The following is a 144,179-nucleotide window of genomic DNA, read 5'->3' as shown; positions in this document are numbered from 1 at the left end:
TTTTTTTTACATTAGAGTTCAGCATCCCTATATTGTTGGTTGGTTGGTTGTTTTTGTTTAACGGCATATCAACCCTTTTCAGGTTATTTAATGCCGAATCCAAAGATTTTTTTTAATAGAATATATTTGCTGTTTTCAAGTTGGTTTCTATTTAACCCATAGTTGGAATCAGAAATGGGTATGTTTGATCTGACAGAACGGTGGCTCATAAAAATTGTGGGGTCTGCGTTCGCACCTGGCCCACAAAGTATGGAAATAAAAAATTAAAAAAAAAACGTTTACAAGAATTTCTTTATATAGATGCACATAAGAATACTTTGATAAGTATGTTTCAACTATAATAGGGATGGTATAATAAAATTGTGGGGTCTGCGTTCGCGCCTGTACTCCATGGAAATATGGCATCAACTTTAACAAAGACTTTTCATATCTATTTACGTATGTATACTTTGATAATCATGTTTCAGTTTTAAGAAATATGGTATAATATAATTATTGGGTGTTCGTTAGCGCCTGACCTCCATAGAATGTAAATATGTCACAAAGTTTAACAAGGTTTTTTAAAAGGGGTGAGGGTCCACAATAACACCTCAACTTTAATCTAAATTCACGTTAGCTTTTATTTATTTTTTTGAGTTGAATCATATTGTGTCGAATAAATTCACCTCATAAATTCACATTCTTATTAAAGTGAAAGCCCAAAAAAAGTCGGAACTTTAGACAATTCTTGACACAAATTTTGCATAACTTTCCTTCTCCACTTGCACGTGGCACTCTTTTAAAAATAGATAAATAGATAAATAATAAAAAATAAGAACGTTACTTGTTATCGTGTCAAAAGAAGAAACAAATCCTGTTCGCGTGATTACGTGTCTTTTTAAAAACATTTACATAACCTTTTTATTTTTATTTATATATCTGTTTGAGCTTTTTTTGTCAGTGTACTAGAAGGAATTCAGTTGATTACCACTCTTTCTGCGTGATCTTTACATTACAATAGTACAACCCTGAATCCGACGGCGCAATACTACACCGTTCAATACTGTAAAGCTGAAACGAAGCTGTTCTGCTTAAAAAGGGAACCATTTTGTTCTTATTCATATTTATATCGATTCTTTGCTTTAAAAACTAAAGTAATTACGTGTTTACTTTTTTAATATCCCATTTTGCTGTTTCGGATTATTTTATTAAAGTAAGTAAAGCTTCATTATTTTTCAAAACTGTTTTTGTTTCTTTTTTTTTCGATATTTCGTCGATATTATTTAGTAAGTGTGTTTAGCAGAAAAGCCAACAAACGACTACTCGAAAAAATAAATATACAAGAAATAAATGTTACCATAGTCGATAAAAGTTTAGTTCATGTTTTTTTTGTTTTGAAATAATTTTTAATGCTCTTTACTTGAAATAATTTCAGCGAACCAAAATTAAAACAAAATTTGAGGCGATAACCACTTAAATGAATTTTTATATAAACTACACATGCCATAATCGAATATTCCTCAAGCACAAAATAACGGAAAACATTAAAATATGTTTATAAATATTCCTTACGTTGACGGAACTCTCTTAAATTGTTAACACAGAATGCTCAGGTGCCCCTCCTTCAAATTGAAAACGGGGCTCTCCGTGTCAAAGGCATTTTGATTTTTTTTAAACTGGTTCGTGAATTAAAAAAAAAAAATTTTTTTACAAACTACTTAAAAATACAAACCACTGAAGTTTCCTACCATTAAAGTAACTTTTATTGACTATGGTAACATTTATTTCTTGTATATTTATATTATTAGATATATAACATTTTCTTTTTGGAAGGAAACATCATGTTCTTGGTCACTCTTGGCTACGAATGGAAACAAAGTTGATATAAAAAAATATATTTTCGCGAAAATTATCTTTACTTTCATCATCTTTTGCTTAGGGTAAAATTTTTGAGTATCAAAACCTATCTCTTTACAACCCCCTCCTTTTCATAACCTATCATACTTTCATTCATCACAGTCCAGTTTCTGTAAGCTGTTTTTGAACCCAGTCAACGACGGGTACTTCTGCTAATATATATATATATATATATATATATATATATATATATATATATATATATATATATATATATATATATACTAGCATGGGTGCCCGGCGTTGCTTGGGTGTTTAGAGGTGTATGTTGAGCAATAAAAAGTGGTAGTGGGAAGGCAGGCATGAACCCGTACCGGAAAGGAGGAAAAGAATGGGAAAAAACGTGACGCTGTTACAACCACCGCCAAACCGGAAGTGACGTAGGTTTAAATTAAGGCTAGACGATCGAAAGGAGAGGATGACTTTCGAAAATATCGGCGAAAAAAAGCGACCCCCCCCAGGAGAAAAGTGCCTAGTTGAAGGTGAAGTTATTTATGTTTTTAGCCAATTTTTCGATATTTGTCGTCGGAAAGATTGAACTTCAAAACGATACTGATCTTGGTAAAATCCGTCGCCTCTGTCGAAAGTTTTAGGCAGACATGCAAACATACATACATACATACATTTATATATTGGTAACTAAAAATTTTCGACCCAACCCGAGTAAAAAGCTTGCCCTATCTCTGAATACCCTTTATGTAAAATTTCAAATGTTTAGACCAGAAATTGTCTGGGTAATTTGGTAGAGACCGAAGCGGTCGATTATTTTTAACTATGACCCCTATTATGACCCCTTAACACTTATTGTTTGGGGTCAAATCAAGTTATTAAGTTAGATCCATGTCCAAGGAACTTATATCTAACATTTCAAGTGTTTAGACCAAAAATTGTCAGAGGAGTTTGGTAGAGTTCTCAAAGGTTAAATCGTTGAACTTTGACCCCTTAACAGACAAATTTCTGGCCGAAAACCGATCACATAGATTTTCCCAAATCTCAATACCCTGTATATCAAATTTCGAGTCTGTAGACTGAAAATTGACAGTTATTGTGTAGGGAAATGTACACAGACAGACACACAGACACTTTCACTTTTATAGATATATAGATAAGGCGTTGCGTATAAAGTACATTGGGTATATGATGAGTTGTGTATATATTGAAGTTTCTTCGTGTCGTCTAGTGTTATAAATCCTGGTGGATGTGTATGTGTTACAGGACATTTATAATACGGATAACACAAAAGGGGATGGAACACAGTTCTGGGTGGCCGTGTATCTTGCTAATAAAGAAAACATACGTTTGTCCATCCAGATCTTGGTTGAGGAATCTACCAAAAGCTGAAATGAACATTTCTTACAAAGAAACGATCAGAAGTCTTCGATTATATTTTCGGACAACTTTGATTCCACATGATTTCCTTGTTGGAAGATTGCACGCTTGTCTTAGACTCTGCTTCGCCCCCCCCCCCCTACAGAGTCATTACAGGCCCTGTTTCCACCCACACTCTTCGTCCGTATAATCCTTTCTCTATGTCTGTCTCCTTCTGTTAACTCTCTTGTATATATGTAACTATTCCTTTGTGCTTACATCACGCGACCAACACGTGACCTTCAGTTACGTTTTCTGGCCAAATTTATTGTTTTTAGGCCTAGGTTTGAAAACTCACTATGTTTATGCCCACCTTATTCTTACTTTGTTATTGTTTCTATGTTAACCTAAATATTTTACTAAACATTCCTTATTTCAAAACATTCTCTCTACATACCGCTTTCTACATAACAGCTACAAATCAATAATAATGCTCATTATCTTACATTTTACTTTGTTAATAATAATAGTCGATGTTCTAAATCGACCATCAGCAAGGCCACTCTATGTTGCCCCGACATAATTTAACATTCATACTATCCATTTTTTCCAAAATGTACGCTTTTGCAAAATGTCCGTACATTTGTCTACGGTCCCTATCCTATTCTTCCATAGGTTTTTACACCCCGCCGAGTCAAGAAATGTCAGACCCCATCCATAAATTTTCTTTTATTTTTGATTAACTCTTTATCAACTGAAACTTAAAATTTTATTTATGTCTGAAACTTCACCCGATCTCATGGCATATCTATTTTGGATGTCGGGCATCTTATAATCAATATCAGCTTTTTAATCCAGCCACCCTTTTCACATAACAATAGAGGCCATATTTTCCTCGCTATCAAACAAGACGACTCCTCCGATGGTTTTCTGACCCCCCCCCCCCGGATGTTTCTATTATTTGGGATCTCTTTATTTTTTTCAACTGATATTACTTTATAACACTTCCATTCGGTTCAGACTACGTTTGGAGGTAAAAACAGAAAACCCCTACTTACAAAATTTACTGGTCAGCTCTAAATTCCACCATACAGATTCACTTGGATTTTCCAAGCCTGGATTCTCAGAACTCGGCAGAGTCTCCGAAAAACATCATCCCTAACTAACTTAACCCCCTTCCCTTGCGCTAAACCATAACAGTGCGTTATTTAATTCCATAACTATCGTCAGGACCTGTGTGATTTTGTATGGACTTTTGTTATAAAGTGCAACAAACTAAGTATTATGGTATCCGTTTGATGTACAGTTAGGGATTAGTATTCACAATAGCATATTTACTTTAGAAATTTGGTATAAAGTGCTCATTCTAAATCAACAGCCCATAACTTTTGCTTTTTGTAGCTAAAAACTGTATTAAATATTCTACAGTTAAAAATCGCGGCTCAAAACAATGAAACAGGATGCTGAGCCGATTCTGGCTCCTCGCGTTTGTGAAATTCATCGCTGGAACCGAGATTTGCTAACACTCATATCTGCTTCTCCAGTGGACCATTGCACCTGATCAGCATCCGTTTAGAACATGGTAAATTCTCTGGATGAAGCCAGCCCAAACACCCCAGAATGAATGCTAGTGGGATACCTGTCCACCAGGAGAGGTGTAAGCAATGTAACATAGGTTTGAAATTTTAATTTTTTTGTTTCCGTTATCCCACATTCATATCTATTACCCACATTCATATTCATTACCTCTCTAAAAATTTAACACAGTATCTACTGATTGAATTGCCTGCCTCTTTATTGCTTTCCTTTTCTATTTATCCTTGCTGATTCGCTATCACAACGGCTTCACTGCCCTTGTGCCTGCCTATGTCTGTGTTGGTGAAATCCTTATCCCAAAACTGGTAAACACAGCTGGTTCTTAACTCACTGTGTCTGGAGGAATTCTTTTGTCTCTCCAAAATTGCGCGTTTTGCAACTCGCTGAAGCGCACAGAGCGGCTCCATCCGCAATTGCACCCTATGTGGAGAGCATGATCCGCTCCCCTAGTTGCAGCTACAACTAGCGATTTTAGCCCCTAGCTTGCGGAAAATGAAATTTTTTGCTACAGGAGCACTTTTCGCCGATCTACTGGAATCGGAAAAAAATCGCGCCAAAAATCTTTGGCGAACACTACCGAAACAATAAAATATTTAACTGCGTACGTAAATTCAAAATCGTGCTACCCCTCTCTAAAACTCTAAAGCGATAAGCTAACCTTCAATTTTTCTAAGCATATTTAGTGTCTAACTGTTTTTTTTTTCTTTATCTAATTAAACCATCGTTCCAATCTTCTAACACAAAAAATGTAAACATATAATTACACCGGAAGTACATATTAGATTTCTATAAATATCACATATTGAACAAACAATAAATATTTTCAGTCCTTTTTATTTTTGGAAGGAAAACGAAGTGTTCTGTTAAAAAATGGAACATAAACTATTTACATCATCACAAGATATCACATATCAACCCAACGTTCAATATTGTTTTTTTTTGTTGTTTTTTTTTTTTTTAAATCTATTAAAAAAATACCCGTCTCTCTTTCTTCCTTCTTCTGCATATAAAGAATGAAAAGCTCACCATCAAATAGATTTCAGAGAAAGTGAAACGTTCCAAGAATGTTGTAGGCAGGGTTGTTAATCCTACAATGACACTGGCAAAATAGTTAGTGCTTTTAAAACCGGCAGACCCCGCAAAACTTCGGCAACAGAAGATCGAATAATGCAGCGTATTTCATTAAAGGACCGTTTTAAGTCTTGCACAGAAATTTAAAAGATTATGAATAGTACCTCATGTGTTTATGTTTCAAGACAGACTGTTTCTAGACGACTGCAAGAAATAAGGCTGCTTAATCGAACACCAGGGAAGAAATCACTTGTTAGTTTGAAGAATAAGAAGAAGAGAGTTTGCAAACAGGTATGTAATTTGGACATATAAAATTAGGCAAAAATATTTTTCAGTGATGAAAGCAAGTTTAATTTATTTGGAAATGATGGAAAAAAACAATGTAAAGAGACGTATTGGTGATAGATTAAGTAAAAGTGTACTAAGAAAACTGACAAGTTTGGGGGCGAAAACGTCATGGTATTTGGAATGTTTTCTAGCCTCTTGTCCGGTTACAAACTCATGTAAACGCGCAGATCTATAAAAGCATTGTTCAAGATCATGTTGTGCCAATCTTACAGAATTCAGGTTTCGATAGGGCTACCTTTATGCAAGATAATGCCTCATGTCACAAGGCAAAGGTGGTAATGAGTTACCTTAGCGAACAATATTTTAAAATTATGGATTGGCCATCGCAAAGTCCTGATTTAAATCCAATAGAAAATCTTTGGAAAACTTTAGGAGTAAAAGATCCCACTAACACGGAGGATTTGTGGGTGAAGCTTCAAGAATAATGGTCTAAAATTAGTATCAACGATTATCAAGAACTGATTCGTCTTTGTAGTCGAAGATGTTCAGCTGTCATTGAGAGCAAGGACTCATAAATTATTGATTGTACATGTATTTTTATTGTTTTTTTGGCTGTTTACATTGTTTTTCTCAATTTTGTCCCTTACTTTTGGGCGTTCCTATTTCGTGAAACAATGTAAACAGTCAATAAATACTTGTTATAATTCCTTTTCTATACTTTGCAAATGATTCAAAGTATAGTATGTTATTATGGATGATAACGACTACCAGTTATCAAAATTTCAGCTTTTCACAGTTGTTATTTCTGACAAATATTATGTTTTGAAATTTTCTCGCTTAGTTTTGGAAGCTACTGCATATTCTTCCCAACTTTCCTTCTCTCTCACACATACTCTCTCTCGCTCTATCACTCTCGCGCTCTCTTGCTCGCTCTTCTCTCACTCCGATTATAATTTTTCTTACATGTTTCCGTGTCCGTGTGTTCGTTTTACCATGCGGCTTGCTACAATAAATTGCTATCATAAAAACAAAAAAAAATTCATCTACCTACTTTTCATTCCGTCTTTACTTGCTTATTCACAGATTGTCGTGAAACAAAAACTATAGGAGATGAGGAGAACAGTCCGCAAATAAATAAATACATAAACTATTTTCTTTACTAAATATGAATATTTTTCTATAATGAAAAAAATAAAACAGTTTGCCACACTAATTACTTCTTAAAAATAAAATGAATTTTGTCTTTTTTGGGGTACGGGGATCCATTTACACAAATTGAGTCATAGCAACGCGTGGCCGGGTACGACTAGTATATTATAATTCGATTCAAATTACATGCAAGACAATTTAACACAATAAAAAAAGTTTACGTTATAAGTTTTTCAGCGCCAAAAGAAAATAAATCGTAATACAATTCTATCAACACAATTTTAAAAGTGCAACAGGAAACATCCTGTCAATTTGATTGACAGATTAAAATAAACAAACCATTATGCAAAACAATACTTATAATTGCACAATAATTTATAGTCGAATGCCGTAGTATTTTTCAATGAACTTACGCAAAGCGTCTACAAATTTATTTTTAACTAGCATGAGGACCCGGCGTTGCCCGAGTGTTTGGAGGTGTATGCTGAACAAAAAAAAAAAAAAAAAGCGGTTAATTTTTTTTTATTTTGACCCCTATTATAACCCCTTAACACTTATTGTTTTGGGCTCAAATACAGTTATTAAGTTAGATCCATGTCCAAGGAACCTATATCTAAAATTTCAAGTGTTTAGACCAAAAATTGTCGGAGGAATTTGGTAGAGTTTTCAAAGGTCAAATCGTTGCACTTTGACCCCTTAACAGTCAAATTTCTGGGAGAAAACCGATCACATCGATTTTCCCAAATCTCAGTACCCTGTATATCAAATTTCGAGTCTGTAGACTAAAAATTGACAGAGTTATTGCGGAGGGAAATGTACACAGACACACAAACACGTTCACTTTTATAGATATATAGATTTTGTTTTCTTTTCTTCTTTCTTTCCTAACCAGCACGACTTATATTTATCTTCTCTTTTTTTTCCTTTAATCGACACATTCAACAATTTATTTTATTTAACACTGTTTTCATATTTTTACGGCATATCGTCTTTTTCTTAACTCTTGTATAATTTTTTTTTTTTTTTTACGTGTGCGGAGTGTTTTTAAAAAGATGAGTGGTCTCAGCAATGATAACAGGTAGAGACTCTGCCATACAGAAGCATAGAGTGTGGGCCACCTGACATAAAGCTGTTAGGTTCTGCTGAGTGACGGTTGCAACACAACACAGCGGGATGAGTAAGTATTTGTGAAAATGTTGAATATCGAATGTAGCAGCAACTCCCGGGAACATACATCGGAAACAACAGTCGGGAATAAGTCATGCACCATCCACGATGACTATGCAATTCCTACAGCTATGCACCTATAAACGGAACTATTAAACCTGACATAGTGATATGTGACAAGAAGGAGAAAGAAGCAACCTTAGTAGAAGTCAGTGTCCCCCGAAGATGCTGAGTTACACAGAGTTGAGAGGGAAAAGATAAGCAAATGCCAAGGTCTTATGTACGACATGAAAAGAAACTGGAACCTTAGGAAGATCGTCATCATTCCAGTTATCATAGAAGCAACTGGACTCATGAAAAAGAATTTCAACAAACAATCTGACAAATATACCCGGTGAATCATGTGCAAGAGAGATTCAAACACTTGCACTTAAAGGGGCGGTTAGAATCTTAAATGGATGCCTCATCCTCTGGACAAAATGAAAAGAAAAAAATAGATTCAAAGCTAAAAACTGCAACTGTCGTTGCTTTTACTGCTGTGGTCGTATGTAATCGCTACGGTTGTTATAGTTATGTCTTACTTGAGGGAGAATATTTTTTTAAGTATCTAAAACAACAATACTCCACACGAAAAATCCACACCAAGCGTTCCATGCAAAACCGATAACATCGATTGATTATCGATCAGCGATTCATTCTTGTATGTGATCGATTCTCCCGTTATTTAATGAAAACAAAACCATAAAACAAAAAAAAACAAAAATAAATAAATGACTAAGCGAAATGGACATGCTTGAGACACGTGACTGGACACGTGATCACAATAGAGTATTTATCTTTTGCAGGCAAAACCTTTTCTCTAGATCAGCATTTCTAAAACAGTATACCATTAAGTAACCCTCAAGAACGCCCTGTTCAAAAAACAAAATTATGCAGCATATCGTTCTCCTTTGACATTCATCGTAACGGTACACACACGTGTACACATTGGACCCAACACGTTGTATGCCGTCTACGTCGCAAATAAGAGAATACAAGTGATAATTCCTTCTTTTTTTTTTTTTTTCTTTAACAGCGACATTTATTTCTGGGTACTTTTCCCGAATAAACGATGATTCTGAACGTGCTCGTGTTCTCTGACATCTGTCCTCTCGAACGTCTTCCGCGTCTCTAATGTGATCGCTTGTTTGTGCACACGCTCTTTTTATAGTTTTGTTTCTTTTCACACAGCTCGGCATTTATTAAGCGCTTCTCTGCTCTGTTACAATGCGATAAATATCTTTATATATATATATATATATATATATATATATATATATATATATATATATATATATATATATATATGCATATATATATATATGTATATATATATATATATATATATATACTAGCATGGGTGCCCGGCGTTGCCCGAGTGTTTGGAGGTGTATGCTGAGCAAAAAGAAAAAACGGTAATTATTTTTTTAGCTTTGACCCCTATTATGACCCCTTAACATTTATTGTATTTGGGCTCCAATCAAGTTATTAAGTTAGATCCATGTCCAAGGAACCTATATCTAAAATTTCAAGTGTTTAGATCAAAAATTGTCGGAGGAGTTTTGTAGAGTTCTCAAAGGTCAAATCGTTGAACTTTGACCCCTTAACAACCATATTTCTGGCCGAAAACCGATCACATAGATTTTCCCAAATCTTAGTACCCTGTATATCAAATTTCGAGTCTGTAGACTAAAAATTGACAGAGTTATTGCGGAGGGAAATGTACACAGACACACAGACACGTTCACTTTTATAGATAGATAGATAGATAGATAGATAGATAGATAGATAGATAGATAGATAGATAGATAGATAGATAGATTAGGCTGGCATTGGTGTTGTGGAAGGTCATGTTGGTGATGTTTTCAACGTATGATCAAACGAAGTAGTCCAGCATGTTCAGGTCGGGGAAGGTAGGTAGGGGGGCAATGAGAAAAGGGTACAAAATCGTAGCAGTCCTTCTGAAACTTTGTCTGGGTCTCTTTGGACTTCTAGACCGGCATTGAGTTCTGCTGCCACCCACAGGGTTTGCCAACGGCCACGTAATTGCACCAGGGGATCAATACACTCCTCACCACATCCAGGTACACTTTGGTGTTGCCTTTTAAGCCAACTTTGAAGATGTGAGATGGAAGTATGTGGCCCTCACTTGAAACCACACCAAAGACCATAATTGTGACCGGAAATTTTGTTTTCTTCATCCTGTGAGAGTCCCTGTTATTCGTAGCAAACTGGCGATGCATTTTAAGGGTGCTGGAAATGGTCCTGTTGTCGGTAGAGAGCATCAGTTGTACAGGGGCGCATCTCCGATCTCGCTCGTTGAATATTGTGTCACTTTTAGACATGATAGAAGACTCCTATTGCTTTTGGAGTGTTTACGCAACTGGCTAACAAGTAGATGGTCTGCAAAATAAACAAAAAAGAAAACTGATTTTCATCAAAGGAAATGGAATCATGCCGGCTTTTTCTAAGGTAACAATTTTATCATTCCATCTTATAAAGGAATATATAATCTTCATCATTTTAATCGCATGGGGAGCGTGGCTGGGACTTTGAGCCCAATATTTTCACACGTGTTTCTGGACAGCCGATAAAAGCGATGGATTATCGATTAGTTATTCGCCCAGCGCATTTGATCAACTCTGGATTTTTTTTAATAAAAGCGAAAACAACAAATAAAACAAGTGATCAATCATTGATCTCGTTTGAAGCTATTCCGACTGTGTTTTCCTCCCACGCAATCGGCGCGAATAACAGGATAGACGATAGTTGAAAGGACCGATTCCTTTTTCAGCGTGAAAAAATAATCGATCGTTTGATGCAATCAACAAGTCTATCTTTTTTTAATTGCATTTTCACCCCAGACAATGCACAGTGCCACTTTGATGTAGGAGGCTACTATCCGGGACATGAGTTGCAGGAATATTGTGTAGGGAGTTGAGCAGCAGGATGTCTGTTTACACTTGAACTTCTGCATATCAGTACAGTCATGGAAACAGGGACCCGGAAGAGAATTCCAAAATTCTAGCAGTACGAGGAAAGAAACTATTACCTTAGACGGTTTCTGGCATCTAGGGATGTCTGCTATGTAGAGGTGGGATTTTGCTGTTTGCCGGGTTTGCCAGGAGTATTTACGTCTAGGGAGTAGGGGGCTTGTAGTTCGTTGGAGCACCTTCCATTATAATATTTGAACAACAGGTAGAGGGATGCAATATTTCGTCGATGGGACAGCGGTTGAAGCTTAGCTAACAGTGTGAGACCTATTAGGTTGGCGACCCTCTGTTGAACGTTATCTAAGAGTGGGGTGCTAGTAGAAATGAACCAGCCCACATGTGGCAACAATACTCCATACATGAGCAAATGGTAGCCTTGTAGAGACACAGGATACTCTTATGTGTAAGTAACTTTCTAGCGCGGTAGAAAGAACCGACTTTCTTTGCAACAGTCTTGGCAATGCCCTCAATGTATCTATTGCAATTCATGTTCTTTAGGAACTTTAAGCCGAGGATTTCGAACAAAGTACTTTCATGTAATGTATCACTCATTGTTGTGGTTGAAAAGGTTTCTTGTAATCTTCCATAATATAAATCTCACTTGTCTGTTTAAATGTGTGTATTATGTATGTCTCTCTAAAACTTTCAACAGAGGCGACGGATTTCGCCAGATCAGTATCATTTTGAAGCTCGACCCTTCGGACGACAAATATCGAAAAATTGGCCAAAAACATTAATTCCGTCACCTTCAATTGAGCACTTTTCTACAGGGAGGGGTCGCTTTTTTCGCCGATATTTTCGAAAGTCATCGCCTCTTTTCGATTGTTTAGCCTTAATTTAAACCGATGTCACTTCAGGTTTGGCGATGGGTGAAACAGAAAACACGTCGCGTTTTTTTTTGTTTGTTTTCACGTTCTTTTCCTTCTTTCGCAGTACGGGTTCGAGCCTGCCTGCCTACTACCTACTAACCAGGCTAATCATTAAAGAAAATAATTTTAGTCTTGGCAGCATTGAATGTTACCATCCATTGCTGTCACCATTTCACTATAGAATGGAAGTTTTCCTCTAGAGTTTCCGTCATTGCCTTGGATATTGTGTTATTTGGAGTTTACATCGGCCGAAACGTTTTGAAAATTACACTCAAGATTAGAAAAATCCAAATAATACGAATTCTATCGATCATTTGCAATCCCCAGAATCTTTTCGGCCTGATTCATTAGAAATATTTAAACTGTTGCAAATTTAAATAAACACTCCTCGCGCATTGAACTTTTGAAATAACAATTATAATTGGCTAGTCAGAAACAAAGTTTCATTTGTCAGCTTAAATGCTATTTGGGTCAGACTTTGACAATCCAACAAGATAGTTTTTTTTTACTTTAGATAACATGGTACAAGATTTTTATCGTCCGTTTAAGTGCAATTGTTTGAATCTCACTTGCACTTGGTTCACCTGGTATATTTGCCAAGTAGTTTTTGAAATTCTTTTTCGTGAGTCCAGTTACTCCTATAATATTGACCAACAACAACAACAAAAAATTGTCATAGTGCCTCAGGAAACATAAGTTGAAACAATTACATCGCCAGGACCGCTGCAAACAAGGTAGGTTTTCTCTACCGTGCTAAAAAGATACTAACGCCCGAAAGTATCCTGTACCTCTATAAGGCCACCATTCGCCCATGTATGGAGTATTGTTGTCATATTTGGGCTGGTTCATCTACCACTAGTCTCTCGCTCCTATACAAGGTTCAAAAGAGAGTCGCTAATCTGATAGGTCCTGAACTGTCATCTAAATTCAGACCCTGTCCCATCGACGAAATGTTGCATCCCTCTGCCTTTTCTACAAGTACTTTAACGGTGAATGCTCTGACGAACTGCAAGCACTTGTGCCCCCTCAACATAAATACCCCCGACAAACCCGACAAGCAGCTAAATCCCACCCCTTCACAGGAGAGATCCCTAGATGTAAGAGAGCCTTCTACTCCAGTAGTTTCTTCCCCAGGACAGCTAGACTTTGGAATTCCCTGCCGGGTCCCTGATTCCCCAACTGTACTGACATGCAGAAGTTTAAGTGCAACGTGAACCGACATCTTGCTGCTCAACTCCCTACACAGTATCCCTGATGCCTACGTCCCTAATAGTAGCTCCCTACAACAAAGTGGCAATATGCCTTGTTTGGGGTGAAAATGTAAAAAAAAAATAAAAATAAAAATAAAATTAAAAGTGCCTACGATGTTTCAACTGTTTTTACCTAATTTGAAGGGGCTAATTCAAGAAATGCTGACACTTTTTTTCTGTCAGGTCAAGTTTTTTCTGCTATGGCATACCCATTTCTTTAGGAAGCCGATAGCTACAATAAAAACAGGCAAATCCAGAGACAATATTTTTATGTAACTTTAAGACATATATTCATGAAATCACTCCAAAATATTCACAATTAAAACTGGAAGTTTTAACAAAAATTCCAAGCATGGATATCATCATCCATAAATTGACGTTTTACTGATTTTCTAGAATGGGGGGGGGGCTCCAGCATCATCGCGCTTGATAGACCAACAATAGTCTGCAAACATGGTTGCATCCCAACGGTCTTGATAGCGAACTTCCATGTCGCTGATGTCTTCGTAAAAACGCTCCCCTTGCTCGTCGCTCACACCACCTAGATTTACTGGAAAACGGGCAAGATGGCTGTCCAAAAATATAACGTGATGCTCATATATTGCACTCAGTTGATAAAGACTTATGAGTAATATTTCAACAAGCTCTTTGTAGTTGGGCGCCTAATTTTCTCAATAAAAATTTTACTACATTCGTAAACGCCGTCCGTACACTCAATTCTGCAGGATTCATAAAATTACAGAAATTTTCGTCATTCATTAAATTTCAAATCTGGGGTTTATCAAAATTTCCAGCTTGTAATTTCTCTATGGTAAGGCTTGAAAATTTAATGCAGATATATTTGAAACAGTCGCTATCTTTCTCAAAAGCCTTCACAAACTGTTTCATGGTGCCAAGGTTTATGTGAAGAGGGGGGAAGCATAATTTTTGAAGGCTCCACCAAAGAAGACGCTAGAACATTGAAAGAGGCAGGAATCAGTTCACTGCGCGAAGGCCAATCTTTTTTATCCGGTGCTCTGTCTTTCCCCTGCTATCCCACAAACACAAGAAGCAAGAAATTTTTGTAGCTCGAGGAGAAATCCAACCATTTTCAAATCGACACATATGATCCATTGTTGCTGTCTGTATGAAATCTTTTCCAGAACAAATTTGATTTCATCATATTTTTCTTTAAGGGTCGTTGAATGACCTAGAGGATCTGGTTCATATAATTTACCATTTTAAACTTCTTTTGGAATGATCTATAAAAATGCGCCAGTCTCGAGAATAATAGTGTTCAACACCAAACTGCCGCAACAGGCCGGCAACGTCGTCGCAATATACTATCTCCTTTGCCTGGGTGAAATATGTCAAGAATTCAATATGGCGTTTTCTGTAGAAGGTTATGAGAGTTTCAGGCTTTTGAGTCTTGAAGTTAAAAGTTCAGAAGATTTTTTTGGAAATATTGAGCTCTCTAGTCAAATCATTAAGTTCTCATTGAGAAAAAAAGCTGTGGTTGTGAAGGAGGAGGAAACTCGACATTTGAAACATAGGCATTACTACAGTCAGTGGACAAAACAGAGGCTTGGTATTCTTCAGAACTAGGCAATTCGAATTTGGGCAAGGAAACGGTAATTTCATTGCATTGTGGAATTGGCTCAATTTGGTTAAACGAACAAGTTCCTGTTCTTCCTGTTGAGTCCTTTCGTTTTGACTGCACAGAAATAGTAGTTATCAAAATGGTTTTCCTGTTAACGCCAGACCATTTGAATACCAAAGCGAATTGATTTTCTATTTTTTTTATTCACTGTAGAAGATGCTCAACACATTGATTGCATAGAATATCTTGATCACTCAGCGTTACTTTGAAGTAATTCACAAATTCACTGATTCATTTCCTGTTGGATTGCAACGTATATTCCCTTCAAATACAGTAAAACACATTTCGATTGTTTAAACAATGTCGACTAGGAAAGGATGTAGCCATGCTTAAGTTTTGCTAAAAGAATTTGCAACGAAAGTAAAGAAAAAATACAGCTTAATTATTTCCTGTCTGACTTATAAATTAACATTAAGGGAGTAAACCTTACTCTGACTCAGAAATTAACAAAAACATCCACAATCGGTAGACCTATTTACTACTCAGTGTCCACTTCTTACCAAATACATACCTCATTGTATATCAAATTTTACTTTTACTTTAAGGTTTGTGATGTCATAATCAATTAACACACATCACAACAACAACCTACAATTGTAATTATAAAGTTAGAATGTATATAGAAACACGCCTAATGTATTGTTGCACGCACCTACGCTTCACAGTCATATAAACACTATTCTTAAAATAAGGTCTGAAATAATAATCTACAAATATATTTGTTTAAAGGTGAAAAGTAAAAATTGAAAGAGAAAAAATGACGGGTATGAGGAAGTAAAACCAATAACAACAAACGAGAATAGGAAAATGAAGGAGTTAAAGAAATCGAAAGACTGGATAGGTTCGTACAGAAATGGAACATGCACAATTGAACCATGATACTTGACATTTGCAGTTCGTACAAAAATGGAACACGAAATATTACGTTGCATGACAAAATAAACAAACACATTTTACAGAAGAAGAAATGAGTAAAACATACTGTTGATGCCAAGGATGGAAGCAGATAAAGAAAAGAAAAAAGAAGCGTGCTGTGTCGCCAGTGGTTGAAAAAAAAAGGAAGTAAATAGGAACCGGAAGAGGAAATTTGGAAAAAAAAGTAATTTTTTAGTTAAGAGTAACTTAAAGGGAGATAATAGTTCAAAACAGGGAGGCAGAATACTTAATTTTAAGGTAAGAAAAAAGGTATAAAATGGCAAATATCTCAACAACTTGACCTACTGAGAAAAAATTAATATGATTTTTGGAACCAGCACTCAAAAATTAGTCTGAATCAACCTGAATGTGTTGGCCAGTGTTATTTTTCAATTCGACTTGTAAATTCTTTAAGGCTTTTTGATTACTGGTACTTAAACGCCCTATCTTTCAAAACCATTGGTAGTAGAATTTTTTTCGAAATTTTTAAAGGGTTTTTTAATTGAAGGAGAAGGGTGGACATAGGTAAAGATAGGTTTTATTATTTTAGTTGCACGAGGCACATAATTGGACCACAATATCCCCTTTCAGAACACAATGTTTTCTGTATATCTGACATATGTCATTGGTATCACGATCCCAGAAAAGGTGGGGGACGATTAATGTGACTCAATCTGACACAGAAACGTGACGTCATCTGCTATGACTGTGTAGGCTGATACGCGAGTGACAGTCCTTGGGGATCCATAATAATTGGCACGGATGAAGAAAGACAACGAACCAAGAAAGAGAGAGAGAGAGAGAGAGAGAGAGAGAGAGAGAGAGTGCGTGTGTGTGCGCGCGCGTGTGTCTGTGTGTTTATGTATGTACGTGTGCGTCTGTGTGTGTGTATATGTGCGCGCGTGAACGTGTATGGGCGCGCATGTGTTATATACGACATAATCACGTCGACACACCGGTTCCCGTTAGATCACCGAAGTTAAGCATCGTTGGGCCTGGTCAGTACCTAAAAGGGTGACCATTTGAGAATATTTAGTGCTATATGTGCTCTCCGCTTATCTCGGCATTGTTTCCAGTTGTCCAAAGCTTTTCTTTGCCACTAGAATCAAGCAGTGTCGATTCAGGAGGTAAATGGCTAGGGATTGCGCAATCCTTGCTTCAGAATTCAGCGCGTGTCATTCATTATCCCTCCGGAATGATCAGATAGTCCGCTTCGTTTCGACGAACGAACATTCATGTGTGTGTGTGTGTGTGTGTGTGTGTGTGTGTGTGTGTGTGAAAAGAAATAAAGAAAGAAAGGGTCAATCAAGGCGAACCTGTTGCTAGCCGACTCCACTTTAATCATAACCCTAACTCTAACCCGATATTTTCATTTAAGCAAATCTGGAGTCTATTCATTTTAATTGCACATGTGGAAGGTGACGGTGGTCAACTGGCTAATGACACGGACTGACGACCTTGACGTTCCAAGTTCGAATCCAGTTCGTTCCACAAAATAACTTTCACTCAGGATGTTGACAACATTCACATAGTCCCTCCAAGAAAGAATTTCTGACTAGAAAAATATCGGGTAAACCAATACCAAAAAGAGAATACGATATAATGATGATGATGATGATGATCATCATCATCATCATGAATTTCACGAGTCACGTAGCTGAGAACAGTGAGCAAAATATTTCTCCAGCTCCGTGTTTTTGTACAACCGATAAAATCAATGGACTATTGATTTGCGATTCGTTCAGCGCATCTGACCATTTCTCGATTTGTTTAATAAAAGCGAAAGCAACGCGAAAGGAGTGACCAATCTAAAAGAAGAAGGGTTTAATTTGAAGTCGCATCGGCCATGTTGTCTTCCACTCCCACGCAATCGATGGATGAGAAATGGACAATGGGTGGAGGAACTAATTCCGTTACGAGGCTTTGATTATCGATCTACTATCTCGTATTTAATTCAATGCAAATCCTGGGGTTTACTTGGATAGGCAGAGATACGACTTATATATATATATATATATATATATATATATATATATATATAAGAAAATGCGTATCATTACGTTTAGAAAGCCAAACCACAATGCAGAAATAATCAATATTTTTTAATACTTGTTTGAACTTAAAATAAACAAATATTTTACTTGTTTGAAATTTTTATACTTCGGTGCATCACCATCATCAGAATTTCATTTTATTTTGTTTTTTTTTCTTCTTCTTCTTCTTCTTCTTCTTCTTCTTCTTCTTCTTCTTCTTCTTCTTCTTCTTCTGCTTTCTTGCCATGATGTTGGAGAAAGAAGATCAGTCTCTTCGGAACGGTGCGTGGCTACGCTAGCTTTACATAAGTGGTCTGAGTTCCGTTATGGGAGCGTTGATTAAATTTGAAGCTAGTGTGTATATATATATATATATATATATATATATATATATATATATATATATATATATATATATATATATATATTGGTGTTTGAGTGATTAGTCAGAATTGCGATCGGAAAAAAACGGAACAGAATATGAAAAAAAAATGTGCTTAGTTCCAATGCCAAAATTGATTATTTTAATTGTGTTTTGTTCTGTTTTTTTTTTTTTTTTTTTTTTTTTTAGCTTAATTTCCCGTTTCTGACACTGGTAAGACTGCGATAGTATTTGATGGTTACGTTGGAGGACCAAACACTAAGGACATTACCCATCAGAGACGCCGCCAAAATCGAACAAGTAACAAAGTGAACATTGCTGAAGGAACGAAATTTGTCGAAAAAAAAAAAAAGGGAGAATTTCCTTTAGAATATGGAAAACAGTCTCTTATCAATTTCATTTCACAATGAATGAAGGACAGAGGTTGTCACGTAATACAATCAAATGGGAATGCAGATGTGGATATTGTTAAGGCAGTAGTGTCAATGTTATCCAACAAAAGTACTAGTGTCATTGGTAAAGATACACATCTATTAGTGTTACTTAATTACTCGTCAACCAACGATAACAACAAACTGTATTTCTACTCGGATAAAGGGAGTCCTGCAACAGTATACGACGTTAAAGTTATGAAGGGATTGGTTAGATACGACGTTTTCAGCTGTCTTCTGTTCTTGCATGCATTCATGGGATGCGATACCACTTTAGCGATTTTTGGAATCGGGGAAAAAAATGTTATGAAAGGTTAATTGTTTTTGCTTTACGGCATATCAACTCTTTATTTAATGCCGAATCCAGTGATTTTGAAGAAAAAGTTTTTAATAGAGTATATTTGTTTTTTGTTGTTTTTTGTTTTTTTTTTTGCATTTTTTTTTTTTTTGTTTTTTTTTTTTAGTCAGTTTCTATTTAACCCATAGTTGGTACCCTAACAAGTACTACCATTCCGAGTCAGAGTGAACCTTGGCGCAATGGCAATTAAAGGGTGGCGCCACACTCCCTCAAAGCCCGCAAGCTGGGGCCTTCACGATCGGATATAGTTTAAGGTCATATCTAGGACGTGTTTTGAAAGGAGATTGTTTTAAAGAGCTGTGTTAAGGTGTTTTGCCCATTTAAAAAAAAACGTGGCTGAGATTGAAGACGCTGGGTGTAAAGCGATGGTCACATTGCTCGGAGGCAAACCTGGAGACAATCTATTTACAATGAGGTATTCTAGTCTCCGCCAAAACGTTGGTTCAGTCAAAAGCTTTGTTACACTCGAATGACTCGAATGACTCGAATGACTGCCACCGATCTCCTCTGCAACGAAGTATAGTGCCCTTCGGGATTATTTCCAAGTGATGCGTTGGATGAACAATGGTGAGGACATGGACATTACTGAATGGGGATGGGAATTGCAGTGATGATGGATTCTTCACCTGCGACAGAAACACTTCTAAAAATAATTCACGACAACTGTTCCGGTGGTTGTTGTTACACCTCGGTACACTTGCAAAAGACACAGACTTATCTGTTCACGAGTATGCGGACCATGTCAAGTACAGCATTATGACAATATGAGTTAGGAAGCAGTGTAGTGGCAGTGTAGTAATCGTTAATGGTATAAATGAGGTAGAATTTGATTATTTATGGGGACAGCTCAACAAGAACTTGTTTACATTGGATTTGAAAGCTACTATATTGTATTTCAACTGGGAAGCAGACCAGCGGAACAGTGTTCCACAGACGGGCAGTTCTGAGAAAGAAACTTTGTTCATGGGATCGGCGTTTAGATTTAGGCACAGATAGAGAGTGGGGGAAATCGCATATAGTGGTTTTAGCTAGTGAAGTGTTTTTTGTGAAAGTTTGGCAAGGGGGACCAGAGATTGGAGTTCGGTCGAGCACTTATCATGAAAATGGAAAACTCGACGAGCGAAAGCAATAATCAGAGTTCGATTGAATATAAGCATGGGGTGTACTGGAACCTTGGAGAGGCTTATTGCCACTCAAATTCCAGAGAAGGCGAACGGTTAGATCTGGAGAGAAATCAATGGTACATGGTTGTTTCGATAATGCAAAATAATTTTACAATGATTATTGGAAGAGGTGAGAAATACTGGAAATATGGAAAGACTTGTGCCCACCCAGCCTCGATGGAACACCGCCGATTTTTTTAGTGAGCAATTACTAGTAATGTAAGTAAGCAAGAAATCAATGGCACACGACTGTTGCGATAACACAAATTCAATAGAGCATTTTACAATAGTCAATTAAATAGAAAAGCTGAAAACATAAATACGCACCAAATAAATGTTACCAAAGTCAAGATAAGTTATTCTTCTACCTACCAGGATAAAATAGTTTTGTGTTCAAATTTATTTTAAAGTGTTTATTTAATTTGAAAAAAAAAGCAAGTAGTGTGCAAGTCCGTTGAGTTAGAACAGAAAAAATATGGTTTCGTTACAGCCATTTAGATTCCCACTAATAGCTCAAAAATAAAAAATTAAACAAAATACTATTAGAATAATAATTGAAAAAAACACTGTAAAAATTCCTCCATCGATCCCATTTAAGGCGAAACTAGTCATATGTGTTTTTCCGCTACAATGCAATTGAAAAGCATGACGGGAAGTGCTGGCAGTGTAGGGGCAAATTCAGTTTCTAGCGTAAGTAGTTATCGACCAATTCGATTCGATCCAATCAACAATTCGATCTCTCCTCCAAAGGGAGAAGAGGGGTCGTTGCAAAATACAATCGAATCGATGGCGTCAGACAAGCGAAAAAAAAAACGGATTCATTGAGATGCGTCCATTCAATATATGTTTGAAATGCTAATCTTTTTCTATGATATAAATCTCACCTGTCTGTTTAAATGTATGTATGTATGTCTCGAAAAACTTTCGGCTGGGGCAACGGATCCTGACAAGATCGGTATCATTTTGAAGCGCGATGTCTCGGACGATAAATGTCGAAAAATTGGCCTAAAACATTCATTCCTTCACCTTAAACTCAGCCGTTTTGTACAAGGAAGAGACGACATTTTAGCAAGTCATCGTCACCATTGAATTGACTTCGGTTACTTTCAACGCTTTTGACTTCCGGTCGCGTCATGGAGACATCGGCTAAGACGTTATATTTCCTTTCATTTTCTTTTCCGTCTTCGCGTCACGAGTTCGAACCTGCCTGCCTGCCTGCTTGCTTGCTTACTAAAACTTTTTTTTTCACACCTCTCTTCACCCTGGCTGCCTACTGTTGTTTTGATTCCCTCCCAATGCTATTAGCATTTTTTGAACACCTCTCTCCACATTCACGGGTTCGAGCCTGCCTGTCTAACCCCACTTTTTTTTTCTCAACACACACCCACAAACACCCGGGCAACGCCAGACACCCAGACTAGTTTTACATAAAGTGTGACAGAACAACAAAAAATGGTATTTGAAACTTAATATCGACGCAAATAAAGTATCAAATAAAAATAAGATTTCTAACTTAAGCAAGAAAGGACGACGAAAATTGCAAATGAAACTTAAGCATAATTAACCAAAAAAAATGTTTAAAATTTAAACATATCAGAGACACGAAAATACTATTTATAACGTAAGTTTGAGAGACTGTCGGAAAGGATATATTAAACTTAAGCATGGCAGACTTACGGAAAGTCTACTTTCGACGGAAGCGTGATGGATCGACTGTTGAATATTAGTACACCCGACGTATTACCGAATTAACAGAGCATGAATATTATTACTGTTAACGTTAAGGTGAATTAGATTTGTTTCAAGGAGAAAAATGCAATTCAAGGATAAATATGGTTAAATGACGTTTTAGGAATTTAACTTAAATAGATTCTATGAACAATCCATCCATCCAGCGCGGCCGTAACCGAGATTGAACTCACTACACGAGTTTGTAACTCAAATCTTGCCGGTAGCTGAATACTTGATGCTTCGTCAGAGCTATCAAGGGTATTTTTTATCAAGACGTCATCACCAGATGAGGTACCTACCACGGCTTAATGGGATACCCATCTACCCTCAGGAGAAGGATAGACACGTCAGTTTCTCAACCTGGTATTTTTTTTACCTCGCGGTACATACAGCGCCTCGCCTTCCTAAATGGTCACCCATCTGGTACTGGCCAGGCTCAACGTTGCTTAACTTCGGTGATCTGGCGATAACCGGTGTGTCAACGTGATTGTGCCGTATAGGATGAATGGCTATAAACAATAACAAGAAGGAATTTTCGCTAAATAAAAACAAATATGTTTTCAGAAAAAGGAATGTGCGTTAACAATAATAATCAAATTTAGATACAAAATACAGATGTCAGCTGACAGGATTCTTTGTGGACGTGCAAATGACGTAATCATAAAGAAGGCGTTCAATATACAGGGTGACCCAAAAAAACGGGCCCCAACTCTAATTAGGCCTCGTTTCTTAAGTGTTTTGTCCGAATGAAATGAAACTTTGGTCATAACTAGTTTATTATATTCAAAACATCACATCAAAACACAAGGGTCTTTGGCCTTTTTTTCTCCGTTCTACAGCATATGTTCTAGATGGCCTCCATTTAGCTTTTGTTTTTTTTGGGGGGGGGGAGGGGGTCACCCTGTATACACGGACGTTAGTTGGTAGTTGAAAGTCAATCGAAGAAGTCAGACGAGAAGCCGGGGAAAAAGACTCCGTGGAAGCCAGTAAAATCAAGATTCAAAATGTGAAGTCAAAACTTTGTAATCTCCGAAATGTTGACACAGTGTGTGAATAAATGTTATTTGAAATATAACTTTGTGTGACGTCATCTTTCGAAGAAATTGGTTTCTGAATTCGTCCTGGTTGTCATAGTAAATGTTTTTCTGACTCTTAAATGTTTACAGACTTTGTTTATTATTTAGGCCGTTGTTATTTTATGCACGCCTCTTCTTCTTCTTCTTCTTCTTCTTCTTTTTCCTCTTTTTTTCTTCTTTTTTCTTCTTCTTCTTCTTCATCTTTTTTCTTCTTTTTTTCTTCTTCTTCTTCATCTTTTTTTTCTTCTTTTTTTTTCTTCTTCTTCTTCTTCTTCTTCTTCTTCTTCTTCTTTTTCTTCTTTTTTTCTTCTTCTTCTTCACCATAAAAACATTTGTTTAACTCTCTATCAATGGAACATTGTCTTCTCTCGTCGTTTGCGAAGCCCTCATGTCCAAGTATTTGTAATTCCCTCTAGATAACATGTCCATATGTACGGCACAATCACGTTGGCACACCGGTTCTCGCCAGATCACTGAAGTTAAGTAACATTGAGCCTGGCCAGTAACCAGATGGGTAACGATTTGGGAAGCCTACGCGAGGCGAGGCGAGACGCTATATGTACCGCGAGGTAAAATACCATGTTTAGAAACTGGCGCGGTCTATCTATAACAACATGACGACACACTTGTTTCTGCTATTATGTAGGTGTATCAGAATTTTTTTTAGGAATGTTTGACACCCCTAACACGAAATTGCGAATAAAATATTTAAAAAAAAAATCGTAATTTCTCCTTTAAAAGTGGGTTGTTTATTTTCTTTATGGATTATACTTCCAAAATAAACTATTAAAGTTGTATAAAAAGTAATAGAAATATTATTTTTTTTATTTTAAAAAAAAACAGTAATGAAATTAATTGAATTTTACGAGTTCAATTTTTTCAATTTTTAAAATTCTAAAATCTATCAAAATTTTTCTATTGATTCTATTTTTACGATATTTTCAGGGTCAATGTAAAATTTTATGCTCTTTACAATAAACTGAATATAATATTTTAGAAAACGTTTTTTTTAATTTACGCCCCCAATTTTGAAATGTCTATTAAAAAGTAAATAATTACTTTATGTGGCAAAGTTTTATATATCACAAATTGAAGATAAGAGATCAATAAACAATATATTCTAATTTAAAACAAAAAAGAACAGTTTTTTGAAAGTTTACCTGTAAAGTCCGAAGTTTAAAACCTTTTTTTTTTTTTAAACCACGTTGTTTGTATATTTTTTAATGAAACCTGGGTTCTTGCCACTTTAATTGAAAAAGAATTAGGGTTTGAATTACATTTTTCGAGTAGTTATAAGCTTGGAAAGACAGGGGGTCGAATTATTCAATATTTTTCACGGAGTTTCTGACTCACCTGGCACACCGGTTCTCGCCAGATCACCGAAGTTGAGTAACATTGAGCCTGGCCAGTAACAAGATAGGTGACCATTTGGGAAGCCTAGGCGAGGCGAGCCGCTGTATGTACCGCGTACCGTGAGGTAAAATACCGTGTTAAGAAACTGGCGGGGTCCATCCTTCTCTCGAGGGTAGATGGGACTCTCTTAAGCCATGGTAGGCACTCAATCTAGCGATGTTGTCACGATAAAAATACCCTTAATAGCCCTGGAGAAGCATCAAGTATTCAGCTAGTGACAAGATCTGAATTACACTACAAACTCGTGTAGTGAATTCAATCTCGGCTACGGCCGCGCTGTATGGATTGATATTTCCACGTCATCGTTTCAGTCAAGCTTAAGCAAAACATTATGCATCGATAATTTGATACTCAGCTTTAAAATATTACTAGCATGGAGATCCAACGTTGCCCGGGATTAAATGACAATCAACAAATATTCCACACTTCCAATACTTTTATTGTCATTTGAATTGGTAAAATCGCCTATTTTTTCAATCAAATCGATTGATTGCCTGTTCTAGTGGAAGCCAGACCACGGTACACCGATGGAAGCCTTACATGCCCTGCTCAAATGTCTTAGTCCACAATAGATTGTAGTTTACATTGTACTGTAGAGAACCTACAGTTGATTTTATAAAAATCATTTTTGTATAATTGGTTTAAATAAAAGTTTTAAATGCTAAAGTCAAGTATCATGATTCAATTGTGCTCGAAACAGAAACATTAATTTCGAACGCGTCCCTATTTTATCAAAGAACGTACTGATGATTTTATACGCACGGCTCTTCTGCTTGTGCGGTAATAAAAGTCTTCGAATGTATTTTTGATGTGATGTTAACTTTAGTTCAAATGGAATTGTTACTTCTTGAATCGAATTTATTTTTGATTATCGTTTTTTCGGGTCGAAGTCCATAAAGAACAAACTTACACACACATACATACACACAAAGTTTACTTTATATATGAGTAGAGGTTCTAGTTGGTCTGTTATGTTTGTTTGATATGACATTTTATTCGGTGTGTAAGGTCGAAGTTTCGAATTGTTTGAATTTATTGACAAATGCTTAAGTTTGAATAAACGCATCTTAAGCACGGATACGTTTTTTGTTTGTTTTTTTTGGGTTGTTGATTTTATACGCACGGCTCTTCTGCTTGTGCGGTAACAAAACTCTTCAGATGTATTTGTGATGTGATGTTAACTTTAGTCAAAGTGGAATTGTTCCGTGGAAGCCAGTAAAATCAAGATTCAAAATGTGAAGTCAAAACGATGTAATCTCCGAAATGTTGACCCGGTGTGTGAATAAATGTTATCCCTTCCCTCCCTATATATATCAAATGAACTCATTTTTCCCCCGTGATTCTGACCTTAATAGGATTAAAAATCAAGGCATTTCATGCAAATGTAATATGCACAAACTGCAGCACAATATCTGAGGTGTGTTATAGGCATATTACCTCTCCCTTTCATCGCTAATCGTAGATTCCTATATTTTTTTCTGCTGAGAGTTCACTGCCAAAATAGGTTAAGATCAATGCAAGTAGTAAAATCTTTTCTCTCTAATAAATTCCTCCTTCCCCCGCCACCCATTTACACCATTGCGTGATCGTTCACAAGGGACAGTTACGAACGAACACCGGTTTCGGTTTTCTGTACTTCGTAGTTGCTTAAAAAAACTGGAATGGAATTTCACCGTGCCTTTCCGTTCGAGGCTTCCTATTGGGTGAAACGCACCACGCTTACTTTTACGTTGCTTAATTACCATTTATTTCCCAACATTTATGCACAAAAAAACAAGGATTCTTTCCATTTTTTTTATTTTAAATAAACATATAATACATCATTTCCGTTTTATTTCGTTTTGTTCGATGTTTTTTTTTTCTGTTTTCTTTGCTCCGATTTTTTTTTTTAATTTTAAAATCGTTTTTTTTATTATTATTGAAACAGGGTTATTACTTCGCTTATTCTTTACTCCCCCCCCTTACACACACATACACACACCGGGCAAATGCTAGTATGAAATATAACTTTGTGTGGTGTCATCTTTCGAAGAAAAACAAGTTTGTGAATTCGTCCCTATTGTTATTGTCATTTTAAATGGTTTTTTTTCTGACTCTTAAATGTTTACAGACTTTGTCTATTATGTAGACTACTGTTATTATATACAGCCTCTTCTTCTTCTTCTTCTTCTTCTTCTTCGCCAAAAAAAAACATTTGTCTAATTCTCCGTCAAGGGAACATTGTCTCCTCTCGCCGTTTGAAGCCCCCCTCGTGTATTTGTTATCCCCTCAAAATAACATGGCGATATGACTACGTCATTATTCCCGTCCAGCTCGTGCAGAACATTATTCATCGATAATTTGATATCCCGCTATCCAACATCGACGAATGGCTATTTTAAAATTAAACGAGATGGACAAATACAAATACTATTTCGTTTCTGATTTTTTTTTATGAAGATTAGTTATTCCTATTATTTGGATTCATCGGGCTACTGTTCTCTGCAAAGACCTGTGGCGCAATGGTTAGAGTACTTGACAAAATCAGTTGTAAAAGTGATATTCTCCTGCAGGTTGAAGGTTCAATTCTCATTGCAGGCGAACGAAAAATACAATATTGAATTATTTAGGATCTCTATCCAGCCATGGCTGATGGAACGAGAGCATGCTACTCCTGTGAAGTAAGTAAAGGGTTTCGTTAGAAATTTCGTCCAAATTCCCGAATTCGACAGATACATTTTCAAGTTCGACAATATCGGAAACGTTGTGAAATTGACATTCAAGATGAGAACAGAAATCCGATGAATCCAAATAATACAAATACTATTTCGTGCTTAAGCATAAGCGACCAACACTGCTATTTTGGCGTGACAGAAAAACGAACAGGCTATTTCCAAACTTTAGCGTTTCAGACTGACAAAACATATTATTTTGAATTGAACCGTGATAGAAAAACGAAAAACTATTACAAACGTACGCGTTACGGATCAACAAAAATACCGTTTTATATTGAACTGTGACAGAGAAACGAAACAGCTATTTAAAGCTTAAGCGTTACAGACCGATAAAAATGCTTCTTTAAACTTAAGCGTAAGAAACTGAGGAAGATATGATGTTATTTCACGTGTAAAAATTACGAATCAAAATGCTAGTTCGAATTTAAGCGGGACAGATCGACTAACGGACGAAGCCTTTCATAGAGATTTGAGGACAGGTCAAAAAAATAGAAAACAAAATTGTGTTAATTGTTTGCCAAAAAAAAAAGCGGAAAAATAACTTCCTTTAATTTCACCATTTAAACACTTTTATTTGTGCCCAAGGTACATTTGCAGGCATCATTCTCTCTGTCTCTCTCTCTCTCTCTCTATCTCTCTCTCTTTCTCTCTCTCTCTCTCTCTCTCTCTCTCTTTCTCTCCTATTTATCTTTCTGTGCGTTCTATCTCTTTGAATCCTTATTATCTCCCTTTCTCTCTACTCTTACTCTTGATGTAATTATCTATCTACAACTCTTTGTTTTCTGTTCCGCTCTCACATTCTATGTTATTCTCTCTCTCTCTCTCTCTCTCTCTCTCTCTCTCTCTCTCTCTCTCTCTCTCTCTCTCTCTCTCTCTCTCTCTCTCTATTTCCAGGTTAATATTTTTTCAGAGATAAAGCAACTAATGAAGTTTTAACGAAGTTAATGGGAGAGTGTTCAATACGGAAGTTAGGGCAAGATATACTTTTTATTTGTTTTACGTAAGCATTAATATGTCGCTACACAGTCATGAGCATGTTTCGGTCAGCCAGTTACAAGTAACTAAAAACCTCTTCAGACGGTATTGCTTATACAAAGGTTTAGTCCGTAACCTCTACATCCCGCTGTCTTCAGATTCGGTCTCTCTCTCTCTCTCTCTCTCTCTCTCTCTCTCTCTCTCTCTCTCTCTCTCTCTCTCCCTCTCTCTCTCTCTTTCTCTCTCCCTCCCTCTCTCTCTTTCTCTCCTATTTATCTTTCTGTGCGTTCTATCTCTTTGAATCCTTATTATCTCCCTTTCTCTCTACTCTTACTCTTCATGTAATTATCTATCTACAACTCTTTGTTTTCTGTTCCGCTCTCACATTCTATGTTATTCTTTCTCTCTCTCTCTCTCTCTCTCTCTCTCTCTCTCTCTCTCTCTCTCTCTCTCTCTCCACTAAAACAAGCACATGCAAATAGACCGTCACTTTCTTCCGTGTTGTTTTTAACGATGTTTTATTTATCTCACCGTTTATTCTGTCCGGCTCCCAATTTTTCAATTTATTCAGACGTTCCATCCTATCGACTCATCAATCGATCAGGTTTGCCGGGATTTTCTATTTTTATTTTTGTTTTTTCAATCAAACTTTCCCGGAACGCGAGACATACACTACTGATGACTTCATTTCTTTCTTTTCTTCTTCTTTCTTTTTTCACATTTTTTAATACAAATAATAAAAGTATCTACCTTTATCTGAAATTATAATATACTAACAGAAATACGCGGGAAATAGAATAATCAACACTGCGTATGCATAGATGTATACAGAACATGTAACCCAGTACTACCTGCCTCATGGTCGGATCACGGCGACTAAACTGGTTCGCCCACCAGACTTGTTTGGTGAGGAGGGCGGCTAGTCTCCCTGAAGGATTAAAAACAAGACCTTTCAAAGGGCGAATGAACCCTTTTTCGGGGTCAACGGCCAACTAGCACCGTGTGTGTTTGTGTGCATGTATATGTGTGTTGGGGTGGAGAGGGTTCCTGTAAGCCGTGGTGAAGGCAACCTTTCTAGGAGAAGCAAATCTCTGATTTAAAAAAAAAACATAAAGCGGGAGACCAGTACCCGCATAAACCTGGTCTGCAGTTTAATTTGTTGCTGGCTATCTTGCTTTTGCTTGTTGCTGGATCTCAGCATTTTGAACCGAGAGAGAGAGAGAGAGAGAGAGAGAGACGCAGCTGTCGTACAAAGCTAAGACTCTGTAACATCATCTGCGTATAGATACTCCCTTAGGCATATGGGCTCATGGACTTTAAGTGAGTGGCACTCGCCTGACAAGGCGTTTCAATCATCATACAGAACATGCTATTCACCCTGTGGCGTCCAAATAAAAGTGTTTTACAACGGTTCGTGCGCATGTGGATTCGCGCAGCATTTCCGGTAAAATCAATAAATGCAACAAGGCATATACTTTAATCCCATCAAAATTGCATCCACAAAGTTGTGTTTCGCGAGGCTACGACACTTAGTTAAGATTATGAAAACCACAGCGTAACTGCTCGTCAACCATGAAAAGAAAAAAGCTTTCACGTTTCTCACTAATGTTATCAATTTTATTCCCTAACTAGCAGGTAGCCCGGCGTTACTCGGTCGTAAAATAGGCATAAACATTATAATTTAATTCAACCAGAAACTTAGACATGTGCATGCAAGTATTATGTTATTTTAAACAATTCACTTCTTGTAAAGAATAAGCATACTCGAGCTGAGATCGAAACCAAAAGACAGTGATTCAAGTACGATAACCATTAGGCCAGCTTAATACGGTCTTTGCAACATGTTTTCAAACCTACTTATTGTTAGCAAATTGTACACTGCAGACACAGTTGTGAAACAGTTAGCACGCATATGAAAATACGATGACTTTAACGTACCAATTTCTCAATTTTGACCCGTTCGTATCCTTTTTTGCTGGATGAAAATTGATTTTTAAAATTTTCCACGTCTCTGTATACCCTATATACCAAATTTCAAGTCTGTAGATCAAAAATTTGTTGAGTATATAGGTTGAGAAGTGTTCTCACACACACATTCTCACTTTTATAGATAGATTACTGTAAAAACTACAAAGAGAAAAAAATAGATAACATTCGTAAGGAAACAAGAGAAAACATTTCAATAGGAAAGTAGATAAGAGAAGAAAATGGACAAATTTTAAAAAAAAAAAGGGGAGGGGAGAAGTTATAATTACGTGTTGCCTTTGCTAGCAATAGTATAGTACTATCGCTTCCCCAGGGAGGGTTACTTGGTTGAGGAACGTCCTGGGAACGCAATCAGCACCCCGGGGGAGTAAACGATATCCAAAGATATGCACATGGAAACAGCAACGCAACGGGTCGAGATGTCGTCGGCTATAACCGGCTGGCATGGGTCGCTTCTTGTCTTCATTGCGTCGTTACAGGCATCTTTCCATCGTCGGCATTAATGGCATGCTGAAATCGAACGCTTATACAAAAATAGCGAACAAATGCATTTTTATAAAAATATAATTTATTTAAGATTTAACAATGAGGATCATATTTTTATAAAGTCTATTTGAAACCAGACGCATGCTATGTTGCGTCCACCGACTCCAGAATGCAAGCGTCAACTGTTTAAAACAACAGAATTATATTCAATTCTCTCTTTCAATGAAGAAAAAGAGAGAGAGGGGGAGTGAAAGAGAGAAATAGAGAAAGAAAGAGAGAGTGAAAGAGGGTGAGAGAGGGGGACATTCATACATAACGTTTAAACATTGTTTTGTTTTTGTATCCATGAGTTCTTTCGGGTTTTACCTTTCAAATTCTAAGGTCTTATATCGTTTTGCCTTGGTTCAATATTATAAACAAACTGTCATTCTTGGCTTGAGTCATAGCAGAACATTCTCAAAATCACAAGCACCTGCTTAACACATCTGCTCCGCACAAGTGCAGATCAAGTTAGGCACAAGGTTCATTAATGTAGAAGCCCCCCAGCTCTCTCAAAAAGGGCGCTTTCCATTGTGCCACAATAGTTAGAATGGGAGAAGAAAACGCTATTTGCCCCTTGATCTTATTTCCTGTTTAAGTCAAATCCCGCCGCAGATAATGAAAAGCAGGGTAAAAAAAGGGTTATCTAATCATCAAATTAAATATACGTTAAATATACGACAAATATGTATATGCATACTGCGTGTATTTAGGCAGCATTTTTTCATTCAGGCAGACATTGTTCAAAACAACAGTAAGTTCCTGTTTAATAATATTTATTTTTTGTAATTTTTCAAGTTTTCTTATTGTCTTTTTGTATATACATCGAGCGTATGGATTTAGAACGGAACGTATGGATAAAACATTTTTTCTTCTCGAAATGTCCGCGGTTTTTCACTTTTTGTAAAATATTCTTCGCCTCATCAGGAATGTGTATTAGTCTCGGTAAGGAATTATGGCAACATTTATTTAAATAGTAGTTGGGGTACGAGCGGAGTTCGTTGTGACTGCTGACAACAGTGGGGTCGTTGGTGTGGTAGGGGAAGTGAGAACAGTATGCCTGTTCTATGGTCACTTGCAGGAATGGGTGGGTGTAAAGGACGGGAGGAGGAGTTATGCGAAGCATTTGAGCGTATTGGTACTATTCTGAAATATGACCTGATTCAGGCTAGGTGTTACGTTTTGATATAAACGGCTTCAAGGGTTTTAAATTTTTTACATTCGTTTCGTGGTGTAGTATTTTGATGTTGTTAACTAGAATATTATTATTATTATTATTATTATTATTATTATTATTATTATTATTATTATTATTATTATTATTATTATTATTATACAAAGAGTGTTTTCTCAGAGGCGGCGAACTTTAAATTGAAATAAATCACAGCAAAATATGTGTGGTTTATCGTAATGATTAATTTTTGACATTTATAATTTTAATGGTATAGTAACCCCTCGCTACTTCGCGGTTCGGTTATCACGGATTCACTACTTCACGTTTTTTTTTTTTTTTTCGATATATTAATATCACGGATTTCCACCTTAAAACCATCATAAATCCATAAAAACTGTGGTAATCGAATGTTTATGTACAGTACTGAAATAGGTAGAATGAGCAAAATAATACTTTCTAGAGTAAACAAACAAATCAAACAAGACCTAGAATTAAACCAGTGGGCAAATACTACCGAAGCAATCACCTGGTTTAAAAATATAGAAAACAAAGATAAATGTACGTTCATACAGTTAGACATCATAGACTTCTATCCCTCGATATCCGAAGAACTTTTTAACATTGTCCTAGAATTTGCCGAGGCATACACTGATATATCCTCCCACCATCAATTATAAAACAGATTCCTAACTCGATCGTAAGTACACTCAGCAATAACTCAAGCGATGAAAATGCATTTAACAGGTCAGCCAATATCTATGAAACAGCACTAAAGAATAGTGGATACAAAAATATCGATATCAAATATAAGCAACAAAACACCAATAACTATAATAAAATTAAAAATAGAAGAAAAAGAACTATAATTTGGTATACGGCCCCATACAATCAAATGTTAAAAACAAAACTTGCCGAGAATTTTCTAGATCTTATTGAAAAACACTTCCCCGCAACCAACCCCTTACACAAAATTTTCAATAAAAATACCTTAAAGTTATCCTACAGCTGCTGCGAAAATTTAGAGATGATAATTAAAGCACATAATAACAAAATATAAAATAAAAACAATGTAAAGACCAACAAAATAAACAATAAAAAAGTAGACACCATGACAAAAATAAAACTAACACTAGCAGAAATAATAATAATAATAATAATAATAATAATAATAATAATAATAATAATAATAATAATAATAATAATAATAAACCAACCCCGGACAACAACAACCATACCAGAAATTAAAAAAAAATACTAATAACAAACAAGATAAATGCAACTGTAGACACCGCACACTTTGCCCACTTCAAAATAAATGTCTAAACAAAAGCGTAGTTTACCAGGCCACAATATTTGCAAAAGAAACCCCAAATAACAAGAAATATTACGCAGGTATGACTTCCTTAGATTTCAAAACTCGATATTATGACCACAAAAGTACATTCAACAATAAAAAAAAACTGTATGAAAACAAGCAAACAAATACTGGGAACTCAAGGAAAGCGGATACTCGCCGGTAGTCGAATGGAAAATAATAAGACAAGCTACCACGTGTAGAGACCTAGACGACCCATGTAGATTATGCCTTCATGAAAAAAATTGCTATCCTGTACTTTAAAGAACCCCAACATCTATTAAACTGTAGAAGAGAAATAGCAAACAACTGTGTTCATAGGATAAAATCTACTCTAGGATAGCGATACAAAATAAATTTAAAACTAACAAAAACAATAGAAAAAAAACAAATTAATAAATTAAATAAACATGAATATACATAAACTATCACACACACACACACACACACACACACACATATATATATATATATATATATATATATATATATATATATAAACTAACATAAAAAATCCTAACCTAGATTTAAAACAGGTCAAGAAACTAGATATCCAGGCTAAATAGAGCACACACAAAGGAACAGGTCAACCAGAGGTAAAATAGCCTTTGTCCGGTAAGTGCATGTTCATTGGCTGATAGGAAGGGCGCGGTGGATACTAGAAAGCTTATTGGCTAACTAAAATCTCAATAGAAGGTTCGTATATAAAAACGACAGACAACCACAAAATTCGCGCATAATCCTGAAGAGTCCCAGAGTGGATGAAACGCGGAATAGTCAGTGTAGCTTAATCGCCATATATATTTTATAACTTACTAACTAGCTCTACCTACGTATTGAGCACTGTTGAAATAAATACTTTACGCATAAATTTATACTTTCGTATATTAATTTAATGGGAGTAAATGAAGTAGTTATATATATATATATATATATATATATATATATATATATATATATATATATATATATAAATATATGTATATATAAATTACAATTAAATTTACCAAAATGATAGAAGATGGTAAAACTAAAGTATATTATAAATATTGAAGAATTAATATTTATGAAGTAATCTCAATCAGATATAAAAGCTCGATAAAACCAAATAGGAGATAAGGCTTATAATAAGAGCAAACAGTTAATAAAACATGTTAAAAACACTTCGAAAAAGAGTTAAACACATATTTAATCTGAAAAGGAAACACTTGATAAGTGGATAGTCCTAAATCCGCGGAGTTTCGAAGAAATACTTTCCTTCTCATCAGAGGGTAGGAATTAGCAAAATGCGGGATCGGATTTTGCATACAAAAGTATTTGATAAAACAACAAGTAAGTCAAAGATCTTACTTGATAACAAAAAGTGAAGCAGAGGGAATATGGTGAAGAAAAAGGTGATTACACGTGAATGGATAGTCTGGTGAACGGTAAATAATCCAATGACGGTAAAATCCAAAAATATAACTCCAAGAAAGTTAACTGAGTTTCCATTTGCACAAGTAAAATCCAAGGAAATCACGTAATTGGAAGATGGTCCAAAATAATCCAAAAGGCCGAAATCCATGGAATAATTCACAAATATATACAAAGAAAGAAAAGGGGAAAATTCCAATAATATTAATAAAAGAAAAATAAGATATGCTTTTCATACGACTGCCGAGACATAATAAGAAAGACCAGGGAAGAAGAAGAGGAAAAAAATTAAATGGTGATAGAATAAAATATAAGATAGAAAAACAAATATCAAATGACCCAGATAAAAAGGGTGTTAAAAGGTGCAAAAAAATATAGGCAAAAAATAGGTCAACTGAAATGTACAGGTTATTACTTAAGAAAATGTCAGCAAGAGTTGTTAAAAGACACTAAATTGAAAAAATAAATTAATTAATTAATAAATAAAAAAGTAAAAAAATAGATAATAAATAAATACATAATAAAATATAAAAATAAAAATAAAAAATAAAAAATTTCAGATAGATATATAATTCTTCTTTAACATTATCGTTTTTCTATTCTTAATATTTTATAACTTAATAATCCTTTATTTTACTTCTTTATTTCTTCTTTATTTGACCGGTTTTTTATCTGCAATTTCCGTCTTAATTTTTAATATGCCTATGTACCCACACATCTATATCCTGCATGTATATTTACTTATATTTTACTATATGCATTTACTTACATACTTACTTACTTTATTCTGAATTTGCAGCTACCGTCCATCATCTCCCCTTATTTTTTTATTTTTTATTTTCATATTTTATTATTTATTTATTTATAATCTATTTTTTATTTATTATTTATTTATTTATTAATTAATTTATTTTTTCCATTTAGTGTCTTTTAACAACTCTTACTGGCATTTTCTTAAGTAATAACCTGTACATTTACACGCCAAAGAAAAAAGAGGTGGAAAAAAAACAGCCTTACCGATGTGCCTACCGTGGCTGTGATGTCACGGGCGGTCGAAATAATTTACTGCGACATCGTGGACGCGAGTGTTGAATGACTTGCAAAAACTGTCAACGAAAAACAGACTCTCCCTGTAGAAAACTGCCCAGTAGAGGGTGTTGGGCCAATTTTTCGATATTTGTCGTCCGAAGGGTCGACCTTCAAAATAATACCGATCCCGTAAAAAATCTGTTGCCTTTGTCGAAAGTTTTAGGCCGACATAGAAAAATACATATATACATACATTCATACATTTAAACAGACAAGTGAGATTTATATTGTATACAATTTCATATTACACAAGTAAGGAAATAGCAGAGATATAACAGTCAATATAAAGCAAAACCCGACCGAATGATTTCAAAACAAGAATCGCAAGTGTGTATCTAACCCTTTCGCCTTCCAAAGGGTATTTCAGTACCCTAAAAAAACAACAAAACAATTCCTTTTGCAGCGACTGGTACATGCTTCTCATACCGGTGAGTGAAAACCAACCTCGTATCTCCTTCAAGGTAGAAGAAAAAACAAAACAGTTAAATAACCCGGATGTAAGCGTGACACACAGAAGAACACAAACGATATCATATTAATATATAGACTAGCGGGTCCTGTGGAAATTCCACAGCGGCATTTTTCATATGTAATATATTGTTGCTGGGTATTCTGTGACGTTAAAATAGTAACTGATATATATTCCTGGGCTGATTATTTCATTACAAACACACCAGTCAATTAATTCACATTTCATCATTTTTCATAATTATTTAATATGTTACTATCTTCGACAAAAATTTATAATAATTTTAACCCACATTATCTGTTCTCCCCTTACTAAAATAAAAAAATTTGATATATTGTATGGGCTGATTATTTCATAAAAAAAACATAACTATAAATTGACTCACATTTAATCACTTTTGCATAATTCTTGGATATGGTACTAATTTCGACAATAATTTTTCATCATTTAAACTTACTATATCGCACACCTTACTAAAATACTAAAATAATAACTTTGATATAATGTCTAGGCAGATTATTTCATTACAAACACACCAATCAATTAACTAACATTTAGTCACTTTCATAATTCTTGGATATGTTACTAAATTCGACAATCATCTTTTTGTAAGTGAAACACACCTTATAGCTTCCACACTTACTATAATAATAATTTTGAAATACTGCCTGGGCTGATATTTCATTACAACACACCAATCAATTAACTCACATTTCAGCATTTTTCATAATTCTTGGATATGTTACTAATTTCGACAATCATTTTTCATAATTCACCCATCCTTATCGCCCTCTCTTACTAACATAATAACTTTGATATATTGTCTGGACTATTTATTTTATTATAAACACACAAATCAATTAATTCACATGTCATCATTTTTCGTAATTCTTAGATACGTTAATCATTTCTACCATAATTTTTGTAATTAAACCCATCCTTATCGCTCTCTCTTACTAAAATAATAACTGATATATTGCCTGTTCTGATTATTTCATTGCAAGCACACTAAATCATTAAATCACATATCATTTTTCATAATTATTGGATATGTTACTAATTTCGACAATCATTTTTCATAATTGAAACTATCCTTACCGCCTACTCTTACTAACATAATAACTTTATATATTTTCTGGGCTGATTATTTCATTATTAACACACCAATCAATTAACTCACATTTCATCATTTTTCGTAATTCTTGGATATGTTACTAATTTAGACAATAGTTTTTTTATAATTTAAACCATCCTTATCGCCCTCTTTTACTAAAAAATAACTTTGATATATTGTCTGGGCTGATTATTTCATAAAAAACACAACTATCTATTAAGTCACATTTTATCAATTTTTATAATTCTTGGATATGTTACTAATTTCGTCAATTGCTTTTTTTTGTTTAAACCATATTATTAACCACCCACTACTAAAATAATAAATTTAGTATATTATATGGGCTGATTATTTCATTTCAAACACACCAATCAATTAACTCACATTTCGTCATTTTTCATAATTCTTGGACATGTTTCATATGTCAACAATCATTTTTTAATCATTTTAACCTACACCATCGCCCCTTTTATTAAAATAACTTTGATATATTGTCTGAGCTTATTATTTCATTGCAAACACACTAATGCATTAAATCACATATTATCATTTTTCATAATTCTTGGATATATTACTAATTTCGACAATCCTTTTTAATAATTTAAGCCATCCTTATTGCCCTCTCTTACTAACATAATAACTTTGATATATTGTCTGGGCTGATTATTTTATTATAAACATACCAATTAATTAACTCACATTCCATCATTTTTCATAATTCTTAGAAATATTACTAATTTAGAAATATTACTAATTTCGACAATACTTTTTCATAATTTAAACACAGCTTATAGCTTCCACCCTTACTAAAATAATATCTTTGATATATTTCCTGGACTGATTATTTCATTACAAACAGCAATCAACTCAGATTTAATCATTTTTCATAATTCTTGGATATGTAACTAATTTAGACAATCATTTTTTGTAATTAAAACCCCACATTATGGCCCCCTCCTACTAATATAAGATCTTTTATATATCTGGGATTATTATTTCATTACAAACACACCAATCAAGTAACACACATTTCATCATTTTTCATAATTCTTGGATATGTTACTAATTTCGACAATAATTTTCATAACTTTAAGCCACTATGTCGTTCCCCCTTACTTAAATAATAACTTTGATATATTGCCTGGGCTGATTTTTTCATTACAAACACATCAATCAATTCCGGGTATTCTCACAGTATATATGCTCCACCTATCTTATCCAATCCCAGGTGACGCCGCATATTCTGCTAGTATATATCTTTCACCTATATCATTCGATCCCGGGCGACACTTGGTATTCTGCTACTATATGCTTTCCACCTATCTCATTCAATACTGGGCGATGCTTTCTGCTAGTATATATTTGCACTTATCTCATTCAAACCCGGGACTGACTTCATGACCGCCACCCCACTATTAAAAATATATATGAAATAATGTAATGTCGAAATAGTAAACTGTAAGCCCTTTCCGGGACTGACTTCATATCCCCCACCCCACTGTTATAAATATACATTAAATAAAGTAATGTTTAATACGTAAACGGTTTCAGCCATTTCCGGGATTGATTTCATATCCCCCACACTACTGTTAAAAATATACATGAAATAAAGTAATATTTAAATCTTAGACGGTTTAAGTAATTTCCAGGACTGACTTCATATCCCCCACCCCACTGTTTAAAATATACTTGAAATAAAGTAATGTTTAAATCATAAACTGTTTCAGCAGCTTTTCGAAATTAATACATATAAACATTAACACGGTTAGGGATTGTGGGGAGGCAAGTAAACGAAAAAAAAATAATCAGAAGGGACATTTTTCAGGGCATCTTATTATTAATCAGAAGGGACATTCCCAGGGCATTTTGTAATTAAATCAGAAATTACTTTTCCCAGTTACTTTTGTAATATGAAAACTTTGTTACATTAAATATAGTACAGTATAACTCATATAATTTGAACATCCGCTTCGTTCAAATTAGAGGATGCTGTTCAAGTTTCGTGATAAAAAAATGTACTGCAGTTAACTTTAATTTTCTAAGAATTAAGAAATAGTAAATGAAATTCATTGCTATATGATACTTCAAGTATATATTAAGTTCAGTTTACGATATATTGCAAGTAAGAATTGTTAAATATTATTACCAGGAACAAAAACATTGAAAATAAATTACTTGTTAGGTATTTCTTACCTAAGTTATCATCTACAGAAATCATACATTTATGTAAAATACAGTTTTTTTAGTTGTTCATTGAATGAGTCTCATTGCAGTTTCTATTTTCATCGATTGAGCTCTCGGGCGTTGCCATTGTATTCCGTAAGCGATCACGAAAATCTACAATTTCTTGGTTCTGTAGCTTCTTTATATCTCTTCGGAGTGACATTGCTTGCAAAACATAGTTGTCACTAAAGTAAGGACTTTTTTCTAGAAATTTTATAACCGTCTCCATAGACTTTTCTGCATCATCCCATGATATTGCTTCCAGAGTGTTCTTGGTTATTTACATTAGGGTCAAGAGAATGGGAGCTGTCGTTATTTTCATCACCATTACTGCCTTCAGGACATTGATCAGTAGTTTCCTCATCTTGTTGCACTTACATTTCAACATCATTTGCATTAAGTGATTTAAGAACAGCGTGGTTAGTCGGTAACCGTTTGGTTTCAAGATTTTTTTCTAGACCAGATATATTCTCTGATTCGTTCAGTTCTGAAGCCTTTGGTGCTGGCCATAATTTACGCCATGCTTTTGTTAATGTGCTTGCTCGAACTTGATTCGATGCACTTGCGAGAGAAAATATGGCATCTTTGATAGTAAAATGACGCTGAAAAATGCTTATACTCACAGTACTATTTATCATATTCATCATGCGATCATTTCTGTATAAACATTTTAAGTTCCAAATAATCCCTGGATCCATAAGTTGGATGAGAAAAGTCACATTAGGTGGTAAGTAGCACACAAAAATATTCCCGCAAGATGACACTAGTTCTGACTCAGGAGGATGTGCTCTAAAATTGTCCAACAGAAGCAAGCACTTGGAATCAGATTTACCTAATTCAAGAAAACGCCTCTGGACAGCTGGCACAAATTCTTGCAATAACCATTTTTTTAAACAACTGTTGATTCATCCATCCATTTCGTGAAGAATAATAGGATACTGGCAAAGGTGAAACTCTTTTCAATACTTGGGGACACTTTGATTTGCCGATGACAAGAAGCTTAAGTTTATGAGTTCCAGAAGCATTAGTGCATACCATCACTGCTAGTCTTTCTTTATTTAATTTGTTCGCCTGACATTGTTAATTGTCTTATACCATGTAAAATTTTTTACGACAAGAAATAGAAGTACATAACAATTAAACGACCCGGATGTAAGCGTGATACGCAAAAGAACATACACACTATCGTATTAATATATAGATAATTACTTTTCATATGATAAATGTTTAAATTTGCCATATCGATTAGAAAGGATGTCTTTTTTTTTTATTGACAACTGTGACCTTTGTCTTTCTCTTCAGTAACTATATTTGTTTCATTGTCTAAATGAGTTTTATTTTTCTTAATGGCTACAATATTTGTGAATATTGAAATTAGCCTAATTTTAATCATATAATTCCTATCAATGTAAGGTTTTAGCATATTCATGCGGCAAATTCTGTTTTTCTTCCTTCGATCTGGAGTGCTGCGTATGATATAATTTTTGTCATGAATTTTCTTTTCTATTTCATATGGTCCAAAATATCTTGCCTGTAAAAAATGATTTGGAAGTGGCAAAAAATACTAAGACTTTATCTCCCATTTTAAAACTACGATGTTTACTAATCATATCGTATCTAAATTTCATTTTGAATTGGAGAGTTTGTTAAATTTTTCCATGCTATTTTGAAAGCATTGTATGATTTTTTCCTTAACATTTGATACGTAGTCTAAGAGATATGCAGTGGACCCCCAACATACGAGCTACCCGGGTTACAAGAAATTCGAGATACGAGATGCCTTCAGAGCAAAAATCCTCCCCTACATACAAGCGAAAATCCAAGTTACGAGATTCCAGATGCAACCGCTAAGTTTCACTATGTCTCCTTAATGGTGTTATTTTAATTCGAGATACAAGCTTCATCCGGGAATGAATGAAACTCGTATGTCAGGGTCAACTGTATTTTTTCACGTAACCATTTTTATGGATGACCAAAATAAGTGCTAACTGACCAAAACGAAAAGATTCTTCAACGGCTTTTCTCGCAATAAAGAAAACAAAATGTACTCCATCGTCCAAATCATTTTATATTCGAAACAATTTTTTTTATCATGAACTTTACTGTTTGATTAAAACGTTGAAGAGCTCTCTGTGATTTGGGGTTAGGGTTAGGGTAAGTAGTAGATTTGTGTTGTTTGATAGACATTCAATCCATTACTTATTGGACTAGACAAAGTTTAAACCTTAGTCTGATTGAATAGCTTATTGGGCTAGACAAAGTTTAAACCTTGGTCTGATTGAATAGCTTATTGGACGAGACAAAGTTTAAACCTTGGTCTGATTGAATAGCTTATTGGACTAGACAAAGTTTAAACCTTGGTCTGATTGAATAGCTTATTGGACTAGCCAAAGTTTAAACCTTGGTCTGATTGAATACCTTATTGAACTAGACAAAGTTTAAACCTTGTTCTGATTGAATAGCTTATTGGACTAGACAAAATTTAAACCTTGGTCTGATTGAATAGCTTATTGGACGAGACAAAGTTTAAACCTTGGTCTGATTGAATAGCTTATTGGACTAGACAAAGTTTAAGCCTTGGTCTGATTCAATAGCTTATTGGACTAGACAAAGTTTAAACCTTGGTCTGATTGAATAGCTTATTGGACTAGACAAAGTTTAAACCTTGGTCTGATTGAATAGCTTATTGGAGTAGACAAAGTTTAAACCTTGGTCTGATTGAATAGCTTATTGGAGTAGACAAAGTTTAAGCCTTGGTCTGATTCAATAGCTTATTGGACTAGACAAAGTTTAAACCTTGGTCTGATTGAATAGCTTATTGGACTAGACAAAGTTTAAACCTTGGTCTTATTGAATAGCTTATTGGACTAGACAAAGTTTAAACCTTGGTCTGATTGAATAGCTTATTGGACTAGACAAAGTTTAAACCTTGTTCTGGTTGAATAGCTTATTGGACTAGAATAAGTTTAAACATTGGTCTTATTGAATAGCTTATTGGACTAGACAAAGTTTAAACCTTGTTCTGATTGAATAGCTTATTGGACTAGACAAAGTTTAAACCTTGGTCTGATTGAATAGCTTATTGGACTAGACAAAGTTTTTACATTGGTTTGATTGAATAGCTTATTGGACTAGACAAAGTTTAAACCTTGGTCTGATTGAATAGCTTATTGGACTAGACAAAGTTTAAACCTTGGTCTGATTGAATAGGTTATTGGACTAGACAAAGTTTAAACCTTGGTCTGATTCAATAGCTTATTGGACTAGACAAAGTTTAAACCTTGGTCTGATTGAATAGCTTATTGGACTAGACAAAGTTTAAACCTTGGTCTGATTGAATAGCTTATTGGACTAGACAAAGTTTAAATCTTGGTCTGATTGAATAGCTTATTGGACTAGACAAAGTTTAAACCTTGGTCTGATTGAATAGCTTATTGGACTAGACAAAGTTTAAACCTTGGTCTGATTGAATAGCTTATTGGACTAGACAAAGTTTAAACCTTGGTCTGATTGAATAGCTTATTGGACTAGAATAAGTTTAAACATTGGTCTTATTGAATAGCTTATTGGACTAGACAAAGTTTAAACCTTGTTCTGATTGAATAGCTTATTGGACTAGACAAAGTTTAAACCTTGGTCTGATTGAATAGCTTATTGGACTAGACAAAGTTTAAACCTTGGTCTGATTGAATAGCTTATTGGACTAGACAAAGTTTAAACCTTGGTCTGATTGAATAGCTTATTGGACTAGACAAAGTTTAAACCTTGGTCTGATTAAATAGCTTATTGGACTAGACAAAGTTTAAACCTTGATCTGATTAAATAGCTTATTGGACTAGACAAAGTTTAAACCTTGGTCTGATTGAATAGCTTATTGGACTAGACAAAGTTTAAACCTTGGTATGATTGAATAGCTTATTGGACTAGACAAAGTTTAAACCTTGGTCTGATTGAATAGCTTATTGGAGTAGACAAAGTTTAAACCTTGGTCTGATTGAATAGCTTATTGGACTAGACAAAGTTTAAACCTTGGTCTGATTGAATAGCTTATTGGACTAGACAAAGTTTAAACCTTGGTCTTATTGAATAGCTGATGGAATCCCAACCAAACAGAAAAGCTGTGTTAAGGCCTTAATGATAGTTTTAGTCTTATTATTTCTTACAGGATAAGCCTTTGGAAAACGGGTCGATGTACACATTATTGTTAGCAGATATTGGTGATCTACTTTTGTTTTTGGAAGAAGACAGTTCACAAATGTGACATAAAAACCTTCCTTCTTGTTAAGGTGATCGCATGATTATATTGTGAATCCTCGAATGTCGTGTAAGACCATTTTGGGATTTGTAGATTAGACCACAAATATGACAACAGTGTTACCGAATGTGTTGTAAAATCCTCCTCATAAGACTGTTGTTCCTGTCTTCGCTTGCGTGATTTCAGATGATGTACAAGATTAGCTTTTGACAGAAAATATCTGCCACATACAGTGCACTTCAGTTCCTGTCGTAATTTCGCTGACATATTTTTGTTCCGCTTTCTTTAAACGCATTTTTAGGCAGCAAGATTTACATGCTGCTCTTCAAAAATCTTTTACTGATGATTTTTCTCCAAAGTGATCGATCATTCGCTTGGGCTTCCCAGTTATGTACATCCATCTCAAGTTTTTTCAAGTTGTTTTTTCAGAGAATCCTTAAACCTTTTGCTTAGTTTATGTTGTGGTCTTTTACCTCCATTTATCTCGCCAGAAAACAGTTGTTTAGGAAATCTTTTGTCCTCCATCTTAAATCCCAAATCATTCCAAATCAGCGCATCTGATTTTGAATAATTTTCATTTCTATACTATTTGATCGTTCAAGAACTTCATGCGTTAGAGTCCTCTCCGAATACAAATTTTTTGAAACCTTTCCAATAACTTCAAATGCCTTCTATATGTTGTCCAAGTCTCTAACCCATATAGTTGCTTAGTGATAACGTATGCTTTGTAAACACTTAGCTTTGTTTTTGATGTGATTCTCCGATCTGACCAGACACGTTTCTCCAGTTTGCTAAGAGCAGAACTGGCTTTGGTTATTCTGTGAACTATCTCAGCATCAAGCGTACAGTCCTTACTCAGCATACTACCCAGATATATAAAATTATCCGTGGCATTAAACTTCTTAGCATCAACCAACATGTTTGGTCCAATATATGGCATTCCAATAGGAGGGGAATATATAAACTATGTTTTCTTGAGGCTGATGGTGAGTCCAATAGCTTTACAAGCCTTTGATAACTTGTCCATAATAATCTTCTGAATGTGAAGCAAGGTCTGCATCATCTGCATAGAAAAGTTCAAGAACAAGGTTCTGAAAAATTTTTGACTTTGCATTGAGACGTCTAAGGTTAAAAAGTTTACCTGATGCGCAAAACCAAAACTTCACCCCAATATCGTAATTTTTGAAGTAATTGTTAAAGTAATTGTTGAAGTAGCCGAACAATGTGCATCACGTGGTCGGAAAAAAGGAAGTCGACATCAAAGAAAATGGACATGTAACGTTGAGGACGAGAATGGGTCGGCTCAAATCAGCATGCGGTCACAGGAAAGAGAAACGCAGGCAGGCTGGATGGACATGTGGCAACGAAGGACAGGAAAAACTTTTATTAAAAAAGAAAAAATGCCGACCTGGATTTTTATTAATTTCTTTCCTTTGCTAGTATGTAATGACCACGTTACGATATGATTTCGATGCCATCAGCTAGAATCGAAACCAAAACATACAACTCTCCACCATCATTCCTGAACCACGCCCATACGTATATACTCCTCTGTGTGTGTGTGTGTGTATTCATTCACCTGTCATCCTTTTTAAAAAAAAAAAAAAAATATCATCCTTATTCTTTAGCCTCTGGGCCACGCCTATACGCATATATATATATATATATATATATATATATATACACACACACACACACATATAAAATATATACATAATTTTGAAGACTTTAAATTTGGTGTATAGGGGATTAGGGCCTATGGAACAAATTCAATTTGGGTCTTAGCAAGTAAGAATAACTGGCTAAGAACTAAAGTTGAAAGAATTGGAACTGTGCAGGCATATGTCGACTCAAAGTGCACTTCTACGCATGCGTAAATATACATTTATATGTTAAACAATGTTAGTTTTAAACGTTTTACATTCGTATATACGTGACTCAGAGGGTTACCATATTTATAATTTCGATTCTAGCTAATGGTATCCAAGTAATATATATATTTCACTTTTGACATCACTACTACATATTGGGTACAATATAATAATCAATAGAGTATTGCTTCTATAGCAATAAATGCGAAATTTGTATTAATTAAAATATCATATTTAAGCGTATTTTATGACTGAGCAACGCTGGGTGGCCTAGTAGTATGTATGTGAATATACATAAATACATACATATACATATATATACATATATATATATAACACATATACATACGTACATATATACAGAGGTGTGACCAAAAGAAAGGCGATATTTTCGACTCTCATTACAAATAATAACAATAAAAACTTGCAAAATAAGATTCATTGTAATTTTTGCTGAAAAAAAATTCTAAAAAAAATTTTTTTTTTTTCATTCTCCGAAAAACTGGTGAATTTTCAAATACCAAAAAAAAAGCTAAAAACGAGAAAAATGGAACCACATGTTAATTTCTACATATTTTTAAGTAAACAATGAAAACAACGCGATTTTTAAAATTCTATCAAAAATCAAATAATTGGTCAATTTCGTTGTTTTTTTATTTTTTTTACAAACTTAAAAAAATAAATAAATAAATAACTAAAAGCTGAACTATAAATAAACTGAAATAATATAATCTACAAAAAATTCTCGTATTTTGCCTCCCTCTCAATTCTCAAATCCATCAGAATGCTGTTTATTTATAAACAAGCACTATAAAAGTGGTGGACGAATGTTTGTTAAAAATAGACATTTTTAGAGTTAATTAGGGGTGCCGCTCCTGTGGGTCGATGGATAAAACTGCCGACGCGATGGTTCTAGGTTCAATTCTTGGCTTGGGAGAGGTGCTAGTCTAGCCGCACTGATGAGTTGTGATGCAAAGAAACAGGACTGTATCTGGATGCCATATATATATATATATATATATATATATATATATATATATATATATACATATATGTGTGTGTGTGTGTGTTAATTTATTATACGGTTTAATTTTACTGAATTAGAAATCAGTTAGTGTTTTAATCCAGACCGGAATTGAAAGCATTATGGCGCCCATAAAATGTCATGGAAACAATTTAATATTGAAATTTAATTCAGATATAATTATTAGATTCGTCTGTGTGTCGCTAGAAATCTGCTAATCCTGTATATATATATATATATATATATATATATATATATATATATATATATATATAAGTTTAGTGGTTAAAGTTAAATTCTGAAAATCAAAATATAAACACATTTTCGAGTTAAGAATTTATTGTTTCACACAAGGAATATATATTATGTTAATTTCCTTAATCCATAGATTTTCAATACTGGCTTACATCATCAGAGGAAATGAAATGCGTTTTTTTGTTTTTTTTTTTTTGCTAACTGCATTTCATTTCCTGATGATATGAGCCAGTATTGAAAATCCATGGGTTAAAGAAATTAACATAACTCCCCTCTATATATTCCTTGTGTCAAACAATAAATTCTTAACTTGAATATATGTTTATATTTTGATTTACAGAATTTAACTTTAACCACTAAACTTATATATTGCTCTAGTTTTAAATATTGAGCTTTACCTTTTTTTTTCTAACAGGATATTTTACTTGAACTTTAATCTGTCACTTATCTCATATATATATATATATATATATATATATATATATAATGAAAAAGCATGAGGGGTGGTAATCCCTGCCCGATGTAGTTTTAACAGAATTAAAATGTGTCAAACATATCTGATGAGATGTACCTACGACAATTTTTTTAAATAATATCAAATTTAAAATTGTCAGGTTTATGTCGAAACAATTGTAATATCCGAAAAAAAAAAAAATATATACAACTGTGAAGTTATTCCTTCTTGTTGTTTTTGGTTTTTGCCAGTATATATATGTATATATATATATATATATATATATACTGTATTTTTTTTGATTCATCCAGCCTTGACAGACATGTTTTTAAATATTCTCTCCAGTGCTTTTCTTTCAATGATTTGGAATTCATTCCATTTGCGCTTTTTTCCAAGGAACTCTGCCTTTTGGATTATTTTGGACCATTTGGAATTTACCCATTGGATTGAAATTTTAAATTCGACCGTTTTGGATTTTACCATTTTTGGATTTTTACCCTTCACCGGACTATCCATTCATGTGAAATTTTTTATCATTTTTCTTTTGTCTCCTGTTCCCCTTACTTCACCCTTTTTTTTTAACCAAGTAAGATCTCTGACTTACTTCTAGTTTCATTAAATACTTTTATATGCAAAATCCGATCCTGCATTTTGCTAATTCCTGCCCTCTGATGAGGAGAGTATTTCTTCGAAACTCCGCGGATTAAGGACTATCCACTTATCTTGTGTTTCCTTTTTTAAAATTAAATATGTTTTTAACTCTTTTTCAAGATGTCTTTTAGGATGTTTTATTAATCATTTGTTCATATATATATATATATTTTGGAATTTGTAGATTAGACCACAAATATGACAACTTAGCATTGCCAGATGTGCTGTAAAATCCTCCTCATAAGACTGTTGTTCCTGTCTTCGCTTGCGTCATTTCAGATGATTTACAAGATTAGCTTTTGACAGAAAATATCTGCCATATACAGTGCAGTTCAGTTCCTGTTGTGATTTCTCTAACATATTTTTGTTCTGGTTTCTTAAAACACGTTTTTAGACAGCAAGATTTACATGCTGCTCTTCAAAAATCTTACAACTTTATATATATATATATATATATGGCCTGGAAAGGCTACAGGAGAGACAACTGAAGCAACAGAACAGAAGCTATATATACAAATGTAGGCAAATTTGGGAATATTTTATTGGTTTGAAAATATAGGTTCTTTTTTACCAATGGTCATAAAATTTCAACTATAGAATATTATTGTAATCTTCAAAAAGCCTGCAAGTTTTCATGCAGTTTCGTCGCATAGAACCAAAGATGTGAACATTTCGATATTCAATTTGGTTACCATTATATACCACCTTTTTGACAATTTTATAAATTCTAAATCTCAGCGACTATTGATCAGAATTTAACAAACGAAGACTTGTTGGAAAGGTAATGACCTGGATTGTGTAGTGGGCTATGTGACATTTTCTCTTAAGGTTGCACATGCAGGGGATCATCCAGAGCCTATTTTTGGCACTTTTTTTTTTTTTTTTTTTTTTTTTTTTAAAACAGCTAAAACAAATGACTATGATTGAAATATTTAATGTTTCAATCATAGTCATTTTCTTCCCCCTGATTTTACATATGAATTACAAAATATCTGATATTTCTCCAAAACATGTGGCCTTAATGAAGGGGAGACTAAAACCTAAAACTTGCTGCTATGGTCTCAAATGATCTGATATAACAGCAAGGGGAGACTCGATTCCAAATATTTCTCATATGTTATATCTCCACTCTTTGGTTTTCATACATAAAGTAAATTTCACGATGTATAAGGATTATTTGATACTGGTTATATTCATAATAGTACCCTATTTCCAAATTAATTTTGCAAGGTAAATAGTATCCAGCAGGCTACCTTCCATGGCCAGAAGTTGAAATGTGATTAAAATTGGAAGGCTGGTTGCTTTTTAAGGGTGGATAGAGTGTTATGAAAGAGGTTTCCTGGAACTGGTCACTAAGTGGCAAGTGTCAATAAAATCTTGAAAATTCGGTGTTATTGTTATACATACGAGATGACTGAGCAATTTTTATGATTTTAGGTTCTAATGAACAGCTACAGCAGGAATTGGAATACACCCTACTAAAGCGTGATTGTCACAGCTGGTAAATTTCAAAAATTTGATCTGGACGTGAGGAAACTCTGGAAGAACAATATCCAATCACATTACTGGAAAAAAATGCCATCGAAACATATGGGATGCTTCAAACTGCTTTTGAGCTATCTTATATGAATCGAGTATCAGTTTTTGAGTGGCATAAGAGATTAAAAGAAGGCAGGGAGTCTGTGAACTATGATGAGAGGTGTGGGAGGAGCAAAGCAATCAGAACACCAGAGTTAATGCAATCTGAACGTGAGGACACTTTAGAAGAACGATATCCAATAAAATTCTGTTTTAAACTTGAAAAAAAAGCCACAGAACCGTATGGAATGCTTCAGACTGCTTTTGGACCATCTTGCATGAATGGTACACCAATTTTTGGAGTGGCATAAGAGATTAAAGGAAGGTAGGAAGTCTTTGAGGGATGATGAGAGGTGTAGGGGGAGTAAGGAACTCAGAATACCAGAGTTGATTGGCCAAATAAAGAATTTCATGGATAAGGACCATCGTATGTTTTTAGAGACAATGATTGCACAGTTTGATGTCAGTGTGGGAACTGTGTCACAATTATTCGCAATCTACTTTTGCGATCTACTGCTATGAATAGAAACCAAGAGATAAATTCCCCAGGAGAAGCATGCTGCCTCTCCCAGACCCAAGAAGGCCAGACAGAGCAAATCTACCCAGACTAACTTATGAGCATGTTGACAAGAAAGTTTTGGGGGAATTTAAAGTTTTTATTTGATATATTTTCAAATAAGATTTCTTTATAATACCTTTACTTTATATATCATTTTAAAGAGCGTTTTTCACTCCAATCATTTAAATTAAAATTGTTTTGAAACAATTATGTCTTTTCAGGATATTGAATACAAGATGGAAAAAAAAAGCAAATTTGCACAAGTTTCTTATTTCAATTCAAGCTAGGCCAAAAAGTTGCTGAAATAGGTTACAATATCAATGAAGCGTTTGGCCCAGGAACCACAGCACAATGGTGGTTTAAGAAATTTTTTGGAAGCGACAAGAGTCTTGAAGATAATGAGCGTAGTGCTCGGCCATCGGATGTTGACAATGATCAATTAAAAATCTTAGTCAAAGCCAATCCATGCACAACTGTTTGAGAACTTGATTCTGAATTAGGTATAATGTATACAACGATTTTCAACCACTAAAGAGAAATTTGGAAGACAAAAAAAAAAAACTTTATAAATGGATGACAACCAAAAGAAACGTTTATGCAACAAGAACGTCACGTTTCTTGATTGGGTCGTGATATGGGATGAAAAGCGGGTTCTTTACAACAACCTGCAATGATCAGCTCAGCAGGTTTTTTTGGGGTTTTTTCACATGGTAGTCACCACTTATCAAAGCCTGGAAGCCACTCAAGGATAAGGGTTATTGCATGTACAGTAATCAAGGTATAGTATCGTAGTAATCGTTAGTATTGGAGATTTGATAAAGTGTCTTGCTTAAGGGGGTGGTTCATCAGGAATTTGTTTATGTTGGACTTGAAGACATCCAAGTTGTAGTCAGGTGGGGAAACAGGCAAACAGAAGAGAGTTCCACAAGCGTGCACTTCTAAGAAAAAAGCTTTGTTCATGGAATGTACATTTTGGTTTTGGCACAGATAAAGAGCGGGGAAAATTTTTGACAGTGGTTTCAGCTAGACGGGTGTTTATCGTGAAAGATTGGCGAGTGAGTACCAGAGATTGGAGCTCAGATGAGCACTTGCTATGGAAATAACGATAAAACAAAGACAGGCTTGCAACGTTTCTTCTGTGGGAGAGAGGTTGCAGGGAAGAGAAAAGGGCATCCCTACTAAGCCACAAAATCTATTTTGTACTCTGTCAAGATTAGACACTGATGAAACTCCACGACACTTCCTGAAGCCGGAGTTGCACCAAAGGAAGATCATGTTGACTCTTTGTTGGTCTGCAACTCGTCTCATCGATTAGTTTTTTGAATGTATGCAAAACAATTACCGCTGAGAAGTACTGTCAGCAAATGTATGAAATGCATCAGAAACTTCAACAATAACACCCAGCATTAGTCGAGAGAGAAAAGACCCAATTCTCTTCCACAATGCCTGACCACATGTTGCTGAACCCACCTTGTAGAAGGTGAATGAATTGGGCTAGGAAACTGTCTCAGCCACCATACTCTTCAGACCTCTCACCTACCAACTATCACTTTTTCAAGCATTTTGACAACTTTCTCCGGGAGAAATGCTTCAAAACGTCTTCATTGCAATCAGAACACAAGATTTTTATGTTACTGGCAGAAGTACACTTGTTTTGCGTTGGCAAAAGTGTGTGGATCCTGATAGTGCTTATTTCGATCAATAATTTTTTATTTGAGCAGAGACATGTTCATCTGCATTTAAAAGTTGAAAACAACAACTTTTTTTTATCAAACCGACACATGCACTGTTTCCCACTAGACAGACAACAAATACTATGTTGAGGTTTTCAGGGAGATCAAGAAGAGATTCTGTTGGAAGAGACCAGCACTCTTCAAATCGGGTCAGTGGCATTTCCACCAGGAAAATGCACCAGTCCACATTTTCATCTTTTTCACATTTTCTATTTGACCAAGATGAGCATCAAGACAGTTCTTCATCCTCTCTATAGTTCGGACTTTGTTCACTGTGACTTTTGGTTATTCCCTAAGCTGAAGGAAAAACTTAGAAGCTGTCATTATGAGATAATTGAGGAGATGAAAGGATCACTGACCCACCCATGCAAGGGGACTTCCATGGGGCCTTCAAGATAAATCTTGAGTGAAAAACTATTCGTGTAATAGAAAAATGATTGCAACCTCTATCTCACAGAAGAGATGTTGCGAGTTTGTCTCTGATGTATCGTTATTTTCATGGAAAGTGTTCGACTGAGCTTCAATCTATGGTCCCCCCTCGCAAAACTTGCACAAAAAACACTCGTCTAGCTGTAAACACCATCAATAATTCCCCCCACTCTTTATCTGTGCCTAAACCTAAACGTAGATTCCATGAACAAAGCTTCTTTCTTAGAACTGCACGCCTGTGGAATTGTCTTCCGTTTTCCTGCTTTCCGGCTGACTACAATATGGTTGTGTTCAAGTCTAAAGTAAATAAGTTCTTGATGAACCGTTCCATATAAGTTATCAAATTTACCAAATTTTCATTACTAATGATTACTATATTATCCAATTTCTACTGTACACTCTTTAACCCTTATCCTTGAGTGGCCTCTGGGCCTTGATAATGTGGGGATGCCTATGTAAAAAAAAAAAAAAAAAAAAAAAAAGATATCCAATTGTGAAGAAGTCAGCTAATATACTTCCTCACTTTGGGTGTAGAATTACCGAAAGCAATAACAAAAGCAAATCAGTTCCATTAACTTTTATTGTTCGTCAGTATTTCTATTGTGAAGCCATTTATTGAAATAAAATAGAAAATGACAAAAGTATACAATAAAAATTAAAATGATAAAAATTTAACAAATTAGTCTTTAGTTGCACTTTTAATAACAAAATTTAAAATTACTGTTTTGGTCTGGCATTGCTTCATAAACTAAGTAGTTCATTACTTAAAAAGATTTTTTAAATGTGTTTCAAGAATTCTTTAAATAAATAAAAATAAAAAAAACTAATTTCAATAATTATTAATTAAAATAAGCCCGAAAAAACTTTTCAATGATTATTAACTAGAGAAAATGAATGATAAAAAAAAAAAGAAAAAACATAATAAAAAAAGATTACGTGCACAGGTGAGATACGGGTATGCAAGCAAAAATGAAGAACTGATTTGCCTTGTCACATCGGAAGTTAGGAAGTAAGTTAGCTCACTTTTACCTTTAATTGCGATTATGAAGTGTAGTTGCCCAAAGCAAAAACTGGCAACATCGATCCAGTCAGAGAAGCTTTGAATCATAAAGAATTCCAGGTAAAGAAAATTGAAAGCATTAATCCAGTAAGAATCAACAGAGTCAAGACAGAAAACTATGATTGAAGAATTTAAAAAAAAATTTGGTGTATTTTATAAAATGGTTCTGGTATCTGATTGCTTCATTCTTATCACCCCTTGGTTATAAACTTAATCGTCAAAATTTTTGTGAAAATATGCTTATACAAAAATTATTGCAGCAGTAAAAAAGTTTAAATGAAAAAAAAAAGTTTAAATGAAAAAAAAAAGTTTAAATGAAAAAAAAAAAGTTTAAATGAAAAAAAAAAAGTTTAAATGAAAAAGTTTAAATAAAAAAAGTTTAAATAAAAAAAGTTTAAATAAAAAAGTTTAAATAAAAAAAGTTTAAATAAAAAAAGTTTAAATAAAAAAAGTTTAAATAAAAAAAGTTTTAATAAAAAAAGTTTTAATAAAAAAGTTTTAATAAAAAAAGTTTAAATAAAAAAGTTTAAATAAAAAAAGTTTTAATAAAAAAAAACTTTAAATAAAAAAAAACTTTAAATAAAAAAAAGTTTAAATAAAAAAAGGTTAAATAAAAAAAGTTTAAATAAAAAAAATGTTGAATGAAAAAACTTTAAATAAAAAAAAGTTTAAATAAAAAAAAAATGTTGAAATGAAAAAAGTTTAAATAAAAAAAAGTTTAAATAAAAAAAAGTTTAAATAAAAAAAAGTTTAAATAAAAAAAAGTTTAAATAAAAAAAAGTTTAAATAAAAAAAAGTTTAAATAAAAAAATGTTGAAATGAAAAAGTCAAAGAAATAATTATATTTGATAAAGATTTTTTTTTATTTTACATTTGAATGAACAAAAGCCAAGTGTTCAATTTCCCCCAAAGATTACAAGCAAATGGGAAAAAAATGAGGCGAGAAACATGTGGACTGTTATCTGAAGTTTTAGGTTCTTATTTAGAATTCAACCTAAAAAGAAAATACAGAAAAATCTTTATGATGTATGTACCTGCCACAGAACAGAAAAATCATATTCCAAAGATCAAGTAGTTTTATTTTTATAAAGAAAATCAATTTTTAAACGATTAATGGGAATTTAGAAGCATGGAAACCATAATCTAGTAGTTATGAATTATTGAGTTATCTCCCTTTGATTCTTGATATTTTTTTTTGTATGGCATCTTCTGCCCATGACGGGTTCGCACATCAGGACCCTAAATTATTTTTTTTTAATTTTATTTTATTTTTTTATAACTTATTCAGAAAAATGGTTCCTCTGTATGTTTCTTTTAACAAAACTTATTTCTGTTCCAAAACAGAAATAGCATATGTTCAAAAAATTATGTGAATTGACCAAGTTTTTTTTTTTTTTTTTATATAGAAAAAAAAATTTTTTTTTAATGATTTGTGAAGCATTTTATATATGAAATCCGTAGCATTACAAGTCTGATCTTGCAAGTTTGAATTATTGTGGACTTATTTGCCTTTGTCTTTTCTTCAAGATGGGGATGCGAGACTTATTAAATTTGATTTTATTTAAAAAAAAAAAAAAGCTACTTGATCAATTTACATAATTTTTGAAATATGAAATTTTCATCGCATGACCGATATGCACATCAAAGATTTTTCTTTATTTTTAATTAGGTTAAATTCTAGAAAGACAATTTTTGTAATATAATACAAAAATTTAATTTTATAAAAGGAGTTGCTTAGAGAGGGGAAGGCGATTTGAGAGGAGAGATATGAAGAAATGATTGGAAAATTTATTCAAGTTCGTAGGAAGATTTTTCCTAACTAGACTCTTTTTTTTTTTTCTGGCCTCCTCCCCCTTGCTCTTCCCACTGCGGGGTCAAGAGATCCAGAGATAACTCCACTCCACCCCAACTCCCCACCTTATTTAACGTGAACTCCCACCCCAAACCCTTTTCTTCTTGGCAGACATATCAAAAATATAGAAAAATCTTTTTTATAGGCCCACCCCATTTCCTCCTTTTAAAAAAGTATGGATATTTTTTTCCCATTTCAATCGTCACTTTCATCCTTTTCATCTGTATTATTCGATTTTGTGTTTTCGCTGTCTTCTTTATCATCACTGCTGTTCCAATCATACTGAAAAAACAAAAATAAAAAAAATTATTAAAATTTATTATAGAAAAAAAGAAAGAAAAAAAGAAAAAGAAAAAAAGAAAAAAAAGAAAAAAAGAAAAAAGAAAAACAAAGAAAAAAGAAAAAAAAGAAAAAAAGAAAAAAAGAAAAGAAAAAAAAGAGAAAAAAAAAGAAAAAAGAAGAAAAAAAAAGAAAGATGTAGCCAACTTTATAGGTTACCCTTAGCAAAGGAAGAGATTTTCTTTTTATTTTACTAGCATTGGATTGTTTGGTTGTTTTACGGCATATCAACCCTTTTCAGGTTATTTAATGCCGAATCCAAAGATTTTGAAGAAAAAATTTTTAATAGAATATATTTGTTGTTTTCAAGTCAGTTTCTATTTAACCCATAGTTGGAACCCTAACAGGTACTACCACTCCGGGTCAGAGTGGACCTGGGAGCAATGGTAATTAAAGGGTGGCTCCACACTCCCCAAAGCCCACAAGCTGGGGCCTCACCACTGGCTATAGTTTAAGGTCATATCCAGGACCCCCATTGAGGGACTTTTACCCTCTGCAGGGGGGGGGGGGGCAGTCGGTGTATTCTAATGCCCCACCGACAGGGCCACTAGCATTGGAAGTGGTAAACTTCCTGTGAATACAATGAAGTGATGGCGCTGCCGCATGCTTTTGAAAGCCACACGCCAACAATGACTGTCATTTCGAACCTAAGTGTTAAAGACTTACAAGACTTTCTACAACCTAATGTCTGAATCCATAGAAAACCATTCTATGTTTCTGAATTTTTTAGATGAAGATTGAGAATGCGTATTATTTGAATTCCTCGGACTACTTATCTCATCTTAAACAATAAGTCCTGAGTAAGAATTCTTGTCGTAATGAATAAAATTTTTGGTAAAATTTCGTCCTGAATTACACTCTTCTGGAGGTCGAAAGTTAAATCCTCAGGAATGGTGATACTTAAAATACAATTACAGAAACAGAACTTTGGTGCCATTAGCCAGAAGCAAATCAAAAGCAAAATTTTGTACGAAAAAAAAAACAAAAATGCTGCATGGTGGACTCAAACTCACATTATCGATCGGACCACAACACAGATGTTACAAATTTAGCTTTTTAAAACAAAACAACTCTACATTCGCGATTTACAGTGTTGAAAGCAAGGTTTTTACCTGACCCTCCCACCCCGCCCCATTTCAAACGAAACAACATTTCTACATGAAATAATTGATGATTTTTCCTAATTTTTCAATATTATACGTCCAAGAGATAACTCTTTCTAACGATACCAGTTTTGTGCCTGTTTGATGCGGATGACAAGTATTTAGCAGACATACAAACACATGTCTCTTTTGGGCCACATAACTTTACTTAATATTTATATATTTAAAGCATGTATTTGTCAATAGATTTCAATTCCAAAAATTTCCTTATACAATAATATTAAAAAATTTTTTTAAATGTCTACATCATTTTTTTTTCCTACAATAAACTCACGCCATGATTTGACTTTTTCGAATAAATATCATTCAGTGTACTTGAAAAAAAAAAAAATCTTCTTCAGTGCAAGCTTCATTACCCTAACAATCAATGGTCAACAATTGTTGTAGCAAAAACATTAAAAAAAAAAATAATTAATAAAAAATGGATGCTTACCTCAGATTCTGACGCTTCAATATCATCCAAATTATTCTTTAAATACATATCTTCATCTGAAGATTCTAAAAAAAAAAAAAAAAGCATTAAACAATTAAAACGTAAATATATCAAGAGAAAGGACCTGTAACATAACGGATAAAGTACTTGGTTAAATCTAGTTGTAACTTACACTCGTCTGGAGGTTGAATGGTTCAATCCTCAGTGCGGGCGATATTTTAAATTCAGTTGCCAATTATTTAGGACTTCTACCAGGCCATGGCTAACAAGAACAAGAGTACACTACCACTGGATTTAATAAAGAGTTCCGTTTAAAATTCCGTGTAGATTCTAACGTTCAACAAGATATACTTGAAGAAGGTTGAAGGTTCCTATTTACAATGCCTCTCGACGGGAAAGAGTTGGACACCAGTGTCATTATTTAACGTCAAGAAAAGGAACAAAAATTTTTTTAATTATCTCACTCGTGAAAGATTTCTCCTCCACTGAACAAGAAATGGAAATGTAGCATCTAAAGAACAAATATCGGCCAAAATGTCGCAAAAGGAACACGCAAAAACAACTGTCAGAATTATTTTTTTATTTTTTTAGAATCCTTTCAGCTGACGCTTCATGATTTATGTTTGCTGACTATTATCCTTATTTTCATAGTTATTGTTGTTTTCATGTTTCGGCCAACTCATCCTTTGGCCTTCTTCTGGTGATTAACCGCAAGGGGATAGGAATGCCAACTCTTGTAACTTACCTCCTGTAATTAATGACTTCCATAGTTGTTGTCTAACCACCTTTCGGCCAACTCATCCTATGGCCTGCTTGGGTAAGATTGAAACCACTATCTCCAGACAATGCTCATCTAGAACCGTTGAGACCCAATGCCTCTATCTAATGCGGCATAGACCTCGATCTCGTCGCGGCTAATCACGTGAAGAAGGCCAGAGGACGAGTTGGCAGAAATGTGGTGAAAACAACTATAAAGATGAGGATAACAGTTTGCAACAAGAATGAATGTACTTCCAGAATAATACCAATTAAGATAAACAAAGCTTTTAGATTTTACTAGCGAGGGGTACCCGGCGTTGCCCGGGTGTTTGGAGGTGTGTGTGTGGTTTTGGGTAAATCAAAACTGGGGGGGGGGGGGAATAAAAAAAATAAAAATAAAAATGTTTTGGTAGGTAAGTATGAGGATCAAACCCGAACCCTTGAGGCAAAGTTGTAAATTAAAGTGTGAAAAAAAAAAAAAGAGTGCGACGTTAACCATTTGGCCACCGTGAGATACTAACGGAAACACGTTTGATTTTATTTAATTACTTAAATTAGCAGGTGCACGTTTTAATGACTTAATGAGGTCAACTTTTGACTGTGGGGTAGCATTTCATTTGGTGCGGGAGTGCTTTTTTTTTTTTTTTTTTTCCACCCCAAGACGTTGGGGGTAGGGGGAAACAGCTCCACTTGTCGAAATTGAATAGCAATTGTCTTCTGATATAAGGAAATAATATTTCCACATTGATCAAAGCTGATCGCTTTCGGACATTTCCGGCGATCAAGATCGGAAAAATGCCGCCAGAATTAGTGTCGCTTTTATTATAGAAAAAAGTCTAATCCACATGCGGCGACAAATGTTGAATATTTATCTTTTCGAAATCGAGCAAATTAAATAGACAGGCGAGCTCCGTTGTTAACTCGGAGATATTATGATTTATATGTGATATAAAAAGTTTTAAGAAGTAGTGAACCGACCGACAGTCTCTGAAAAAAGCCTTTTGTAGACATACAGAAAAAGCAAACACACATGCATACATATTCGCTTTTATATTTATAGATTTCAGTTACCAGCGAATTTATATGAATTTAAAAAAAAAAGAAAAAACAGAGTTATGTGAAATATTCATGTTATTCAATCAGGGCAGCAAATCGAGTTTTGGTTACTTATTTTGTTTTGAATGCAGGTTTTATTTCGAACTAGTGGAATCGCTAGCCAGCATCAAATCGACTATCTCATATTTTTTTTTTTTTTTTTTTTTTTACACAGTGATCACCACTTATCAAGGCCCGGAAGCCACTCAGGGATAAGGATTATTGCAAGTACATTACGTTAGTGTGGAGATTTGATGAAGTGTTTACTTAAGGGGGCGGTTCATTAGGAATTTGTTAACATTGGACTTGAAGACATCCAAGTTGTAGTCCGGAGGGAAGCAGGCAGACGGAACAGAGTTCCACAGGCGTGCAGTTCTAAGAAAGAAGCTTTGTTCATGGAATCCGCGTTTTGATTTAGGCACAGATATAGAGTGGGGGAATTTTTTTACAGTGGATTCAGCTAGACGGGTGTTTTTCGTGGAAGATTGGCGAGGGGGGACCAGAGATTGGAGTTCAGACGAGCATCTGCCATGGAAATAACGATAAAACAAGGACAGGCTCGCAACGTCTCTTCTGTGGGAGAGAGGTTGCAGGGTAGAGAAAAGGGCATCCCCCACTAAGCCACGAAGTCTATTTTGTACTCTGTCAAGGCAGGATATTCTATGAATGTGAGAATGTGTGGAGGACATTTCTCAACATATATATTTTTAATTTACAGACTTTAAATCTGGTATATAGGATATTCAGATATGGGGAAACTTTTCTTCTTTTTTTTTAAAATGGGTTTTCATCTGGAAAAAGGGTAAAAATTGAAAAATTTGTACATGGAAGTCGTCGGATTTTTCTGTTTGCTGTTTCACGAATGTGCAGGCATGAATGGTTCACATTATAGATTCCTTATAATTAAGTATGAGTAGGTTTGAAAACATGCTTTAAAGTGCGTGTCATGCTGGCCGAATGATTATCATACTTGACTGACTGTCTCTAGGTTTTGGTTTCAATCTCAGCTAGAGTATTTTTTCTTTTACTTTACAAGTGGACTGTTAAGAAAAAAACAATACTCCCTTGTACATATCTCAGTTTCTGTATGAATTAAACTATAATATTTATGGGCATTTTATGACCGGGCAATGCCGGGCGGTCTGCTAGTATTCTACAAAAGTGAGGATGTGTGCGCGAGGACACTTCCTAACCTATATACTCAATCAACTCTTAATCTACAGACTTGAAATTCGGTATATACGATATTTAGACATGTAGAAAACTTTCAAATCTGTTCTCGTCCAAAAAAAAAAAAAAAGGCTGCGAAGAAGTCAAAATTGAAAAATTCGTAGATGGGAGACCACCGGATTTTTATCTGTGTTTAACTGTTTCACGACTGCGCATGCAATCGTGACATATGACAGTTTCCTTGTGTTAAGTAGGAGTTGGTTATGCAATGTTCTTTGAAAGTTATGTCAAGCTGGTTTAATGGTTATTGTACTCGATTCACTGTCTTTAGGTTTTTGATTACGATCTCAGCTCGATTTTTTTTTTTTACTTAGAAGTTAATGGTTTAGAAAAAACATACTTGCATGCATGTGTTTCAGTCTCTGTCCGTTTCTTTATTTTTTTTTTTTTTTTTTTAAGAATTTAACATTAAATTTAATACCTACAGTATTTTTGTTTATAATAAAAATTCTGCATTAATTAAAATATAATATTTATGCATATATTACACCAGTATATCTATAAAAGTGAGAATGTGTGTGTGTGAGAGGACACTTAAACCTACATACTCAACAAATTTTAGATCTACAAACTTGAAATTTGGTATACAGGGTATTCAGACATGTGGGAAATGAATCGGTTTTCATTCGGGTCAAAATTGAAAAATTGGTACTGGGGGGGGTATCGAATTTTTATGTTTGTCAGCTATTTTACGACTGTGCATGCATGGTCTTGAAACATGACAGCTTCCTTATGTTAAGAATAAGTAGGTTTGAAAACACTTTTTAAGGATCGGTGCTGGCATATAAGACGACCCTTAAAGTTACAAATCATCTTTAAAACCAATATTTCATAAGATACTGGATAATGCAATCTCTAGTCTAGGCTAAACAAACATGATTTCATGATTTAGCAGTTGTCTTATACAACCGATATATGATAAATTTATTAAATAAAATTTTATACCTCATCTTATATAATATATAGTATTTATGCATATTTTACAACTGGGCTATGCCAGGCAGCCTGCTAGTTTTGCATATGAAATTTATTAATATTATTGATTTTAATACAAAAAAGACTATACGGAAAATCAAAAAAGGAATCATAAAGCAAAGTGTCTCCGTTGCATTTAATAATATTGCTTGAATCTATCTATCTCTCTCTATATATATATATATGTATATGTATGTATATATACACGTTGGATAAAGTACATAACTCGGTTTTATCTATATTAACTTATATTTTTTGCCTATATATATATATATATATATATATATAGATATATATATATATATAGAGATATATATATAGAGATATATATATATATATATATAGAGATATATATATAGATATATATATATATATATATATAGATATATATATATAGAGATATATATATATATATATATATATAGATATATATATATATAGATATATATATATATAGATATATATATATAGAGATATATATATATATATATATATATATATATCTATATATCTATAAAAACAGAGATGTGTGTGCCACAGACGATTTCTGATTGGTTAATCCAATAATCACATCTCCTAAAAAAGTATAGTTCTTACGCTCTTAACTTTACCATAAAATATTTTGGTCTTATTTATTGTCCATCTTGGAAGGGTTTAATTTTTTTCTAACTTGCCATTTACAAATTACAAAAATACGAAACTTCACAATCCAACCTCTGACTCAACGTCCGCCATTCACACAACAAGAAAGCAAACGCGGTACAGATTATTAGTACTACTACTACTACCAACAATACAGCACGAAAACACGCGCACACACGCACACACACTCACGTCCACTACCGTCCTTGGCTACGTCACGTTGTTATGGCAACACGATAAATACACAGTAAATTTGATTTTCTTCATTTCTACGCAAATATTACGCAAATATAAATCATATAGAATATCTGTATGAATATAATTACACGTAATAGTTAAATAAAGATGATCATCGTATAAGAGAACCGAAAAAGAAACTAACAGGGAATTTGTATAAAGTTGTATTTTCTTTTTAAATAAATAGAAAAAAGGGGTGTTGATAAGACTATCGATACTTATACAGTTTAGTGACGACATTAAAAAATAGAAATATTGAAAAAGAATTTTATTGTACGTAACTGTTATAGACTGAAGTTCTCCGAAAAAAAATTTCACTTCATTTGATCAAGTGGTTTTGTTCTTACAGCGAAAAACAATTATTTATCACGACGACGTCAACGTGGCCATTTTGGAAATGTACCTAGCAGAATACCTCCATTTTAGGCCAAATTTCGCAATCTAGCCTTTTTTTTTCTCGCCATATTGAGATGCGCACAACACATCTGCAATTTTTTTAGGGTTTTTTTTTTTTTATATCTGCAATTTTTTTGGGGTTTTTTTTTTTTTAAATAAGAATACTATTGAATATGCAAAGAAATTGAAGAATGCAAAGAATTGAAGAATTTTTATACGAGATTATTTTCGAAACATGCTCAGTTGGACACGCATGGATAACTTCGAAACTTCGCTTATTTACTTCTGTTACAAATTAGAAAAAAAAAAAAAAAAACACCCCAAAAATGGCATCTGTCTTCGCAAAAAAAAAAAAAAAATCTCATTCTGGTGGGGGGGGGGGGGGGGGAAGGGCTAGATTGGCCTAAAATGGAGGTATTCTGCTATGTACGGCAGTTACCTGCCCTTGGGGAATTCCTGGGCCTGCAATAACATTTCCAAAATGGCCACGTTGACGTAGCCGTGATAAATCATTGTTTTTCGCTGTAAAAAAAAACTACTTGATCAAATGAAGTGAAATTTTTTTTCGGAGAACTTCAGTCTATAACAGTTACGTACAATAAAATTTTTTTTTCAATATTTCCATTTTTTAATGTCGTCACTAAACTGTATAAGTACCAGACTATCAATACACACAAAAAAAATATAGATTTATTTTTGGGTAAAGTTCCCCCGGGTTTTCCTTTCACTTCAGTAAATAATGGTCTTTTGTTATATATATATGGCGTACTATTATCCTTATATATATGATGTTTATGTTTATATATATGTATAAGTGATAGTGTCTGTGTGTGTCTGTGCGTCTGTGTGCATTTCCCTACGCTAAAACTGTCAATTTTAAGCCTACAGATTCGAAATTTGATATACAGGGTACTGAGATTTGGGAAAATCGATGTGATAGGTTTTCAACAGAAATTTGGCGATTTAGTAGTCAATATTTAACAATTAGACCTTTGAGAACTCTACCAAACTCCTCCTACAATTTAAGGTCTGAACACGTGATATTTTATATATAGATTCCTTGGACATGGATCTAACTTATTAACTTTACTTGATCCCTAAACAATAAATGTTAGGAGGTCATAATAGGGGTCAAAGTTTTAAAAAATTGACCATTTTTTTTTCCTCAGCATACACTTCAAAACACCTGGGCAACGCCGGGCACCGATTGCTAGTATATATAGAGAGAGAGAGAGAGAGAGAGAGAGAGAGAGACACACACACACACACACACACAAAAATATAAATATTTAATGTAAATGTATTTATTTGAACAAACACCAGAGTTGATTCGAAAAACAAGTGAAGCATGCATGGTGCCCCGTGAGTGCACAGTGAACGAGGCATAAAGAAAATGACTAAGTTCAGCATTTACCCCCCCCCCACACACACACACACTTAAGCCCAACAGTCCTTAGGGGACAACAAATCCTGGTGGGAATGAACAAACGGTGCAGTTTTAGGCCTTATCATACGTAAATGCACAATACACAAAAAAATGACTAAGTCCATCCTTTGCCCTCCCCCCATTTAGCCCCAAAAGTCCTCAACGCCTTAACATATTTAAATTTGAGTTCAGCACCATGCAAAATTACTAAATAGACATACACATAAAATTTTGGACAAATATGGTAAAATAGTCCCAAAAATGGACTGCTTTTATTAGACCTAAAAGAGCCCCTAGGGCACACCCAAGAGTTATGAAAAAAAAAAAAAAAAAGCCTCCATCAGCTTCTGCAAATTGTTTTATACAATCAAGGCAGCAAATGGAGTTGTGGTTGCTTATTTTGTTTGGAAAATAAATAAAAAGGTATAGTTCACCATGTGGCAAAAAGATTCGAAACCTGATGTTTGGATTGAAGCTAATGGGAAAGTTCTTTTGTGGTGTGCGTTAAAGACTGTGTATTCCTTTTCAAGATGGGGATGAACACTCGTGTATAAACTCGAGCATACGCAATGAATCTACAACGCATATTTAAAGAAACTCGTGATCACACGCACAGACACTCAGACACACGTCTGCAACAGAATATATACACATAACGAACGTTCTAACTCCATACATGTACATACAATGAGCTTAGATTCATAATGGACATTTCACTTCATGCATGAGATTATATATATATATATATACATACATAAAATAAAATGTCTCGGCAGTAGAGTGAAAAGCGTATCTTATTTTTCTTTTATTAATATTATTGGAATTTTTTTCCTTTTTTCCCTTGTATACATTTTTGTGAATTATTCCATGGATTTCTGCCTTTGGATTATTTTGGACCATCTTCCAATTACAGGATTTCCTTGGATTTTACTTGTGCAAATGGAAATTCAATTAACTTTCTTGGAGTTATATATTTGGATTTTACCGTCACTGGATTATTTATCTTCCACCAGACTATCTATTCACGTGTAATCACCTTTTTCTTCACCATATTCCCTTTGCTTCACTTTTTGTTATCAAGTAAGATCTTTGACTTACTTGTTGTTTCATCAAATACTTTTGCATGCAAAATCCGATCCCGCATTTTGCTAATTCCTACTCTGATGAGAAGGAAAATATTTCTTCGAAACTCCGCGGATTAAGGACTATCCACTTATCTAGTGTTTCCTTTTCAGATAAAATATGTTTTTAACTCATTTCAAAGTGTTTTTTCAACATGTTTTATTAACTGTTTGCTCATATATATATATTATATACATTAACACACACATGTACACAAACACACTTTGTATTGTTCAATACTTCTGCATATATAAATAATCCTTGTATATCTGTAAATACGTAGCTGTCGAGACCTGCAGGGAAAATAACGCGCGCATACTTATATCGCAGTTCGGCGAGAAAAAACGTGTTCGCATTGACGGCTTAAATGGAAAGAGAGAGAAAAGAGATGGAACAGGAAGTAAGATGCTGTTTGTCGGCAAAAACGGGAATCACAATAAGGACAGGTAACCTGTGCGTAATTGAAATTGCGTACATGCGTGCGTTATCTGTGTAAACGCATATCAGTTCAAAAAGGCATGTGTTCATAGGGCTATCTGTTACTTAATCTGGTACTAACAGTTTTTAAATCAGCAATTTATAGATTTCTCCAACGTCAATCAATACAAAACTTATGACTGGATTCAAAATAAAATTTTTGTTAAAGTAGTATCTTAATATTTTTGTTGTGATTTGTACATTCTAAGAAACTGCAATTTAATTTCACCTATTAAAAACAAAACATGCGGCCATGGCGTGGCTGAGCGGTAGATGACTTTTCGGACGCACGCGCTTTAGGTCTCTCCATATAAATACTCAGCATAGAAGTTCTACTAGTTGATGACCTTTCTAGTTTTTTAACTAATAAGAGAAAGGAATTTTTTTTATTACAGAATTTGAACATGTGCAACTTTCCAGTCAAAAATTAGAACATCTTTCAAGAGGCTTACTAGTACAAAAATAAATTAAGATAGAAACTCTGTTCAAACGGTATGTAATAGCTAATATATTTTTTTTGTTATAAAATTTGAAAATTGAACTTTTTACGTGCACATTGACAGAAATGATAGCGAGCGTCGATATTTGATGGTTTTGAGTGCCGTACATCATGAGCAATGTGCGCTGCAGTGATCAAAGTGTAGCATCTGTACTCCAGATGCTACACTTCAATTTCTTGTTCTCTGTCAGTGGAGGAGAAATCCTTTACGAGTGAGACAATTTTTACTTTTACATTAAAAAATGACCCTGGTGTCTAACTCTGTCTCGTGAAGAGACATTGTAAATAGGAACGTGCGATGCAGGCATGTAAATCCATAACAAATAAATAATAAAGTTTACAAAATGGCTTACAGCAATTAGGTATACATTTTTTATTATTTAGAAAACATCAGTTTTCGATTATGAAAAGAAAATTATTTTTGGTAATGTTCTATTTTAGTGTCAGAAAAAAAAATTTTTTTTTTAAATATTCAATTAATCAAAAAATTGAATAGAGGAAAGTTTGGTGCTTATGCACTTTTTATGCACTGTGTTATTTAAAAAAAAAAAAAAAAAAATAGTATTTTCAAGTTAAATTCAAGTTTTGCAATATCTTTTTTATTATTAAATTGTTAGGACAAAATACACAATAATTATAAAACACTCTTCCTTCCCAATCTTAAGAATGAATTTCTAAATTATAACATTATTTCAGCACGGTAACATAAGTGCATAAGAATGGAAAGTTTATTTGTAGAAAGCTAAATGTAAAACATGTTTAAAACAAGATTGGAATGTTTAACCAATAAGACGTCCAAAAATGTTATTATTCTGTTTATATTATATTGTTTTTATGTTTATATTATATTGTTATTCTGTTTATATTATATTGTTTTTATGTTTATATTATATTCTGTTTATATTATATTGCTTTTATGTTTATATTATATTCTGTTTATATTATATTGTTTTTATGTTTATATTATATTGTTATTCTGTTTATATTATATTGTTTTTATGTTTATATTATATTCTGTTTATATTATATTGTTTTTATGTTTATATTATATTCTGTTACTGTTCATCATAAATACTGAACATTTCATTAAAATTTGATTTCCTGAATTTTGACAAATTTTTTACATGAAGTGGGGTGGGGGTCTGCAACTTTAAAACAGAGTCCCACAAATTTCTGAAACGCTTTATTTAGAAACCCATTCTTACAATAGAATAAGGTGTTTTGTAACTATTCTGTACTTTCACCTAACAATGTAATAAAAAAAAGGATATCATAAAGCTTGAAAATAGTTTTATAAAAATAGTGCTGTAATTGTTTTATTGCATTAAAAAAATTGTTTTTGTTTCATTTTAATTGAAATGGCTTCATTCGAGACTATATTGAAATGGATGGCTCTCGTCTAGGAGAAGCCCTATGTTTTGACAAGCTTCTGGGTTTGTCCTTTACTCCTGATCTGAAATAGAACACGTACATCAAGTCTCTGGCCAAGGTTGCTGGAAAGATGGTGGGATCCTTCTACCGCTCCAGAAGATATCTCACTACTGATGCAATTCTCTATCTATATAAAAGCCAAGTACGTCCAAGGATGGAATACTGCTGCCATATCTGGGCAGGAGCTGCTAAAAACAGCCTATCCTGCCTTGACAGAGTACAAAATAGACTTTGTGGCTTAGTGGGGGATGCCTTTTTCTCTACCCTGCAACCTCTCTCCCACAAAAGAGACGTTGCGAGCCTGTCCATGTTTTATCGTTATTTCCATGGCAGGTGCTCGTCTGAACTCCAATCTCTGATCCCCCCCCTCGCCAATCTTTCACGAAAAACACCCGTCTAGCTGAATCCACTGTGAAAAATTTCCCCCACTCTTTGTCTGTGCTTAAATCAAAACGTAGATTCCATGAACAAAGCTTCTTTCTTAGAACTGCACACCTGTGGAACTGTTCCGTTTGCCTGCTTCCCACCTGATTACAACTTGGATGTCTTCAAGTCCAACGTTAACAAATTTCTAATGAACCGCCCCCTTAAGTAAACAATTCATTAAATCTCCACACTAACGTACTGTACTTGCAATAACCCTTATCCCTGAGTGGCTTCCGAGCCTTGATAAGTGGTGACCACCGTGTAAAAAAAAAAAAAAAAAAAAAAAATATATATTTTTTTACTCAAGAAAAAACACTTTAAAATGAGTTAAAACAGAAACCACTTAAGCAAGATAAGTTATCTTTTACTTAACTGCATATAACATTTATTGGGTTTGTTTTACAATCCACAGAAGCATGAAAAGATTGTCACAAAACAAATGACAAATAAATGTTACCAAAGGCAAGGTAAGTTACTCTTCTATTACCCTGATCTCTTCGAAAAACAAGTAGTGTCGAACGTTACATGAGAATAAGAAAAAATGGCCGCGATATCTCTTGAAACTTTTGGAGTCCCAACAATGACTTCAAAATAAAAAACATTATACAAAATAGTGGTAGAAACCCACCCGATAATTGTCACTGCAACTTAAAGCCGTTAAAATGAAACTTAATTATGCTAATTAGTTTAATGTACTGGAAAGCATAATTGTAATCTGTACAAAATTTCCTTTTATAGATATACTAGCATTTCAGCCCGGCATTGCCCGGGTGTTGGGAGGTGTATGTTGAGCACAAAAAAAAAAAAAAAAAGCGGTCAATTTTTTAAAACTTTGACCCCTACTATGACCCCGAAAATTTATTATTTTGGGCTCAAATCAAGTTATTAAGTTAGATCCATGTCCAAGGAACCTATATCTAAAATTTCAAGTGTTTAGACCCCAAATTGTCGGAGGAGTTTGGTAGAGTTCTCAAAGGTCAAATCATTGAACTTTGACCCCTTAACAGCCAAATTTCTATCCGAAAACGGATTACAAAGATTTTCCCAAATCTCAGTAACCTGTATATCAAATTTCGAGTCTTTAGACAGAAAATTGGCAGAGTTATTGCGAAGGGAAATGTACACAGACACACTCACTTTTATAGATATATAGATACTACAAGCCATATTTTATTTTCTTGGAATTGTATCGTGGTGGCTATCTTGGCTTTTTCACAATGTAACGATGACAAATGATGTCCATCAGAATAATACTTACATAATGATAAAGCCTAACCTCCCATCTTTTTGTTTCTGTTTTCATGTTTCCACTTAAAACTATTAAAATGAAATGTTAATTATGCTAATCAGTTTAAAGTACTTGAAAACATAATTATATTATTATATGCAGTATACTTTTTAAATAGTCACACTAATAAATGCGCCACCTAGCGTCGAATGTTAGCAAAAGGGGTAGACAATTTCCATTCAAATCAAGTCGGGAATGACCCAACAAAATTTAGCAAACGCACAAGAACTACATCGGTTAACTTTGCCAACAAAGTTCTTTCTTTATTTCAGTTAATGAGAGGGAAACCTATCGCCATACTTTCCCCTAAATTGAACTTATAGTAAGTATAGAATACTTAATATTATTACAAATTTTTTTTTAACGGACAATGCATTGTGGATGCGTTATCGGCAGCACCCGTAACTCTCGCTTCTCCTTATTTGTCTCTCAGTCCTTGTTTAGAACGAGTAATTTTTCTGACAAAGGGAGAAGAAAAAGCTGTATATTAGGTTGGCAATATTTTGTGTAGGCAGTTACCTAAGATGTCGGAAATTTTCTGTTTCTATTTTTGTAACCATATCACTAATAAGGGTGTTGGAGGTAAACGTTTTACTGGGCTGACATTATCCGCCCGATAGTCAGGTACCCGAACCTTGGATTAACCACTAAGGAGGGTGTCCTATCAGTAGGTGCAAAGTACTGAGGCTGCTGTATTGCCATTTGGTGAATGGATTCTCGACTATGCAGTAGCTTCTGGTGGGGCCTCTCAATGTCATATTAATGGGTAATTGTTATGGCTTTACCTTATCATGGTCTACAACAAAATGTTTTCCTTCCTTACTTTCACTCTCTGCCCTGCTCTAAGTTCGTCGACCTATTCCACAAATCCTAAAACTCCATGAAAAGTATCCAGAAAAAATAAACGAATAAACCCAGAACTCCAACGTAGACCTCCACTACAATGTTTCCTTCCCCAAAATCAGGGGATCTATGTTCCAACCTTCCAGAGGTTGAAATCCAATTACAGGAGACCAAACCAGACTTTTTTTTCTTTTTCTTTTTTTTTTTACATAGGCATCACCACTTATCAAGGCCTTGAAGCCACTCGAGGATAAGGGTTAAAGAGTGTACAGTAGAAATTGGACAATATAGTAATCATTAGTAAAGGAAATTTGGTAAATTTGTTAACTTATATGGAACAGCTCATCAAAAACTTGTTTACGTTAGACTTGAAGACAACAATATTGTAATCAGCTGGAAAGCAGGAAAACGGAAGACAACTCGATAGGCGTGCAGTTCTAATAAAAAAGACCTATTCTTCCTAAACGAAACTGGCATTGAACCGAGTGTTTCCCTAGATGAGTTCGTAATTAAAGGATATTCTAATTTAACATTCAATTCTGACCCCCAAGATCGCCATGAACATGGAATATGTGCCTAAATTAGAGGTGGCTTTCCATGTGGTATGGACATCTTTAGAGAAAACCCTAAATTGCCTTATATGTGCTTTCGGATTGCACTTGTTCACACCACTGCGTTTATATTTGCCCTCTATCGCCCCAACAACAACAGAGTTACTATCTTTAAGAGCATAACTGAGAAAATTGACCACATCCTGTCTGCTCATCCTTCGGCTAACATTCACGTCTCTGTAGACTTCAATGTTTACAATGTGGAATGGCTAGCCCACTCAAACAAGATAGATGATGAGGGGAGGTTCTGTCACAATTTCTCCATTGCTTATGACCTACCTCAGATTGTTCACAAACCCAACTGTGTGCCAGACACTGATAGTCAGTATGCAAATCTTCTAGGCCTTTTTCTCACAACTTGCCCTGAACTTTGTTCATCTTCCGTTCTGTCTCCACTGAGATCTTCCGACCACTTGGTTGTCTCAGTACAGATAAAAACAAAATGTAATAAGTCCTTCAACATACCTCTCCATTATACAGTATATTGATACTCTATGGCTGACTGGGATAGCATTCGTACATTTACATAAGATCTATCTCCGCGTTCCATGTTTAAAAAGAATATGTCCGCTATAATATCAGATCTGACAGAATTGTTAATTGTAGGTATAGACTGCTTCATACCTTCCAAAAATTCCAGCAAAAACCTAACAGCCAGCCGTGGTTCCCTCCAGAATGTGCTGCTGCCATTTCGCACAGAAATCAAATTCCATCGCTTCCAATGTAATAGATGTACCGAGACTAAAGCCACCTTCTGGACTGCCAGCAACCACTGTAAAAGAGTAATAAAGACCGCGAGAGAGTATGCTCAGTCCGTCAATTCCAAAGTAGCCGAGCAGTGGCTTGGTTCCCACCAATTTTGGCAAATAGCAAACAGGGTTCTGAATAGAAGTGTGTGCTCTATCCGAACCATCATCAATGGACCTGAGGTATCTTGTCAGCTTTGGAAAAAGCTAAAAACTTTGCAGTTAATTCTACCCCATGCGATTAGGGCCGCCAAAACCCTGTATTTCCTCCTGTGTCTGAAAACATGCTATGTGACATACAAATATCTGTGCATGTTGCCAAGCTAATCAAAAACCTCAATTCCAGTAATGCAACTGGTCCTGTCAGCATTCCTATTATAGTGCTCAAAAAGCTTCAACCAAAACTTACAAAGCTGTTTAAGCTTTATCTTAGGGTGAATTGTTTTCAAACACCTTGGAAATCCTCATCAGTATGCCCTGATTTCAAAATAGACTTCGTAGCCTAGTGGGGGAATCCCTTTTCTCTTTTCTGCAACCTCTATCTCACAGAAGAGACGTTGCAAGCCTGTCTCTGGTTTATCGTTATTTTCATGGCAAATGCTCATCTGAGCTCTAATCTATAATCCTCCCTGGCCTGACTTTCACAAAAAACAACTACACACCTGTGGAACTCATTTCCATTTTCCTGCTTTCATCCTGATTATAATATGGTCCTCTTCAAGTCCAATGTAAACAAGTTCTTGATGAGCCATCCTCTTAAGTAATCCAATTTATCAAATTTCCACTACTAACGATTACTATGACATTTTTCCATTGACTACTGTACACTCATTAACCTCTTAGACTCAAGTGGCCTCAAGACCTTGATAAGTGGTGACTTCTTTGTAAGAAAAAAAAAAAAATTTTAATGTGTATAATTTTTTTTTTTTTTTTTTTTTTTGTAAGCTGCAACCCATTATATTTGTAAATAATTTCTTGGAATTAGGTCACGGTGACCATTTTGGATTTCTCAGTCGCTATTTCAGATTTTTCATGATGTTATGACAAATGGTAATGTCCATCAGAATAATACTTCCTATGATGATAAAGTCTTACTTACCATTTTACTTAACTGTTTTTATGATGTTTCTACTTAAAACCGTTAAAATGAAACTGAAATATGCTAATTAGTATGCAAGTTACCAAGTGAGATGGCCGTAAATAAATCCGAACTTTCATGGTGTCATAACAACGTTAAAAATTACATCATAATATCTTAAGATCTGATGATACAGCTTTTTAAAGATGGCTTAGTCTATAAATTGTGCAAATTTCCTACCATTTTCAGTCACAAGTTTATATGCATTCGAATACAACTGACTTAAAACAAAATGTCCAGTGAACCATGGATGTTTTGCTATTTTGCATGCATAACTTCAGTTCTAATCGGCCGATTTAAAAAAACAAAGATATTTCTTTGTTTTTTATGCTCTTTTGAGTTTATTCGATGTAAAAGAAAAAATTGGTGTGGTATTGCTACTATGAAACATTATCCACATCTACTGCCAATAGTTGTACGTGCGAACCACTTACCATCTTGATAACTGAGCAAAGGAGTTTGGTCGTGGTATTTTACTTCAGTTTCGTCTTGTTCTTTGGATTTCACCTAAACATGCAAGAGAAAAATGTTTTTATAAAATAGATAGGAATAGCAAATGGTAAAAAAAAATGTTTTTAAAAAATAGATAAGAATAGCAAATGGTACAAAAATGGGGGGGGGGGGGATTAACTTTTTTTCTAAACAACTCTGGGTTCAAATAAGAAAGTGAATATTAAAAAAAAAAAGAAAGACACAGAGTACATATGTAAGGGTGGGGGGATCAGGAAGTAATATGTGTAAACCAAAATCATAACCCCCACTTGAATTGCTTGAAATCTCAGCCTACAAAGCAAAATCAATATTTTCAGTTTTCAAAGAGAACTCTAAGGAGGGGGGGGGGCTTTTTTTCCTTGGTCTTTGGGCCAAGATCAAAGTGTAGTATCTGTTTGATGCTGCACTACACTTCTTTTGTCTCGGTTAATGGAGAAGAAATCCTTCATGACTGATACATTTTTTTTATTTTTGTTACTAACCAGAATGCCCCTTTTTAGAGAGCCAGTTCCACCCCCATTAAAAACCAGCCTTGTGCCTAACTCTGCCTTTGTGGGGAGGCAAGGAAACAAAAATTTAAAAAAAAAAAAAAATGAATTACCCAACCTGAGAGCCACAGCTTTGCATGTGTGAGGGTATATATATATATATATATATATAACTATCCTACCCCATCACGAATTGCTCAAAGTTACAATTCAGTTTTCAGAGAGAACTGTCATAAGCAAAATTCAGCTAAAAAGCACAAAACTCACAATAAATTCAATTGTATGGTGCTGCCTTTTTATTTTTATATATATATATATATATATATATATATATATATATATAAAATCTCCTCTACGCATGGGTAAATATACATTTATACTTCAAGTTTTAGTATTCATATATCCGTAGGTCTTATATCCGATGGGGAGGCCCCAGTTTGCGGGCTTTGGGGAGTGTGGAGCCACCCTGTAATTGCCATTGCTCCCAGAACCACTCTGAGCCAGAGTGGTAGTGCCTGTTAGGGTCCCAACTATGGGTTAAATAGAAACCGACTTGAAAAAAAATATATATATATATATATATATATATATATATATTCTATTAAAAAACTTTTCTTCAAAATCACTGGATTCAGTATTAAATAACCTGAAAAGGGGTTGATATGCCATAAAACAAAAACAACCAACCAACAAACATATATCCGTAGGTCAGATCCTAGTGAAGATCACTGGAATGCAAATTGCTTTGGTTTACAATTCTAGCTGATGGCACAAAAGTCCTTTTTTTTTTAAACTTGAAATCACTATTATATGTTGGATACAATCTAATCAGTAAATAATTGTCTCTATAATAATAAATACGAATCAGCCTGGTAGTTTATAACCAGTATATAATGGGGAATTCACTTTTATTTTTACATTTTTATAACAAAATCACTTGACTTGAAATTATAAAATAGTTTTTTTAATTTTTTTTTTTTCGTAATAAAATTTTCATACACAGTAAATTTCAACATTTAACAAATATCCCTTCCTTGTAATTATCAAAATTAAAAATTTTTCTATATATTAATAGGTGCTGGGTAGTTTTCACGAGTTATCTATAATATAAATCTCACCTGTCTGTTTAAATGTATGTATGTATGTATGTATGTATGTCTGCCTAAAACTTCGGATCTCATCCTACTACTTCAACTGCTTTGTATCTAATAACCCCAAAGCTCATCCATTCTTTCAACGTGACCGCACATCTTCTCATTTTATCTTTCTGAGGTCATTGGATCTAAATTTGCCTTCAAGACTCACATTACATATCCATCATACCATTCCTCTTCATGCAACACATATCCTCAAGCCTCATCAGCAAAACTATAGATTTAAGATCATGAATCAACCTATTCCCTCAGTGACATAATATATGATAATATTTTTGTCCAATCACTCCAGAGGGGACACCAGTCTCCAAATGGCATTAAAAGATGTCAGCATTATTACATCTAAGTAGAGTAGGATGGGTTGCTCTTTTTGCTTTTGTAGGTCTCCAACAGTCATTATGTAAGCATAGGAAGATCTCAATAGCAACAGAAGCATATCTACCAATCTTTGTCGAGTCAATCTAGTTCTATGACCACAAGACATAGCGATGGAAGCTGAAAGTTTTTGACAAGGGTTCTCTTCAGCACATCTTACATTGCCGACAAACTGACCATGTGCTAAATGCCATTCTCCACCATCACTTCGGGTAGAAGTCCTGAGGTTCCAAAATCACCAGTCTAGTAATGACCACGTTCCTGTTCCTTATAGTGTAATGCCAATCCTGTATACTTCAAGAAGGTCCACCCTCCCAGGCCTTTTGCCTTTTCTCTTTGAAAAGTGATTAGTTTATTGCTAATCGGCTGAGGCACGTCCACTTGAAAATACATTTTTTGCAGGTCAAAGTGTTCCTCCTCGAGGGCACTGACTTTTCAATTCCACTATCCAACCGTTGTGTCACATTTCTCATTGTGAGAGCGAAATAAATAGCTTCACTAATACCTCAGTCTTAAATTTCTGTTATCTGTCACATGACAGATAAGAGAAATTCAGAGATCTTTGACAGCTTGACATGCAGCGTATCATTCAGATTGAAAGCTTACTAGTGATGGAATTCTCCCTACGTCTCTGCCTGGGTGGCACGAGTGTGTCAGTGGTCAGCTGAAGACCTGAATAACAACCATCAAGGAGGACATTACACAGGCGCTTGACCTTTGATAGAATCATGATTGTTTAGCCATCTTATGCAACATTGTTCAGAACCACAAACAAAATACGTGTAACATTGTCCAGGAACCAACACACTGCAGCCTCAGTCGCAAAGCAAACAACGAATAGAAAAGAATTTCAACTTTTTTTTGTTGTACAACATTTCCTCATTCTGTCATTAGTGCTGTGTCGTCCCACGTGATCGTCTTCTCAAAAGTGTTTTCATTTTATAGTCTTCTTTTTTTCTTATTGTGATGTTATTTCACTTACAGCTCAGTATTTTTATCGTATTTTGCCATCCGAACTACAGGCAAACTGCTGAATAGACATACACAAAATTTGATCAAATAGTTTTTTTTTTTTTTTTTTACGAAGAACAAATTTGCCGTTTTTTTACTGATAAGTGACATATGAGGCCCTGCTTTTCTTCAGAAAAACATAAGTGGGTATAATCAGTGATTATCTTGACAGTTTCCATGTGCATTAAGGTTGTCTGCCATTGTCCACGGATTCATTTATAACATTCTTTTTTTCACCCTCATCAAAACAGTAAAATTTGATTCTATTGAACAAAATTTAAAAAAAAAAAAAACTGTTAGAAAATGGAGGGAGAGAGGAAGAGAGGAAGAGTGTGAGTTAGAGTGTAGACACGTTGACCGGAAGTCAAGATCAGCTGATTGGATTGCGTGTGGGTCACGTGATCAGGTTAGCTGAATCGAGGAGATTTGGTTGGGACTTGGAAGAGAGCGGACAGCTTCGCCGTTGTCTCCTCCCCTTCGCCTGGAGGGGGGAGGACAAACGCTGACGTGGTAGAAATAAGACCTAGAAGAAGAAACCACACAGGCCAAATTCACTTTCCATTTTTCTGTGAACGATCTGGAAGGTGAATAAAAAAACTATAGAACCAATTTCTTGACTTGGAGTAAAATAAATCTTCGTCCCCAAAAACAGGTATCAAGTCTCCCTCCCAGACAAGAATTTCCAAATGGACCAACGAAATGGCAGAAGGTATGTTCAAATGACATGTCACACACATATTCACACTTAACAGCATATGAACATATGTAATAGAAAGACCACTAAACGATCACACACACAAACGACATTAACTCTGATAAGATAATCAAACACTCAATCTTTATAAATAGACAATACAAGAAAACCACTTTATCAAATTAAGTGATTTTTTTTAATTTTTAATCTTTTTCACGTGACTTACGCCCATCATACAGGCATTTCTGTATTTGCTTTATTTTTAAATGTCGCCATAAGTGCCAATCTGAATAAGCACCCTCTTTTTATTGCAATACACTTTCATTCCTGAATAAATTAAACAAAAACACAAAAAAAAAAAAAAAAATCTTAAAAACAAAACCCACTCACCTGTGATAAGAGCAAACTTAATTTTCCCTGCAGTCGAGTCAACTTTGAAAACATGGCCATCCGAGCATCAAGAAGTTGGTAGAGAGAACTTAAAGTATCAAGTAAATCTGGAAACTGAAATAAAAATTTTTAAAAATTATATTTAAAACAAAAAGAAAACCATTTTTCCAAGAAGTATAAGTTGTTAATAACAAATAATTTGGATCACACATTTATCCAATCGTCCTACACCATCTATCAATCGTAGCAGGCTCTTTTCAAACTCTTGTGACTTGGTAAAACCCTGGTTACCACAAGATCTGTTACCTACATTGTTCGGGGGGGGGGGGGGGGGCAATATGTTGGACAGCTAGGGTCAGCCACATCCAAAACAATGTGACTGAACTTGAATGCAACCGGATCAAATGTCAACATGAAAACAGAAATATTTTATGAATTGAAATGAAACGGTCACTGCAAACTAATAAAAACAAGGAAGGCTGGACAAAATGACAGCAGTTGTTCTTGACCAGAGATATCGGTGACTGCATTCCAACAAACACAGACAACCTTATCCTTGTACTACCACTGTTGCCACACACCAATTGTTAAAAACGGCAGTTTTTATAAAAAGGTTTTGTCATTTTTTGTTGATTACGGTATAACACAATAATGCTGAGATACATCAACATGTTTCTGGTTCACTACATGGATCAAATGTCTACATCTTGTGAGAGAAATGATGGAAAGAAGTCACTAAGAAAGCCTTTCAGGTTTTAAGAAATGTGTATTCGTTCAAAGGAGACACACACAGGTTGCCCAGAGGCGAATGCTCCTTCTGGTGCTTATTTGGATAGGCACTTATAGTGATAAACCAAAAACCAAGAAAAACTTTCATATTGTACCTACTTGTCATGGAATGAAGATTGCATATTCCACAAATTGATCAAATAGTTTTGGGGGTTTTTTTTACGAAGAACAAATTTGCCATTTTTTTTTACCGATAAGTGACAGATGAGGCCATGTTTTTCTGTAGAAAAACATAAGTGGATATAATCAGTGATTATTTTGACAGTTTCCATGTGCTTTAAGGTTGTCTGCTATTCTCCACGGATTCGGTGATAAAGTCTTTTTTCACCCTCATCAAAGCAGTAAAATTTGATTTTCTTGAACAAAATAAAATTAAAAAAAAAAAAACTATTAAAATAAAGTGATTTTTTTTTTAATTTTTCATCATTTTGTGACTGTTACATATATCATACAGATATTTCTGCATTTTCTTTACTTTTAATTGCTGTCATAAGTGCCAATCTGAATAAGCACCCGCTTTCTATTGCAAGTTCCTTCTATCGGTGACAGAAAACCTCTCCGACACACTGTCGTCATCTCAAAAGACATCATGTTGCCACATGACAATACGATTACGGGGCTTGCTTTGACGTGGGTGGAGCCCTACTCAATCTGACCTTGGGTGTCTGGTCAATATTTGAGATGGAGCATCAACACAGGAAAATCAGATCATACGGTATCGCTGGACGAATACTTAACATAATTAAATCCTTCTTAGATAAGAGAAAAATCCAGGTTGTCCTCGACGGTCATACATCTAAACAATATGATATAAATGCGGGAGTGCCTCAAGGGTCTATCCTTGGACCTCTATTATTCCTAATATTCATAAATGACCTCCCCGACAAAATTGCCTCTGAGACGGGTATCTATGCTGATGACACCACGCTCTATAACAGGCACGACAGGAAAACAAATCAATACATATCTAGGGAAATAGCAGAAACATTAGAGGATGACCTCCAATCTGTAGTGGAACGGGGACAAAAATGGATGGTCACAATCAATGCTGCCAACATTAAACTTGTTTCCTTCAATAATTACAAGAAACCTTCTCTACAATGCCAAAGATTCATTAACTGAAAGTACTTTCTTTAAACTCCTCGGCCTAACGTTCACAGGAAACAGGAGTTGGAAAAATTACATTGAGAGCATTGCCAGGACCACTGCGAGGAAGGTAGGCTCTCTCTACTGTGCTAGAAAGCTATTAACACCCGAAAGTATCTTGTACCTCTATAAGGCCACCATTTGCCCATGTATGGAGTATTGTTGTCATATTTGGGCTGGTGCATCTGCTACTAGTCTCTCGCTCCTAGACAAGGCCCAAAAGAGAGTCTCCAATCTGATAGGTCCTGAACTGTCACCTAAGTTGCAGCCTCTGTCCCACCAACGAAATGTTGCATCCCTTTGCCTGTTTTACAAGTACTTTAACGATGGATGCTCTGACAAACTGCAAGCACTTGTTCCCCCATAACGTAAATACCTTCGACAAACCTGACAAGCAGCTAAATCCCACCCTTACACAGTTGAGATCCCTAGATGTAAGAGAGCCTTCTACTCCAGTAGTTTCTTCACCAGAACTGCTAGACTTTGGAATTCCCTTTCAAGTCCCTGCTTCCAACTTTACTGACATGCAGAAGTTCAAGTGTAACATGAACTGACATCTTGCTGCTCAACTCCCTACATAGTATCCCAGTAGCTCATATCCCTGATAGTAGCCTCCTACACCAAAGTAGCAATGTGCCTTGTTTGGGGTAAAAAAAAAAAAAAAAACATGAAGGAAGTAAAAATTTTGTAACTTAGAATTTACAATATTTATTATTCAAAACATGGAACAAGGAAAAAAAATTTCTAAAAGAGTTGCAATTTTTATTGGAAATAAACATTTACACTTAAAAAAAAAAAAAAAAAAAAAATTATATATATATATATATATATATATATATATATATATATATAGTAAGTTATAAAATGTATATGGCGATTAAGCTACACTGAATATTCCACGTTTCATCCACTCAAGGATTGAAGAATCCTAGAGTGGATGAAACGCGGAATATTCAGTGTAGCTTAATCGCCATATACATTTTATAACTTACTAACTAGCTCTACCTACGTATTGAGCACTTTTGAAGTAAATACTTAAAGTTTACGCATAAATCTATACTTTCGTATATTAATTTTATGTGAGTAAATTAAGTAGTTATATATATATATATATATATAGATAGATAGATAGATATATTATATGTGTCATCCATATACATTACTGTTTTGTTGTATAACAGCTCATCAGTGCAGCCAGACAAGCAACTACCTTAAGCTAGAATGAAAACCTGACCGCCCAAACGACAGTCAAGGCTTCTCACCATTACGCTATACGGCTGCTGCTGTGTGGGGTAGTGAATTAACGATGTTTTGACATCGTTCAAATATCTAAGCTGGATATTTTTACACAAAGAACATCGCTTAATACGCTAATGGCAGTTTGTATATCACTTCCCTTATTCCCTTATCACTTAACATATTTAAATTTGAGTTCGGCACCATGCACAACTGCTAGATAGACATACAGAGAAAATTAGGGAGATGTGTGCGTGTGTGACTAATAAAGAATACTTACAGATATTAAGTAAGATGTGTGAATGGAAAGAACCACCTTGATCCATTGAGCGTATTTATTAAGACTAAAAAAGAAAAAAAAAATAAGAAGCAATGATTAATATATAAAACAAACAGATTTCATTATTATTTAATTCAAAGTAATGGAAGGAAAGGTAATTCAATATTCGATTATCTGGCAAAATCAGAAAGGAATGTAATTCTTACGAAGCACTTGGGCCGCTCATTCTTCGAGTGAGTTCTTTGATTAATGGAACGATTGCTTGAATATCCAATTTTCGGATCGTATTTTGGATCACTGTCTCATTTTGATTTTGCAAAAAGACATTCTGAAAAAGAGGAAAATATATATATATTTTTTTTTTATTATTTACGATCCAAACAAGATTACAGTTGCATAAAACGGCCACAATGTTTCCGGATTATTACTTTACTAAAGTTGAGTTAATAATTTTTATCCTACACATGTCGTCATTGACTTACGAGGTGCCTTAAATAAGTTTCCACACTATTTTTTTTTGTACAGGCGTTTAAAATTGTCGTAGACTCTTGAAAATCCAGTATGTTATTGCTATACATACTATGAGATGACTAGGGCCATGACAAGAGAATATTCTTATAACTGTTTTGACTCTCGAGTATATATCTCACACAGTTAATCAAGAGCCACATCACTATCTAAAAACGTAAAAGATATTAACTGATATATATATATATATATATATATATATATATATATATATATATATATATACATACACTTGAGAGTCAAAATAATGAAAATATTCTCTTGTGATAGCCTTAGAGATAACTGACTAATTTTTATGATTTGGGGTTCAAATGAACAGCTATAGCAGGAATTAGAATACACCCTACTAAAGCCTGCTTGTCACAGTTGGTGTATTTCAAAAAAAAATGCAATCTGGACAAGAGGACACTATAAAATTCTTTTTTTTAGACTTGGAAAATGCCACAGAAACATATGGAATGCTTCAGACTGCTTTTGGACCACCATTTTTATTTTTACCAGAGTTGATTGGTCAAATAAAGAATTTCATGGATAAGAAGCATCGTGTGTCTATAGAGACAATAAATGCACAGTTTGATGTCAGTGTGGGAACTGTACACAAAATTATTTGCAAGGAACTCCAGATGTAGAAAATTTGCGAAAAATTTGTCCCAAGGGTGCTCAGAGAAGATCAGAAAGAAAGATGTCATGATAGCAGGGAACTGATGAGGTGATCAATTCGGGTCCCACTCCCTGTGACTTTTGGTTACGTCCTAAGCTCAAGGAAAACCTTAGAGGCTGTCGTTATGAGAAAAGTGAGATGAAAGAGGATGTGACACAAGGTCATTGACATCCTCACACAAGAAGACTTCCATGGGGTCTTCCAGAAGTTGTTGGAATGGTACAACAAGCACATTGCAGTTGGAGGAGATCACTTCGAACGGGACTAGAGTTTCATGTGTGTACAATCAATAAAAGTGCCATGACAAAAAAAGTCTGGAAACTTATTGAAGGCACCTTGTAACTTTTCAGTTTCTTATTTTTGCAAAACTCAATTTTCGCTAATCATCTTTAAAAACTATTTTCATTTATTATTGATGTTCTACCCTATCATTTTTCATAATTTTTGGATATATTCATTACTGTGACATGACAATTAAGTAGATATCATTTGTTTCATTTGAAATTCAAGATTTCCAAATTTTGCCACAATAAAAATGTGCAAACAAATAAAAAATTAAAAAGTAAACTGGCTTCATTGGATCCCGGAGACTGTCATGCAGTAGGTCGAACACAAAAAAGTATTTGTAAGTTATTTGTCTGTCGATCTATCTATTTATCTATGTGTATTATCAATATATCTCTCGATCTAGTTATCTATCTATTTCTGTATCTATCCTCTCGATCTATTTATCTAACTGGAGAGATAAACAAGAAGTGAATATGAAGAATGTTGATAAAAGCTGTCAAAATATAATAAAACCATATCATAGACAAGTTACCAGAAGTATCTGATCAGCTGACAGAACTACGTATATGTTACCACGTGATCAGGTTAGCAGATCACATTGGAGTTGGAATTTGGATGTTGAGCAGGACGGACGGTTTAACAGATCGCCCCCTCCCCTCGCTTCACCGGGAAGGGAGCTGACGTGTCTTAGAATGGATACCTAGAATTAATCACTCATGCTAAGATATTCACTTCCATTCTTCTGCGATCGGCACCTGGAAAATGAATAAAAACTATATAAAACCAACCATCTTGGAAGTGAATGAATATTCGTCCAAACAGGTTCCAGCCTCCTCTCCAACAAGATAAATTCGATGGACCAAGATCAACGACGCATGAAAATAAGGTGTCGAAAATACATGCATCATAAACACACACACACGCACATGAACATTTAGACGATCATAGCATTGGAACATAAATAGACGGCAACACATACATACGTACACACATTAAGACGAACTCTTCGTCACAAGTATATATCTCTGTATGGTGATATGGTTCATCGGGTTTGTATAAAACCAATCAGCGTAGATAAATACAAAAATGTGCATTTGTGAAAGCTACCAACCACTTATAGAATTGAGTAGTATAAACCACGAATGATTCTCAACTTTTTTTTAACACATGAACTTCTTTTCCTCTTTATTTATTTTCGGTGAACCACTATGGCTCATTTTGTCCATAAAATTGTTTATTTTAAAGGAAGGCCGAGCCCCAAACCATCTCGCATGGACTATGGAAGGGTTTATGCGAATCCTGGCTGGGAGCCATTCGTCAAAATAATTAAACAACTGCTGTCATTCGACTTACATTTAAGATATTCTTATCTGAACTCATAAGTCCTTGCGTAAGTAAAACGGCCATAGAGTCTGCAACTGGTAGATTTTTAGTCGGAGGTCCTTCAATAGTGTTGTCAAAACTGATGGCGTTTAACCGTTCTTGCATTGTTAACTGAAAAGAAAAAAATTAGTTAAAAAATAAATTAGTTTAAAAAAAACAAAAATAAATTTAGTTAGGAAACAAAAAAGCATTGGTTAAAAAAATACTTTGGTTTAAAAACACTGGAATTTCCAGAGTCCCCTGAGAAACAACCAAATACCAAGAATATAAACATAACATGCAATATGAGTGAAGGTAAAAAAAAAAAAAAAAAAAAAACTCACTAGATAGTTCAACTGAATACATTAAGAAGCAATTATAAGTATTGCTCAAATTTATATTCTATAATGGTTTCGACATCTATGATAAGTTCAATCCCAATTGAAATCATTCAGTCTAACATCTATTTTATATGCTAGCACGTGTTGGACAGCTTTAAAAAAATTAATTTTCAAAGCAATACATCATTTATTTATATGAAAATAATTTTTAAATAATTGATGGGAAATCGTAGGCACTACAACCTAAATCATGCAAGTTTAAATTATGAATTATTGAGTTCCTTTTATTTCTAGATTGTTTTCAAAATGGCAAACTTCAGTTATTAATAAAATTTAATTTTATTCAAAAACTACCAGTTCAGTCTGGCTTTGCTTAGGCCTTATGTACTGTTCATAACTTTATATGCATATTAAAAAGTTTGACTTCAGATAACCTACATCTAAAATTTCAAGTGTTTAGACACAAAATTGGCAGTGGAGTTTGGTAGAGTCTGCAAAGATGAATTCTTTCAACTTTGACCTCTTGGCAGCTAAAATTCTACCCAAAAACCGATTAAAAAGCTTGCTGCATATCTAAATACTCTTTGTGCAAAATTTCAAAATTGGCTGAATAGTTTGCCAGAGACCGCAAATGTAAAAATCTTCTGAACTGACTCCTTGGCAGCCAAATTTTCAGCCAAAAATGATTAAAAAGCTTGCTCTATGTCTTGAATACACTTTATGTAAGATTTTAAATGTTTAGACCAAAAAATTGGCTGAGTAATTTTTTAACTATGACCCCAATTTTGACCCCTTAACATTTATTGGCTTGAGCTCAAATCAAATTAAAAAGTTTGATCCATGTCGTAGTAACCTACATCTAAAATTTCTAGTGTTCAGACCCAAAATTGGCAGAGGAGTTTGGTAGAGTTTTCAAAGGTCAAATCGTTGAACTTTGACCTCTTGACAACTAAATTTCTGTCTGAAAACCAATTAAAAAGATTTTCACGAATTTCAATACCCCTTATGTCAAATCTAGAGTCTGTAGACTGAAAAGTGACAGAGTAATTTGGTAGGGGAAATGTACACACACAGACAGACAATTTCACTTTTATAAATATACTAGACTATCTGTGACCCATTGGGTCAGTATGTTATATTAGCTATGGAATTAATGTATGAGCATGACACTTGTGACGTAAAGAAAATAGTTTTTTGTGACATAACAGAAACATTTCTATGAAAGTATATTAAAATGAAAAAAAAATATATAGATAGATAGATTTCTACGAGGTGTTCGTTTATAATTGTTTATTTAAAAAAAAAAAAACTTACATCCATTAAATTATAAGTGGTTTGCCATACTTATAGGTAAATGTGCACTGAACAGATACCATAATACTTAAAGTTAAATTCAAATTTTAATGTATCTTTTAATTTAAACGAAAAAAAAGAAAACAATTGGGATGCTGAAAATGTACACAGTAAAACAATACGTTTTATTGTCGTGTTGATTATTTGTAACACAAATTAAAAAAAAAAAAAACATTTTTCGGGGTTATTTATGTTGGTAGTGTAGAAGAAAATGTATGAATGTTTTTAAGAAAGGTGTATTAAAAAATGGAGAATAAATTAAAAAAAAAAAAAAGGGAAGAATGTAGGTAAATCACCATTATAAAATGCTCTTATAATTGTCAACGGGTCAAAGTTGATTTATTTGTAAGAAAATTGCGACAGTATAGTTGTAATACAGAATAGTTGCAAAACATCCCCACCCTTCCCATGTTAAATAATAACGTCATATTTCAGTGAGCAGGTCAAATTCTGTAAAAGTAGCGATTTGTGTTTTTTTTGGTTTATGTACGCATGCGCAACAGGAAGTCATAAACTGGATGTTGGGTTACAACACCTGTTACAAGGTCATTTGAGTTTTATAATTATATAGATGGATTGACTGATAACTTTTTAATCAATTTACAAAATTTTTGGAATGCGATGTTTTTGTTTTGCTACGAACATGTATATCGTACAGATATTTATTTTTGTTTTGTAATATAGGGGACGTATGGATGAGAACAAACTTTAGAGTTATTTCTTTTAACAATATTGGAACACAAAAAGTTGCATTTTTTTTTTTTTCGGATTCAAAGTGTAATATCTTTTTCTGTCCTCGATCGGTGCAAAGTGCCCCCTGGATTTTTTTCCTCATTAAAACTGACTTCGCATTTAACTTTGCGGATGTGAGAAGGCAAAAGAAGTAATTAAAAAAAAAAAAAAAATTAACAGAAATAAATACCTCTGTTTTCTTTCTTTTTTTTGCAGACAGCATATTTGGTGCCATACCACTGACCAATGTCACACTGGGAGTTAGGACTGTCACATCTTTACTTACATCACCACTTATAACCTGGGAAAAAAAAGGGGGGGGGGTTAGCAATGAAGAAAAATAACTGCTTGGTCAGATTGATTTTTTTTTTTTTTTTTAAATATGTTGTTTTTTTTTTTGTTTTTTTTTTAAATATGTTGTTTTAAGCAAGAACAGTACTTACTTATGTTGAATATAATAAAAAGTAATTTTTACGGAAAATGGGGTGGAGGGTAACATTTTCCTGAGATGTGAACACCTTGAAGATTGCGAATATAGGGGACATATTTCCCTCTGCACTACTTTAATGGCGATAATTTGCTTTAGCCGATAGCGATAGACTTTTATTAAAAACATAACTGTCGTTCTACTCCATGAATTTTAATAAATTTTGAACATTGTTTTGGCTTAAAACCAAATTTAAATTATCTTAAACACAAAAAATTTTTTTTTGTGTTTAAGATAATTTAAATTTGGTTTTAAGTTGAAACATTTAGAAATTTTAGAAACAATTTATTTTCCTATTTAAATTTAATGCAGAGTGATCAACTTCTGGACTAGCGTCAGAAATGGGGCCTCATTAATCAATTCTTATAGGCTCAATCATATTTGAATTATTCAACATTAATATCTGTTATGACCTTAACTTAAAACCGTATGCAAAGAAGAGTTATCTGTTTTACTTCACAGTTAATAGTGTTATCTGCCCCGGGAGTCTATCACAAAACACCAGGCACTCATAAACCATCCAGTGTCGTTTTTTTTTTCTTAAATATCAACCCACTTATAAATTGTATACTCAGCCATAAACAAAACACATCAATCCTTTTTTTTAATTATTCAACACTAAGATCTGTTATGACCTTAATTTAAAGAGTTATCTGTTGTATTTCACAGAAAGAAGTTATCTACCCTTGGATATAAGTTTAGTAATTACAGTTTGGACAGAAACAAATGTCCCTCACCAAACAATCATTGGTAATCCAATGTTTTTGATTTTTTACAATCCAATATTTTTTCTTTTTTTTACAATCCAATGTTTTTTCTTTTTCATTTTTTACAATCCAATGTTTTTTTTTCTTTTTCATTTTTTACAATCCAATGTTTATTTTTCTTTTTCATTTTTTACAATCCAATGTTTATTTTTATTTTTCATTTTTTACAATCCAATGTTTATTTTTCTTTTTCATTTTTTACAATCCAATGTTTTTTTTTCTTTTTCATTTTTTACAATCCAATGTTTTTTTTTCTTTTTCATTTTTTACAATCCAATGTTTTTTCTTTTTCATTTTTTACAATCCAATGTTTTTTCTTTTTCATTTTTTACAATCCAATGTTTTTTCTTTTTCATTTTTTACAATCCAATGTTTTTTCTTTTTCATTTTTTACAATCCAATGTTTTTTCTTTTTCATTTTTTACAATCCAATGTTTTTTCTTTTTCATTTTTTACAATCCAATGTTTTTTCTTTTTCATTTTTTACAATCCAATGTGTTTTCTTTCTCATTTTTTACAATCCAATGTGTTTTCTTTCTCATTTTTTACAATCCAATGTTTTTTTTTCTTTTTCATTTTTTACAATCCAATTTTTTTTCTTTTTCATTTTTTACAATCCAATGTTTTTTTTTCTTTTTCATTTTTTACAATCCAATGTTTTTTTTTCTTTTTCATTTTTTACAATCCAATGTTTTTTTTCTTTTTCATTTTTTACAATCCAATGTTTTTTTTTCTTTTTCATTTTTTACAATCCAATGTTTTTTTTCTTTTTCATTTTTTACAATCCAATGTTTTTTTTCTTTTTCATTTTTTACAATCCAATGTTTTTGTTATTGATTTTTTATAATTCAATATCTTTTTGCTTGATTTTTTTTAAAATATAATTATGTAGTAAATCATTCTGTTATGTGTTCCATTTCATGTAACTTCATCCGTTATCATTTTTTGGTCTATTAATAAAACTGATAACAATAGTCATCAACAGACATAACACAGTATCACAAGTTTAAAGCAGCAATTCCCAATTGCGTTGCAGAATCATAACTGGTGTATTAATTAGTTGGTATAAATGAGTTCCACGTGTCTGCTCTTTATTTTCAGGTGTTAGAATTCCTCCAACAAACCTACTCCCAAGAATTTATTTTACTTACACTACATATCTTGGAGGTCACCGAACATCCCCACAAGTCCCAGCCTCTTGTTTTGTTCGAGTTTTTTTTTTTTTTTGTTTTGGTGAAGAGCTGGAACACAGAAAGCATTTCGATAGGAAGAGTTCTCACTTACATATCATCATTAGCAGTTTATTTGGCATCATTATTTTTCTTTATTTTGGAGTGTCTTAAAGGGTTTCATTACCCACCCACCCCTGCCATCATCATCATGACTACATATATCATACATCACACTTTCTTTCAGTCATCCCATTAAAAATTTATTGTAAAAAAATTTTTTTAAAATGTATGTTTCTTTAAGGGGGGGGGGGGACAAAATTCTGCACTTGTTTTGGTCAAAACCAAACTATCAAATTTTTAATTTTGCAATTATATATATTAAGATTATAAATATTTTTCATCTTTACTAGGGATATTATAAATAGTTGGTTCATAGAGTGAATGTGTGGTATTGTGCTAAATGCAACTAGTTGTACGAAGTAGACCAAGTGGACCCCCTCCCCTTCTTCCCTCATTCATTGTTTGAGTTCATGCCCAACCATAAAATTCTGCCATTTTATGTAAATTTTTTCGCTTCAAAATTAAGTATCAAAATGTGAAGGTTTCACGATAAATAAAAGCAATGGTTCCCAACCACTGTTTCATGAACCATCGGTTATGAATGGAAGTTACAAGTTGTTTTAGTTGAAAAACATCTTTCATATTGATCGGAGTTGTTTTTATTTATAAAATACAAATTATTACTCATATAACAATGTTTTTTTTTTTGTCAATTGAATTCTAAATAAAAACCAAATTTGTACAAATGTTATATAATTATATTGGATCTGTAATGAAGTGGTGCTCTCTCTTGGTAACATAACATGAAAAAGTCAGCAGCAGCTGTAGGATAGCTGACTAGCGAAAATATTAGCAGCAGCAGCCGTTAAAGTACGTATACAAATTGGCAAGTGTGCACGTGTTGACGTCACGGGAAAAAGGAGCAAAAAAGAAAAAAACGACACCATGTGGTTGAGTGAAAGAAGCAAAGCCTGCGCCAGGGAAAATGGGCATGTGAAGTCGAGGGCAAGAAAGCGCTGGCTAAAGCCAGTGTCATGTGGCAGGAACAGAGACTTTTAAAAAGCACATGTTATATAACACAGCATTTTAAAACATTTACGTATGCGAAAAAGACCTTATCTTTCCTTGACAGAGTTCAGAATAGACTTCACAGCCTAGTAGGGGATGCCCTTTTCTCTTCCCTGCAACCTCTTTCTCACAGAAGAGACGTTGCGAGCCTGTCTGTTTATCGTTATTTTCATGGCAAGTGCTCGTCTGAGCTCTAATCTAGAGTCACTTCCTCGCCAAACATTCACAAGAAACATTTGTTTGGCTGAAAACACTAGCAATAATTTCCCCCACTCTTTATCTGTGCCTAAACCTAAACGTAGATTCCATGAACAAAATTTCTTTCTTAGAACTGCACGCCTGTGGAACTCTTCTGTTAACCTGCTTTCCAGCTGACTACAATATGGCCGTCTTCAAGTCCAATGTAAACAAGTTCTTGAGCCGTTCCTCTTAAGTAATCGAATTTTACCAAATTTACACTTCTAATGATTACTATGATATTGTCCTTTTGACCACTACACTTTTTACTCCTTATTAAGGCCCAGAGGCCACGAGGATAAGTTGTGATTCCCTTGTATAATAAAAAATAAAAATAAAAATTTAAAAAAAAACAACACTTTTGAAATATAATGAAATGCGTTTTGGAAAAACCATGAATAAATGCATTTCAGAGTCGGACTTTTATTTCTTTCCTTTTTATCTGCTTGTTTCTTTGCCACAGTACCAGACAACGTATAGGTTAGAGAGGTTTGAAATGTAACAACACGGTTAAAAACTAACGGCCACATTACAGATGTACCAGCCTAGCAAAGGTAAACCACTAGGAGAGAAAGTATATATTTGCTAAGCTATTAGATTAAAGTTCAGTCGGTTTCCATAAGTGTGATTGACTATCATGAAAAAGACACCGTGATACTTAGTAGCTATTACAATAACCAAGCTAAAATATGGTTTGAATCGTAAAATTAAACGAGAAAGTGTGAGAGTGATAGATAAAAATTTAAAACAAATCAGTTTTTAATTGCAACTAATTAGAACAGATGGAAGTTTTAAAAAAAAAAAAAAATCCAATCTTGAAACTGAGGAATAATTTAACATGTATTTTGTGTGATTGAAATAGATAAGAAAAAGTATTAGGAAAACAAATGTTGATTAACTCTGCTTTAGTTTAATAATAGATCGCAGCATATTTTGTGAAATCAGGTTAATTTATGAGACTGGTCTGAAGTTTAAAATAATTTCAGAAATCAATGAGTTTTCAATTAACCTTTTACGACCTGGTTGAACTAATTCGTTAAATCGTAAATAAATTAATATAACCACATAAATAAAGTGGGGATTGATTTAAACACCCCTTGTACATATTAGTTCAGTATCTAGGTAGATGTCAAATACAACCACATTGCAACTGTCCAATGCTTACATTCAGTAAACCGACATCTGTCCCAGAGAGGGGAGGATTTCGTTTGTTGTCATAAACACACTTTTTTCAAGCACTATGGATAATAATCAAGGTGAGTTTATGAAATGCAAAAATTCTCAGTCTTAGTTCAACTATTGAACTTCATATTTTTCCAGTTTGAAGACAATCATAGTATCATTACTCTTTAAACTTACTAAAATTAATAAATATTTTTTTTTAATCATCTACATCATAATTCAAGTCATAAAAGGTTCATTCACAAGCTCATCAAATGGAGAGAAAAAAATGAAAAAGAAAAAATGAAAAGAAAGAAAAAAGACAAAAAGAAAAAAAAAAAGACTATACCTTTTGTACATTTCTTTCTTCGACAATTGTTGAAATATTTTCGGATCGTTCTAAACAAATTTCTGCAGGAGCCCCTTTAGATATCTACATGTAAAAACAGAAAAAAAAGAATTATAACCAAACAGAACTTCACAAAAACAAAAATTGACATAACATCAATTGATTAAAAAATATTTTTAAATTACCCTTAATTTTTAAATTGCAATTGTTATTTAAATCAAATTGTAATTGCAGCAACATTGAATTTTATGGTGTAAAAATAGTGGTAAAAAACAATAATTCCACGTAGTTTGGAAGGGGGACATGAATTTTCCATTTCTAAGTTTGAAGTTAGAGCAACATGTATTGGCAATTGCATCATAGCAGAAAGTTAACATGAACAAAGAGATATCAGACTTGGACGCTTGTTTACAAGGTTGCCACAACTCCCTACACGGGTTAGAAGAAGAAGTTGTAGTCTATCTTTATGTATTTGCTGTAAATCCATATAAATCCGACTTAACCTTGATCTTGAAAAGGCATCTCCTGTCTTTTGAGAACCATATTTTGTTCTTGTTAGCTGTTCATATGAAATGGCTCCACACCTTGTCTAAAGCAATTTCCATAAAAAAAATTTTCTTTGAAATTGAATCACGACTAGTTAACCATTTTTGGAAGCATACTAAATCACCAGAGCAAATAATGAAGTTATTTGATGTTCTTTTTAGTTGTTTCCATAAGGACAAAAACAAGGAAAAATATCAACATTTCTACAACTGCTATGCTACTGCCTCCAATGCCGAGAGACATCTATCGATCGACTTGTTTGGTTACCTGTCAACAGGAAGACAACCACCATCTGACGAGCATCAAAGAACCCACCATGCAATGTTATAGTGGTCCAATATTTTTAGCACTATTAGTATTCATAAATACCCTACATGATTGGATTTAGAATATGCCAATAGAAGGAATCCCGCGACTCTTTTAGTATCTTTTAGCCATCGCACTTGCCAAATCATTTCGATGCACATTACAAAGAACTGATGAATGCAAGATATTACTAGTCGGCCAACACTTGATGTAGGTTGGACAGATTGAGAGAGTTTAACAGCATGTCAACTCATTTACGGTCATTTTAAGCTGAGACGATTAAAGATTTGCACAACGTCTATCTTTGTACTATCATAAATAATGCTGGTTGTATAAAGAAGTACATTGAGAATTTATTGGGAGAAGAGACATCAGTTGCACAAGTGATCAGTTTCCAACGATGGAAGTGCAACTAGTTCATCACCTTTTGCAATGAAGCTCAACATCAGGCTATTAGAATGGAGCACTGTTGCCACATCTGGGCAGGAACTGTATGAAGCAGCTTATCCTGCCTTGGCAGAGTTCCAAATAGACTTTGTGGCCTAGTGGGGGGATGCCCTTTTCTCTTCCCTGCAACCGCTTTCCCACAGAAGAGACGTTGCGAGCCTGTCTCTGCTTTATCATTATTTCTATGGCAAGTGCTCAGCTGAGCTCCAATCTATCGACTCCCCTCACCAATTTTTCACAAAAAACACCCATCTAACTGAAACCACTGTCAATAGTTTTCCCCACTCTTTATCTTTGCCTAAACCAAAAATTCCATGAACAAAGTTTTTTTCTCAGAACTGCACACCTGTGGAACTTTTCCGTTAGTCTGTTTTCCAGCTGACTACAATTTGATTGTCTTCAAGTCCAATGTAAACAAATTCTTGAAGAACCGTCCCATTGAATAATCCAATTTACCTACTACTTTCTACTACTAACGGTTACTAAGAAATTATCCTATTGACTACTATACACTCAATAACCCTAATCCTCGAGTGGTCTCCGGGCCTTGATAAGTGGTGACCCCTTTGTAAAAAAAAAAACAAAAACAAAAGACATAGCTATGCATCAATTGCTATTGTTCAGGACATAGTGCAGGCCAAGAAAAAAACGAATTCACAAAATATAGACAACTAGCAGGCCGTCCATCATTGCCCGATCGTAAAATATGCATATTACATTTTAATTCATACAGAAACTGAGACATGTGCATGAGAGTATTGTTTTTTTTTCTTAACAGTTCACTTCTTGTAAAAAAAAAAAAAAAAAAAAAAAAAAAAAAAAAAAAAAAAAAAAGAAATGCTCAAGCTGTGATCGAAACCAAAGCCTAAAGAAACGAGTCAAGTATGATAACCATTAGGCCAGCTTGACACATTCATTCCAGCATTTTCAAACCTACTTAGTCTTAACATAATGGAATCTATCATATGAACGGTTCACGCATGCGCATTCGTGAAACAGTTGACAAATAGATAAAAAATCTGATGACCCCCTGTATAAATTCTTTTTTTTTTATTATTCTGACCCCTTAGCAACCCTTTTTTCTGGATGGAAACTGATTAAAATGTTTTCCATATGTCTGAATACTCTATATACCAAATTTCAATTTTATAGATCAAAAATTCTTCAAGTATATAGGTTGAGAAGTGCCCTCATATTCTCACTTTTATCATTCAAACATGGTAGTGTTTGAATATATCGTTAAGTGGTAGTTTTAGTCATTTACAACTGCTTTAAAGCTTCACCACTCACTCATTTTACGACCAGATTTCAAACAATTATATACGGTTTATAGATCTTCTTCTCAGCTATATTGTGAAAAAATGTTTCTCAATTTTCGTTCAGTAAAACTAAAGTTATGAGGAATTTTCTGGTGTTCAAAATCATAAAAAAACAAAGAGCTGACCGATGTTTCGCTTCAGCGACTACTGTTACCGCTCTCGCAAAAAGAGAAGTAATAAGTGAAAGAGAGAAAATGAAAGAGATAATTGGGGAAGGGGGGAGGGGGTATTGAAAGCAGACGAGTGTCATATATTGTTATTACATATGTGTAATGTTTATTGGGGGCAAAAAAAAAAAAGACTGAAATTAAACAAAGAACAAGTGAATTTACTGGAAGCCTGGAAAAATGGATTACGATAGAAATACGATCATGAGAAGTAATATGATTAAGCTTAACCATGGAAAAGTGAAGGACTAAGTTGTTAAAACCGGAAAAGAAAAGAGCAAGATATTCTAACAAAAAATATACATTTATAACTTAAAATAATTCAATTTATGACATTATATAATCAACTCTTAATGCTGCAATATTTTAAGATAATAAATTTATATTTATTATCTTTATTATCTTTATTACTAGAATATCTTGTCCTTTTCTTTTCCAGTTTTAACAACTAGTCCTTTACTTTTCTATGTTTAAGCTTAACCATATTACTGTTCATGATCGCATTTTTCTATTGTAATGGATATATAGATAGATAAGGACAGATCTTCATTGCAAAGGTTTCCAGTTTGCAAAACATTACTGATTTTCTGCTCTCCCGCTCATTACAAGTTGGTCATTTTTAAATCCCATGTCAATCACTTCTTATGACTGGCCACACCATAAAGAATTAAACGCAGTTCATACCACTGATCAAGCTTTGTAATTCCATAGTGTTCTTCATTTTTTGACTGGCTATATTTTATAATATAAATATTCCTGTGATATACGTATAGTTAAAAGTAGAATTTTGGAATCAGTTCTGTGATGGGATAAACATTTAATTGGAATTCATTATCGAGATGAGTATTATTTATTAATTTATTGCGGACTATTATCCGCATCTTTCTTAGATGTTGTTTCACAGCGTTTCGGCTAACTATTTCTCTGGCCTTCGTCAGGTGTTAACCGCGACGAAATAAGAACTCCGAATCTCCTAACTGCATTCTCAGCAATTACTGCCTTCCATAGTTGTCGTCTCATCACGTTTTGGCCAAGTAAGCCTCTGGCCGGCTTTTAGGTAGGATTGAAACCGCTATCTTCAGACAATTCTCCACCAATTTGACTGATCCTTATTAACACAATCTAAGGTTCACATTTTGTTGTATGAAAAACTGTTTTTGGTTTGTTTTGTTGGGGGGGGGGGGTTAACGGCATATCAACTCTTTTCGGGTTATTTAATGCCGAATCCAAAGATTTTGAAGAAAATTTTTTTTAATAGAGTATATTTGTTGTTTTCACGTCGCTTTCTATTTAACCCATAGTTGGGACCCTAACAGGTACTACCACTCTGGGTCAGAGTGGACCTGGGAGCAATGGTAATTAAAGGGTGGCTCCACACTCCCCAAAGCCCACAAGCCCTTATTTTGTTAGATTTTATAAACCTTAAGGCTTCTCATGACGGGCCAATAGAATCAGACCTCTCCAACGGGGCTGTACATTGCAAGTGAAACAGTCACATTTGCGAGTGATTTTTCAAAGTGGCGACTAGAAATAATTATTCTTTTGGCGATTATATTTCTGCCACTGACAATCTTTCAAAGTTGAGCAAAAAATATATTTTCAACTTTTATTTATTTTTTTTTTTTTAATAAAACGAACAAAGTTGGTTGGTTGGTTGTTTTTGTTTTATGGCATATCAACACTTTTCGGGTTATTTAATGCCGAATCCAAAGATTTTGAAGAAAATTTTTTTAATAGAATATATTTGTTGTTTTCAAGTCGGTTTCTATTTAACCCATAGTTAGAACCCTAACAGGTACTACCACTCCAAGTCAGAGTGGACCTGGGAGCAATGGTAATTAAAGGGTGGCTCCACACTCCCCAAAGACCACAAGCTGGGGCCTCACCACTGGATATAGTTTAAGGTCATATCCAGGACCACGAACAAAGTTAAATTATTTAAACAATAAAAGTTTAATAGAACAATACACTTTTTTTTAACAAAGGCTGTTTAAAAAAATATCTGAGAAATTAGAATGTTTATATCTTCAAGTATCACCATAAAATTTATTATATATTTAGAATTACACTTATTAAAAAAAAAAAAACGCAAAAGTCTTTATGACGTACATACTCGTCACAGAACGAACATCATATTCTAAAAATCACGTGGGTTTGGCTAGTAACTTTTCTATTTGGCTAGTAAACGAAAATATTTAGTTTTCAAAGGTCAACTAAAGATAAGTTTGTCCGTAGAGCCCCGTCCAAATCACCGATCTAGTCCAATTTAAAGTGGAGTCTCCAGCTGTTCAGTCACCAAGTTGCCATCTTTAGACATCATAGATCATTACTCACAACCAACGGGTAACACCATTAGGGCGACGAGAGGGGGCGGTTTTACCAAACCTGCATATCTAGTCGACATATTCCACAACCCTAGTTCATGGCGTGTCACGTGTAGGAGTCTACAGAACACGTGCGTATCTTCACTTCTCAAGTCGTATCTAACATATTCTGCTGGTTCTTCTTGGACAATGGGTTGGTTGGTTGGTTGTTTTTGTTTTACGGCATATCAACACTTTTCAGGTTATTTAATGCTGAATCCGGTGATTTTGAAGAAAATTTTTTTAATAGAATATATTTGTTTTTTGCAAGTCAGTTTCTATTTAACCCATAGTTGGGACCCTAACAGGTAGTACCACTCTGGATCAGAATGGACCTGGGAGCAATGGCAATTAAAGGGTGGCTCCGTACTCCCCAGAGCCCGCAAGCTGGGGCCTCACCATCGGATATAGTTTAAGGTCATATCCAGGACCTGGACGATGGGAGATGAACAACTGTTGATTTTTTTTTTTTCGGTTGCCGCTATGTAGCTGTTTGTGTAATTCAAACGATACAACCATTGTAGGGTACCAGATAGGCTTCAGCAAGGAAGAATTGAAATTTTCATATTAAAATGTTGTCAATAGTAATTCATGCCTTAAATATTTTGACACTGATTCCAGTAGATCAGATATTGCGACTCAAGTATCTATATATTAATGATATCGTGTGTGTTCTTTTGTGTGTCAGGCTTACACCCAAGTCGTTTAATTGTTATGTTCTTCTATTTCTTGTCATAAATAATTTTACCAAGAATTCTTCACAAGTTTTGGTTTCGGCTGAAGGAACTCATATATATATATTTTTTTTTTTCATAAGTTTTTTTATTTCAGTTTCGATTCAAGCTAATGCACCCAAGTCATATGGACATTTTTTTATTTTTGAAATCGCAACTTTATTAACATATAAAAAAATCAACAGAACATTAACTCTATAATAATATATATTTTAATTCTTGCAGATTTCATATATTTAAGCGGACTTTATGACCATGCTACACCGGCCGTCCCTGCTATCTTAGATAAATACTTTTGCAGTTTTAACAAAAAAGCTACAATGATATCAGCGCGTCTCCATTTACACTGAACATCTAAAGAATGCCGACATCAATATACTACATATGAATGAGTCCCGTGGAATTTACACAAGTCCTGCTAGTATGAATTAATGCAATAATTTGAGACTCAACATTAAAGAAAATGGGAGTTTGATGATACAATAAAAAAAAAAATACATACATAAATAAAATCGGATGAAAAAATCAAATTGTAATGCACAAAAAGAAAGACGTAATCCTACTCACCACACGTTCAAATACAGGTTTGATAAAAGAACCATGAGCTATCGTAATCGTACCATCGTTATCATCAGCAAGATATGATGCTAAAATTGGAAACGTTTTCCCTGATGAACTGCAAACCTTGATTGTGATTTTTGGACGCAATGGTTTCTTCATATTCCTGAAATTGCCAATTAAAGAAAAGGGTCCGAACATGAAGTTTTTGTAGAAAAAAAAAAAAAAAAAAAACGATTGCAGAAAAAAGTACCTGACTCTGAATACAATTCTTTACCGATATAAAACTCAAATAGGTCCTAAGATGGAGTACTGTTGCCACATCTAGAGAGATGCCGCTCAGAGCATCCTTTCCTACCTTGACAGGGTACAAAACTGACTTTGAAATCTAGAATGACCCTATGAATCTGGATCCTTAAGTTTTAGTGGCAAGAGACCTTGTTTGGCTTGATTAAATGTTATAAAATGAAAGCTGGAAAAAATAGACACATGCTTTGACAGACCGAGATGATAAACTTGAATAGATTAATCCGATGCTTGAAACTAAAAATAGGAATAGTTCAAGCAAAAATGTAGGTAGAGCAGGTAGTATACCATAATACTTTATTGGTATGGTTTATAAGAGTAAAGATTTATACCAAATAGAATTTATCATATACTAGCAAGGCCACTCAGTGTTGCTCGGGACCGTACAAGACAATGAGAAAAATTTTGAACATACCTATTATTCTCCTAAGAATAATAGGTATGTTCAAAATTTTTCTCAGAGGAAATTTTGATGTCTATGTATCGTTTGCCATCTTGAGCAAAATCATATTTTACCTACCCGAGGACAGGTATTATATGTATGAAATAATTGTACTTTCCCTAGGACAAAAAATTTACAGCACATATATGAAAAAAAAATTTCCTTTTCGGGGGGGGGGGGGGCGGTTAATGTACAACACATATCTCTATATAAATAAAATGAACTCATTTTTTCCCGTCTGATTTTGACATTAATAGGATTAAAAATCAAGATATTTCATGCAAATATAATATGCACAAACGGCAGAACAATATCTGAGGTGTGTTATAGGCTTATTATTTCTCAAATTCCTCGATAATCTTAGATTTCTATACTTTTTCTGCTGAGAAGTCACGGCCAAAATCGGTTAAGATCAATGGAAGTGGTAAAATATTTTCTCTCTTATAAATTCCTCCTCCCCCTACTACCACTTAACACCGTTTGGGGATCGTTCACAAGGAACAGTTGAGAAGAGAACACCGGTTTGGCTTCGTAGTTCTTTCATGTGAAGTTATTTAAAATCACTAAACTAAGCTGCAGTGCTCTGTGGCGTAGTGGTTAGCGTGCTGGACAATTCACATTATATTTTCACGTTCGCGCCGACCTACCGTAGTCAATTTTTTTTTTCTTTTCCTAAACAAGTGGAATGGACTTTTCTTGGTGGCCGAACTGTTAACGTTGCAGATGTTTTTTTTTTCACACTTTATTTTCCTACTTTTACTCATGAGTCCGGAATTGATCCTTCCTCTACCATAACATTTTTTAAAACTTCCCCCCCCCCCGTCCCGGAAACAAACACTCGGGCAACGCCGGGTACCCCCGCTAGTTTTAAATAATTTACATAATTTTCTGTGGTGCTAACTTTTCTGTATTTCACAGGTAAGAGTTTGTTTTTACATCAGAGTGCTATAGTGAAGAAGCACCTTATTTCTTATAGAAATGTCATACTACTCAAATATATTACATGAGTTTTGGTTTTGATAACTTATATACATCACAGGTAAGATGTTCTTTGTTTTTCATGTGGGTACTATACTGTACAAGTACCTTATTTCCTGGGTAGGATACTGTACAAATACCTTTTTCTAATTTTAAAATGAAAGAACTCGATACTTTTAAGAAATTGATCAGGAGGCCATGGTTCAACCCTTGATCAAGTCATATAAAAGACTTCAAAAATGGTACTTGATGACCCTTGCTAAACACTCAGCATTATAAAGTGAAGTGAGGATCAAGGATAAGTGGAGTAATTTTAGAAAGGAATGGTGTTCTCCTTTCCTACAATTCGGCGTAATCGCTAATGGAAACTGGACCTTTATGTTGCTCTTGATTATGATCAACGATATCCAGATGTCAAATACGTTGAATATAATTTTTGTCCTCTATCTTTATCGGGTTTATGATAATCTCCAGCAACTTCCATAAGCTGTTGGAAGATGTTAAAATGAAGACTATCAGACAAAAAATCACAAATTAACCAATTTTAATGAAATTTTCAGTATTTATCAAATGATGATCGTGGAATATAATGAACTAATTATTTTTATTTAAATCCGAATGGAAATGTATTATTTTGTTTAAACAAAAAATACCTTTACTAAAGTTATAGTTTTCAGTAAATAAAAAACGCAAGAATTTATTTTTGCTTTTTTTTATATAAATAAAGCATCGTAATTTGTAACAATAAAAAAATAAAATAATTTTTACAGGAACATTACGAAAAAAGCCCCTAAATCCGTATAAATGAATTCTATATAACTCAAAAAAATATGAATTTCTCGAACTAACGATATTACCATTGAATTAAGCATTGTTTATTTAATATTTTCACACAAAAAAATTATAATTGCAAAAAATATTTCTACTTTTTTTTTTAAATTACAGGTTTCGCATAATTTTTATACGCAAGATTTTAATAATTCCCTTATTCACAAGAATGTGAAACTTTCGGCATAACATATTTTTTATATAATATTGAACAATAATTGAGAAAAAAAATTAATTTAAAAATAAGAACATAGAAAAATAATCAAATTAAAAAATGCAAAAATTAATACAAATGTTCAAAAAAGGAATGTACGGATGCGTGACTGGGGAAAAAAAAAAAAAAGAACTTCCTCGCTTTTAATTACAAGATGTCATTTTCACAGTCTTTCGACTGCCTGAAATTTTGGGCCTTTGTAATTTTCGTGTTTACAAAATTTTAGTTTGTTGCATTTTGCGAACGCTGGAATCACTCGGTTTTGGGCTAATTATTTATATTTTGTACAAACAAGGTGTTTTTTTTTTACTTATTTAATTCAATATCTTAGGACTTTATTAATTATCTTTGAAATAGACCCAGAAAACTAATATTTATCTTTTAAAGGATTTTTTACTATGAATTTATTTAACTTTAAAATTTAGCTGAATTGGGTAGCTCGCCGTGAAAACATTTTCATAAGTTTTTTTTTCCACGTGTAAAAATATTTTTTTCCTTTTGGAAATTAGGTTTAGTCCTTTATCTTCCAAATACAATCAAAAAGTAGTCGGAAACCTACAAAAAAAAATTATGATAAATCGGCTTTCAAAACCATTTTTGTCCGTACCTACTTCTTCTATAGATATAAAAGCGAAAATGTGTGTGTGCTCTTTTTTTGTATGTCTGACAAAGGCTTTTTCAGCGGGGGTCACTAATTCTTACAACTTTTTATATACTCCCTAGATTATAATATCTCCGATTTACGAAAGGAGGTCATCTCTATCTTTTATTTGAGTGACTTTTACACACTATTTTCGCAATATATTTTACTCTCCGCGTGTTTGTTTGGCTTTTCCGTAAATAAGCGAAACTGAATCCGAACAAAGGCGTGTACCTGGCACTCGTACCGGGAGGTCCAGGAAAGCAATCAGTTTTGATCAAGGCAGGCAAAACCCGTCATATCAGACAATTGATATTCAGTTGGACTCTCCCTTTTTTATGGAGAGCTGGTTTTTCCCCAACATCTTGGAGGAAATGCAGAAACTGGCTTGCAGCCAAAATTAAGTTTCCCCTATCATGTGATGTTTGACCTCATTAAATTTACGCACCCGTCACTTAACCATTTAATCGTTAAATTAAAACACTTTTCAGTTCCTCTTCTGTCATGGCAGAGTCGTAAGATGTCAGTTTTTTTCACACTTTCTTTTTCCTTTCGCGTCAAGGCTCCAGATTCGACTACAACTGTTTTTTTTCGCAACACACAACTATAAACACCCGGGCAACACCGGGCACCCACACTAGTCTATAATATAAAAGTGAAAATGTGTGTTAGTGTGTGCACTTTTTTTGTATGTCCAGCAAAGGCTTTTTTCCGGAAGGGAAGAGGGGTGGGGGGGGGGGGGGTCCACTAATTCTTACATCTTTTTATATACTCCCTATATTATAATACATACAGCATAATCACGTTAACACACCGGTTCCCACTGGATCACCGAACTTAAGCAACGTTGAGCCTGGTCAGTACTATAAGGGTGACCATTTGAGACTTCCAGGTGCTGTATGTGCTCTCCGCTTATCTCGGCATTGTTTCCAGTCGTTCTGGTCTTCTCCTTGCCACTGGACTCAAACAGTGCAGATTCAGGAGAGGTGTGGTTGATGATTGTGCAACCCTTGCCTCACAATTACATGCGCAGCTGTCCCTACAGGGGGTATCCTTTGTCTTTCAAGACTGAACAGAGGAATCATCATCGTATTATAACCCCTCCGATTTACGAAAGGAGGTAGTGTATCTTTTATTTGAGCGACTTTTACACACTATTTTCGCCACATTTTTTTTACTCTCTGTGTGTTTGTAGCAAACAAGCTCCCTGGCACTCGTGCCAGGGACATCCAGAAAAGCAATAAGCTTTGATCAATGCTGGGAAAACCCATCATATTAGACAATTGCTATTCATTTGGACACTCCCCTTTTTTATGGGGAACTGATTTTCCCCAACATCTTGGGCAAATACGCAGAAACTTGTTTGACCTCGTTAAATTTACACACCTGTCACTTAATTTTTTAATCGTTTAATTTCAACCATTCTCAGTTCCTCTGCCATCTTAGCGTCACAGTAAGTCATCAGGCTTCCTTTCACTTTCTTTTCCAGCTTCGCCTCAAGGTTTCAGGTTCGAACCTACCTGCTTACCAAAGAATTTTTTTTTTTCCTACATTCATACCGACAAACACCCAGGCAATGCCAGGCATCGACGCTAGTCTGTTATATAAAGGGCAAAAATCTCTTTTTGTATGTCTTGCAAAAACTTTCGACAGAGGCTGGATTATCATGATGTTGTTATCGCTTTAAACCTCAACCCTTCGAACAACAAATATAAAAAAATTGGCCAAAAACATTAATTCCTTCACCCTAAACTGGGCGGTTTTCTACAATGAGAGGTTGTTTTTTTGAATCGCCATTTTTGCAAGTCATCGTATCGGTTGGATTGACTTTGCTTAATTTCAACGTTCCAAACTTCCGGCCGGACTGTGGAGACATCGGTAAAGATGTCACTTTTTTTTTTAATCCTCCTTCGTGTTACAGGTTCGAGCCTGCTTGCCTACTACCACTCCCCCACTCTCCACTTAAACTGTCTACTGTTGTTTCACCTCCCACCACTACTACCAATTTATTTTTAATCCACTCTCCCATTCCTTACTCAACCTGGGCAACACCGTTGAATCTCGCTACTACCACATTATTTTTTAACACCTCTCTTCCTCCCTCCCCCGGGGTTCCTTATCATATCACCTCCACACACCCAGGCAACACCGGGTACCCCCACTAGTATATATGTGTATGTGTGTGCGTGTTGTAGGTTCTAATGTTCGTGATCATTTATTTAAATTTCTTGCGGGTGTGTGCGTGTACATTTTTAACACATAATAAACAGATATAGATAGCTCCAACAATAGTTCAACTGACGTGACAAATAGCGTCTTTGTATGCTTACCCAGACAAAGGAAGAACATACCTTTTTGGTCACAACCATTACTGGATTGTTCCAAACCCAACAAATCAGACAACCAAATTGTTTTTCTACATTTATTCCTGTTATGACTTTTTGTTCTGGAGTTGCACACTATTCCTTTTTCAAGAGTTATCTTTCAAGCTGAATGCTTCCATGGCTGACCGACTCACCCAGCTAAGAACTTACCTGTCCCGTCTTCTCGTTCAAACTCATTCATTCGAAATTTACTAATTCCTAACTAACTGATTACATGTACTTCCAAACTATCTTGTTATGTCATTAACTCTACGTGACACAAGACAAATCGGAAGGTTTTTCTCACACTGTGAAATTTGCATAGAATTTCAAACAGAACATTTTATTTATTTCACGAGGATAGCAGGCTTTCATTCTACCAGCCATGATTGGATAGAAGAAGTCCTCAGTAAATAAAGATTTCTTTTCGAAATTCAGCCCAGATTCCCAGAGTTTTGACAAGATACACCTGAAAAACGTCAACTGAAACATTGTGAAAATGACACTCAAGACGAGAACAGTAGTCCGAAGAATCTAAATACAAATAACAGATCCTCATCTAAAAAAAGTTCTAAAATGTGGTTCCTATTCATTCAGAGATTCTTTTTTTTTTTTTTTTTTTTTTTTCAAATCTGTAAAGAGACTTGTGGCTAGTGCACCAGTCCAGAAGAAAATTGAAGCACTAGAGAAGGCTTGGAAAAAAAAAAAAATTAGTAACTGTACTTACCCGTTTAAAACATGTTCAAAGTATAAAACTTGTCCACCTTTCGTGACAACAGATAAATGCATTGGCTGAAGGGAGGAAAAAAAAAAAAATTATTTTTTAAAATAGCCATAAAAAGCAGATTCAGTTTTCCAAAACTATTTCAAACACAAAGAATCAGAAAATAAATTAAAATTTCCAGTAAAAATAAAAACGCTAATTCCCAACATCCAAGGAGAATACAAAGTGAACCGTGAGTTTATTTTCGGCAACCTTGTACATCTTGCTTCCCTTATTTTGTCCCTTAGTCCTCATATTCCAGGATCAATGTTTCTAGCAAAAATGTGGGGGAAAGAATTGCTGTTTTCCGAGTCAGAATCTATCTAACAGTTAGTTGGCTAGTTTTTGACCTTGAAGTAATTTTGTCTTCATGCCTCGTCCATAAAAAAAGTCATAGTCAATTTCATGTGAAACAAAAAGTAAGCAGAAACAAATAAATAAATGAATTCATTATGTTGTGTAGCAGGTCAGAATAGCAAGCAATGAATGAACCGTCCTGGTTATTGAACTCGGGTGATACAATGGTCAGTGAATGATTGGCAAATAGATGCAAACAAAACAAAACTATATTTTCATGAATTGAAAATCGCTGGACAAAAGATCACTACAAGCTAATAAGAAAAAGAAAGAATTTGAACGAATGCGTAAGAATGCGTTTTCGAGACTACAGAGTATGCGACCACACTCCAAATGACGCAACCAAGATCAACCACCCACTCTCTCACACCCATCCATACACCAACATGTCAAAATAAACTGATTGATTTTATAAACCAAAGTTTGTCATTTTATTTGTTGAACACAACAGTACGTAACAGACCTGAAATGAAATTTGTTCACAGTAACTATGTCAGGATCAGTATTAGAGAATGGGAGGAAAATGGTTTATCTAATATATAAACAACTATATGTCAGTCTGTCTCTATATTTTGAAACTCTATGATCTCTGAAACTAAAAGTCGCGGAATGGCGCTAGGGGCCTCAAATGATTGGATTTTTTTTTTTTTACAAGCCTTACTTTTATAGCCGGTCAAAATTGTTTTTAAAGGGTCAAAATTGAAAGAAAAAAAAAAAATCCTTTAACATTTTATACATTCATCTTAGTTTATTTTTAATTAGTTCATAAGCGTGTCACATTGGTACAGTGATAACGTCACCAGCTTTGAATGTTAGTTTTGGTTTCAATTCTAGTTGATAGCACCTAAATTTTTTTTTTTTTGCTTTGGAAATCACGACTATATAATAATATATACAAAATCTGGACAAATGAAAATATCATATTTAAGCATATTTTATGCCCAGACAAAGCCCCCCCCCCAAGTCTGACACAGTTATCTCGTCTAATTTTAAAGAGTCAGACCCAAATAGCATTTTAGCTCACAAAATACAATTTTGCTTTCGATTAACCAGTTTTAAACCGTTACATCATATTATTGGCAATGATATAGTTTATTTTAAAAATTATTTCGTCCAATGCTTGCTACTACAAAACATTTTTAAATAATCACCTAAAAATCCAAAAAGGAGATAACTAATTTTTAATTTTACTATAAATTTAAAATGTATGATTAAGAACTAAAATGCTTTCACTGCATATCGAACAATGCAGCCAGCACAAGCTGCAAACACCAGAGGTTGCCGGGTCAAAACATCGCTACAATTTCCCTGAAACTGAACATGTTGGATTTATGGAAACAAAAATCACATCCATTTTCATCTATGAAAATCAAAAGGGAAATAACTCTCAGCTTAAATAAAGCTTACTTCTGTTTTTAATTGCAACTAATGTTGGTTAATAATAATTCAAATAAATTAAATAAATCAACTTTAAATAATATTCCTAAACACAACAATTAAAACTATTTTATCACTAAAAGCGATTAATGATATGCAGAACCAATTTTAAAATAGATTTCCTTTAATATAATAAATATGCAAATGAGGTTACTTATTGAATGTAGATTTCCTTTGAATAGTATATAGAAATCATGTTGGAATAAGTCTGTTTTCATAAAACAGTGTACCCTTTGTACATATTAATCAAATTACAAACAAACAACATTCCAAACCAAACGTGAAATATGGCAATGTATAAATTAAAGTCTCCTTGTTGACTGAATTCCAATGGGTTTCTCTAACAAATTATATAACAAGATCTTTACATATATTAATTGGAATTCATTATTGAGATGAATTTTATTTATTAATTTTTATTTATTGCGGACTTTTATCCTCATCTTTCTTAGTTGTTATTTCATAACGTTTCGGCCAAGGTTTCTGGCCTTCGGGACCTGTGATACAGTGGATAGAGACGTTGAATCTCTACAGTTCCAGGTGAGAATTGTCTGAAGATAGCAGTTTCAATCCTACCTAAAGCCAGCCAGAGGCTTACTTGGTCAAAACACAGTGATACGACAACTATGGAAGGCAGTAATTGCTGAGGATGCAGTTAGGAGATTCTGAGTTCCTATCCCGTCACCTGACAAAAGCCAGAGGAATAGTTGGTCAAAACGTCGTGAAACAACAACTAATAAAGATGAGAATAATAGTCCGCAACAGAATAAATTAATATAAATAATACTCATCTCAATAATGAATTCCAAATAAAATGATATATATACATATTTTTTTTTTTTTTTTTTTTTTTTTATTACATTTTCACCCCAAACAAGGCACATTGCCACTTTGGTGTAGGGGGCTACTATCAGGGGCAACAACTACTGGGGTACTATGTAGGGATTTGGGCAGCAAGATGTCGGTTCACGTTACACTTGAACTTTTGCACGTCAGTACTGTTGGGGAAGCAGGGACCTGGAATGGAATTTCAGAGTCTAGCGGTTCTGGGGAAGAAACTATTGGAGTAAAAAGATCTTTTACATCTAGGGATCTCTACAGTGTGGGGGGTGGGATTTAGCAGCCTGTCGGGTTTGTCGAGGGTGCTCACGTCATGGGGGCACAAGTGATTGCAGTTCGTCAGAGCATTCACCATTAAAATACTTGTAGAAAAGGCAGAGGGATGCAACATTTCGTCGATGGGACAGAGGCTGAAGCTTAGATGCCAGTTCAGGGCCTATCAGGTTTGCGACTCTTTTGAACCTTGTCAAGGAGCGAGAGACTAGTAGCAGATGCACCAGCCCAGATGTGGCAGCAATACTCCATACATGGGCGAATGGTGGCCTTATAGAGGTACAGGATACTTTCGGGTGTTAGTAGTTTTCTAGCACGGTAGAGAGAGCCCACCTTTCTTGCAGCGGCCCTGGCAATGCCTTCAATGTAATTGTTCCAACTCATGTTTCCTGTGAACGTTAGGCCAAGGAGTTTGAAAGATGGACTCTCAGATAAAGAGTCGTTGGCCATTGCTATGGAAATACTAGTACTTTTGTTGGATAACATTGACACGACTGCCTTAACAATATCCACATCTGCATTCCCATTTGATTGTATTACGTGACAACCTCTGTCCTTCATTCATTGTGAAATGAAATTGATAAGAGACTGTTTTCCATATTCTAAAGGAAATTCTCCTTTTTGTTTCGACAAATTTTGTTCCTTCAGCAATGTTCACTTTGTTACTTGTTCGATTTTGGCGGCGTCTCTGATGGGTAATGTCCTTAGTGTTTGGTCCTCCAACGTAACCATCAAATACTATCGCAGCTTTACCAGTGTCAGAAACGGGAAATTAAGCTTTACAGAACACATTCAGAGTTCCTATCTCATCGCGGTTATCACCTGACGAAGGCCAGAGAAATAGTTGCCCGAAACGTCGTGAAACAACAAAAAAAGATGAGGATAATAGTCCGCAATAAATAAATTAAGATCTTTACACTTATGCCTTTTCAGGATTTCTATTTCCTTCCAATTTTTATTCTTTAATCCAAGGAAGAAAAAAAAAATCTCCAACTGTCTTTTTTCCAAGAAACATAAACCTGTCTCTGATGAGTTGCTTGGTAAATTTTCACCATTCAACGAAACACATGTAAGACGCACTATACTAACAATAAAATAAAATGACTGCAATATAAATACATCTTTGGTTTTGAATGTTTACTTCCAATATATGTGCTCTGAAAGTGTAAATTCATTTTCATTGAGCTTGATTGTGGCGATTTGGAAAAAATTTTATTGAACATGTACAATAAAAGTATATATTTCTTTATAAGCATATGTATATTATTCTTTTTTTAATTGGAGGCCTATTACTTATGGCTCAGCAACTATTAAAGGCTAACGGTTAAGCGAGATGATCTGTCACGGTGAAACTTGGGTACGGCTAGATTATCTAAATCAAGGGCTCAATAGGAATTTATTCACATCAAAATGACCATATTATAGTCAGATGGGAAGTAGACAAACGGTATTGTGTTCCACAGATAGTTCTAGCAAAGAAACTCTGCTCACCAAATTTTCGTTTAGTTCTGGGCACAGATAGAAAGTGAAGAAAGCTGTTGGCAATTGTTTCAGCTAGGCGAGTATTTGGTGTGGACGTGTGTGTGTATGTATATATATATATATATATATATAATTATTAAATTATTTTTTTATATATACCTACAGACGCTAGGATTTCATAATTTCGCAATCATCAGTTCAGGAAGTGACGATTACCACTGGTCAAAGGATTCGAACGCTGCCACAAAACCACCTTTGATGCCATTAACAAGGAACATTACCCCTAGGCCACCATCAACTGCCATGAGAATCAAAGGAAATTTAACATTTATAACGCCAAATGCAGGCATAATGTTATTGAGACAATCTATAGTGATCGAGCAACCGAAAAACACAATCTTGCACACAGGGTCAGTCAACCACCTTTTATTTCTCAGACAGTGCTTAACTTTTACACAATTCATTCTTAAAGGGTCAAAGTAATTATCATATATATATATATATATATATATATATAAACATTCTTTTGTGCTGTTATAAATCATCTACCCAATATTTTCCAATTCTTTTAATGTGAATGATGTCATAAAATGTGTACGGAAATGAACAAGGTCCACAAGATTTTCGTAGTATACTAGTAGGCCACCCGGCATTGCCTGGTCATGAGATACGCCTTAATATGATAATTTTATTCATGCTGATTATGTATTTATTATGGAGATAATTCTCTATCGATTATTATATTGAACTTAGTAGTGAGACCAAACTAAAAAAATATATGATTTGGGTGCCATCAGCTAGAATCGAAACCGAAACATACAACTCTCCATCCTTATTCCTTAGCCTCTAAGCCACACTCACATATGTAAATAAATTTACCTGCCATCCTTTTTTAAAAGATGAAATCAGCCAATCGTTGAAGACAAGATTCAAGCAGGTATATATATATATATATATATATATATATAAGCGACGCTCTTTGTGTAAACAAATTGAGCAGAGGTATCTGGAAGATGTCAAAACATTGTTAATTCATTACCAATACAGCATCAGACATATAGCGTAATGATGAGAAGCCTTGACTGTCATTTGGGTGGTCGGGTTTCGATCCTGGCTTGAGGCAGATGCCTGTCTAGCCGCACTGATGAGCTGTGAAACAGTACTGTATGTGGATGACATATATATATATATATATATATAAATTCATCTGTCATACCATTTTTTCAAAGATGGAATCGCCTGATTGTCAAAGACAAGATGCAGACAAAAAAGCAAGCAAGTTCCACAGAGTTTTATAAGTATATAGATATTATGTACACTAGCGTTTATTATCCACAAACATATAGTCTTAGAAAATATTCTGCAAAGATCAACCAACAGTTAATGAAATGTTCAAAAATATGTAATTGAAACAACATAAACCTCGATAAAAAAGGCGGAGAGTAAGATCACCTTCAGCTACCTACACAAATTCTTCAACAGACCAATAAAAAATGTCATTTAGTAGCATGGTGCTGGAAGCTAGTTTCCAATCTAAGACCGAGTTACTGATTGCGTTGGTATGATGTTGAAAAATCTATAAATAATGAAGCCAGCATACGGATGGGGATTCACCTCTAAGAATCTTCTGAATCTATTTTTCAATATAATCTTTTTTTTTCCATTACAAATTTGGAATGGGAATATTGATTAAAAACAGTATAAAAGATGTCTAAAGCATCAAAATAAGCAAATAATATATAGTATTCATGCAGAATACAGATTGTGCTGTAACGTTATTTAGAAAGCCATTCTTAACATGAAGAGGAGAAGGCATTTTGTAACTATTCAGTACTTTCACTTAACAATTAAAAGAAACTGTAAAAATTGAATTTAACTTGAAGATCCCATCTAAAAATAGCAAAAAGCATATTCTGCAGAAATACTAAATGCAAATTACTTACCTGATCTTTGATATTCAAAAGTGACAATTTCACTGGTTCCTCAGGTAAAGAAAAAGACGCAACAGCATTTTTGTCCCCCTTACTCGTATTTACAGACCTGAAGAAGTAAATAAAAAGAAAATTATTTTTCAGTCAAATTTATCAAGTGCACCAAGTGTAATCTTTCGGTTTTGGATTTGAGAATATCACCACTAACGAACATGCAGATTCTTTATTAACTGTATTCTCCCATTTATCACCACGGCGAGGGGGAAAAAAAAAAAATCAAAACAGTTGCCAGCCCATGTGAAGAGAGGTGTTTAAGAAAAAAAAAAAAAAAAAAAAAACGCAGTCATGAAATATGACAGTTGACAAACAAAATTCCGATGACCCCGCCAAATATCAAAATATTTTTCAATTTTGACCCCTTAGTAGCCCTTTTTTCCGGATGAAAACCGATTAAAAAGTTTTCCACGTGTTTGAATACCCTATATACCAAATTTCATGTCTGTATATCAAAAATTTGTTGAGTATATAGGTTGAGAAACATCCTCACGCACACATTCTCACTTTTATAGATATACTAGCATTTCAGCCCGGCAGGAAAAAAAAAGCAGTAAATTTTTTTTTAACTTTCACCCCTATTATGACCCCTTAACATTTGTTTTGGGCTCAAATCAAGTTATTAAATTAGATCAATGTCCAAGGAATCTATATCTAAAATTTCAAGTGTTTAGACCCAAAATTGTCGGAGGAGTTTGCTAGAATTCTCAAATGTCAAATCGTTGAACTTTGACCCCTGAACAGCCAAATTTCTGGCCGAAAACAGATCACAAAGATTTTCCCAAATCTCAGTACCCTGTATATCAAATTTCGTGTCTGTAGACTTAAAATTGACAGTTATTGCATAGGGAAATGTACACACACACACTCACTTTTATAGATATATAGAAAACAAGTATTTCCATAATTCAATGAAAAACAATGATTTTTTTGTAACATGCGACATAAACACAAGGGAAATAACTCATTTCTTTAAAAATTAGTCTAAAATTAAGAAATCAATTATCTCCCCTGTTAGTATGCAAGCTGTTCAGTTTATTATTAGGACTGTGACAAAATCAAATTCTTTTCATTGTTTTGACTCTCGAATATATATCCGTTAATATCTTATATGTTTTTTATATAGACTGATGTGGTTCTTGGTTGATTGACTGTCTTACTGTGTTGGATATATACTTGCAAGTCAAAAGAATATTCCGTTTTCACAGCCTTATTTATTATGCAAGAAAAACTTACAAACTTGCAAATTTCTTCAAAAACTATTTAATAATTCATTTTCTACAGTATCGGTTTTCATAATTTTTGGATATGTTCATTACTGCAACATGATAGTTAAGTAGATACTATTGGTTTTAATTGAAATTCAATATTTTGTTATTATAACAAAGAAAACCCATATATTTAATTGTGGATAGAGTTAACATCCCCCCTCACACATGTCTAACATTCATTAATAAACAATCAATCAAATAGAATTTTTAAAAAAAATATATTTTTTAAATAATTGACGGAATATAAAGCCAATGGGGAGAGGGGAATGTTCTCTACCCATGCCTAATGAGAAAATGAAACAAATTGATACTTATTTGGATCCAGAGTGGATTCATGCAAGAAGAAAAATACACAAAAAGGGATGAACAGGTAGATGAGTCAATGACTTACCAAGCGCTAACAAGTCGATCATTAACGGCTGCCGATAAGAAATAAGCGGATTCAAAAGTATGATGGTTTTTGATGACAGGTAACAATTGCAAGACTTCTGTTGTATGTCCACTGTATTTCTGTAAAGAAAAAAAATGTAATCAACCGACTCATCTCCAATCTATGATCCCTCCTATCCAACTTTCACAAAAATAAAACAAACATTTGACTAGCTACAACCACTACATACAATTTCACCCACTCTCTATCTGTGCCTAAATCTAAACAGATTCCATGAAAAAAACTTCTTTCTCAGAACTGCTGGCCTGTGGAACACTGTTCTACTTGCCTGCTTCCCAGTTGAATATAACATGGTAGTCTTCAAATCCAATGTACACAAGTTCTTTAAGCCATCCCCATATGTGCTTTCGGCTTGCACTTACTCACACGACTGTTTATATTTGCCCTCTATTGCCCCCACAACAACGGAGTTACTATCTTTAAGAGCATATCTGAGAAAATTGACCACATCCTATTTGCTCATCCTTCGGTTAACATTCACGTCTGTGGAGATTTCAATGTTCACAATGTGGAATGGTTAACTCACTCAAACAAGACCGATGATTTGGTTGTTCTGTCACAATTTCTCCATTGCTTATGACCTCACTGAGATTGTTCGCGAACCCACCCGTGTGATACTGACGGTCAGTATGCAAGTCTCCTAGATCTTTTCCTCACAACTTGCCGTGAGCTATGTTCATCTTCTGTTCTGTCTCCACTGGGATCTTCCAACCATTCTGTTGTATCAGTTAAAATAAAAACGAAATGTAATAAGCCCTCAGACATACCTCTCCATCGTACAGTATATCAATACTCTATGGCTGACTGGGATAGCTCCCGTTCATTTATATCAGATCTACTTCTGCGTTCCAGGTTTAAAAAGGATGTGTCCTCTATAGTATCAGACCTAACGGAATGGTTAATTGTAGGTATAGACAGTTTCATACCCTCGAAAAAAATTCCAGCAAAAACCTAACAGCCAGCCGTGGTTCTCTCCAAAACGTGCTGCTGCCATTGTACATAGAAATCACTTTCCATTGCTTTCAACGTAACAGATGTACTGAGACTAAAACTGCTTTCAGGACTGCCAGCAACCACTGTAAAAGAGTAATGAAGAATGCGAGAGAGTTGTATGCTCAGTCTGTCAAGTAGAAAGTGGTTGAGCAGAGGCTTGGTTCCCACCAATTTTTGCAAATAGCAAACAGGATCTAAGACAGAAGCGTGCGCTCTACCCCAACTATCATCAATGAACCTGAGGTAATCTCATCAGCATCAGACAAAGAATTTTGCAGATAATTCAACCTGATGCGACAAGGTCGCCAACCCCCATATTTCCCCATGTATCAAAAAACACTTTTTTTTTTTTAATTACATTTTCACCCCAAACAAGGCACATTGCTACTATACTATCAGGGGCAGCAACTACTGGGGCACTATGTTGGAATTTGGGCAGCAAGATGTCGGTTCACGTTACACTTGAACTTCTGCATGTCAGTACAGTTGGGGAAGCAGGGACCTGGAATGGAATTCCAGAGTCTAGCGGTTCTGAGGAAGAAACTACTGGAGTAGAAAGATCTTTTACATCTAGGGATCTCTACTGTGTGGGGGTGGGATTTGGTTTGTCGAGGGTGTCTACGTTGTGGGGGCACAAGTGTCTGCAGTTCGTCAGCACATCAAAGACTGTAAACAACCAAGTTCTCTCTGATTCTCTCTCCTCTGATCTTGAGCATGTAGTACAATGGGGAAAGAAGTGGCTGGTTACTTTTAATGCATCTAAAACCAAGCTTCTATCTTTACATCATCAACGTTCTAACCCCCATTTTGGCATCACTTGAAATGAATGGCTCTCGTCTTGGGGAGGCTCCATGTTTTGGCATGCTCCTGGGCTTGACCTTTACTTCTAATCTAAAATAGAATACATACATCAAATCTGTTGCCATGGTCGCTGGAAAAATGATGGGATCCTTCTATCGATTCAGTAGATATCTACCTATATAAGAGCCAGGTACGTCCAAGGATGGAGTATTGCTGTCACATCTAGTCAGGAGCTACTAGGAGGACTCTGCCTTGACAGAGTACAGAATAGACTTCGTAGCCTACTGGGGGATGCCCTTTTCTCTTCCCTGCAACCTTTTTCTTAGAGAAGAGACGTTGCAAGTCTGTCTCTGTTTTATCATTCTTTTCATGGCAAGTGCTCGTCTGAGCTCCAATTTATGTCCCCCTCCTCGCCAAACATTCACGAGAAATACTCGTTTGGCTGTAAACACTATCAATAATTTCCCCCACTCTTTATCTGTGCCTAAACCTAAACGTAGATTCCATGAACAAAGCTTCTTTCTTAGAACTGCACACTTGTGGAACTTTTCTGCTTTCCTGCTGACTACAATATGGTCGTCTTCAAGTCCAATATAAACAAGTTCTTGATGAGCCGTTCTTCTTAAGTAATCCAATTTACCAAATTTACACTTCTAACAATTACTATATTGTCCTTTTGATCACTGTACACTCTTTAACTCTTATCCTTGAGTGGCCTCTGGACCTTGATAAGTGGCAATTCCTTTGAAAAAAAAAAAAAAAAAAAAATTCTACCTAATCTATACCATTAACAATGACTACACTACCATCTGACACTTATTAACCCTTATCCTCAAGTGGCTTTTGGACTTTATATAAGTGGTGACTCCCAAGAAAAAGAAAAAAGAAACATAATACATTTCATATCTATTATTACAGAGCCAATTCTCCATTAAATATTATATTGCACCTAATATATAGCACTTCAAAAGATTAAAAAAATAAAAAAATGGCCTGGGTGCCACAGCTAGAAAGATAAGACATTTAGTGCTGTATTCATATTTCCTACTGTTTAAACTACCGACAGATAAAAAAGATTTAAAAATTAAACCATTTTCAGCTACGAATGAATTTGCGCATATGCAAAACTAATAGAAATGTCAGCAAGTTGAAATGTATAATGCTTACTTAGAATTGCACCGATAATGAAAATCACCTTGCCGACATATCTATATATATATAAAAGGCAAAATGTGTGTGACCATTTCGTGTATGTCTTCAAAAGGCTTTTCTCGCACACGCTCCCGGGTTCGTTACGATCGCTTACAACTGTTTATATAGGTCCTAGATAATAATATCTAGGATTTGGAAACACGGGTCGCGTCTAGATTTATTTACATCGACTTTTACAAAATTATTGCTATTTTGGCTTCTCACGTGTTGATTCGGCTTTTTCGTATAAAAAGCGAAACTAATTCAAAGCTAAGTAAGGTTTCTCAGCATCACGCCGGGAAACGTCCAGAAGCAATCAGCTTTAATCAATCTTTTATATCATACAATTGCTATTCAATCTGGACAATTGGGAGCTGCTTTCCACCTCCCCAACATCTGTTGGGGGAAAAAACAGTCAAATTTGGGTAAACAAACCCAAACGCTGTGTGACTTCTATTTGACCTTAATTAGGTCAAATGGAAGCAGCAGAGTTAACTTTTATTGCGCACGCCTGTTTTTATAGTTAAATAAATAAATTCAAACTTGTCTATGTTGTATGTCGCGGTAGCCCAATGGTTAACGTTGCACTTTTTTTTTTCACACATTAATTTCCAACTCAAGGGTACGGGTTCGATCCTCATACTCACCTACCAAAGCATTTTTTTTTTTTAATTATTTTAAAGCTGATGATTAACCTTTGATGTTAACTAGAAAAAATCTTTTCTACTTTAAATTTGAATTGGTGTGGGTGTGTATGTATATAAAAAGATAACACTATACTAACCGTGATAACTTCGTATTTTTCAAGATCCCATAACTTGATGAGATTTCCAGCCGAGATCAATCTGTTTTTTGATACCAAGCAGATACTGTAGAGAGCACTATTGCTTGCCTTCCATTTGCTGGACAGAAAAAAAAAATTTTAAGAAAAACACTTTTCGTTTGGAATATCTATATTCATAAAATTGTGAAATAAGTTTGTGTGTCCATATTTTGAATATAATTGCCTTTTACATGCAATAATTTTATACAGATTAAAACAATATCACAATAATAAAATTATAGTTTTATAACAATTTAGTTGTATCAACAATTTATTAACCAAATGATAATTTAAACTTTCAAAATAAAAATAAAACAGTTTTGGAGAAGGTACAAAGAAAAACATAGTCTGAATCTATATATAAAAGTAAAAGTGTGTGCGTGTATATTTCTCTACTAAACTACTCTGTCAATTTTCAGTCTACAGACTCGAAATTTGACATAAGGGGTATTGAGATTTGGGAAAATCTTTTTAATCAGTTTTCGGCCAGAAATTTGGCTGTTAAGGGGTCCAAGTTCAACAATTTGACCTTTGAAAACTCTACTAAACTCCACCGCCAATTTTGGGTCTAAACACTTGAAAATTTAGATGTAAGTTACTAGGACATAGATCAAAATCTTGATTTGATTTGAGCCCAAACCAATAAATGTTAAGGGGTCAAAGTTCAAGAAAATTTTACCTTTGCAGTCTCTACCAAATTACTTGGGCAATTTTTGGTCTAAATATTTTAAATTTTACATAAAGTGTATTTCGACATAGGGCAAGCTTTTTAATCAGTTTTTGACCGAAAATTTGGCTGTCAAGGAGTCAAAGTTGCAAAGATTTTACCTTTGCAGTCTCTAGCAAACTATTCAGCCAATTTTTGCTCTAAATATTTGAAATTTTACAAAAAGGGTATTCAGACATGCAACAAGCTTTTTAATCAATTTTTGGGCGAGAATTTGGCTGCCAAGAAGTCAAAGTTGAAAGAGTTGACCTTTTCAGAGTCTAGAAAACTCCTCCACCAATTTTGGGTCTAAACACCTGAAATTTTAGATGTAGGTTATCTAAACACGAGTCAAACTTTAATATATATATATATATAAATATGCATATAAAGTTATGGACAGTACATAGGGCTGAGCAAAGCCGGGCTGAACTGCTAGTAAATATATATAAAAAAAAAATTAAAATAAAAAAAATTAAAAAATTAAAGTAAAATGCCCTGTGAACAATGCTAGGTAGATAACCTCAAACTCGACCAGATCGATAAAATGTCAGACTTCATGCATATAATAAAATACCACTTTAAAGAGAATAAAGAAAAACAACCCAAATTACAAATTTTACTGCAATATAACCATTTATGCTTTGTTGTTTTCGGCATATCAATCGTTTTTGGGTTATTCTATGACGAATCCAGTAATTTTGGAAAAAGTTTTCACGTTTAATATGTTCAAATATTTATTCATGGTGTTAAGTTTGGTTGTTTTGTAGAAGAAAATTGTTGTTTTTGAAGAACATGATTGAGTTTTGCAAAGGATAAAAAAAAAAAAAAAAAAGCAATAACTTGGTGCATTTTAAGATCAGAAAGTCAGATCTGATAGCATCAGTAGTCTTTAAGTAATAAGGGAATGTGTGTGTGTATGTGTGTGTGTGTGTATGTGTGTGTGTGTGTGTGTGTGTGTATGTGTGTGTGTGTGTGTGTGTGTATATGTGTGTGTGTGTGTGTGTGTTCATTCGCCCTTTGGCGAATGAACTCTTTTTCTGGGTCAACGGCCAACTAGCACCGTGTATATTTGTGTGTGTGTGTATATGTGTATTGGGGTAGAGAGGGCTCCCGTAAGCCGTGGTGAAGGCAACCTTTCTAGGAGAAGAAAATCTCTGATTTAAAAAACCATAAAGCGGGAGACCAGTACCCGCATTAAGCTGGTCTGCAGTTTAATTTGTTGCTGGCTATCTTGCTCTTGCTTGTTGCTGGATCTCAACATTTTGAACCGAGAGAGAGACTTAGCTGTCGTACAAAGCTAAGACTCTGTAACATCATCTTTGTATAGATACTCCCTCAGGCATTTGAGCTCATGGATTTTAAATGTCTGAGGGAGTGGCACTCGTCTGACAAGATGTTGCAATCATCATGTGTGTGTGTGTACTACCTGCCTCATGGTCGGGTTACCGGCAACTAAACTGGTTCTCCCACCAGACTTGTTTGGTGAGGAGGGTGGCTAGTCTCCCTGAAGGATTAAAAACAAGACCTTCCAAAGGGCGAATGAACCCTTTTTCGGGGTCAACGGCCAACTAGCACCATGTGTATTTGTATGTATGTATGTGTGTGTGTGTTGGGGTGGAGAGGGCTTCCGTAAGACTTGGTGAAGGCAACTTTTCTAGGAAAAGCAAATCTCTGATTTAAAAAAAAAAAAAAAAAAAAAAAAAAAAACAAAAGCAGGAGACCAGTACCCACATTAAGCTGGTCTGCAGTTTAACTTGTTGCTGGCTATCTTGCTCTTGCTTGTTGCTGGATCTCAACATTTTGAACCGAGAGACAGACTTTGCTGTCGTACAAAGCTAAGACTCTATAACATCATCTGTGTATAGATACTCCCCAAGGCATTTTTCTATTAAAATGGTCCTTTGGCGATGGAAGTCACTTTTGGGCTCATGGACTTTAAAGTGTCTGAGGGAGTGGCACTCGTCTGACAAGACGTTGTAATCATAATGTATGTACGTACGTGTGTGTGCGTGTATATATATATATATATATATATATATATATATATATATATGTATGCATGCACACACACATATGTGGCTTATTCCATGTAAAATCAACAAGGGTAACAACAAGTCTGACATGGATTTTTTTTTTTTTTTTTTTAATTTCCTACATTTATAGATCTCCACAAAAAGAATTGCATGGCACCTATTACACATCTCAAGGTCACGGGGTTCCTGACATATGACTTTGACCTTTTTACAAAAATGAATTTTTATAAAGAAGTGACCAACTTTAAAAGACAATATCTCTTGTTTATGGGCTTACAAAGTTCATTCATATATCATCTAAAAGTACTTGGATTGATCTACAATTTTATCTAGGGATTTTTTTTTCAAGGTCAAGTAAAAAAAGTTGACCTTGACCTTTTTAGCTAAATTATCTCTCAAAAACCGTTGATCTAATTTTTTTAAATTTTGACAAAAGATTTGTCTATCTTATGACAGTATTCCAACTTTCATGATGGGCATTCTGCTAGAACTGTTGCTACAAGCATTTATAGAAGTGAACTAACTTAAAAATGGTGGAACATAGTACCTGCTACTTCATATAAAAACATTTTGATATTTAACAATATGGTCAAGTTTGATATCTTTGTAAAGCTATTTTAATGCTGATTAATATTTACATAAAGATCATGGCCATAAAATCAATAAAAAAAATTTCTGTTGATGAAACTGAATTTTCTTTGTTTTTTTTTTCAATGCAACACAGATTTTGTTTATGGAAAAAGTGATATAATAAAAAACAATTTTGAAATTTGTTAAGGGTTAATGAAATCGTAAAACATGATCTCAATGGTAAACAAATTTTTCTCGATGATTGCTATTCTAAATCTACAAAAAGAAAAGGCAATTTCTATTGTTTTTGGTTTACTTTTTTTTTTTGATGAAAAACTTTAAAAATGAATGTTCTAAAAAAAATTTTTTAAAAATAAAAAAAAATAAAAAAAACAAGTTGAGTTTTATGCAAATTCTGTTTGTGAAGTCAAATTTATTTTTATTCCAATTTTGCAGATATTTTTTTAGAGTAGTTTAAAATTATACATAAGAAAAAATAAATAAAATTAAAATTGCTATCAAAATGATTCCGGAAGCACCACAAAATATATCCAGCTTAATTTGAACAACAAAAAAATGTTCAAAATATTTTTTTTTTTCTAAATTTTGTTTACTTACTATTTTACTTTCCCAAGTGATAAATCCCATTCTGCCAAATATTTGTCACTGGAACATGTGTACACAGTATTCTTGTGGGGATGCCAACATATGTCATTGATTACATCACTGTGACCATTTTCCTAAGAAGAAAAAAAAAACATCATCATAAATAATCATTATTATAAATGCAACAATGTTTTCTTTTAAGAGTATGTTCACATATAGCCTTTTTTTGTTACAATCCAAAATGTTTTATTACAGAAATATTCGCCTGCCAATAATTTCCTCTTTTCTATAAGCCTGAAGAATTTTTGTTCTTTAATTTATGTGTCTACTTTTTTTTTTTTTTTTTAACATAGGCATTCCCACGTATCAAGGCCAAGAGGCCACTCAAGGATAAGGGTTAAAGAGTGTACAGTAGAAATTGGTCAATATAGTTAATCGTTAGTAATGGAAATTTGGTAAATTTGTTAACAAGTGGAATGGCTCATCAAGAACTTGTTTACATGACTTGAAGACAACCATATTGTAGTCAGCTGGAAAGCAGGATAATGGTAGACAATTCCACAGGCGTGCAGTTCTAAGAAAGAAGCTTTGTTCATGGAATTTACGTTTAGGTTTAGGCACAAGTAAGGAGTGGGGGGAATTATTGATAGTATTTTCAGCTAGACCAGTGTTTCTTGTGAAAGTTTGGCGAAGGGGTACCATAGATTGAAGCTCAGTCGAACACTTTCCATGAAAATAACGATACAGCAGAGACAACATCTCTTCTGTGAGATAGAGGTTGCAAGGAAGAGAAAAGGACATCTCCTACGAGGCTACGAAGTCTATTTTGAACCCTATCAAGGCAGGGCAAGTCTTTTCTAGCAGCTCCTGCCCAGATGTGGCAACAGTATTCCATCCTTGGACGTACCTGGCTCTTATATAGATAGAGAATTGCATCAGCAGTGAGATATTTAGTGGATCGATAGAAGGATCCGACCATTTTTCCAGCGGCCTTGACAACAGATTTGATGTACGCGTTCCATTTAAGATCAGCAGTAAAGGTCCAGCCCAGAAGCTTGTCAAAACTTGAGGCCTCTTTGAAAGAGATTTATATACATTAGAACCCCGGATATGGTGGCCCTAGAATACATTTTTTTTCAGGTTACGATGCGAAATACAATGTTTTTCTGGTCTCTGGTTACCGTATTTGCCCCGCCTTATGGTGTGGCCCAAAAATTCCAAAATTCAAACTTGGCGCTTGATGTGCATGCATATGACAGAGTCAATCATCTCACCATCTCATACGTCATTAAACATAAAACAAGCATTTCCATGATTCAATGGAAAATCGATTTTGCCATGTTTGTAAACATGTGACGTAAGCAGAAGAGAAATAACTCATTTCTCTGAAATTGGCCTTAGTTTTTTGGGTTTTTTTAACTTTTCAGAAATTAATTACCTCCCCTGCTGTTAGGCACGCTTATGTAAACAAAACTTCCGAATTTCTTCGAAAACTTTTTTCTTTAATAATTATTTTTGTACCTTTTCGTAATTTTTGGATATATTCATTACTGCGACATGACAATTAAGTAGATACCATTGGTTTCACTTTAACTTCAATAAAAGCAAACAAGTCACATTTCTTTGAACCAATCGCTTGTACATAGCTTTAACTCCCTAAGTTCCTTCAAAACAAGCGTCATATTGTACACACATAGACCCAACACGTAGCTACGTCACAAAGAGCATAAGGCAAGTAATAACTCTACTCCTTTTCTTTTATAACAACATTTATTTCCGGGTACTTTCCCTGAATAAAACGTGATTCTAAAAGTGCTCTCAAATGTTATCTTCATCTCTAACATGATCATCTTTTTTATAGTCTTTCTTTTTTTCCTACCAGTGACGTCATTCCACATGCACACACGTCCATGCTCTGTTACACAAAGTCAATGCTTTTGAGGGACCGAGTCATTGTACTTTGCCCATTTAATTGACCTGGAAACAATATTACTGTGATATTTTGATATTCAGAAAAATTCTGCCATATATGTTTTAGTCAAGCTTGGCTCAAGGTCATGTGAAAAAGGGGACTTGGCACTACTTGCACCACACATCTAACCATAATCTTAAAGAAAAAAAAGGGGGGGGCGGCTTTCAACTTACCATGCGACTATGAAGTTCTCCCTTAACGACGCTGTACAATAAAACATTTCCTGCAGTTGTACCAAGTGCAACCAAATCCAATTCTTCCGCAGCCGAATGATGACCATCGTCACTGGATCTCTTTCGCTTTTTTTTCTTTGGTGTATCCTGTATACAAGAAACAAATTATTTTCAACAAATAGTTTTTAAAATTCCAAACATCAAAAAATGCAATTTCAAAATCAAACCTATACATAGTTTATTAAGTCCTTACATGCTTATCTCCTCATGAGGTCAAAGTTAGATATAAAGAAAGTATAATATCGACGATATCTAAAATAGTTTCTTATTGTCTGACAGAGGGAATTTGATCCGATCTTCGTGACTTACTGTCAGAATTTGCTTGGAGGAAAAAAGTGACATTTACGAATTTAGAATTGTATTTTTATTACAAATATTAATAGTTTTGTGTTTGCAAATAATTGTTGGGAACGCACCTTTACTACGGGGAATAATGAACTATTCCATGATGCCCCTTCCATCCATGACATCACTTCTGATTAATGAGAACTGGTTTATCAAAAGATTCAAAGACAGACACGCGGAGAGTATGGTTGTCATATTATTAACATCGTTCATTGTTTTGCATGCTTTTAACAATTCTCTTTCCTTTTGTTACCGCCTATATACCTGTACTTCTTGATGAATAAAGCCTTGTTGACAGGTTATCATTCACCTTCCGTGTTGTCCTCACTACAATTTATTCATCAAGAAACCTGACTTAAAATGGACCAGTTCTTGAAACCACAGCGTTTCGATAATAGCCCTTCAGCGCCTGATCCTTCAGACCATCGGACACATTGACTGCGCACATTTAACAATTTTCTAAACGCAATCAACTGCCAACCCACTGACAAACTGAATGTCCTTAGTAACCTTAGTTCCCATCCAATACACAAACTAATAGCAAATTGTGATTCTTATGAAGCTGCCATCTCAAAACTCCAATCTCTTTTTGTAAAACCTTTAAATATCGTACAATCTAGGCATCTTCTGTCAACTGCTAAGCAGAAACCGGGTGAAACTATTGATGACTTTTTGCAGAAACTGAATTCACTAACCGCCGATTGTCTCTTAGAGGCAGTAACTGCAGAAGAACACTGATCAAGCAGTTCGCGACGTTCTCATAACAGGTATCCGTTCTCAGGCAATCCGGCAAAGACTCTTAGAGAGAACACTCACATTAAAAGACGCCTCCAACCTTAGCCCATTCGCTAGAAACAGCCCAGAGACAAGCCGAATCTTATATCAACCTCACACCATGTGGCACCACCGCCGAACCTTCAGTGCCTGGCGAAGTTTCTGTCATTTCAGAAAACCTCTCTGCTGCGACTGGAGAGATGTGCTTCTTCTGTGGTAATTGACCACATTAAGTGTCCTGCTCGTAATGCAGTTTGTAATAGTTGTGGCAGGAAGGGGCATTTTCAGCTAGTCTGTCGATCAAACCGCGTCCCTAGGAAAGTAACCTCTGCCTGCGAACCATCAATCGCATCCATAGTAACTGCTGCATCACCCGATTGCCTATCGGTAGCTATAATCAAACTTTCCGTGAATGGGATAATCCTAGAAGCCCTTGTGGATACTGGTAGCTCAGAAAGCTATATATCATCAAACATTATCCATAAATATGGCTGGCCAAAGCAAACTTCCTGCAGGAAGAGAACAATGGCATCCAGACTTGTCAAGCAACACTTTAGGTCACTGCTATGTGACATTATCATATGAAGGATGTACATACCCACGTTTAAAACTTTCAGTCCTCTCTTCCCTCTGCTCAGACGTCTTACTTGGACATGACTTTCTCAAACTACATTCACAGTAGAAATACCCTTCGGAGGTCATAGAGATCCCTTCACCATTTGCTCCATAATGGCATCCCATCTTATTTCCCCACCATTATTTGAACATTTAGCACCTGCTTGCAAGCCCATTGCTACAAAATCTAGAAGACATTCACAGATCAATCAACAGTTTATTCAAGCTGAAATTCAAAATCTCCTAAAAGACGGTGTTATCGAACCCTCTCACTATCCCTGGAGAGCACAGGTACTAATAACCACTAACGACCGACACAAGAAGCGCCTTGTCATTGATTACAGCCAGACCATCAATCGGTTCATTTACCCCGATGCTTACTCTTTACTAAGAATCGATGATCTAGTCCACAAAATTGCTCGTTATTCCGTCTTTACTACACTTGACTTACGGAATGCGTATCGTCAGATACCGATACTAGAAGAGGAGAAGAAATTCACAGCCTTCGAAGCCTGTGGGAACGTATACCAATTCTGCCGCATTCCATTCGGTGTAACAAACGGCATATCATGCTTCCAACGGTCTATAGTCAACCTAATAAAACAGGAGAAGATCATCGACACTATATGTGGTCGTACTATGAAAGAACATGATGAAAATCTTAATCACTTCTTAGATGTTGCCAGGAAACAAAAAATAAGTTTCAACGAGAACAAAAGCATTATACAAACAGAGAAAATCACCCTCTTAGGATATGAAGTGTCATTGGGAGTTGTAAAGCCATACCCTGAACGCTTCCGAGCTTTAAGACATCTACCTCCACCACAAGATGCAAAATCACAGCAGCGAGTCGTCGGTATGTTTTCATACTATGCTCGATGGATTCCTCGCTTCTCAGACAAAATTTGACGTCTAGCCCAAAATCGAGTCTTCCCTCTACCAGAATCCTGCTCAACCGATTTCTCCAAACTCGAAGAACTCGAACACGCTTCCCTTACAACAATCGATCACAGCATACCCCTTACTGTAGAAAATGATGCCTCTGACATTGCTCTGGCTGCCACTCTCAATCAGAATGGGCGTCCAGTTGCTTTCTTTTCTCGATCACTCAGTCAGTGAACAACACTACTCTTCTGTTGAAAAAGAAGCACATGACATCATCGAGGCAGTGCGTAAATGGCGTCACTACCTTACTGGTTGCGCCTTTAAGCTTATTACAGACCAACGTTCCGTGGCATTCATGTATACCCTGAAACATTCAGGCAAAATAAAAAACAAGGAGGTAGAACGCTAGAGAATAGAACTATCGGCACTCACATTTGACGTAATCTATCGCCCCGGGTAAAAAGAATGCAGCCGCGGACACACTTTCTCGAGCGGTTTGCTATTTGAATAACCCAACAGGCCTTCGAGACCAACACGTTTCATTGTGTCATCCAGGTATAACATGGATGTCTCATTTTGTACGCCTGCGTAATCTTCCTTATTTCATCGATGAAAACTATTGGGAACTGTGCAGTTTGTACAGAATTAAAACCGAGATTTTTCCATCCCACCAATTTCAAGCTTATCAAAGCGACTCGACCATTGGAACGCTTAAGTGTTGATTTTAAGGGTCCATTGCCATCTAACGGTCGAAATAAATATCCAATGACAATCATCAACGAATATTCGCGCTTCCCCTTTGCCTTTCCTTGTCGAGATATGACCTCACAAACAATCATAAATTGTTTCTGTCAACTATTTTCACTATTTGGCATGCCTTCATTCACTTTGATAGAGGTCCATCATTCCTCTCAACGGAACTAACAGACTTTCTGCATAAGAAGGGAGTAGCAACAATCCGCACAACTGCCTATAACCCACAAGGAAATGGTCAGGTGAAACGACTGAATGCGACCCTATGGAAAACAATATCGCTAGCATCGAAGTCGAAAAAGTTACCAATTTCTCATTAGGAAACAGTTCTACATCATGCCCTACACTCCATCCGTTCGTTACTGTGTACTGCTACTAACGCTACACCTCATGAGAGGATATTCCAGTTCAACCGTAAATAAACATCTGGCATCTCTCTTCCCAGTTGGCTTTTAAATCCAGGCCCGGTTTTGATAAAACATAACCTACGGTTATCTAAGTACAAGCTATTTGTCCAGAAAGTCGAGTTGCTGGAATGCAACCCTCAATATGCCCATATTAAACTCCCAACTGAAAACAATGTCGCTGCGGCAACTTGCTCCAAAACCGCAAGATACACTGCCATACGCTAATGACGGTAATATCTCACAGGAAGCTGAACCTCTACAACCAGATACCTCGTTAGAACCTTATCTGAAGAATGCTGGGAAGTTTCATTCGTCGATATAGCGCCCGATAAAAACCCATCAGAACTTATTCATAAGCAACAACGTGTCCACCCCTACCACCTGAGAAATAGAGATGCTTAAACTTGAACTTTTGCGTATCATTCCATAACCCCACTCTCAACATTTTCCACCCGGGGTGAATGTCATATTAACAATTCTCTTTCCTTTTGTTACTGCCTATATACCTGTACTTCTTGATGAATAAAGCCTTGTTCACAGGTTATCATTCACCTTCCGTGTTGTCCTCACTACAATGGTCATCACCACTAGTCCAGCAATAAACAAAGATATTGCTGGATTACCTTTTTTTCTTTTTATGTACTTTCATTAATAAATACAGTAAAACTCCTTTAATTTGAACTTCCTCTAAAGTTGGACTTCCTCTCATTTGGACTTCTTCTAAACATGGACTTACTCTAAACTTGAACTGTCTCGTCATTTAAAATGTATTAGCATATTTGATGCGGAGTTGCAATAAAACTCTTTACATGGTTTAGTCAGATATTACGCAGAAATGTTAATATTGGTACTATGTAATTAATGTAGATTAGCTATTGATAATTAATTTACACTAACTGTAAATTTTTTTTTTCAGATTGCTATATTTAAAATAGTGTAAAACAACCCATCACGATGGGTCTAGAAAAAATTCTTGAAACCAAACGGTTACCGACCAACCACGCTGTTCTTAAATCACTTAATGCAAATGATGTTGAAATGTAGGTGCAACAAGACGAGGAAACTACTGATCAATATCCTGAAGGCAATAATGGTGATGAAAATAGCGACAGCTCCCATTGTCTTGACCCTAATGTAAATAACAAAGAACACTCTGATGAAGCAATATCATGGGATGATGCAGAAAAGTCTATGGAGACGGTTATAAAATTTCTAGAAAAAAGTCCTTACTTTAGTGACAACTATGTTTTGCAAGCAATGTCACTCCGAAGAGATATAATCATAAAGAAGCTACACAACCAAGAAATTGTAGATTTTTGTGATCGCTTACGGAATACAATGGCAGCGCCCGAGAGCTCAATTGATGAAAATAGAAACTGCAATGAGCCTCATTCAATGAGCAACTAAAAAAAACTGTATTTTACATAAATGTATGATTTCTGTAGATGATAACTTAGGTAATAAATACCTAACAAGTAAGAGTAGATTTCATTTATTTTTAATGTTTTTGTTTCTGGTAATAATATTTAACAATTCTTACTAGCAATATATCGTAAATTCAACTTAATATATACTTGAAGTATCATATAGCAATGAATTTCATTTACTATTTCTTAATTCTTAGAAAATTAAAGTTAACTGCAGCACATTGAACAGCATCCTCTTATTTGAACGAAGCGGATGTTCAAATTATAGGAGTTATACTGTATATGTGTGTGTGTATATATATATTATATATACACTAGCATGCCACCAGGTGTTGCACGGTCACTTAGATATGATAATTTTATATATGAAGATTTTTCACAATTATTATAAAACCAATTCTCTATTAGTATATTTTTTTTATTTTTTTTACATTTTCACCCCAAACAAGGCACATTGCCACTTTGGTGTAGCGGGTTACTATCAGGGGCAGCAACTACTGGGGCACTATGTTGGGATTAGGCCAGCAAGATGTCGGTTCACGTTACACTTGAACTTCTGCATGTCAGTACAGTTAGGGAAGCAGGGGTCTGGAATGGAATTCCAGAGTCTAGCAGTTCTGGGGAAGAAACTACTAGAGTAGAAAGATCTTTTACATCTAGAGATCTCTACTGTGTGGGGGTGGGATTTAGCTGCCTGTCGGGTTTGTCGAGGGTGTCTACGTCGTGGGGGCACAAGTGTCTGCAGTTCGTTAGAGCATTCACCATTAAAATACTTGTAGAACAGGCAGAGGGATGCAACGTTTCGTCAATGGGACAGAGGCTGAAGCTTAGATGCCAGTTCAGGGCCTATCAGATTGGCGAATCTCTTTTGAACCTTGTCTAGGAGCGAGAGACTAGCAGCAGATGCACCAGCCCAAATGTGACAACAATACTCCGTACATGGGCGAATGGTGGCCTTATAGAGGTACAGGATACTTTCAGGTGTCAGTAGTAGAGAAAATAAAAGTAGCTAATGTCATGTAGTATGTTTAGTCTAAAGCACATAATGGCTTGATCGTCCGTTTCTAGGTTTGTTTCTCTAATCAGGGGGAGGGTGTTACGAATGTAGACTCCAAGTCCGTGCATATGTCTGTCAGAGTCCTTACTGCAGAGTGGGAGATAGCCAGGCATGTTAAAGTTGTTAGAGGGGATGGAAGAGTGTAGGTTAGTCTCGCTTAGTGCTAAGATATCCGGGGTATTTGTTAGGAGAAATGCTATTGTCCATAATATATAACGTTATTTGTTTTCATTAATATTTATTTAATTGTTATCATGTTCTCCATCGTCAATTATTCAACACAACAACACTAATCAATTTTTTCTTTTATGAAAACATTTTTTTTTAATGTTTTATAATAAAAAAATGCTTGTTAATATTTAAACAGTAAAATCGTTTGTTTTTTTTTTTTAATAGAAATTAAAGCTGAATCCACTGTGAAAAATTTCCCCCACTCTTTATCTGTGCCTAAATCAAAACGTGGATTACATGAACAAAGCTTCTTTCTTAGAACTGCACGCTTGTGGAACTCTGTTCCGTCTGCCTGCTTCCCACCTGACTACAACTTAGATGTCTTCAAGTCCAACGTTAACAAATTCCTAATGAACCGCCCCCCCTTAAGTAAACACTTCATCAAATCTCCACACTAACGTAATGTACTTGCAATAACCCTTATCCCTGAGTGGCTTCCGGGCCTTGATAAGTGGTGACCACTGTAAAAAAAAAAAAAAAAAAAAAAAAAAAAATCATAACAATGCATTGAATAAAGATTTTTTTTTTCTTTTCAGATAACTATGGAAGTTTTACGCAGTAGTTCCTCACATATGGTTCGGACCTTTGATTAACAGGGGCTCCATGTTCCTTCCATATTGTGTGATCGGGATCAACAAAGCAGTATTTGTGCTTTATCACAAAATGATTTGGTCGGCCATTCATCTAACGTTATAATGCGCATGCCATAGTGGGGCAGACTGCTGAAACAATCTTTCACTTGGTGCTTGCATCACTAAGTGAAAGATTTTTATCGAACATTGAGGTAACCTGCCCCATTACCAGGCAGAGCACAGCACCCAATGATGGGCAAAAAAGCTTCTGCATCTCACATTTCGACTTGCACTATCAGATTTTGGTTCTTGCTCGAACATATCGAGCCTTCTTTAAATCTTTACAATTATATTTTTTTCCAAAAATTGAGTTTCATTGATTTCTACCTTCACAGGATTATCAATTACAAGTATTGCGTTAAAAAAAAAAAAAAAAAAAAAAAAAAAAATCACAAGTAAAATTAAATCCTGCAAATTTTGCTTACTGTACACTCAACCTTTGCAGGTTGAACCGGCTTCCTCCATGGGAGAAAGTTTCATATATACAGTGCATGCTAATCCTAAATTGTCATTCATTTAGGACTAACCAGACTTAACATTGCTTAACTTTGGTGATCCAGTCAGAACCAGTATGTTAACGTGATTATGCCATACATTCAAGCTTCGCTTATAGTGGTCTCTCTAGTAACAGGTACTTGCGACTCTTGCAAAGACCAAGATGTCATTCGCAGGATTTGGTTTAGTGTTACATGGAAATGTTTAAATAACGATCCAACTCATGCATTGTTTTTTTGCATTTTGGGTTAAACTGAATTAAAGACAGTTGATACTTTAACATTTCTGGCTTGTGAATACGTACAAGAAGGCCAGAGATAGCTTGGCACATTCACTATTTGCCAATTCGTGCAATCATTTCAAGGTCTTAAAATTGACATCCATTTTTAGGAATAACTAGCTGGATGCCCAGCGTTGCCTGTTCGTACAATACGCTTAAACATGTTTTTATTTATGCAGCTTGTTTATGTATTATTATAGAAGCAATTCTCTTTTGCATATTATATATTACAAGGAATCATTTACCTTGTGGACCAATTCAAAAAAAAAAAATATATATATATTATTCTTAAAATGTAATTATCCATTAACACGTATTTCGTCGTCTACGACTCATCAGAGTGGCTGTATCTAGCGAGATTCAAAATCAGGACCCAACGGTAATGAACCTAAACCCTTACCCCTGGACCATCTCGTCAACTGTCTGGATATATCGCAATTTACTTAGATGTTGTTTTGTTTTGGTTTTAGCGATATGTTTTGAATGAATTCAATTATTTACGAAAGTGCATTTTTATCTATAAATATAAATATATAAATAAATGTCGTTCATGAAATTCTGTTTATGTTTGTTTACAATATCACATCAGCTGATATTTTCCTCATCCGCTTCCTCTGTACTTATGCTTGGGTCTCCGTAGGCTATGTCGTGTTCTTTCGCCGCTAGGTCTAGTTTGTTTCGAGGGGTGAACTTAAACTTTTTGGCGTCGGTGCCCGGTCCGAGGAAGTCGTATCCAGGTACAGTGAATTCTAATTTGGACCGACGTCGCTTTCGCGGGGGAGGCATACTGCGTTGTTTTCATGCCGTGTGTGTTTATATAGTATTAAGTAGGTCAACATCTGTGACTATTGCGTCATTTCTATTTATAGATCTGAGAATATTATATTTATACCTAATGTATGGTTTCTAGTAATGGCACTATTACTTTTACTTTGATCGATCTAATGTATGGAGTGCAGCGACTACACGTCACTACCAGTGATAAAGAAAATAGAATACCACTTCTGATTAATGTTTAGTTTTAAAATATGCAAACAGAGAAATGATTTGCAGTGATTTTAAACGGTACCTCTTCTTTTATTGTAAACTGAACTCATTAAGAAAAAAAAAAAAAAAAAAATGAAATAAAATGGTGAGGTACACCTGGGCTTCAACAGAGGATAATTCGATCTATAGTTTAATGCTCTACCACTGAGCTATATCTCCCGATGTCAATAATTCTATTTTTCTTTTTTTTTAGAAATGATTTGCTGAGATTTTATTATCTCCCTTGGCCAGTGTAATGTAAAATATTCCCCTGTAAAAATTCTTTTTTATCTAGAAGAAAGTCTATTTTTAGGTTAAGATTTTTTTCGATTTGATACTTATCAGATGAATTTCTGTACAAAACATATCTAAGAACACTGCCAGACATATAAATTACCTTTGTGTGAAATTTGTAAAAAGATCGGTTCAGTCGTTTCGGAACCTATGATGAAGGAACACTCACACACACAAAGTGGCTTTCATATAATACTATCATGACTACCCAACGTTGCCTGGGTTCAGAGAGGTGGTATACTAAGGTTATTGAACAACCAACCCATAAAAAGAAAAAAAAAAATGTTTCAATCAAAATAGCATTGAGTACCCATGCGAGCTAAAAAAATAAAAATAAAAAATAAAAATATAAAAAATTAAAAAAACTAGCCGCAGTAGGCACGACTGAACCTATAACGCGAAAGAGGAAAAGGATGTGAAAAAAAGCTAATGCGCTAGCTGTCTCGGGCCACAATGACTTATGACGTCACGGGCCTTCGAAATAATGTTTTCTAAACGAACACGGAGATTGGTAGGCATATGACTCGCAAAAATGCAGCCGCAAAAAGTGACCCTTCCTTACAAAATACAGCACAGAATTAATCTTTTTGGTCAATTTTTAGATATTTTTTTTACTGGAAAAAAAAAAAAAAATCGATCTTCCTAACAATACTGATTTTGTCAGGGTCCGATGCCTGTGTCAAAAGTTTTTGGCAAACATACAAACACACGTTTAAGATGATTAATACTTTTAAAGATATGCTAATAAGTCAAAGGTCAGATGCTGTAATTTGTCAGCGGCCTATCATGCCTTGACAGAGTACAAAATAGACTTCGTGGTTTAGTGGGGGATGCCCTTTTCTCTACCCTGCAACCTCTCTCCCACAGAAGAGACGTTGCGAGCCTATCCTTGTTTTATCGTTATTTTCATGGCAGGTGCTCGTCTGAACTCCAATCCCTGGTCCCCCCTCGCCAAACTTTCACGAAAAACACCCGTCTAGCTGAATCCATTGTGAAAAATTTCCCCCACTCTATATCTGTGCCTAAATCAAAACGCGGATTTCATGAGCTAAGCTTCTTTCTTAGAACTGCACGCCTGTGGAACTCTGTTCCGTCTGCCTGCTTCCCTCCGGACTACAACTTGGATGTCTTCAAGTCCAATGTTAACAAATTCCTAATGAACCGCCCCCCTAATTAAACACTTCATAAAATCTCCTCACTAACGTGATGTACTTGCAATAACCCTTATCCCTGAGTGGCTTCCGGGCCTTGATAAGTGGTGATCACTGTGTAAAAAAAAAAAAAAAAAAAAAAAAAAAAATCCATAGTTATTGATTAGCACATGATGAAATTGTTGGTTAGCAAAAGTAATATATCTGGGACGGATTTCCTGTATCAGAGCTTTACATTGCAAGTGAAACAGTCGCACTTGCAAGTGATTTTTCCAAGTGGTAACTAAAAATAATAAAAGGCTCATCTTTTGGCGATTACGTGTGTGTGTGTGTGTGTGTGTGCATGTTTATTTTATCAACAATCTTCCAAAGTTCATTAAGGAGTGAAAAATGTCTGTTCAACATTTACATTTTTTAATAAAACGTCAAATTATTTAAGCAATAAAAGGTTTAATAGAACAATGTACTTTTCTTTTTTTTTTTTTTTAAACGAAGGCCGTTTAAAAGATAGCAGTAGAAATTCAAACGTTTACACCTTTTCATCTCAACATAAAATTTGGTGCATAATTAAAACTAGCCTGGGTGCTCGTCGTTACCTGGATGTTTGTAAAAAAAAAAAAAAGTTGTAGCAGGCAGGCTCGAACCCGTGACGCGAAGGCGGAAAAGTGGAAGTGTGTGTAAGGGTGTTGGTTGAGCAAAAAAAAAAAAAAAAAAAAAAAAGTGACACGTTAGCTGTTGCACCCACTGACAAACCGGAAGGGCTAGACAATTGAAAAGAGACAGTGACTTTTGAAAACATCAGCGAAAAAAAGCGACCCCCCCCTCCTTGTAGAAAAGTGCCCAGTTACAGATAAAGGAATTAATGTTTTTGCCCAATTTTTCGATATTTGTTGTCCGAAGGGTCGAGCTTCAAAATGATACCAAGCTTGTGAAAATCCATCACCTCTGTTGAAAGTTTTTGCGAGATATACATACATACAGACAGACAAGATTAATATTATAGATTACACTTATGAATAAATTAAAAAAATATTCATGATGTACATACTCATCACAGAACAAAAATGTCATATTCCAAAAATCATGCGGGTTTAGCTAGTAACTTTTCTATTTGTCTAGTTAAACAAAAAATATTTAGTTGTCAAAGGTCAACTAAAGATAAATTTGTCCATAGAGCCCTGCCAGTATGCCAGCAGCACCCTAGGCAGATTGAACAAGCATTTTTTTCTCCTGAGCATGAACTACATCTCAAACCATTGTAGTTCAGTTTTGACGATTTTGAGTCAGGGCACTAATCACTCCCGATTCCATCATCGGAGACCAACTAGTACTGCTGTCATCGCTCAGGTCTTCAACAGCCCACTGACATGTTTGCACCAGCCAGGTAGAGAGAGAGAGACAGAGAGGAAGGGAGGACAATGAGCTCTCCTTCTGGTCGACAAGCTGCATGTCTAAACCACTAGGGAGGTTACTGAAGGACAGACTGTAGGAAGCGTAGGTTTAGTATTCAGTGGAGCGTAGGAACTAGAAGACGATCTCCTCAGCAGCAATCCAGAATGCTGAGAAGATAATCATTAAAAAACTTTTAGTTTGTGTGGATCTGGCACTCTCATATGCCACGTCTCACAGCTATAGAGAAGGATGGTCTTAACCATTGCCTGATAGATGTTTTCCTTCAAGTCCATGTGTATTTCCTGTTGAGACCAGTTGAGACTCAAGAATGCGAACTGTGTTGCTCCTATTCCCAGTAAGAATAGGTTATACATGTAATAACTTTATTGGGGCACATTCCATGAAAGTACCTGTAAAACAATCCTGGGTATGCAATTTCGCAGTGATGAGACAGGGGATGGACCTTAGCAGACAGTGTGGGATATATTAGGTTAAAAATTCATTTTTACACCCTATTCAAATAAGAGGTGCTAGTGGTTGGTACACTAACCCACATGTGGCAACAGTACTCCATTCGAAATAGAAATTTCCGTTCTGGTGCAGCTTTGCGTATCTATATCTCATGGACGTACACTATCAGATCTACACCTCATATTGCAAGCAATGCAATACAAGATACAATCTCAGCCACTGCCTGCCCAGATAGACAAAGGAATCCACATTTTTTAGGTAAATTCCGTCCAGTGTGAGCAACTCCCAGGTACCCTGGTCAATCACTCAGGACCTGTTTTGGAGGCATTGATGCACATCCCTAATCCACAAGCAACAATCTGCACGTGTATGCACCTCGTCACTAGTCGACTAAAGCAGGATTATATCATCTGTGCAAGCAAGATCAGACACACCCACATTTCGCCCAACTGCAACCGGTATTGCTCACATAAAATACAAGCTACCAAGGGGCATTATTTATCAGGCTATGGTACAGATAATCCTTTCCTATCGCTGTGAAACACGGCCAATGTGAGTAATCTATATAAGCTTGCAGTCTGTGATTAAATACAAACATAAATTCTGTCAATCATAGAATTGCCAATCCTTGTCATTCGTCTTTCTCCAATGCCATCAAAGATGGTTTGGCATCGACAGGGTGGTCAAAAAGTCAGGTAACATTTTAAAGAAAAACGATATTAGCAATACACGTATATTTAAGTACCATACATTGAAATATAAAATGAAACAAACATGAAATATGTTTATTTTGTTAATTGCCGCCCATTTCTCTCTATCAATCGCTGGAAGCGATTAACCACTGATTGTGTAACACGTGTAATCATGTCAGCTGATATCCGCGCAATCTCCTCTTCAATAAATAACTTTAAAGACGCTATTGTATCAGGCTTCTTGCCATAAACGCTATCCTTTACATAGCCCCAAAGCCAGAAATCAGGAGGGGTAAGATCCGGAGATCTGGCTGGCCATTCAACTGGGCCACGGCAACCAATCCATCGTTGTGGAAAAATTTCATCCAAGAAATAATATTAAACGAATAGAGATTATAATGGATCATATTGTTTTTTCTACCTTTAACATGTTACCTGACTTTTTGACCACCCTGTAGATTAGTACAAACATGTTGGTGCCCAGTTGAAGACCGAGGGGGGGGGGTAACAACTTGAGCTTTCTAGAATGCATAGAGTGCATAGAATCAAGTTAATCTGACTGAGGTGAAGTAAATTCCCATCGAGGGAGAATATGACTCAATTAGACGTCAATTTACTTCTCTAATTACCTGTCTTACAAGTTCTCACTGTCAACTCTGTTTCTGATGTCCAACTTTAAACTCATAATTGTCTAATTACTCCAGACGAAGTTTTTTTTGTTTTTTTTTCTAATAATATTCAATTAACATTCTAAAAATTATATAAAAAAAAAAAAATCTAAATCGAGTGCTCTGCTAATAGCACAGTACCAAATCAAAATAATAAACTTACACAAATTATCTAATTTCTTCATTTACATAAATTATAATTTTGAGTCTATTTTTCCTTTAATTTTCATTTATTTAAAATCAACGAGTAGAAAGCACCTTTTTTTTTAGTTGCTTTACTTCTTAGTATTAGATTTAAGTTAAAAGTGATTACAATTTAAATGATATGAATTAAGATTCAGAGTTTAAAAAAATTTAAAAAATAGGTTTTTTTTTTATTATACACATAGATTCGAAAGAGTTGTCAAAAAACAAATATATAACAAATAAATGTTATCAAAGGCAAGATAAGTTACTTTTCTACCTAACTGGATATATTTTTAGTATATTATTTAATTGGATTCATTATCGAGATGAGTATTATTTATTAATTTATTTATTGTGGACTATTATTCTCATCTTTATATATACCCTTCGGGTACGGACCCGACCATGGAAGATTAGATAATAAATAAACGTGGATTTATTAAGACCAAAAATTCCAACCTTGATCGCCCTTCAGGGCCTGTAGCACAGTGGATAGAGACGTTGAATCTCTATGGTTCCAAGTGATAATTGCCTGAAGATATCGGTTTCAATCCTACCCAAAGCCGGCCAGAGGCTTAGTTGGCAAAACATGGTTAGACGACAACAGCTGTGGATAGCAGTAATTGCTGAGAATGCAGTTAGGAGATTCAGAGTTCCTATCCACTTGATGAAGGCCAACGGAACAGTTGGCCGAAACGTTGTGAAACAACTAAGAAAGATGAGGATAATAGTCCGCAATAAATAAAGTTTTTAGTGTTTTTATTCAATGTAAAATATTTGGTTAAAAAAATCATACAGCGTTTATCGATATGTTTGAAAAAAGACAAAGGGCGGCAAGGTCTCTGTTGAATACATAAGTTTGGGAAATTGAGTTCAAACTAAAAAATTACGCAAAATACTGTTAGAAACTCAGTCAATATATGTTAACGTGACATAGGCGGACATATATTGACCAAGTTTCTGACAGTATTCATTAGTAGTGGAAATTGTATAGGTCTTTTAGGGTCACAACTTAACGTTTCCAGATAGTTTAACATAAATTTAAAAAAAAAAAAAAACAACCCTACATAACCGGTGTTACCGAGGACGTAGTGAGATCATTTAGTTTTTAATTTTTATGGTTTACACATTCTTTAACTATTATTATATTCTTCATATTAAAATGAGTTACGACCCCTGCTGATTTTTTTTTTTTTTAGTTAATTAATGTAGATTTCATATTTACTATTAAACTAAACTATTTACTATTACAGAGCCAATACTCTCTATCAATTATTCTAGAGTATCCACTATATAGTAGTGATTTCAAAAGTTAAAAATCATATCAGCTAGAATCGAAACCAAAACCTATAGCTCTTCGTATCATTCGCTGTTCTTTGATCTGAATCCATATGTATGTAAAAACTTAAAAAACAAGCGTGGTCCCCCTCTGGTGCTGCATGTGAGATGACGCCACAAAAAAATAGTGAAGAAATGATGAATGTGAGAAGCGTGAAGATTGAGTTAGTCCTAAAAACAAACAATACTTCCGTCATAGTTAAAAATTGAGTAATTTGATTTGACTTTTTTTTTTCGCTCTTTTGGCCCAATCATGGTGCCTGGGCATCCTAAGAAATTACGGTGCTTTCGGGGTACTCCCCCAACCACTTCTCACGATTGCAATTCAATCGTCCCAAGCAACACGCTTCCCACGTCCTCTATCTGGCTGGAAAAAGCGTGTCGGTGGCCAGCTAAGAACGTGGCTCGGGACTATCAAAGCCGACGCTGAGCTTATTTCGGGCCCGCTCATCTATGGCCTGTCTCGTTGGAGACGTGACTGGCTATTGCTCACTCGGGATCTTGCCTCCAATCACCGGGCTTGGGCCGCAGCGGTACGAGATGTGCATCTTCATGAAGCCGACTCAACTCCTCCAGGGTGAATGTCGTTTCAAGTACAAGTAAGTACACGCTTCCCCCCTGTCGAACTCGTCAACATTGGGAACACCAGTTTCTTCAATTCTGCGATGCAAAACTTTCCTTGTGACCTCCTATTGAGCTCCTGGGAACGCCAAATCCCAGTCAAAAATGGACAAACGGTGCAGTTTCACGTTTTAAGACATGTATATTTGAATTCAGCACCATGGAAACCCACTATATAGACATACATCTCAAGTTTTTGAGTAATATGAAAAAAAAAAAACCTCCAAAAAGGCATGTTTTTTTTATCCCTAAAAGTCCCAGAGGGATGCAAACTAGAATTTTGCCAGGGTCACCCATACAGAATCTATATTAAGAACACTGACCTCCACATTTTGGCCAAGTTTCAGGAAAATCTAATGGATCAAATGCTATGGAGTTATTGAGCCCCTGGAGGCACCAAATCCCAGTATAAATAGATAATGATGCAGTTTCAGGCCTTAACACATGTATATTTGAGTTGACCACCGTGAAAAAACACTATATAATCAGACATATAAAGTTTTTGTTAAAAAAGAGCCACAAAAAGGGGCGTTTTTAGCAAAAGTCCCCGAGGATGAGAACCAGAATTTTGCCAGGGTCACCTATACTGGATTTATATTAAGAACAATAGGCTCCACATTTTGGCCAAGTTTCAGAAAAATCTAATGGATGGATCAAAAATGTGTCATTTTTGACCTCTTTTGAGCCCCTGGGGATGCAACGGAAAATTTCAGTGTGTAAGTATTTGATACTGAAGATATTCATAATCGTACCATATTTCCAAAAGATGGGGAGATATAACACATGTGAAATATTTGAAATAAAGTCTCCCCTTGCTGTTATTTCATTTGAAACCAGAGCAGCAAGTTTTAGTCTACTCTCTGTTAAGGCCAAATGTTTTGGGGGAATATATAATTTTAAAAGGTTTATATAAGGCGTAGTCTACTTAAATATTTTTTTAATAAATTATGTCATTCGAATACAATTAATATAGTACAACTATAACAAATGAAAGTTGTATTGTTAGAAGTTTCAATTTGTCAGCTAAAATGAGATTTGGGTCCTACTTTGAAAAATCCAACAGGATAACTTGATTTTCAAGTGTAACCAACAAAACGAAAAAGTGATCAGCCACGATTATATAACAAATAAATGTTATTAAATGCAAGAGAAGTCACCTTTCTACCTACCTGGATAAGTGTTTTAACTTATTTTGTTTAATTTTTGATTGATTATCGAGACTCATCAGATGATATCTTTATCTACGCCATTTTGTTATCGCTTTAACGGTATTTTTTTACGACCTGCCCCAGCGTAGTATAAACACCCCCGACCTCCCCATGTTAAGAACGGCTTTCTGAAATAAAAACACCCCAACCTCAAAAGCCGTTCTTAACATGGGGAGGTTAGGGTATTTACACTACGCTGGGGCAAGTCGTAAAAAAAAAAAAAAAAAAAAAAAAAAAAAAAAAAAAAAAACGTTTTAACGTAAGCACTTGGCATAACTTGTGTTTCACAGTAAATAAACACTTTAAAATAAGTTAAATCACAAAAAATAAAATAAATAAAAACACTTACCCAGAAACTTAACTTGCTTTTGGTAACATTTATTTTTTATATATTTGTTTCTGGATCACCTTTTTGTTTCGTTGGCTATAATTGTAAAAATGCCCGGCATTGAAGTCGCTGCTGAGCTGAGCCACAAGTAATTGAACTTTTACTTTTTTTTAATTATTGGTTAATAATAATTAAGTTAAGGGAGAGTTAGTAGTTTTTGCAAATTTAAAAAACAGGGGAGATAATGGCCAAAAATAAAATAAACAAAAAAAAATCGTTTAAATTGACAGAATTGTCTCCCCTTTCCTCAAAACAATCATGTCGCTTTTAATATTTATTTTTTATTATCAGCCAATAATTTCTCAAATAAACAAAGTACAGTTTAAATTAATTGTGACTAACAGCAATGATTGAAACATCTAACAAAGTAACAGGACTGTTTGAAAACAATATAAATCTTTACCTGTCTTTTGATCTGCAAAAAGGAGACAGTTTTTATGCAGTTTTTGGTGGGGGGGGTTATAAGATGACTTGAATATTCTTGAATGTATTTAAACTTTATTTTCAATAAAGAATTCAATAAATAATTTAACAAATCAGAATTGAATATTGGACATCAATACTCTATGCGACAAACGTCATTAACAAAAAAATTTCATAAAACCGTTTGGTAGTAATTTAGAGGGGTGCTTATTCAAATTGCCACTTATGGTAACAATTAAAAGTAAATAAAAATCTGTATAATGCAAGTGCCAGTTTTACGGAACGAAGATGTCATATTTCGAAAATTACGTAATTTGATCAAATACATATTTTTTTTTTTTTTTACTTTAGGAAAATCAAATTTTACGATTAAGCAAATCGTGGTGTTTTCGTCGGCCATGATGACATCCGATGAAATAAAAGGGGAGAGAACAGAATTCGAAGTAAAAAAAAAAAAAAAAAAAATCAGCCTTATGTTCAATATAGTAGAATCGCTAAATGTACTAGTGCAGAGAGTGATCCGGACGTAAATAACGTTATTTAAAGAAGCCATTCTTAACATGGGTAGGGTGTTTTGTACCTATTCTATACTTCAACCTTACAATTGAATTAAAAAAAACATCATAAAACTTTCATTAAACTTGGAAATACGATTTAAAAAATAGCGTGGATCACTCTCTGCACTAGCACCTCGCTAAAAATTGTAATTTGATTTATTGGTGCTAGTACACTTACTGATCCGCGCTATTTTTTTAAATCGTATTTCCAAGTTTAATTAGAGTTTTATGTTTTTTTTTTTATTCAATTGTAAGGTTAAAGTATAGAATATGTACAAAACACCTTCCACATGTTAAGAATGGCTTTTTTAAATAACGTTATTTCAGCACGGGTCAATAAGTGCACTAGCATGAAAAAAAATACTTGATCGATTTACATAATTTTTGGAATATGACATTTTATTTGTTTACATCAACATTATGTGAATAATACAAGCCAATAAATATTAATTTTACGAAATTTATTTTCCGGTATTTATACAAAAACATTGTACCTAAAATATAAACTTGGCGAGTGGGGGAGAGGGATGGTCTTAGAATAAGGCAAAAATTCCAGAGAAAAAAATGGTAAATTTTTAGATTAGGTCCACCTCCACAATTTTCATCTAAATGACAACTCACATAGGTTTTCGACTATGCTGAATAAGAAAATAGCATTGACATTTTTCAGAAATAAGTATTTATTGAGATATAAAAAAGTTGTATTATGCATTGTATTCTTTGGCGGCCATCTTTTTTACGCGCGTGCAGTGTCAGTCATGAGTAGATTTGTTTATGACGCGCGTAAAAAAGATGGCCGCCAAAGAATACAATGCATAAGACTTTTTATATCTCGATAACTACTTATTTCTGCAAAATGTCAATGCTATTTTCGTATTCAGCATAGTTGAAAACGTATAAAAGTTGTCATTTAAAAGAAAATTGTGGAGGTGGACCTAAATACGAACCGTGCTATATTTTTTCAGATAGAAATTTTCAAATTAAATTCAATCTTTATAGTATTTTTGCTTATTAAATTGAAAGTAAAAGCACACAATAGTTAACAATACCTTCACGCTCCCAGTGTTAAGTGTGGGATGGTACTTATGCAGTGCAGTGCACTTGTTAAACGTGTTAAATAACATTTAGAAAGCCATTCTTAACATGGGAAAGGAAGGAGAGTATTTTGTAACTATTCTGTATTCACACCTATAGTAAAACTCGAATTTGACTTAAATAAATAAATAAAATTTGACTTATAAAATAAATAAATAAATAAAACAGCACGGTAACATAAGTGCATAAACACCGATAGATTTCTAAACACCGCCCGTATTCTGCTTAATTATCGTTAAAATCATTAGTTAATTGATCGCATTATGCAAATATTTATAAAATTATAAATATTTTTAAAAATACAAAAAGTTATTTGGACAGAAATCGTTTCATTTTCGAAATTATATCAAATCAAAAGACGAAAAGAAATTGTTAACGGTAAAATTCCTATTTTACAATATCTCTCTACCGTACAGGGTCGTTTTTCAACGTGGAGAAAAGGAACAAAAATTAAAAATTGTCTCAGTCGTGAAGGATTTCTCCTCCACTGAGAGAGAACAAGAAACTGGGTGCAGTATCTGAAGAACAGATACTATACTTCGATCTTAGCCAAAACGTTAAAATTGTGAAATATAATTAGAAAAAAAAACAGAAAAGGAAACGGATTTTAACTTTTCCAGATTAAAATGCCACATGGTGAAAATCGAATTCTTGACGAAAACTCTTAAGATTGCAAAATGCTTATTTTATCAAGTTTTATTTAAAGTTGATCATATTGATGTAAACACTAAACTTTTAAACAAGTTTGTTTGTCATTATTTTTAAATATATGTATATATATATAAACAATGTTCAGACAATTATGGGGATTGGAGGGAAGTTTCTGAGAATATATATTTAAAAAAAAAAAAAGGACATTCTCTTACCGGGGATCTGTTTGTTGGACACCAACAAAGGCATTTACAGGTGGCTGTGAGATGTGAACTTGGTGTATATTCAGTTTTCAGAGTACCTGAGCGTGTATCCCAAACTTTTAAGATTCCATCCACCGAACATTGCATTAAATAATCACCTTTTGGGGAGAAAGCTGCGACGTCCCGAGGTGCCGCCATGATTTCTCTTAACGTAACACACACGTGGGGAAGAAAAGACAAGAGACTCAGCGCATGCGCTACAAACCTACTTCCGTTTCAACTACTTCCGGTAAAATCAGTTTTTTTTGTTTTTTTTCTGAAACCTGAATCGAAACCGGGGGATGGGGGGGGGGCGAAAGAAAGAACAATCGTATTTGTACGGTAAATCAGAAGAACAGGCGACTCGAAGCCCACACCAAACGGTGTCAGATAAAAAATTTGTATTCGTATAATAATGTTCCTATTAGTAAACTGAACTTTACGATTTTAGTTTTTTTTTAAATTACTTCGCCAATATTTTACGTGAAATCCGGTAAATCCGCGTGTTTACAATTTTAGCGATTTTAATACTAAATTGCATCCATTATAATGATGATTTTTATTTCGATAGTCCAAATTGGGTTATCTCATCCTTATTTATAGCCGATCAAAATACCAGTGTCATAAATGTTGATTTTCTTAGTTAGTTTTTCTGTGTCTTTTTTTTTTTAATTAAGTATAATTCTCCATAAGTACCTTACAATGTACGTACCTGTCACGGAAGTGAAAATGTCATATTCCAAAATTCACGTTTTTTTTTTTTTTCTACAAAAAAATTATTTTAAAACGATTTAAAAGGATTAATGTGAAATCGTAAGCATTACAAGGCTGATCTAACAAGTTTGAATTATTGTGGACTTATCTGCCCTTGTTTGTTTTTTTTATTTGTTTTTATTTTCGAAGATGCCGACGAGAGACAGTTCCTCTTTTGCTTACTTATAAAATGTGCTTTTCTTAATTAAAAAATAAAACTTGATCAATTTATGATTTTTGGAATATGACAAATTTGTTCTGTGGCGAGTATGTACAGTATAAAGTTTTTTTTGCATTTTCTTTCTTTTCTTTTTTTTTCTACTTTTTAATTAACTCAAATTTTAAATAAAAACCAAAGATTTTTAGTTTTGTTGTTGTTTTTAATAATTTGGCGTTATGGTATAAAGATAGGATCCGAAAATCCAGCCTTGTTCTAAGTTCGGGTTTCGTGGTACCACGGCCACTGAGATAGCTGTGGTGGGACTCTGTCACCAGTGTCGAGGGAGAATTTAGCCTCTTTAAATAAAGTGCTGAATTGTTAACTTCGAACAACAGAAAAACAGAAAAGGTGAAATATACAACAAATAAATGCTACTGTAGGACTGATCTGAGTCACCTCTAAAAGCCAATAATTAGGACGAAAATAATACCATTCCCCAAGAAATAATAATTTCTAAGCCCCTTCTCTTTCTCTTTCTCA

The 144,179-nt window shown here is 34.6% G+C and overlaps 1 protein-coding gene and 1 pseudogene across 1 annotated transcript; one reads left to right on the top strand and one right to left on the bottom strand.

Moving 5' to 3' along the window:
• Nucleotides 1-54,511: 54,511 nt before the first annotated feature.
• LOC145256459 (WD repeat-containing protein 43-like) lies at nt 54,512-142,960 on the bottom strand. The gene is made up of 17 exons (XM_080115388.1): nt 142,700-142,960; nt 122,363-122,509; nt 120,230-120,351; nt 116,261-116,378; nt 112,432-112,550; nt 110,728-110,824; nt 104,360-104,424; nt 97,871-98,027; nt 91,422-91,505; nt 86,311-86,421; nt 83,686-83,826; nt 81,062-81,183; nt 80,856-80,919; nt 77,405-77,518; nt 73,235-73,307; nt 57,460-57,524; nt 54,512-55,806 (listed from the first exon to the last, which is right to left on the bottom strand). Exons 1-17 carry the CDS (start codon nt 142,883-142,885, stop codon nt 55,720-55,722), a joined length of 1,872 nt encoding a protein of 623 aa, XP_079971514.1. The 5' UTR covers nt 142,886-142,960; the 3' UTR covers nt 54,512-55,719.
• Nucleotides 125,807-126,541, top strand: LOC145256120 (uncharacterized; annotated as a pseudogene).
• Nucleotides 142,961-144,179: the final 1,219 nt, after the last annotated feature.

The sequence above is a fragment of the Euprymna scolopes genome, chromosome 32 (assembly GCF_053919585.1).
Source record: "Euprymna scolopes isolate OS-2025 chromosome 32, ASM5391958v1, whole genome shotgun sequence".
Lineage (NCBI taxonomy): Eukaryota > Metazoa > Mollusca > Cephalopoda > Sepiida > Sepiolidae > Euprymna > Euprymna scolopes.
This window is presented reverse-complemented; position numbering and strand designations above follow the sequence as displayed.

What these genes read in the sequence shown, in the direction of transcription:
- LOC145256459 (XM_080115388.1), bottom strand. Translation starts at nt 142,885, where the DNA reads ATGGCGGCACCTCGGGACGTCGCAGCTTTCTCCCCAAAAGGTGATTAT. An exon ending in AAAAAAGAAAGAAAACAGAG is followed by an intron (nt 83,827 to 86,310) that starts GTATTTATTTCT and finishes TTTTCTTTTCAG; the next exon opens with TTAACAATGCAAGAACGGTT. An exon ending in TTGAAGCGTCAGAATCTGAG is followed by an intron (nt 55,807 to 57,459) that starts GTAAGCATCCAT and finishes TTGTTTTTTCAG; the next exon opens with TATGATTGGAACAGCAGTGA.